At 42.1% G+C, this 133,410-nt stretch overlaps 5 protein-coding genes and 1 long non-coding RNA gene across 24 annotated transcripts; 2 read left to right on the forward strand and 4 right to left on the reverse strand.

Moving 5' to 3' along the window:
* Positions 1 to 15,986: 15,986 nt before the first annotated feature.
* RIBC2 (RIB43A domain with coiled-coils 2) lies at positions 15,987 to 27,648 on the reverse strand. Of its 4 annotated transcripts, none has more exons than XM_083738861.1 (9): positions 27,198 to 27,319; positions 26,705 to 26,852; positions 25,160 to 25,241; positions 23,434 to 23,778; positions 22,763 to 22,881; positions 20,709 to 20,936; positions 18,097 to 18,263; positions 17,270 to 17,390; positions 15,987 to 16,459 (listed from the first exon to the last, which is right to left on the reverse strand). In XM_083738861.1, the coding sequence occupies exons 1-8, from the start codon at positions 27,302 to 27,304 to the stop codon at positions 17,309 to 17,311; spliced, it is 1,278 nt and encodes a 425-aa protein (XP_083594987.1). In that variant the 5' UTR covers positions 27,305 to 27,319; the 3' UTR covers positions 15,987 to 16,459; positions 17,270 to 17,308. The 4 variants fall into 4 exon arrangements, with proteins under 4 accessions (XP_083594987.1, XP_083594986.1, XP_083594989.1 ...); XM_083738860.1 differs by having other exon boundaries at positions 15,987 to 16,657; XM_083738863.1 differs by lacking the exons at positions 15,987 to 16,459; positions 27,198 to 27,319 and adding an exon at positions 27,527 to 27,648 and having other exon boundaries at positions 17,215 to 17,390.
* Positions 27,649 to 28,235: 587 nt separating this feature from the next.
* On the forward strand, positions 28,236 to 65,159 carry SMC1B (structural maintenance of chromosomes 1B). 8 transcript variants are annotated; one of them, XM_083738719.1, is made up of 26 exons: positions 28,236 to 28,399; positions 29,598 to 29,706; positions 32,419 to 32,607; positions 34,828 to 34,940; positions 35,955 to 36,158; positions 37,721 to 37,959; positions 39,016 to 39,274; positions 39,730 to 39,870; positions 41,334 to 41,416; positions 43,235 to 43,442; positions 44,823 to 45,008; positions 45,352 to 45,531; positions 46,607 to 46,753; positions 47,388 to 47,525; positions 48,460 to 48,576; positions 50,646 to 50,752; positions 51,556 to 51,697; positions 54,391 to 54,536; positions 55,258 to 55,411; positions 56,018 to 56,116; positions 57,578 to 57,734; positions 59,678 to 59,832; positions 60,708 to 60,859; positions 62,887 to 62,956; positions 63,939 to 64,049; positions 64,267 to 65,159. In XM_083738719.1, exons 2-26 carry the CDS (start codon positions 29,598 to 29,600, stop codon positions 64,390 to 64,392), a joined length of 3,732 nt encoding a protein of 1,243 aa, XP_083594845.1. In that variant the 5' UTR covers positions 28,236 to 28,399; the 3' UTR covers positions 64,393 to 65,159. The 8 variants fall into 8 exon arrangements, 7 of the variants coding, with proteins under 7 accessions (XP_083594845.1, XP_083594846.1, XP_083594843.1 ...); XM_083738720.1 differs by lacking the exon at positions 28,236 to 28,399 and adding an exon at positions 28,465 to 28,486; XM_083738717.1 differs by lacking the exon at positions 28,236 to 28,399 and adding an exon at positions 28,574 to 28,653.
* Positions 65,160 to 66,520: 1,361 nt separating this feature from the next.
* FAM118A (family with sequence similarity 118 member A) lies at positions 66,521 to 83,381 on the reverse strand. Of its 8 annotated transcripts, none has more exons than XM_083738878.1 (10): positions 83,255 to 83,334; positions 82,715 to 82,899; positions 78,266 to 78,323; positions 76,354 to 76,606; positions 74,857 to 75,078; positions 72,428 to 72,556; positions 71,103 to 71,388; positions 69,959 to 69,991; positions 68,021 to 68,104; positions 66,521 to 67,133 (listed from the first exon to the last, which is right to left on the reverse strand). In XM_083738878.1, the coding sequence occupies exons 3-10, from the start codon at positions 78,310 to 78,312 to the stop codon at positions 67,105 to 67,107; spliced, it is 1,083 nt and encodes a 360-aa protein (XP_083595004.1). In that variant the 5' UTR covers positions 78,313 to 78,323; positions 82,715 to 82,899; positions 83,255 to 83,334; the 3' UTR covers positions 66,521 to 67,104. The 8 variants fall into 8 exon arrangements, 7 of the variants coding, with proteins under 7 accessions (XP_083595004.1, XP_083595002.1, XP_083595005.1 ...); XM_083738876.1 differs by having other exon boundaries at positions 82,698 to 82,899; positions 83,255 to 83,296; XM_083738879.1 differs by having other exon boundaries at positions 82,839 to 82,899; positions 83,255 to 83,290.
* Positions 83,382 to 91,691: 8,310 nt separating this feature from the next.
* LOC310844674 lies at positions 91,692 to 102,417 on the forward strand. Of its 2 annotated transcripts, XR_014564238.1 has the most exons (4): positions 91,692 to 91,811; positions 92,679 to 92,752; positions 95,857 to 95,935; positions 102,295 to 102,417. It is a non-coding gene; the product is annotated as an uncharacterized lncRNA (long non-coding RNA). The 2 variants fall into 2 exon arrangements; XR_014564239.1 differs by lacking the exons at positions 95,857 to 95,935; positions 102,295 to 102,417 and adding an exon at positions 93,574 to 93,718.
* Positions 94,142 to 102,366, reverse strand: UPK2 (uroplakin 2). Its single transcript, XM_083738964.1, has 5 exons — positions 102,282 to 102,366; positions 99,714 to 99,869; positions 97,206 to 97,443; positions 96,043 to 96,122; positions 94,142 to 95,041 (listed from the first exon to the last, which is right to left on the reverse strand). Exons 1-5 carry the CDS (start codon positions 102,361 to 102,363, stop codon positions 94,905 to 94,907), a joined length of 693 nt encoding a protein of 230 aa, XP_083595090.1. The 5' UTR covers positions 102,364 to 102,366; the 3' UTR covers positions 94,142 to 94,904.
* Positions 102,311 to 113,548, reverse strand: UPK3A (uroplakin 3A). The gene is made up of 7 exons (XM_083738945.1): positions 113,467 to 113,548; positions 110,477 to 110,635; positions 109,864 to 110,143; positions 108,335 to 108,417; positions 107,329 to 107,461; positions 106,777 to 106,914; positions 102,311 to 102,328 (listed from the first exon to the last, which is right to left on the reverse strand). Exons 1-6 carry the CDS (start codon positions 113,519 to 113,521, stop codon positions 106,800 to 106,802), a joined length of 825 nt encoding a protein of 274 aa, XP_083595071.1. The 5' UTR covers positions 113,522 to 113,548; the 3' UTR covers positions 102,311 to 102,328; positions 106,777 to 106,799.
* Between the last annotated feature and the right edge of the window lie 19,862 nt (positions 113,549 to 133,410).

Below are 133,410 nucleotides of genomic sequence, written 5' to 3' on the forward strand. Positions count from 1 at the left end.
TTCTCATGGTGTAGGCTGCAGCCCACCCGCCCCCCACCCCTGTTACCCTGGACACTGCCTTTTTGAGCAGCTTGGATGATGCACACATGCACTGGCATATCTGCATACACATTTACATTTTTCCTCAATGCCAGGTTCCTGAGGCTCAAGGAGCAGAGCTTGAAAACTCAAGGGCAGTGCCAGACAAAACGAATGGAGCCAGTCATCTCTTGACGACTTGCTGTCTTCAGAACAGGATTCTTGCCCTCCTTCTCACAAGTTTTCAAAATATATTTATTAGACCTTATTGGCATCTGTCTCAATTTCCTCTAAGAGAAAAGGCAAGTGAGACTGGAACAATATGACGAGAAAAGGGAAGGAGGCTAACTTTTAGGATAGTCTGCAAATGAGACTTCTGAAAATAGTCCTCTGCGCATCCTGAAATTTAACGCCTTGCCCTGGAAATCCTGAGAAGGAAGCCAAGCCTCTGACAAGCAAGCAAGCCAAGCCTCCAGTCCAAGCAAACCCAAGTCTTGGGAGTTCGTTTGTCTGGTGCCACACTTCACAAATAAAAATAGTACAAAAGTGAGTATTTGGGGTTTTTTAAACTAAGGAGCAAAACAAATATGCTCCTTTCCATCTCAACCCAAATCTTCACAGAGCATCTGTACTCCAGGCGGCTGCTGGTTTTATCTGAAGCCAAACTATTTGGAGGTAAAATTGAACTGTCGCAAAGCAAAACTAAAACAAACCTGCAGTCAGGATGGTGACATAATGGAAATTCGTTCCCTGTTGCCTTTACTCTGTTTGCTTCCAATATTAGCACCTTTGCTTCATGTGCAACTTAGAGTATGTGCTATATATTGCAATGTTTGCATGAAAGCTCTCTTCATAAGGAGCTTCTAATAACCTTTTGCATGTGTTGTGAAAGAAAATGTTTTGAAATTATTTTACTGATTACTACTGCATGTAGCGCACAGTTTTAGAGCTTAAGCCTTCTTTTGCAGGTCTCAAAAATGAAGTGTAAAACCTTGGGGCGATGTGCCAGAACGCAAAGTCAGACAGTTCTGCTTGGTTTGGTTCTTCTGCTAAGCCACCAAGCATAGCCAGGCTCTGACCTCTGATCTGCAGGTGGCATCCCGGCCTCTTCCAGCTGTCCCTAGGCTCCAACCCACAGCCCACCATTTGCCGGCAACCACCTCCTGTTACCCAGATGCCTTCACTTTGAGTACCAGGGTCTGATGCTATTGAGATTTGACAACCATAAAGGGAGACTACACTTTTTCAAGCATATGATTAAAACCATTTTTCCTTCCATCCACATTTGATTGGCTGATTTATCTCATAACTGGCAGCTTATACACTACAGGAAATATGGAGTGCAATTGTTTGAGGTGGGAGTCAGGCGTCATTTCCAGTAAGTATCTGTGTAAGGAATTTGCAGTGAATAATTTCCCAGATAAACCTACCACCGGGGAGCTGGTAGCCTCATACTTCTGGTCACTGATCACTTTTGTTTATATTTAGTCTTATTCCATTCTGGTTCCAGGCACCTGAGTGCTAACAATAAAAATAAGATTGCTCTGGGTAGAACTAAAAAATATACGGTAATAAAATCCAGTGCAGGACTTATCTACAGGGGACTGGCCTGAGACAGTACAGTGGTACCTCGGGTTACAAACGCTTCGTAACCCGAGGTACCACTGTAATCCGCAAATGATTGCAACTTCTACCCTTCTTATTTTTCAGCAAACACACTGGTTTCCCATTTGTACAGGTCCAGTTCAGCTAATACAGGGACATACAGGCAGCCAACGGGATGCAGGTGGCGCTGTGGTCTAAACCACCGAGCCTCTCGGACTTGCAGACTATAAGGTTGCCAGTTCAAATGTGTGTGACAGGGTGAGCTCCTGTTGCTCTGTCCCAGGTCCTGCCAACCTAGCAGTTCAAAAGCACAAAGTGCAAGTAGATAAACAGGTAACACTGTGGTGGGAAGGTAGATGGCGTTTCCGTGCGCTCTGGCTTCCTTCACAGTGTTCCGCTGCACCAGAAGCGGTTTAGTTGTGCTGGCCACATGACCCAGAAAGCTGTCTGCAGACAAACGCCGGCTCCCTTGGCCTGAAAGCGAGATGAGCACCGCACCCCATAGTCAAGTTTGACTGGACTTAACCATCCAGGGGTTCTTTATTTTTTACATATATAGGCAGCCAGGAAATATTCTCATTAGGTTGATAAATCTACTATACTGATTGATATTTTTATAATCAATTTTATTAAAAGTTTTAGAATACAATAAAAGTAAAACAGGTGGGGGGGAAAGGAAGAGCATAAAAAGAAAAGAAAATGAGAAATAAGATGAAGAAAAGGAAGGAAGGAAGGAAGGAAGGAAGGAAGGAAGGAAGGAAGGAAGGAAGGAATAATTGGAGGAAATACAAAGCCCTCTCTCTATCTTTACTCTTAGTCCACACAAAGGGAGACAAGCCATCCCAGCTCTCACCTGGGGGCTTCTCCCTCTTCCCCCAGCCTCCCACCCTGGGAGATCCTCTCTACCCTGCCTCTCACGGAGGGCCTTTCATCTTCCATCCGTCACAGAACATAAATGTAGAAAGAGCAACGAAAAAGAACAAAGTTTGAAAACCATAGAGAAAAAAAGATATAAAGAAAATTTGATTTAAAAATTGATCAACAGAAAAGGAGCTGCTGATTAATTACTGAGTATTTATATTTTTAAAAATAAAAAATATAAATAATTTTTAGTTCAAATCAAAACATCTTGAAAGATGCATTCTCTCTCATCACACAACAGAGAATGCCTCTTCTAAGATGGTGCCTACTGTGATGTGTACATGCATCATCCAAAATAAGTATGTATTTAAATCAGAACTAAGGCTTAATTTGTATGCAAATTGTATGTAGAATTGCAGGGCACTCCAAAGAGGTGGAACTACCAAATCCAAGGCTGTGCCAAGCTGGGTAGAAGGCTGGGAAGAGCGGTATCTCCTCAGCCTCCTGTTTCTGGAAAACTGAGCGTTCATTCTGAGAGTGTGCCAGGGCAATGGGGTAGCTGCCCAATCTCCCTCTATTTAAAGGACATATGGTCCTTGAAATAAGAATAATAATGTCATTTTGTATACACCCACAACTTAATAATCTGCTTTGAAAAGCAGCATTTTTAAAAATAGACTTGAGTTCAATCACCCTATAAATAGGCTTTTAAAATACTTCACATTGAGAAAAGATCTGCTTTTCAGCTGTTACACTATGAATTATTGACACCAGCTTAAAACCTAATATAGCAGTTGGATTTCTTCTGTTAATACATTTCCCATAAGGTTTTTGGAGGAAAAAAGACTTAATAAATGCTGCTGTAAATATATGAAAAGCAGAACAGTCTATAATTGGGAACATGTGAGGAGAGAGGCTTAAATATGTAATTTAGGATATGATAACCTACCATTTAGGGAGGCCTGGCTAGAAGGCCCCGCAGGACCCCCACCACTGGGCTGAAGGGAATCCTTTCAGGGTCCCCCCCCCCCCCTTGTAGCAAACAAATGCTTGGGCCTTCTTTTTCATTCTTCCCCAGCACCAGTGATGCACTGCTATGTTGGGGGCACAGTGGGGCATTAAAAAGACTTGGTGTTCCTCTCAGGGGCAGGAGGCACAGATTTAAAAAAGAATTCTTAATGGAAGTTACAAGTCCTAGTTCGCGCAGCCTGCCTATACTGAGCCAAGTGGAGCTAGTTTGGAAATCAGATTTCCTCTTTTGAAATTGCTAAATTATTTGCCAGAGAAGTTTTCTTGTAGCAAGGAGTTCTGCAGCTCAGCTTTCTCCAAGTTAAATACATATATTCACTCTGGAAGCCCTGTGACTCAGCTCTCCATTTTAAGAGGAATTTGCTGCTCCGGAGCCTCAAAAGAATACAGCTTTTCATTTTATATCTTTCCCTTCCCCCACGTCTCTCAAGCTGTTTTTGCTCCTCTTCTGCCATTTCTTCTCTCTGTCTTCTTTCACACTTAACTTCCACCCTCAAACTTTATTTCATCACTCCTTTTAAATCCATTTCCCCTGCAAAACAACCACTAGTTTCCCTCTCTTATCCTGTTCCTTTTCTCTTCCCACTTTATTATTTTAAGAGATATGAACCATTCATCTCTCTTTCTAATTCCCTTCAGCGCTCCCCCGCCCCCAACATTTCTCTGGCTCTCCTATGGGCAGTTTCAGTTCAACCAAGAAGCAGCGCATGAACATGAGGATGCTGAGCAGGTGGTGGCGCTGAGGCGCTCAGCCCAAAGGGGACCGAGGTCTACTAGTGCTCTTTGGCCCTCCATTTCAGCCAGTCAAGTTGGCTGTTTTGGGGGAAATTGTATCACAACTTTGGCGGGAAGTCTCCTGAGAAATTGTGCTTGTGTTGTAGACCCACACATGCATCTTTCCTCTTCTTCTTCTTCTTCTTCTTCTTCTTCTTCTTCTTCTTCTTCTTTGCTTCCCCTTAAGTCCCTCAGCTCTTCTACCTGAAACCTGGAATTTCTGGCCCACCCCTCACGCCTCCCTCTGCACACACGTCACTTTCCCTCAAGCTGGAAACCATTTCCTTTCCACATAAGCCTCACATCAACAAGGAAATTCTTAATAATCACATTAAACATGTTGCATGTGAGCCTGAATCAGTCTGAAAGCTGGGGTCCAAATGTAGTAAGAAATCATGACACAAATTAACACAGTCTCAGCCTTGAACATGGCTGATGCAGCCCCCCTTCCCCTCAGACCAAGACACAGGGAACCAGTAATCATTCAAATCATTGTTTGGGGTTCCCTCTCCAGCACTGTCTGCAGAGATTAAAGAGGCAAGCACATGCCAGGGTTGCTACATTTTGAAACAATTTAAATTATGCCCTGTGCATTTGCTTTTCAAAGGAGAGGGTGGAGAACCAGGCCTGCTGATCAGGATTGTCATTTCCAGTCACTTCCACAGACGACATTTGGTTCTTATTATCAAAAGATAACCGCATAAGCGGGAGGAGGGGCGTGCAGAAACAAAAAAGACTATCCAAAGTGCCGTAAGAATTCCTCAGACATGCACCATTCTGAAAGCATTTGTTACTGAGGCTTTCGGAGACATGTTATTTTTTATTTTGCATGTCCAAGTAAATTTTATGTCTTGTTTCCTTTGTATTATCAGGATTGACAAAACATTAACGTTTGATTTAGCTGAAAAGAATATATATAAAGAACACCCTGTGTATTTTAATACTTTGGATTGAGAAATGAATTAAATACATACAAATGACATTAAGGATTACCTAACCAAGGAAAAATAACAAAGAATACCAAATTTCTGTGCACTTTTTCTGTACTCTCTCAGAATCACAGCACACACCCAAACCTGGAAATAAGACTAGGCCAGTCTGCATGTCAGCTTGCAAGCCATTTTGGAGTACTGTACATAAGTGAGTGAGTGAATAAATATATGTAAATTAATTTTTGCCTTTTAAATTAATGCATTTACAGTGGTGCCTCGGGTTAAGATCTTAATTCGTTCTGGAGGTCCATTCTTAACCTGAAACTGTTCTTAACCTGAGGTACCAATTTAGCTAACGGGGCCTCCTGCTGCCGCCACGTGATTTCTGTTCTCATCCTGAAGCAAAGTTCTTAACCCGAGGTAATATTTCTGGGTTAGCGGAGTCTGTAACCTGAAGCATATGTAACCTGAAGTGTCTGTAACCCGAGGTACCACTGTATAGGACTGGAGGGTATGGAAGCACTTTTACAGTCAATATCGCATTAATTCACACAACACAACTTTACCATAGATACATAAATATCAAATAGAAGACTGCATTCTGTCAGAGGTACTTGCTTGTTACACATATACAATGATGGTATGGTAATTTTAGACTCTGAACTTAATGGTCTTATGGTATTATCCATTATCCAAGTTCAAAATGTGTTCATCCAATGCTGCTGTGCTATGGGACCTTCCTGCTCATTCTGTCTTGTCCTCCTGCTCCTGGGGCTCAGGCAGGGAGAACCCCAATGTATTTAATCAAGACTAGTGCAAATGTGGGACAGAGAGACATGAGGATGACCGGGGGGACGGGGAACGGGGACGGCTTAACACAGTAGGCTGTCTTTATTGCAATACATATACCCACCTATAAATGTAAGACTTCTAATCCCGCTCCCTTCAGCCTTAGGACTGCATTTCCTCTCTGCATTTGGGAATGGGAACTAAGGAAGTCAGACCCTTCTTAAACTCCACGGCCTGAACAAGGAAATATGCCCAAGAGTTTTAGGAGTATTCACATGTCCCCCAGGTGCAAGGCTTATAAGTGACCAGAAGAAGACGAAGGTAGAGTACCCAGCACAATGGATCCAGGAAGGAAAGTTGCTAAATGTGCAACCATCTCTGAAAAAGATCCAAATAATGCAATCTGCTGAGAGTTTCTTTATGTCTATTAAAAACAATAAGGAGTCTTGCAACACCTTAAAAACTATTTTATTACGGAATAAGTGGACGAACTCCACTTCATCAGAGGCATGAATAATATACATTAGTTGGCAAGTCTGTTGTAAAAGAGACAGATTTCAGGCAGCGTGGAAGTGTGGAAAACCATATGGTATCCTTCACAAAGGCTTTTGAAACACTGCTGCAAAAATGACTCCAGGCAAGGAGGGAGCATGTTGCAATTACAGCATCCTCACCATATGTTTTGTTAGTCAGGATATGGGTTGAAAAGCATGGCAACAAGAAGCTACGATAATATGCTTGGGAGATGCATGCTGCTTTGGAGCACTAGTTTAAGATTATTCAGGGAGAACTTAAATTCCTCTTCCCTTTAAATAATATGCCAATATGATATAAATCCAGATACACATGTTATAAACTAAACAGTGGCGTAGCGTGGGCTGTCAGCACCCGGGGCAAGGCAAGTAATTTGTGCCCCCTAACCCGTGGATTTGTGCCCCCTAACCCGTGGATTTGCGCCCCCTAACCCTAACCCCCAGATGTTGCGCCCGGTGCGGCCGGCCCCCCCTGCACCCCCCACGCTACGCCACTGAAACTAAACACAATAGCATAACTATGGAGCTAAAGGTGAGATTATAGAAAAACAACCCTGACCTGCTTCAAGGAGGCTGGCTGCTTCTTATTGAGGAAGGCAACTCAGACGTCTGGTGGGAGCCCACAAGACTGAACGCTTCTTTCTATAAACTATTCTCCCCATGCAGAGAACACGATATCAGGGGAAAGGTGCTTGTCTGCTGACAGACTACTTTTCTATGTGCAGGGATTTATTTATTTTTATTATGAAGGAACATTCAGTCATGTGAGACCCTAGTTGGTGTCTGAAGTGGTACAGCTCAGTCACAGGTTTGCCGCCTAAACAAGGACTTGGCACAAGAAGCTGAGTTATTGGGTGACGTCTTTCCTCTCTGCCATGTGCACAGCCCTGTATGGAAAAGAAAAATAGGGGGGGGGGGAGGCCTGCATCTGGTTCAGCCTCCACACAACCCTTCTTTTTATTTTCCAGGCAGAGCCTTATTAAGCATGTGTAATAAATCCCTGTGACTGCCATTCATGTTAACTGTTTTTAATACAGAATTTTAAATGACTGTCACCCGCCCTGGGTCCTTGGGATGAAAGGTGGATAAAAGTTTAAATAAATAAATATTACCTCTTGCTGAAAGAGAAAGAACTAAGTTTTGTGGATGTATTTGTGCTGCATCCCTATCCCAGATGATCATCTTTTTTTAAACGGAGTTTTACATCTCTTAATCCATCTCTTAATCCCTTTCTACTAGTGATGCCATTCCCTTAATAAGCATTGGTTCTTGCATCTACGCTATGTTGGGTTTTTACCCCTCATTAAGTTCTAGGAAGCTTAAGCAGGGAACATCTACAATCCACTACACCATACAATAGGATAGCAATATTTTCAACACAAGGCAGCACAAGGTACAGTTCTAGAAACATAAAAACGTATTGATGGCAAATACCTCCAAACGGAGCTGGTTGCAAAGATCTCCGAAGAAAACCTTGGACATTTTGAGAAGGGTAATGGAATACTCTGCACTGGTTCCTCAGTTCCAAATTTCTTAAACCTACCCCGGTAGATCACTATCCCTGTTTTGTCTTTCAGGTGGGTTTTGACAAAATTGGTTTTTTAAAACATCGCTACAATTTTAATTCCTTTCCTTCCCCTGGTTCCCTAGAAGTTAAATCTCGGAAAGTAGGAGAGAGGTGCATATGTAAACTGACAGGGCACTACATCAGGAAGCTGTCTGGAAATATTTGCCCCTGGTTATAATTTGTAGTCAATAGAATTTGACCAGTTGCTTCCTAAAAGCCATGGAATTTTCAAGGTTATGTTAATATGGGAAGAACTCAGCCGGCCAGAACATTCTTAAAGGACTGAGCCGAAAAGCCTTAGAGGCCCTCCCTGTGCTGAGGCTGGAAGGATTCTTATCTACATCATCAAGAGAAATATTGGCTTGTCTGCTCTTCCTAGCTTCCAGCTACTATGAACTGCATTGCAAACAGTGGTCTGAACTGACTGCTTTTAATGAAAGGGCAGGTGCCGTGCTGTTTTTATTGTAATTATTTGTATGTTTTCAACTTACAGTGGTACCTCAGGTTACATACTCCGCTAACCCAGAAATAGTGCTTCAGGTTAAGAACTTTGCTTCAGGATGAGAACAGAAATCGTGCTCCGGCAGCGCAGTGGCAGCAGGAGGCCCCATTAGCTAAAGTGGTGCTTCAGGTTAAGAACAGTTTCAGGTTAAGAACGGACCTCTGAAACGAATTAAGTACTTATATGTATATACAGTAGTTTTTATTCTATCAATGTTTAATTGTTTTTTAATTGTTGTTTCTTCTATGTTTTTGCAATGTTTTTTATTATCTATAAGCCACCTTGAGTCCAACATGGGAAAAAGGTGGGGTAGAAATAAATACATTAACAACAAACAGCTGCAGCTTTGCATATATCAACATTAAAAGCACTGTTAGAAAGGGGGCAGAAATTCTCCAGTATATTTTTCTGCTGTTTTTCTCTTCACCCTCCAACTCTTCATTACAGTTTTAAACTCATATCTGAGATAAAGCGATGCTATTTACATACATCAAAATTGTATGTTGAATGGAACGAGAATTGAGAATAGCACAGTTATTTCCACTGTGTATGTTGTGTGCATTTGAACTCTGTGAGCCCAAAGTACCCACCTATGATGGAGGCTTCCTGCTACATCTCTGCATGACTCCCTGCTCCAACCTTTCTCTCCTCCACCTCAGTTAATCCCTGCTGGGAGCAGGTAATTCTGCCCCTTTTCTGCATTGGTTGCAGAAATGTAGTAGAATTACTTGCTCTCTCCTAGGAGCCTGCTCTGGGCTCCCCCCCCCCCAGGTATTAAGAGTATACTTCAGTTTTAATCTAGGAGAAAAACCTCTCTGTTATCAGAAGTTTGGAATGAGGAGAATAGTTGGACTGCAACATAGGTTTGGAAAATATGTGAAACTGTTGGAGTGGAAACATTTAGTTCAGCAAAACCACAGACACCCTCTTTATATACATTAACAGTTAGTTTTAGCATCAACTGCAGAAATAAAAAATGGCTGAATTGATATATTCTGGTCCCAATCCAGCAAATTAGATCCATCCACTTAACTGATGTCATGCACTGCAATTATATCTGGTTCTCACTGAATTCTGAATGCAGCAAAGTTTAACTAGAATGGAGCCACTGCATTAGTTCCTTGGACTTCTCATACAAAAAAATAGCAACATCGTTCTCCCATCAGTGGGGATAATCAGGATTTAATCTGATGGGATACCTGACAGCAGAGCATATTCAAATCATTAGAGTGGCTCCATTTCAGGGATAAATAGCACCTCCTAGACACAACATCATAATCCTGTTTTTCTAAGCCCCAATTCTTCTGAATCCAAGCAGTTTATGGAAACCAAACAGTATTTCATTAAACTTGCCAAGAATGAGAGCACCGTTTGGGATTGCAAACTATGTTACGTCAGTGCTAATGCATTAAATGATTTTACCATTTACTTTAAAAATGTGAATGCTATATGATGACTAGGTTTCACTGACTGGAAGCTGGCGGCAGACAATACAGTTGTCTACTTCTAGGCAGGCACTGAATAAAGTTTTAGTTTGCCTCTCTTTATATTATATTGTCTCTATTAATTTGCTTTTAGCCTGCTGCTGCTTTGTATTCTTTATCTAATTTGTGTCATCTGTACTGAAATGGTAAGCCATTGTGAGTATTTTTGGTAAAGAAAAGAAGAAGTAGAAATTGGACTGCAGAAATAAATTAGCAAAGGACTGATGGTAGCATGTGGATTTCTTTGCCTATATTCCATTTCTGGTCACAGAGTTGACAGGTGTTATGGTGCTATGGAAACTCTGCAGGAGCAAGACTATGATGCTCATTTTTAGCTCCTCCGAGAGCACTTTGTCCTATAAGGTGATCCTAAAATGTTACAGAGAAATGAACTCCTGATCTGCTCTTCCACAGTGAGTTAGAATTAGGCAGAAGTGACCCTCTCTCAGCTCTGCTGGTGGTGATGGAGGGGCTTCGGCACCCTGGGCTTCCCCACTGCCTCTATTGCCACTGGCAATGCTAGCCAATGATCCAATGATAAAGATAGATCACTCATGTGAGGTAATCAATCAATTACTTAATTGGCTGGATCCCTAGTTCTAAAACATGGGGCTAAAGATACTCTCTAGCAAGAGAGAGACCATATCAGTTAAAAATCACAGAATCATGGGACTGTTACCGACTGTTTAAATATCATTCTCTAGCCACTTACAGTGCTTCCCGTCTCTTCCCCTCTTGCAATGAACAGACCACACCATTTAGAAAGTTAAAATGCCTTACTTACAAACTCAAAAGGCCAGATTCATATGTTATACCATGTAGAAGCAAGAAGAACACAGGTAGATATTTGGGGATTCAAAAGATAGTGAAAAGGCTACATTACTAATTATTACATTTCTACCACATAAAGAGGTTATCCCCACCCCCAAAAATGAACCCAGAATGTGAAGCAGCACATGTATGTGTCTGTATGTCACTATGCTTTCTGTGATTTCAACTCCTGTGCTAGAACTCATTGGATTAGGCTTTAAATTGTATTTATGGAGAGACAGTCATCCTATATGGTCAAACTCTCAATGTATGGAAAGTATACAACCAGTATGGCTTAACCTGTACTTACTTACCACCATTCCTTTTAGTGCCCTGGCAAGCAAATCACAGAAAGGGATCTTCTTTGGGCCAGATTTAACAATGATACAGTCCCATCCCCATGCTTCCCAAGATAACTGGGAATGTGATGGTGGTGGGGAAGGTAGGGAGGCAGAAGTGCTTAGTCTCCCTTGCTTCTCTGGAAATGATGCTTTGGCTGCTTTTTTTTGTAGAAAATGGGTGAGTGAGGGAAAGGCTACAGTTCCACCCAGCCCATCGTTTCCTTGAGTCTCCACTGCAAATCTCCCTGGCTTCTGTCCCATATTAGTATTACAAGGAAAACATGATGTTGGGAAACTTATTTCCCTCAAAACTTCTCTTTTGGCCCTGTGTTCATGCATAGAGCAAGGGTGGGGAATCTCTAGCCCCCAGGCCAAATGTGGCCCTCAGCACCCTTCCCAGGCCACACTACCTGCTCTGCAGGTCACATCCTTCACCAGACCAGACTCCAGGCTCTTCTCAAGTACCTCTTTCTGGCAGGAATATGCTCCTGAACTCAGATAATAATGCCTCTTTCTTGCCTGGATGGCGGAGAAAGGTGTGTGGAAACTTCTGGCTTTTATGTTTCTGGAATGTGGCCTACGATGGAAAAGTAAGCCACATCTGTTGCGCCGCCTGCTTTTGGCTGTAACCCTGTTCTCTCAAAGTTGCCTATTAGGAAACGTGGCCAAGCTGAAAAAGGTCCCCCCCCCCCCAGCTGATTAAAACATGTTTAATCCTCTTTTGCATTTCTGTATCCCAGAAGAATGGGGTAATCAAATTAGACCTTGCTTTGTTACTAAAACAGAGCTGCTTGTAAGCATTCTTTTCCTGTCCAAACACAGATAAAGCTAGGAAAAAAGGGGAGTGAATCAGCCCAGAATCTTGTGATATGCCATTTTTTAAAGGGTTACAAACTGACAGTGTAAGACTGCTTATTTTCTTGTGGTTTTTTATATGGAAGGATTTTTGCGGTGCCTTTTGTGAAAAGGCTGGATTACTAATAAGGCTCAGGAAATAGATTTCTCAAGCCTATTACTCACTTGCATTATTTCATGCTACACTGTGTAGTGTTGTCTAGATGACAATGTGCAGATCCTACACTTAAGAGTGGTTGACTTTTTTTTCTTTTTTCTTTAACAGAGCTTTCAAGCCATGATGTTTCAAACCTCTAGATTTTGTGTGGTTACTTATTATATATATATATGTGCCTCTGGGGTCTATGGGGTATTAAGGGAGGGGTAGGAGTCGTCCCTGGAGTAGTCCTCCCTGCAAAAGACCCTGATGCTGGGAAAGATTGAGGGCACAAGGAGAAGGAGACGACAGAGGACGAGATGGTTGGACAGTGTTCTCGAAGCTACCAGCATGAGTCTGACCAAACTGAGGGAGGCAGTGGAAGACAGGAGTGCCTGGCATGCTCTGGTACACGGGGTCACGAAGAGTCAGACACGACTAAATGACTAAACAACAACAACAGTAGTCCTGGTGGGGGACACGTGCTGTTCCTTCTGGGATAGTTTGTCCACCTTTGGTCCCCACCCTGCAGTCGGCTCTCACCTGTGGCTCCTAGAAGTTGTCAGCATGCGACAGCGGTCACAGCCCACAAATGGCTTTGGCTGGCCAAGTAAACCAGGTGAGTGTAGCCGATGGGTCTCAAACCCTCGGTGAGTTAGGGACTTCCCCTGCATGTGAAGACACCTCCAGAGGATTGAACAGATGGGACCAATAGTGGATCCAATAGTCAAGAAGGCAGTTTCTGCATGTGCTGTAGAGGGAAGTGAGAGGCAGATGGCACTCATCCACCTGGGAAGGTAGCGCATCTAGAAGGAAAACTATCATCCTAAATCTCTGCTGCCTTGAGGAATATCTTCAGGAGAAGAAAAGGCTAAGGATTAAACTCTACACAAACCTGGAGTTGAGTCCTCTAGATGGTTGGATGGTGCCTTGTCTGCCTCCTTCCGGCAACTCCTGCAGCCCAGCTGGTGCCAAACGTCTTGCTCAGCTTTCCTTTGGACCACTTCAGTGAGGCCATGAGGTCTTGTTGTCTGGACAGCCCAGGACTTCCTTACACACTGCCCAGACTTGCGCCCCAGGGAGGGCACTTCAGTGCTGCTAACACAACAGCTTGAGTTCACCCCCAGAGGCACACCCCACTGTCTCTCAAGACTGACAGATGCCAACAATGTGTGCCACTCCATTAGGAAAGCATGGATTTCAGCTTCTGGCATTTTCCAGTGCTTCCAAAGTTGGGGTAGACAATCTGTGGCTCTCCTGTTGTTGTTGTTGTATGTCCACTTCCCAGAAGTCCCAGCCAGCCCAATGGTCAGGGATGATGGGAGTTGTAGCCCAATGACAATCTGGAGAGGCAAAGGTTTCACACCCCTGTTCCAAACAACTGTATCTCCCTCTCAATGCATGGAGGAGACATCAATGACTGAAAGAAGAATGGACTTCTGTAAAAATTAACGGCAAGTAGTTTATCTTGCTTCCTTTTCAAAGTGTTAATACAAAAGGAGGATTCTGAACTGAGTCACTAATCTTATTTTCTCTTGGTAAATGAGGCTCCTAAGCATGAAAGGGATGTGAAATAGTGAGGCTTATACATCTGTCACTGATTCCAACTTCATCTCTTTAGTTATAGAAGAAAAAGAGATGGTTGTATCTACCAGCTGCTGACTTCAGATCTGAAATAAAATCATAGGTGATTACGGAAATTTTCCAGTGAACAGCATAAGGTAAGTCACAATGCTGAGGCACTGATAAAAAAAAAATCTTTTTTTTTTAAATGGCCAATTGGGCTCAGTAGTGTAACACATACCTCACATGCAAAATATGCCAGGTTTGATTCCAAGCAACTCCAGTTCAAAGGATTATTTTGGGTAGCAGAGCTAGGAAAGACCTTGGGAGAACTGCAGCCAATGGCATCACCCAGTATAAGGCAGAGTCAGAAGTTCTATATTTCAGGTGATTCTACTTTTTAATTTACCACTTGTAGTTCAGGAGTAGAGAGTATTTTCTATTTGTGAAAATATACTCAAATAGGTGCTCTAGCTTTTGAAAGAAGCCAAATATGCATACAATTGTGCCACAAATTATAGAATAAGTGTATGTTTTAATTCTGGAACCAGTTTTTTTAATTGAAAGGAAACCTACTAACATACATGAAGAAATACCAACTATTTACTAAAAAGTAGAGCCTGAAACTCTTAATTTCAGGGCTGTGGGTTCAAGCCCCACATTGGGCAAGATTCCTGCAATGCAGGGGGTTGGACTAGATGACCCTCATGGTCCCATCCTGCTCTGCCATTCTGATTCTATGTATAACAGGAAAACTATTGTTTGATAGGGAAGGAGAAAAAGGATGAAAATGTTTTTGCTTTTGAATAAATGAATTTGGTAGGCTTAATACCATATATTTAAATGAAAAACTTTTGTGATGTGAGGTTATTGTACATTTGCTCTGACTTCTGTTGCGAGTGAGAAGTTCAGGATTGCCACACTTGCCTGTGCTTGATTTTGTTGAGAAAATCACTTATGGTATTTTGTAATCTGAATTTATTTACAAATATACAAGTTGAGTTTTGATAGAGGCACTCAGTTCAAAAACTCCCTACAGAAAGCTCTACTACCTCATATTTGATCCCCAGAGAGAGCCAGACACCCCCACAAAATTGCTGCTACCTTAGACTCCAAAACTCAACTTTCTATTTTTGTCCTCCTAACTCAAGCTTCTCTTTGTTCCTTTTCCACAGCAGATTAATAAATGCATTATTTTTTTGTTTTTGTTTTGTAGAGTGAAGACACCAGTAACATTATCTAAGTATCGTACCCTACAAAGTGTATGATGCCGCCACGGGACATTGTCATTGTAAATTGCTTATATATTCTGTTGATAACATACCTGCTCCTTTTTGCTATCTTTGTTTGCCTGTTTGTTCTTATCTATGCATCCAACCTCCTCTTTGGCAGCAAGAACACTGACTGAAGACCCGCAAAATACAAATGCAAGCCAAAATTTAATGAGTCATATTTACTGACTTCCTTCCCACAGCATTGAAATGTATCTCTGAATCTTGTACAACATCATCATATAGCTTTGAGAGACTATGACTTGGTGTACTCATGGAGCAAAATGGGGTAATAAAGATGACAATACTATTGCATACTAAAGGTAGGAAATGTCATTTTTCAATGTTTCCCCACATTAAAAGCTCCCTGCAAACAAAACTTTTCACTTCTCAAGAGACAAGTTCTAAGCAAGCCACCCCCTGCCATGTCAGTTTCCTGGTTTCAGGGAGATGTTAGGGTTCTTTGGTGGTTTTTTGTGTAGAGGAGCAGCATTCAAAACTTTGATTCCCACTCCACCTGCCGTCTGAAGTGGTGCAGGACACTCCAAGAAAAATGCCCCTCTGTTCCTCTGTATTTGTAGACCAGGCATGTCCACTTACTGCTCTGCTGGTGCAGATGAGGGAGACGCTCTTTACTAGCTACCCTGTCTCATTCCCCCAAATGGTATTCAAGCTGGGGGTAAGCTTATCAAGCAATTTTTGGATTTAGTAGAGGAACTGTTGATAGGAAAAAATAAAGAAATAACTCTGACATGCAAGTATGTCTTTTGGATGTGTGGCCATGGGTAAATTCTTCCCAAATTTATGGGACAGAGACATGTATAAAAGATGCAAGACTAGTGAAGACTGAATTGGGATTTCTGAGTAACTGCCAAAGTTCTCCCACTGATGGTTAAAATCACAATTCTCCGTGCTCCTCAGAATTCATTCATTTATTTTTAAATTCTACAAAATAACTCAAAAGTAAAAATGGTTCAAGAAGACACAAAAAGACCTTCAACCCAACTAACAAGGGGGCTTCCCCAAGACATATATAAAATAGTATCTAAGTCAAACTCAGAGTAGATCCATTGATATCAGCGGATCTACTCTGAGCATGACAGAGTTCGATAACTTTCTAGAAAGCTTATGGATGTTTTCTCCTGGGAGAAAATTCCATGTGAAAGTCTGAAAAGAGACCATGAAGACAAATTTTGGACAAACATTTCCTAGTTGAGATGAATATTCTGGATAACATCCAATGTCAAGTGAGCTGACTTCTTCTTCTTCTTCTTCTTCTTCTTCTTCTTCTTCTTCTTCCTCTTCCTCTTCCTCTTCCTCCTGCTCCTCTTCCTTTCCAACCCTGATGGACCCCTCTGTCCACATCTGCTCCAGAAGATCACCAAATCTCTAAAGCAGTTTTTTGGGTTATTGGGGATGGGGGCAGTAGGGAATGGGGAAATCTGTTGCACCAACTATGTGTGTCCTACTAGTGGAGTTTTCTGGTCATTCAATGAATCTTTATGCACAGGGTTGGATGTCACAAATGAGATGGGAATGCCTTTGTTGAAGTTCTCCTCCATAACATATAATATTGCTTATCTATTCCTGCCAGTGGCAACCAATGATTTGGAATGGAGGTGGAGAAATGCACAGGGGATGGTGTTATTATATGGGGTAAGTGATACCATATGATACAGTGCAGAACGCAACATAGGAATGCTGTTTTTCATACTATCCGTCTCCTGCAACATATATTTCTGTCAGTAGTTTCATTGTAAAAACAGTCTGTTATCTAGAAACATTCTTATATGGATGTGTTTGTGCACTGAACAATTGTTAAGCAATCCATTTAATTTACTGTTTCCCAAAATTTTGCTCAATTTGTATTTGCTTTTATGAATTGGGCAGCGTTAGATTATTCTGCTGAAACTGACACTGGAATCATTCGATGAATGGTGGGGCTACAAAATTCTCCTATAAATTCTTCTAGAAGCATTATAGCAGTATCAACAACTTTTACTAAGAACTGCAAATGTTCTATTATATTGTCTTCACTGTACATTTTTTATTTCTGCATTAATATTTCCTTTTGGAATCCCCCATCCTCTTGCTCATTATAAAGGCTTAGTTTCATAATATCCATATGTCAGGTAAAAAACATATTAATGTGGTTTTCTTTATTACAGTTTTGAAGTTGAAGCAAATACTTCTGCAAACCTTTTGGATATATCCAACTCGATAATATTGATCCAAACATCACCGGCTAGTGGTGTTAAATTGTGTGTAATACTGGCCAGAAGGAAAATTTGAATACACCTCTTCATCAATATATGCTTGCCTGGAAATAAATATATTCAATTAATAAAAGTTCTCATAAAAATGTAAAGTTCATTCTTCATGTGTGCTGCTTACGCTTCAGATAACTGCTATGCAAAGTAAAGTAGTCACCAAAAGCATCAATAGTATCATAGAACGACAACAGGTAATTGTTATTAAGTCTGACATTTTGTAAAAACTTAGCATGCTTATTTTTAAAGATTATGACAGATCACTGACTGTAGAAAATAGCAAGTTCTCTGTGGAATTTCAGTAGGATGAGCATTTTGGACCAAGTGCAACCAGTTTGATCAAAACAGAATAACTCTGCCATACTCTTTAAGATGTCTTGCACAGAGTCAGATCATGGGTCCATCGACCTCAGTGGTGTCTAAAACGACTGGCAGTCCCTCTCCAGGAGACCTACCCAACCCTACCTGGAGATGTTTGGGACTGAACCTAGGACCGTCTACAGGCAGACCTTTCCCCAGAAGGGGGAGTCTCCAGATCAGGGTTTTAAACTGGAAAGACTAGAAACCTGAGCCTAAAGAACAACGAGCAGAAGACACTACTCTATTGATCAGCTAAAAACAAAAACCAGGCTCCTAGCCTTTATACCAGGCCTGACCAATGCCTGCTATTTTCTGGTGAGACTGAAGATGGTCATATGTATAGATGATAGCTTACCAGACTAGGCACATGAGGTACGTGGTATAGACACTTCTTACCTTGTCTTCTGTTCCTGGGAGAGCTGTGCATTAAGATTATCTAATGTTCTCCGAAGCTCTCGATTCTGACGCTGCTGATGCCGTTCGAAAAGCACTTCTGCCCTAGCTTCCTGAATACGCTTTCTGTCCCACTCCGCATTTCTTTGACGTTCTTCTTCTTCCAACCTCTATGTCAAAAAGGAAATGCTTGTTATTTGTTCATAAAAGGTAAAGGTAAAGGGACCATTAGGTCCAGTCATGGCCGACTCTGGGGTTGCGGCACTCATCTCGCTTTACTGGCCGAGGGAGCCGGCGTACAGCTTCCGGGTCATGTGGCCAGCATGACTAAGTGTCGCTTCTGGCGAACCAGAGCAGCGCATGGAAACGCCGTTTACCTTCCCGCCGGAGCAGTACCTATTTATCTACTTGCACTTTGACGTGCTTTCAAACTGCTAGGTGGGCAGGAGCAGGGACTGAGCAACGGGAGCTCACCCCGTCGCAGGGATTCGAACCGCCGACCTTCTGATTGGCAAGTTCTAGGCTCTGTGGTTTAACCCACAGCGCCACCCGCGTCCCTATTTCTTCATAGCCAGCAACAATAGCTATTTCTTCATAGCCAGCAACAATTCACAAACACCCCAATCCTAACTAGGGCAATCCTCATACAATCAATATGATGTACGTGTGCATGTATGTATGTGTGCAAATGGTGCTGTGCATGCCTTCTGTGTTTAAACAGACCAGGTGGCAGGGTTGGGATAACTAAGACAGTGGCACTGTGGATTTCAGGCCCACAGCTCAGAACTCTGATCAAACTGCTTCCTCAGTCCTCATTGTAGGCAGGAAGTCTACCCACCCACCTAATAATGTGCTGGTCCCACGGTCTTAATTATGCTGGATCTGATGCAGATCGGGGCCACTGCTGGTGAGTTTCCATGACTGAAATCTGCATATAGTTAGGCTGAGAGTTGCAAGTTGCCTGCCTCTGGCATAAAGGCACAATTATACAGAGCCCAGAATATGGAAATACATTTAGAGAAATCCATGCAACTGACATTACCAGCTTTACATAAAATATTTGCCAAGTAGCATATGTCTCCACATAAACATATGAACCCCAATATACTTAATTATTTCTTCTGTAATTATCAAGGAGTAGACATACTGCATGTTTGGTGGGAATGTGCAATGAAATAGGAGTTTTAGTTACAGTTAAGGACAAATGTTAAAAAGTCAACTCTATTAGTTCCTGTAATTATTATCTTAGGATATTTGGAAGAGGTAGGATCAGTACAGTAACAGGAAAGAGAACTGTTATTTATAAATAGCTGTACATATTTTAATTGCACAATATAGGGGGGAAAGACACAATTATGAAACACGAAATTAAGAGTTGGTCAAATTAAATGCATTAGCTTTCTGTCCATCTGGGCACAGTTTGGGCCTCCCCTGCTGGTGGTGTTCATCTTTGGTGACCGAGGCTAAGAAGAGAATGCACTCTAGTACACCACACCTATGGAGGTACAGGAGATCTGCTTTCTGTGCCTTGCTAGATCAATGCAGCTGAGATGAGAGGTGTGGGCAGCCTTTTCCCTTCTCTTCCTTGTACCAACATGTACAATTTCAAGGTTCCCACCCACTGACATCAATCATCTTCTCAAGTTTCAGGGCTTACAGAGTTCTTGGTGCTTTGGGGAAACATGTCAGAGGAACAAGGGGATTCAACTCCAAGGCTGTCCGTGGTACACCCAGCCTTCACATGCAAAGACACACAGACACACACAGGTGTATCAGGGGCTCGCACAGGGATGTATGGACCACTCTGCTGACAAATTACACAGACCTTTCAGCCAGACTCTGGCCAGCTACAGGACTGCAGCCTGAATTGGGCTGAGCGGATGAAGCATAATTTCATTTTTAAGGTTGTTAAGAAAATAATGAAGTCATTGGTAGGGCCGTCTTAAGCATATCCGGCGCATGGTGCAAAGCTCCCTCTGCCCCCCCCCCCCCGTTTCCCAGAGTTTTTTAGGGAGGACGGCGCTGCCAGCGGGGCTGGAGGAGGCAGGCAGCGCCAGGGGGGCAGCTCCTCTGGCGGGAATGAGGCAGAGGCTGGACGTGGTGCCTCCCAGCTTGGCTGGACACTTTGTGCTGCGGTGGCCACAGCAGACGGAGGCTCTGGGCGCGGCGCTGCTTTGGCGCGGCATGGCAGAGGCGGGCAAGCTGATGCCGGGAGGCGCCACATCCAGCCTCTGCCTCTTCCCTGGTGCCCTGCACCACTAGCCTCTGCGGTGTTGGTTAATGTGGATAGATTATGTAATTGTTTTGTAGTTTTAATCATTACAGAGTAGCGTTAGTAGATTTTATGAAGGAATAGTAATGATGATCAAAGTTATGGAATTATATTTTTCTTGATATGTTACAATGTTTTTTAAAAATAAGTGTCCCTGTGCAATCCCAAAATAATTGTGTGGTCACAGTGGCAATGATGTTAAGTGTGAATTACGGTAGTTCTTACAATGAATTCTGGAAAACTGGTGAAAAGCAACTAAGTATTTGTGTTTTTTAAACATTCTATTTCAAAAGAGGATTCATAAGTTTCTACTGTAGCACAGTGGCAATATGAAAGTGAATACCAGCTTCTCCAGAACTTGTTGCAGCTGAACGTCACGTATTTCTTTCAGCTGTTCTTGGTTCATTCCTTTCCATCGGTTAGGAATCACTCGACCGTTACCAAAGGAACTGGCAGCTTGCTGTGGGTTTTCAGAGAGCAGGTCTCCTCTAAGCAGATTTGAAATCTCAGCTATGTTATCTTCGCCGTCTTGCTGCTTTTCAAGTCGTCTTCTTGATGCATTGTCAGCAGCCTTAAAATAGACATTGTTGTAGGAAAAACTCAGAAAAACAGCAAACCCTATTAATTATTCCAAAAGATTTACCTTGTTAAACCATGCACAGTTCTTAATGAGTACAGCATGGTATTGTTATGTTATCTAATACACTTTACTACAATCCCTTCTCTTCAGCTCACAGGAGAATCAAGACAGAAAGATAAACAAGGAAGACCTAAGAATGGAAACATTAGCAACTGAATTGGACTAAATGAACTGAGGAAAAGGGAGCCAACACAGAACAGAGAAACACAAGAGGATGAGACTCAGAGGTAAGCATCCTGCTGCTGACTGTTTTTACTCAACTGGAAAAAATTAATCTTGCTGTTTTATTGATTTTAGTTATTGTATTTCTGAAGTGCACTGTCAACTGCTTTCTAAAGTTGTGAAAGTAAAGGTAAAGGGACCCCTGACCATTCGGTCCAGTCATGACCGACTCTGGGGTTGCAGCACTCATCTCGCTTTATTGGCCGAGGGAGCCGGCGTACAGCTTCTGGGTCATGTGGCCAGCATGACTAAGCCGCTTCTGGAGAACCAGAGCAGCGCACGGAAACATCGTTTACCTTCCCGCCAGAGTGGTACCTATTTATCTACTTGCACTTTTATGTGCTTTCAAAATGCTAGGTTGGCAGGAGCAGGGACCGAGGAATGGGAGCTTACCCCGCTGCAGGGATTCAAACCGCCGACCTTCTGATTGGCAAGTCCTAGGCTCTGTGGTTTAACCCACAGTGCCACCTGCGTCCCTAAAGTTGTGAAAAGTGGTATGCAAATACTATAAAGAAATAAAACAACAGAAGAAAGAGGAACAAGATGGGAAAGCGGCAAATCAATAAGTCGAAATAAAGGAAGAGAAATGACAAGGTAAAACTCTCAAAGATTAGAATGGGCCAAAACAGACAAGATTCACTAACTGACAAGAGTTAGTAGTACTCTTACAAGTGGAAAAACAGAAAGAGAAGAATCAAAACTCACCCACAGCTTAAAAACAAGATAGGAAAGAACCAGATGAAATAAATAAATAAATAAAATGCAGAAGGGCCAACTAAAAGTTTAAGAGACTAAAGTTAAAAAAAAAAAAATCTGCTCATAATTCATTAAACCCCACTTTATTTTGGAGGGAACTTCCTAAGCTGAGCCAGAATAAACCAATGATTTAAACATCAAAAGGTCAAGCAAACCAAATGTCAGATATCACTGTTGTTGGTTCTTTCTCTTACTGGAATCATTCGTCATAAAATACGAGCCAATTCTTAAGTCATGCAGGATCCACTTGGAATGGGAGTTTTCCCACAGGCCTGAGGAGGACTTGTCCCCCTACCCCTTAGAAGTCCTGAGTTTTATTCCAGGAACAAAAGGTTGACCACTTCCAAGGGGGAAAAGAGGGGGAAAGACAGTGATTTGTACATTTGAAGGAAGTCTTTTTGCAGAAACTGAATGGGGATTGTTTGGTTCTGAAAGGGCCCTGAAAACATTCCATAAGAATAGCCTGTTCCATCGAAAATGTTGGATGGCCATTTGTCTTGGGATGCTTTAGCTGAGATTCCTGCATTGCGCGGGGTTGGATGATGACCTTTGGGTCCCTTCCAACTATACAATTCTATGAAACTGTTTTTATGTATGTTTTGTTGTTAAATTGCTTTGAGATATTTTATGGGAACAGATTCATAAATAAAATAAAGTATGTCTCTAGAGCATGTCTAAATATTCTGAAATGTTTTTTCAGTGTCTTATTTGTTACACTATACTACACTGAACTTGGAAAATAATAGTTCATCTTCTTTTCCCTTTTAATACTGATTTACCAGAGCTTTATTAAATTCTGTAGTAGTGATGCAAATGGCTCGTCTTGTTTCTTCATCTATTCTTTGAAGGTTCACAGCCTTTTGATCAAGTTCCATTCTGTGTTGGTCATGGAGATCATCTAAATTAGTGAAACAGAATTAGACACGTGTACACATGTAAATCAGTATAACTGGGGGCGGGGGGGGGGGGGCGGACGCCTATTGTCTCATTCTGTTGCTTCTGCCTGTTCCTTGGACTCAAGTTTCCACGTTCACCTTACACAACCCAATTCATTTGCCCTCCTTTCCTGACAAACCAGCAACTTCTCTAAGCCCTAGATCCAGCTTTCTCCCTCCAATGAATACGCATCACATGCATATGATTCTGCAATCCAATGAATGTCTACTCTTAGGTAAATCCCACTCATTTCAATGGGATTTATTCCCAGTAAATGGGACTTATTCTCCACTGCTCCAGACTGTGGATTAGGGCTGACAAAACTGAAATGTATTCCAAGCCAAAAAACACACAAAAAGGCAACAAAACTAGCATGTCAGGGAGAAGTGTTCTAAATAAAAATATGTAGGAATGCTATTGTCTGGCATGCAGCTGAACAACTTGATGACTGTTTGGCCAGCCACCTGAGATATAACTTTCAAAACAAATTCAAAAATCTAGGTTAATTTATTACCAGCATATTTTTTATCTGCCAGTGCGTTCTCCCAATCTTTTTGTTGTTGCAAAAGCCATTCCCTTGTTTGCTCCTTCTGGAATTTCCACCTATTCTCACTGTTCAAATCTTCTCCCATAAACTTCTGCAAGCCAGATATGGTACATCGAGGGTCACTGTCTGCGAGACGAGCTGGAGTATCTTTCTTTAGGGCTTGTGGGTCAGACAAATCAAATTCACGCCGTGTTTCTGGCTGCTGATAAGTTTGGCGAAATTCATTGACAGCTTTGTTTAGAATTTGAGAGTCTCTTTTCTGTCGTTCATCTAAGATGCAGAGGATTTTGTCATTTTGTTTCATTTCAGCAGCTGGATTAAAAAAAGGAAAAAAGTCTCATTCATAACCGAGATGAAACATATACTCTTTTTAACTATTTATCAATAAAAGAATTACAAACTTGTTGACCAGCATCCAAAGACTTGTATGTGCACTTTTCTGATGTCTCCATTTAGGGTTATGCCAGCTGTTAGGAGGGTGAGGCAGCCTGCTCCAGACAGTCAATTGCAGACTGCAAATGCTCTAACATTTTTACTACCATGCAGGTAAGTGAAAGATGCCTTTTGGCACCAAATGTCTTTGAGCTGTCTCCAAACTTTTTCTTTATTAAATGTATATCTCACCCTCCTCCCAAAGGAGCCAGGGTGCCCGTTGTATGCATGCAGCATGGCTTCCAGCTACCATTCTTCACACTTCTGTACCACAGGCTGCTGCTCTGAAGCTCCCCCCCCCCCCCGTTGTGGGGGGCTTCTTTTTCAGTGGCACTGCATGCACTGCAGTAGGAAAAGAAGCCTCAGAATCCTCAGTATTTTTGAGTTCCCCATGTGGTCAACTGGATCACTCCTTATTTTAAAACATGCTAAAGAACCATTCTTTTTATTGAATCAACTTGTTTTGGTGTAGGCTGCAGCTATGAGGTGTCAATGCTGTGACGCCCTCTATCGTAGGCTCAGGTTGTATATATGTGTAAATAAACCATATATCGTAAAGGCACCTCAGCCTCTGCTGTACCTTAGTCCAAAGGAAACACCACCCCTGTAATCTTGCACCACTCGGATATTGCGGTGGCATGCAACAGTAAGCAGGATCTAATTTGCATTGGTGCTACATTGGGTATAGCTCTACTACAAATTTATAACGGATTTACGCCAGTGTAATTTTGATGCCTTCCCAAAGAATCATGGAATGGGAGTTTGGTGAGTATTCCCAATAAGAACTCACACAACTACACTTCCCATAATTCCCTGGGGAAAGAAATAACAATTAGACTTGTTTAAGTTTGTGGTGAACATATGTCTTTCTGTTGCAACTCCTGCTAGCTAGTTTCCAGCCAGTAAGAGTTGCAACAGAAAGAGATATGTACCTCTTCCATGTACCTGGGGTTAAGTCCCACTTAATGGCACTTGCATCCAAGTAGACATAGAACCGTAGAATTGTAGAGTTGGAAGGGACACCAAGGGTCATCTAGTCCAACCCCTCCAATGCACGAATCCTGCCCACAGCTAGCCCTGGGTGGAGGGGTGTAGGATTGTGCTGTTACTATCTTATATAATGCTGGCAATTCATGACTTCCATCTTCACAGCAGAAGATTCATAGAAAATGTAAGGTGTTGTTTAAGAAGAAAATAGTAAGAGAACAAATTTGGATAGTTGTTTGATAAATTACTGATTTAAAACTATTAACAAATATACCAATGGTGTCATCATATGCCCTCTGAGTTGCTTCTTGGATCTTTCTGTCTTTGATTTGAGCATCCAAAGCTTCCGTGTCAACCTGTAGTTAAAAAAAACCCCACCACAAAACTGGTTCAAATGTATAAATTATAAAGAAATTATTGTATTACCAAAACTATGCATGGTTAACTTCAATACAGAAACTGCTATTCAAGATAAAGCATTTAGAAATGAACTAGTGCTCCAAGATTAATCCTTTCCTAATATAGGATGTCATTATAAGTTCTCTATACGGGAGTAAAAAGGGTATTAATATATTTTGCAAACTCAAGACACTAGCTTGAAAATAAAGACTTGTGTTCATCTGATTACAGAATGCTGGAATGGGATAAGGGAGACCTGTGCTCAAATCCCTTACTGAGTGGCTTGGGTTCATACTGAGAGTACAACTGTGTTCACTGTGAGCACCCTACATAACAAACAAACAATATACAGTGGTACCTTGGGTTAAGTACTTAATTCGTTCTGGAGGTCTGTACTTAACCTGAAACTGTTCTTAACTTGAAGCACTACTTTAGCTAATGGGGCCTTCCGCTGCCACCGGAGCACGATTTCTGTCCTCATCCTGAAGCAAAGTTAATATTTCTGGATTAGCGGAGTCTGTAACTTGAAGCGTATGTAACCTGAAGTGTATGTAACCCGAGGTACCACTGTATTAGTAAGAGACTTCTGTCCTTAAACACATTATTTACTTGCCTTTAGGAGCGTCTATCCAAGCATTGCTCTCAAATGTCTGAACATGACTGACTCTACGTAGATTTTTAAGAGCATGCCACAAACACTTGACATACTTGCTTTGGGAACTACAGTATTACTCTGTTATCAGAGTAATTACAGCTAATGATAAAACATGGCATTTTCTTTAATCATGAAGTTCACTGAGAGGACTTTTGTCTAATCGCCATTGCTCAGGTAGTGACCAAGCTTTTGTAAATTCAATGTCTTCATTGCATTTGTAGATATGATAAATGAGCAGTAATTAACAAAAGATTACAAATGAAAATAAAGGTAAATATAAATAAAATCGGGAGAGATAAATAGCAGTCTTAGTAGTAGCTGGTGATACGAGTTATACAATATCAGAAAGAAAATATCTAATAATTCAAGGAATGTCTATGTTTTTAAATTATTTTCCACAGTGTTTTCCAAATATTTCTGTGGATTATTCGTAACATTTGCAATAGGGAGTTTGCAAGAAGAGTTGCAAGTCATCCGAAAAAGTTTTATGCTGCTCATTGGGACATTGCGGTACCATTTATTTCATGATTGTATTGATCAGGCTACAAGAACCAACATTCTCAGTAAAATCAATTTTGACATTCCAATTTCAGAAGTTTACAGACAGGATACTTAAATCAACACTTTGGTCTAGATGTCCTAAAAGGAAGCATTACCCCTTCCGAGGAGTCACTCTCCCCATTGCTAGAGGCACTCTGCCTACAGTACCAGAATTATTATTGTTGCTGTTATTTATTCCCCCACATCCCTGTCCCGCATGCTTACCCCGATGGTCCTGACCCTGGCGTCGAACACCCGGCTTTGCCTCTGCAGCTCCCGGTAGCGCCTCCGCTGGAGCGCAGCGTCCTCGGCCAGGTCTTGGCGGTAGTCCAGCTTCTGCGCCATGGGGGAGGAAGGAGGCGCGTCTGAAAACCTGCAAATGGCAAAGCAAAAGTTTCCACTTGTATGTCTGCGCGTGTGAATGTTTGTGTGTGTGTGTGTGTGTGTGCAGTAGATATATATATATATATATATATATATATATTCCTTTCCCCCCCTGACAGATATAATAGCAAAAGCTAAAAACATAGAGGGTGGGAAACACTCGTTAAAAAAGCATTAAACATTAATCGAATTAAAGCCATATGCATTAATGCATAATTAATAGCATTGTGCATTTAATTATATATATATATATATATATATATATATATATATATATGTAAAAATATGAGATTTGCTGGAGTTACATCCAAAGCAGCTCCCACCGCCCTCCCACCTCGCCTTCTCTCCTCCTGGGGATGCTAAGGAGGATGTCAACAACGCGCGGTTGCCAAGGGAAACAGGCCGCGCCCCCCAGCCAGGTTCTCTTCCGCCTTGCCCCATAAGCCACGCCTCCCTCTTGGCTCCGCCTACCCCGTCTCACCATCGCGCTTCCTCTCGGCCTTCACTCTGTGAAGAACACGCCGCCCTCTTTTTTACTGGTACTTCCGGTGAATCCCCCTCGGACCAAAACACGGGGCGGGGCTTCACCATAGAGGCGCGCAGGCTAGAGGGACGCTGTGCTCCTCCCAAGGTCGAGCGTGCTTCGAACTTCGAGTTTCTTACGTGACTTTTTAAGGCTTTGCAGGGTCAGTTACACGTGTCTCGGATGCAAGCGGCGCGCTGCTCCTCCTGCCCACGGGGGGGGGGGGGCTCGCCTTCTCCCCCATGCAGGGGTCAGAGGCTGGACTCGCTTCGGCCAAAGTCAAGATAAAGTACTGAAATACTCAACGTTTCAACGCATTAGATGAAGTGTTTGTTTTTTTAAACCCTGCATCTGCTTACCACAGAAGAAAAAGTATTTTTAAAGTAAAATTAAAGGTTCCTCTTCTAGTACGACCTAATTCCAGGGCTCATTTACTATATTTAGTACGTGTATTACAGTGCATAACTGATTTATGTTTATAGTGTATATTGATTTACCGCTTGTAATAACGAGAAGATTGTAGCGCGTAACTGATTTATGTACTTTATTATTTGCGCCACTGAATTGCATGGAGCAATTTAATCAAAAAACGCTAACTTCGCAACTAAATCGAAAATTTCTTCGTGGCTGCTCCGGGGAAGTGATTCCCCCCCGCCCCGAGGGACGTCTGGCCAGCCGCTCTCCGGAGTCCAGGCCCAGCCGCATCTTCGCGGCTCGCGACGTCCCTCGGGCGGCGCAATTTCAGCGCCCGCGCTACTCGGAAGCGGAAACACCGCCCCCGGCGACTCCTCGCGTTGGTCGGCTCTGCGCGCGCAGCCTTCAAAAAACGGGAGCCGTTAAACTCGGGGCGGGGCTTCCGATCCGATTTCGGCGAAGCCCGTCGAACTGCCCCGCCCCTCTCTTGGGACTCTCGCGAGATTCTGTTACCTTATGAAGAGCGGGCGGGTGTGAGAAGAGACGCTCTAGGAAGAGACGATAGAGAGGGGTCTGTGAGGCGGCGTCCGGGCGAGAAGGTGGCCTTCTTCTCCCCGCTCCTCCCGTTCAAAATCCTTGGGCGAGGAGACCCTGGGGGTCCCCTCAGCTCTGTGCTTGTTTGCTTTCTATGATTTTATCGTGGTTTTTCTTTAAAAAAATTAGACTTATTTTCTTTTTGAACTCCCCGCTGGACGTTAGATTATATTATTACACATATATTTTGAATATGAGGGTGTGGAGAAAGCGGGTTACGTTATATCCACCTGTATTAAAAAAGCACACACGCATCACTGTAAATATATACAATACTTATGTGTGTGTGTGTGTGTGTGTGTGTGTGCATATCTATATTTCTATCTATATATGTACACACACACACACACACACACACACACACAGTCTTGAGATAACCTGCTTTGCAGTGGTTGGACTAAATGACCCTCGAGGTCCCGTCCAACTACAATTTTACTTAATTTTACTTATATATAGTAATGTATGGCACCTACGGTATATATAATAATATATGGCACCTATTTTATTAACTATGCTGGTAATTTAAATATTTGGTGCTGAATACTGTATTGTCACTGACTTGTTAAAAATACTACTTAGGCTCACCTGGGTTCAAAGGATTTAACTTCTGGGTAGGCATGGTTAGGATGGTGCTGCAAGAAACGTTTTAAAGCGGGAATTACTGTAGACAATTTCATGGAGGATACATCAATGGCAGCTAATAGTGGAATTTGTGGAGGGCTGTGTTGGGCACCAGTTTAGTAGGGTCAGATTAGTTGGAGAGGGCAGTTGCCTTTATTATTTATTAAATTCGTGGCTTTAAGCTGTGCTTATATTAAGGGGAATATGGGAACATGGAGAATATATATCAGTGGCAGTTGTTGTTGTTGTTGTTGTTATTATTATTATTACCGTATTAAATTAATGCATAGCTACTGGCCTGCCTGTTCCAGCAATGTTTATATGTTACAACTATTATGTGTAATACAGTGTAAGGTCTCCATTTAATGGGATTTATGGTATAATTCTGACTACGTCTCTTCAGAAATATATCCTATTGAATTCAGTGCCACGTACTCCCAAGTGAGCATTTCTACTGAGCAACTCATATTCAAAGGGTTGCAGTGTTTGATTGTTACTTAAAGTGTTTATTAACTATTGAGGGGAAATTGTCTATATATTTTTCTTTCAAAATTAATTTTCTCTCCTCCTTGTAATCCATAGATGGGATACTTGCAGCTTTTGATGGTGGAAAATTTCAAATCATGGCAAGGGAAACAATGCATAGGACCGTTCAAGAAATTCACATGTGTCATTGGTCCCAATGGTTCAGGTAACACGTGAACAATTCAGACAGGCTTCTGCCCTGTTATCTCCACACTGTTGCTAGAGTTTTTCTTTATCCCGTGTATTATTTGTTGTCTGTGATGTACCAAGCAAGATTTATTGTATACTACTTTGAGTGCTAAAAGGTGGCTCACAAATGGTTCTAATGAAATACATTTTTAAAAATTGATTGGGTGGAATGTAGTTCTACCTACCCAAATTGATTAATCTGTATTAATATAACCCATTGTAAACTAAACTTAATAAACTAGCCCTCTAGGGAAAGTTTGCTGAAGGTTTCTCAGTTTGTGAGACATTGGCTGTTACTCAAATATCAGGCTTTTAAAAGTCTTTAGCCCCCACCAATAATGCCTTTGAGGATCTTTCCATTCTTACCCCAATATAGAATTCTTCATATGCAGTATGATATACCTGCTAAGTCTGTAGGTGGCATATGCATTGCTGAGGTTGCAATGTTTAATCTTCTGAGTTCTTCCGAGGTACCCTGTGTGCTTTTTCCCCTTTTTTCACTGGAACTACTCTGTGACCCTTACTTTCCTTCCCATGTGCTATGCTTAAATTCTGTTTTAAGCATAAACAAGCTGTCTTATATACTTAAATTCATATTAAAACTAGAAAGTAAAATACAAGCTTATTCAACCGTAATTACTGAGGTAATAATTCATTTTATGTTGCAGAGGGGAAAAGTGGGGCTCAAAAAGAGGAGTTAACTTACAACTGAGTAAGCTTATAGGTGGCTTTCATTTCAAAATGTTTTAGAAGAGATAGTTCCTATCTCTTCTAAGATGGTACCTGCTATGGCAGGTTTGTATATGTTACAGAAAAATAATACATGTTTTTTCCCTTACGAATTATTATTAAAATTAATTTATCATTAATTTTTATAATAGTTCTGAAGGAAAAAACCTCATATATTATATAAAACTCTTATATAATATAATTACCCTATAAATTACCAAACCAAGACTTGGGGGTATGTGGTAATGATTTCAATGTTTTCTACAGTGCTGTTTGTGCTTACGGTTAGGGGAAAGAAAAGAGTATAATTTAATACTAAAATTTGGCAGCACCTCTTAAGTGAAGCGAGGCATCTATCAGTGTCATATCAATGAAGCAGTTCTATGGGGTTTCGGGGCTTTCCAACTTTTTTTCGTCAGTAGGCACATTTGGAATTTTGAGGGCTCCGGTCACAAAATGGCTGCTTTGGGGTATGCAGTGTGGCATAACATAAAATGGCTGCCACATCTAAAAGAGCAGAAAGAGTACAGCAAAATGGTACAAGCATGCCCCTGCTCCCTCTGTCAGTGGGGAAAAGGTACCTCTAGCAGCCACAGCTGTGCTTGCTCACAAAAAGGCACTTTTTGCCTATCTCATCCATTCAGAACAGGAGGAAAGTGTCTCCAGCTCTGAAATTTAATGAAATGTGAGTGTGATTAAGAGAGTAAGCTCAGCACAGGAGAGGTTAGAGATGTTGAAGGAAAACAAATAGGAAAATAGTCAGGGGGGGGGCTCCATTTTTTTCTGAAAAAATGGGGGACACCACATTTTCCACTTTTTTAATGGACCTTCACATCTTTACAGTACAGGAACTGGGCAGGAAGAGTGAGCAGACTCGTATGCATTGTGGGATTTTGAAGGGATGTTCCATGAGAACTTTTGTGGGCGGTTGAGGAGGCACTGGCAGGCAGGGAGGCGCACAGACCCCAGCAGGTGTCATGTTGGTGATCTCTTGCTTGCACCAGTATGGTGCCCCACACTCTGTGGGAATTGCTGTGTGAGGCACTATTTCAGAAATTGTCTCCTTGTGTATCTAGAGGTATAAAAATGTATTATAAAGAAGAAACCTGAGTTATATAGTCTCCTGTTACATGTGTTAGTGGTTTTTAGTCATAAAAGTACAGTGCAAAACTGTTTCAACCTGTATCTATGGCTGATAGCAAATATTATTAAAGTTCAATATGGCTTAGTAAAATGTGCCTAGAAGTGTGTGCTAAATTGTGGAATTATACTAGCTCTGTTTATAATCTAACATAAAAATAATGTCTGTGAGTTCATTCTCACAACTAGGAGATAAAACATAGCTGTGGTGATACACGAGTCATGATTCTTTGCCTGGTATGAATCAAATATTAGTCAGAAGTTTTATCACACCACACAATATTTTAAGCTTTTTTTGTTGTTATGGTTCATTTAGTATTGTTAATGGTTTTGACATGCCCTCAAGCTTTCATATCATCATGTATACAGCAAGTCTTCATTGTTATTCTTGAACTTTGGCTAGGCAAATGAAATAGAAGTCATCAAATCTGCCTTTCAGCTCTTCAAAAAGTTGGGTTACCCACTATGGAGTGTGTGATGAAAATTAACTTTCAAGCTTGGCTAACCTCATTAAATTATGCCCTTAAAAAAAAGAGGATAGAAAGGAATCTGAGAATAACTTCATTTCCCCCTAAATTCGGAGGGTTGGGTAGATGATACCCAACCCATAGAACCAAGAAAATCTGTTGGACATGTTTAGATGTACGGTACATACTGTCAAGGCCGTGCCAATGGATAAAAATATCTTAGTTTAAAGGGAAGTTTTTGAATTAAGAGTCTCTTAAGAGATCTCTCTGATCTGAAATGAAAATAAAGATGCTTGTGATTATCTAAACTATATTTGAAAAGGGTAATATTTTGATCTTTTATACAACTGAAGGGAAATCAAATGTAATGGATGCACTTAGTTTTGTAATGGGTGAGAAGACATCTAATTTGAGAGTGAGGCACATCCAAGAACTGATACATGGAGCACATATCGGGAAGCCGGTTTCATCTACTGGAAGTGTTAAAATGGTGTACATGGAGGAAAATGGAGAAGAGAAAACATTTTCAAGAATTATTCGAGGTGAGTGGAGTTTTTCTAAATCATGGGTAGGCAAACTAAGGCCTGGGGGCCAGATCCGGCCCAATCGCCTTCTCATTCCAGCCCGCGGACAGTACGGGAATCAGCGTGTTTTTACATGAGTAGAATGTGTGCTTTTATTTAAAATGCATCTCTGGGTTATTTGTGGGGTGTAGGAATTCGTTCATTCCCCCCCCCAAAAAAAAATACAGTCCGGTCCACCACAAGGTCTGAGGGACAGAGGACTGGCCCCCTGCTGAAAAAGTTTGCTGACCCTTGTTCTAAATAGTGGGCATGAGGTTTATATGGAAAATATATATAGAAGCTTTTCATTATATATGTTTTTATTTTAAGAAGTAATTATAGAAAAAAATAAAATACATTAGCATAATCAGCAACATACATAGAAGCTTTTAAGCTAATTTGTATGGTTAAATATATAATTACTTTAAATTTTAAAATAGCTTACTTTTTAACTGCTGTTGATTTTGCTTGTTCTTATTTTTAGGTTGCTTTTTGTCTTGTTTTTAGGGTGTACGTTTATCTTATTTTGTACTGTGTCAGTTGTGTATAAAGCACCTTCTGTAGAAAGGTGGATTATAAATTCATATTAATACTATACTTCTGTCTGGTGTGCCTAAATGTGAATATCTCAGTGATTAGCTGTTAACGACTTCTGGGGCCAAAGGAATTTGACAGTAGAAAGCAGACCTATCACAGTGATTAACACCTTGCAAATTTTGATGGCTCAACTACCTAATTCTCATTTCAGCATAAGGCAGTGTTAAATCTTACCCCCTCCATTTCCCCCTATTGTGACACACAAGCGCCTCCCCCCTCCCAGCCTCCATCCCACCAATCTTTCTTTCTTTCTTTCTTTCTTTCTTTCTTTCTTTCTTTCTTTCTTTCTTTCACTTTATATATATGAGGGAAGCTATTTAGGGCCAACAAACATCTTACTTTTACACAGGGGGAAAAGGGGCTCTGTCCCAGCCTCAGATGGGCATTAAAGACATCAGGAAGGGGAGAGAAATGACACAAGGACACACATAGAAGGGGAGAAAAGAGAAGGAGTCTAAAATAACAGGGCAACTTTTTCCCCTCTTACTCTGAAGAAAACAACCAGTTTCTTTTTTCATGGTGGGTAAGGAAGGGGCAGAAGGGAAAGGGGCTCCCAGCAAGAAGCCCCAAGCCAGCTCAGAGCAGCATCTCTAAATAGCACCTACCAGCCTGGCCCGCCAGCCCTACTTTAAGCAAGCAGAACCTCAGGTGTCTGCTAAGTTTCTGCTGCTGGCTGCTGCTTTCTAATTGTCATCTGCTCTTGTGATTAGTTGCCTCTGCAGCAGGTATTGGAGCTGCTGCTCGCTGCAGAATGGGGGGTGGGGAGCCTATTGTGAAGGCTGCTATACCTACTCTTGTGAGTCACTCGCTGCCCCTGCAGGAGGCAGCGGAAGCACTAAGAATCACTGGCTGGCTACATGGTTTCCCCAAAATTGGGATGTTTGCCAGGTGACATTTTATGAAACCATTATGATATGGACTTCGAAACTAGGTTTGGATTGATATATTGGTCCCTATCACTCGGTTAAGCCATTAATGTCAGTCTTGTCTGGTCACGCACTGCAAAGCTGCAGGTTATGAGCACCTTCTCCTTACATACTTTCACTTAATGTAGTGTCTAGCAATACCTCTGCCTTCTGAATTCTCTTGCCTCTAAGCCACATTTGTTGTTTCACTTTTGAGACTTTCTTGGGAAGGCACCAGACAGTATCCATCTTGGAAGGAAATATTTGTATGTTTCAATCACAGTAAAAGGTTTGGGAGAACCCAGTACAGTTAAAAGAAGACCCATGACACAAGGCATTCTTGTTGGTTTTTCTGGAATGCTAGTAGATGACCTGGGTCTCGCAGGAAGGGTGAGACAACAGGCTTTGCCTCCCATTGCTTAGGAAGACGCCTGGTTCCTCCTGAGATCCATAACAAGCAACTTGTTTGGCTTTGATGCTGCCTACTTATTTTCGAAGGCATGCTTCTAAGCTTTTTGCCATCTGTGTGTAACACGAGCATACATGTGAACGCATGCACCAGTGCAAGAGCAGATCTGGTAGCAGTTCAGAACTAAAGACCACGTCAGAAAGTAATGAACTGTTTTCTTGGCTTGAGTAGTCATTATCTCTTTCAAAATGGATGGATTGTATAATCTGCTCTTTCTTCCAAAACTAGGCAGTGGATCTGAATTCCTTGTTAATGACAAGATTGTCAGCAGATCTGTTTATACAAAGGAACTTGAAGAAATTGGTATAATTGCTAGAGCAAGGAATTGCCTGGTTTTTCAGGTAAATATTTGTGTTGTGATCTAATGTATCAGGAAACTAGAGCATAACTTGACAGAGGTCTCTGCAGCTTCAGAGGCATGGAAGAATCTGGGGAGTAGAATGTGTGACATCCTGTGTCCTGCAGCCTCACACCCATTGATAGATTGAAGCAGGTACTGTATTAGCCTTGTATTTTAGCACCAGCTTAGCAGCCATGCAATGAATTGTGTGCAGAGGAAGGATAGAGTTCTTTGCCTTTGCCTGTGTCTGGCATAGAAACCAAGCAGGGCTACCAGAGGGCAAAAGCCTCCTCCTTGTTCAGCATAGAAATGTGGCAAGCTGTTTTCAGCTCCCAGCAGGCTGGTAAACATTTTTTGCAGACTAGTTATTTAGACTTTCTTACAGAACAAGTTCAGAAGCTTTTGTTTCCTCTTAACAGTTTCTGCTTAACTACACTAGAATTGTGGTTAACATTAACTGTGGTTAGTTGCATCGCAAGCCATAGTTTGAACCTATAATAATAACACATAAAATGACAATGTGAAGAAGCTCAGTGTTGGAAAAGCAGAAACAAAAGCTTCTGAATTTACTCTGGTCATAGAGAAGGAGAAAATGGGGGATGCACAAAACCAAAGCTAGTTGTGGTTTGTTTTTGCTTGTGCATGTCTTTCTAAACCATAGTTTAATGTAGGAGTGAGAAACTTCCAGCTTGCTGGCCTCACCAAGTCCACCAGGCTTCACAGATTGGACAGGCTGTTTCGGACAAACTATCCACCTTTCCTGTGTCTGATGTTAAAAACTGCAGTTCCCAGGATTCTTTGTGTGGTCGGGAAAAGGGCTTTGAATGTACTTTACATGTACGGTGTGTATGTGGCCGAAGTTTGTTCCCAATTCTTTAAATCAGATGATGGTGTCATATGACATGCAAACGTGGTCTTTGTTTTTAATCCCTTTCTCATTTTTGTTGCTGGTGACAAGGTTTTGCTTCAGTTTTAATGCTTTGTAATTCTGTAGTTTGATCCTACTTCACTGTAGGGTGAAGTTGAAACAATTGCTATGAAGAAACCCAAGGAAAGAACTCTACTTTTTGAACAAATTAGTCATTCAGGAGAACTTGCTGCTGAATATGCAGAAAAGAAGAAGAATATGCAGCAGTCAGAGGAAGAGGCACAGTTTAGTTATAACAAGAAGAAAAATGTTGCAGCTGAGCGCAAACGTGCCAAGTTGGAGAAAGAGGAGGTAATTCAAAGAATAGCACAAAACATTTGGCTCTTAAAGTTTGTGTGCGAAGTTTAGCAATATTGTTTTTGGTTCTTAGGTGGTGTTTTTATTGTTTTCGGTAGAAATTCATGATTTAAACCAGTGTTTTCTAAATAATTTCCCATTATAGAGATTTAGCTCATAAGCATAAGCACCAGCATTATTGTGCCAAAATATGCTTCCTCTGAATTTACTTTAACTATTTGTGCAGAAATCTTATAAATCAGGTTTCATTTGACATTTTTCTTTGCTTCTCCTGGTTCAGAGCTGAGAATCATGTGTCTGGTTCTTCTTGTTCAACAGTAGAAATAATAATCAACTAAAATAATCAATGGCTCTGCAATATCAGCAGTGGTGTAGTTTCTAAGGCAAAAGGAAAAGAAAATGAAAGAAAAATAAACTGCTCTTTCTGTTGTCCCAGTTTCTGCTCAGCCCTCTCCCTACCTGCTGCTTCCCTCCCCCTTCCCCCGTGGATCCAGCTTCTCCTTTTTCAGTGCTTCCTGGCAGCTGCTTTTCCTACTTTCTACTTCCCAGGCCCACCTTTTCTTTTTCAGCCAACATACTACTCTGTCTCCACTTCTCCTTCTGTCCCTACCAACACCTGGTAATGGAATCTGTCCAAACAGTGAAAGGTAAGTGAAGAAGAGCTGGACCTTGAGCATGCAGCAGGAGGAGTGTGCACGACAGGGTGTGGATTGGCCATCCCCACAGCAGGCATACAGTTTCCAGAGGTTTGACCATAAGAAAACCTGGCCCTTGGACCAAAGAAGGTTAGCCAGACCTGTTTTAAGGAGCAGAAGAGACATTCTGGCCTCCTTTTGTGCAGATTGAAACTGTGGCCCTTATGGCAGGCATGCCAATCTTTAACCTAGACCTGGCCTTAAAGTGTGTATCCCTGCTATGGATCTGGTCCTATTCCTCCAACACCTATAACCGGTTGTGACAAACTAAAGAATAATATAATTAAACAATTATCAAATAATATTGCTATGGAAAAGGCAAAACCTATGAATGGAGTATGTTTCCTTTCCAGCTCTGTTAACCAGTGGCTAACATTTTACCCGTATCAAGGTGGTGAGTGTCGTAAGACAAGAGAGGCTGGGAGAGAGAGTTGACAACAATGCCTAGGCCATGCCCCTGATAGATTGTCGAGGCAGAGATCAGGGTAGGAGACCTTCCTTCTCTGATTCACACAGACCCAGCCTGCAGGAAACCAGCACTCAGAGCTTGGGCTGCAGTATGGCCAGATGGTGGTACCCATCTGCCCTTCATCCACCCCTCCCCCCACAAAAACCACGGAAACCTTTGGTATAGTGATGTCTATTAAGAAATTTCTAATATTTACAAATACTCTTTTAAGGATTTAAATATACAGGCTGCATCTATAAATCACAAATTATTACTAATATATATTGTATGTATATTTAATATAACTGAAAGAAATGCAAGTTTTTTGTTTGGCGCTTTGCTTGCAACTTTTAACTACCAATATCCATTGCTGTTAAATATCAGTTGGCTGCTAATAATTTGGTTGTTTACAGGCAGAGCATTACCAGATGATGTTTGACAAGTTAAGGGAATGTAGAGAGAAGCTGCAAATGTTCAAGCTGTATCACAATGAACAAAAAATTAACTTTCTGAACAGCAAATTGGCTGCAAAAAACAAGGATATTGATTCTAACAAAATTGCTGTTTCCCATGCTGAAGATGCAGTGGGAGCGAAGAAAAAAGCGCTTGGAGCATTAAATAGAAAACAGCAGCAGATCGAAAAAGAAATAAAGTAAGTGCATAAATTAACATTGCTGGGAAATGTTTGTTTCTACCCATCTCTCAGAATGCTGTGCTACACCTAGTGGGTGTTGCTGGTATGTGAGGATTTTGTTTCCCCATTTTCAGGAGGCAGTATAATGTTGTGAAATGCTTTGAGTGGGAATGCTTCTATTTATTCTCTTTCAGCACTCCAGAGCCAGCCTGCTGAATCTGGAGATTATGCAAAGCCTCAGTTTCTATTTACTGACCGATATTGCTAAGAAGCTAAAATCCCAGATGAGTTCAGTATATATTTTTAAAATCTGGTTTCACCCCTTCCCTTGCCAATCCCAGCTTCTTAGCATAACAGAAGAGTGAACAAAGCATTGAAACCCAACCTTATGCCATCACAAAACAGGTCTGTCCAGGGCCACTTTCCTGACATTTCAGAATATGAATTCCCAGATTCCCCTTACTCCAGTTAAGGGCAAGGGTTCTTCTAAACCTATCAGCTCTCTACCTAGGGACCTGGGTAGAAGTGAGGCATTTCTTCCTGAGACTCAAGAGCCTCCCTCAGGAGACACCTCGTGACTTAGATAAGGAGAGAGGCCAGGGGAATGAGGAGGTTAAGGGAGCCAGATTATTTAACGTCAAGGCCATTTCCAATGTGGTTATGTGCTCTGCTTGACCAGTTCCAGCAAAGGCACCATCCAGGGCAGCTTCAGTCTCTGCATCTGTCAAAGTATCTCAGAAGGCAGCCTCTTTCCCTGCAATATTAAAGGATGTCGCAGAATCAGAGTGAGCCTCCCCCTTGAGTACTTAGAAATCAGATGTGTCCCAGTATATTAGATTAACCAGCCGTGGGCTTTTCTATATGGACATTGGGCAGAATTTCCAGGTAGATCTCTGGGTGATTTGAATAAAGTAACCCACTAAATGGATGTCTCCTTATGAAGTCATATTCAAAGTAAGTGGACCAGTGTTTATTTGGAAAAAGGTTGATGACTTTAATGGAGCCTTTCAAAATTCTTTCTTGAATTCCTTTGAAAAGTACTTTGTTCAAAGATCAAAATATATCCCTTTTTAGGTCTCTGGAAGTTTTGCTGAATCAGAAAAGACCTCAGTATATTAAAGCAAAAGAAAGAACCTCTTACCAAATAAAAAAAGTAGATACAGCTAAGAAAGATTTAAGAGATCACATGAAAGAACAGGCTAAGATAGAAGAAAACAAAAAAGAACTAGAGACAGAACTGATGGATATTGATAAAGCTTGGAAAGCATATGAAAAAAAGGTTGAAGAGGAAGCACTGCACCGAGGGAGAGAGGTTTTGCTGGAAGAAAGTCAGGTAAATTTCAAAACAAGCAGAAAAATGCTCAAGCTTTAACTCTAGGTAGTTTTAGACATATACTTAACACATCAGGAGTTCGTTGTTTTCACCATTTCATTTTAAATTCTTTTTAATTCATTTTTGGAGTGATTATTATGTCTTAGCCACATAAATCAGGAAGTTGTTGTAGTAGATATTCATTATCTTTTGTATGTAGAATATTAAATGATGTTGGGTTTTTTTGTTTCTAGTGTCCCATATAGTCCTACATGTTATTTTTAAAAGTTAATTAAAACCAGAAATAAAATAACTTTAAATACCTTAAATGGACAATGATTTGGAAAATTCAAGCTATAAAATTACTACATGGTGGATTTTTTTTTTTTAAAAAAATATTTTACTGATTGCTCTTGAGCACTTTATAAACTTGGTAAATAGCTTTTATGGTAATGTATGTCCGATCTTGTGTCCAGATACGTAAATATAAGGAGCTGAAAGAACTAGTTAGGAAAAAAGTAGCTGTATTGACTCAGCAACTGAAAAAACTGCACTTGGAGCAAAAGGCAGATGAGGACAAGATAGCATTTGAGCAGCGGAAACAGAGAGAAGTTGAGGTACTTGTAAATAATAACAAACCAAAAATTATTTTGGGGCAAGAGTTGTATTCAACCTGTTGGCCCTCTTGGTTTTCATATTTCTATGTTAATACTGCACTTGCTGTGCAGTTCAAGAAACGGTGTATTTTCATGCATTCGGTTTTGCGAACAAACAGCACCAAGGCAGTTTTTTCTCTGCCCTCCCTTTTGCATCTAGTTAGTACCGTAAAGAATAGTGATCGATGAAGATCCCAGCACATAATAGTCCTCCAATGATCTTTGCATGGCAGAGTTGATGAAATTGAGAATGGAAACCTCAATTGTTCTGGGAACAAAACGGTGTAGTAGAAAGGCAACTGGATAGAGATGCAACCTTCAGGGGAAAAGGAAGCTGGAGACTGAACAACTGCAGGTGTTCCTTCATGAGACTGATTATCTAGATCCACTACAGTCTGGGTTCAGGCCCAGTTTCAGAACTTGGCCCAGTTTCAGCCTTGGTTGCCCTGATGGATGACCTTTATTGCGAGAGGGACATGGGAAGTGAGACCCTGTTACTTTTGCTTGAGCTCTCAGTCGCTTTTGATACTGTCAACCTTGATATTCTCCTGGACTGACTTAGTGGGAGGGATATCAGAGGCAGTATATGACAGTGGTTCTGCTTGTATCTTGTCCAGTAGTGTGTTAATAATTTTTTTCTAAATAAGTGGGAGACCAGGGAGAGAAAAAAGAAGGCTTACAAGCCTTTAGACACAGCTCTGGAACGGGAAAGTTGGCAGGGAAGGGAGGAGATTGCTTTGTGAGCTTCACAGGGGGAGAAACTTGCCTGTTGTGAAAGATGCTAACCTGAAGAGCCTTAGGGTACCAGGGACCCACCAGGCAGACTCTCAGGTAAATGAATGCTTTGGGGCTCGAAGAGCATCCTCCAGCAAACTCACAATGTTTCCGCTAATATACTTTTCAAAGTGAGATCCTTCATTCTAAAGCCACTAGCCTTTTAGAGGTAGAAGAGAGACAGTTTGCTACTGTTCGTGGCATTGATTCTCTCAAGCCCAGAAGACCTGAGGATGTGTTTCCAGTACAAATGGGCAGTGTTACATAGATTGTCTTCTGAATCATTGGCTCTTTTTGGGGGAAGGGTTAATATGGTCATCTGTCATGGATGCTTTAGCTGAGATTCCTGCATTGCAGAGGGTTGGACTAGGTTGCCCTCGGGGTCTCTTCCAACTCTGAAATTCTATGTTAATGGTGGATTGGATGCCAAATTATGCCCAAAATGGTTTATTCAGCAGCATTGCATCCTGAAGTTATTCCAGTTGGTGGGAGGGTTAAGTACAGAGTGCTTTGCTTTGCTCTGCCTCTGAAGTAAGTCATAGGAGCAATCCATCCCCTGGATAACTTCCATCCACTCGGGAGAGAATAAGGATAAGCCTCACATTCCTTTTTGATAAAGTAGTATCTTTTGACATTCTGTTTTTGTTTAGGCAAGTATGAAGCAAGTTATGGAACAGATAGAAGATCATGAAAAGCGGATAGAGAAGTTGACAGAGTATAGCAGCACATGTGTGTATGTATTTATAAAATCTGATTAAATTTAAATTCATCACTTTTTGCACAAACATGAGCTATTAGATTAAATATTTTGATAGTTCTTTGTTTGGTTTTCCCCATAAACCTGCTGTCAAAATAGTATATTAAAGGGAGAGCATTGCATGCAAATCTACAGGTGTATGCTGTATAGTTTTGAGTTGTAAACTGGCTTTCTGCATATATCCAGGTAAACTCACAGAGCTCTGGAGTGGGCTGAGTTTCATAAGTTGACTGGGGATATTATTTTTAATACATATAAAATTTATATCCTACGTTTTCTCCCAAATGAACCCAGGGTGACTGTCAGGACACTGTCAGAGGCTCCTGGCTGGTTGCCCTCTTTCAGCGGGTCTGGGAAGGCTCCCTCACAGAGGGAAGCATTCATCACCCCGCGGAGCCCATCGCCCAGCCCTTCCCGGCTCGCTTCTGTGAGCCAGGATGGGCAAGGATCAAGGAGACAGGTGGGCAGTTTCACTCGTCCAAGCAGCCTGCCCACACCTATCCTGTCTTCCATCTTCCTCCTCCCTGAAGGGTCAGGCTGGGGAGGCAGTCTCCACCATTCCTCCTCCTCTGCCCAGTTCCTGACAGTGACAGACAATACAGTAGTAAGAACAATACTTTCTCCCAATAAATCAGTATGAGCAAGGTTGTTTTGGTGCTAACACCACTTGAGGTGAAAAGGATAATGAAGGAGCATCTCCACCCCCATCGTTCAGCCCAGATACTGAGGTCCAGCTCCGAGGGCCTTCTGGCAGTTCCCTGACTGCAAGAAGTGAGGTTATAGGGAACCAGGCAGAGGGCCTTCTCGGTAGTGGCACCTGCCCTGTGGAACGCCCTCCCGTCAGATGTCAAGGAAATAAAGAACTATCTCACTTGTAGAAGACATCTGAAGGCAGCCCTGTTTAGGGAAGTTTTTAATGTCTGATGTTTTATCGTGTTTTTAATATTCTGTTGGGAGCCACCCAGAGTGGCTGGGGCAGGGTATAAATTAAGAATAATTATTGTTATTATTACTGGTCTTACATATGTACATTTTTGTAATGGATAGAAAGTGCCCTACTCAGCCAGGAAGGTTACTGTGCAAGGTGTGGGGAGAATCTTGTCTTAAGAATTTAGTTTAGTAAGTTTTACATTTGGGGGGTCTTTCTCTCACTTGAATGTATCTTTGGTTCATACTGTTTTTCATTGTGGGCACTTTGGATGATCAGGAATTTTGTCCTATGGCAGCTTTTTCCAGAGATCCAGTTACAGATAGGTAGCCGTGTTGGTCTGCCATAGTCAAAACAAAAAATTCCTTCCAGTAGCACCTTAAAGACCAACTAAGTTAGTTCTAGGTATGAGCTTTCGTGTGCATGAACTAACTTAGTTGGTCTTTAAGGTGCTACTGGAAGGAATTTTTTGTTTTTTCCAGAGAGTTGTACTTCTATTTGCAGATCAAGATCCTGTAACTGAGTGTCCCCACCTAAGATCATTTACCTAGGGCTCAGGTAAAAATACTGTTGTGTAAGAACAACCAAGAGCCTTAAAGTGCAATCCTGATAGTTCCTTGGCAAGCAGGGTTTCTACTTGGCACTAAATGCAGCCCTTCCAGGACTGGCTTTTCTCGGCAGCTCCCAAATGGAGCCCATCCCTGCTGAAAGTGATGGCAGTCTGTTGATTGGCAGGTACTTCAAGCCCTGCTTGATTTGACTGGGATCCTCCCTTGAAGGATGACCTTCAGGATTCATGGCAGTATTGCTTAGTTGACATTAAACTAATTGGGCTGTGTTTTTTACCATTTTGCTTTGGTTTGAAGTGAAACTTTAGCAGAGAAAAAACAGGAAGAAGTAACACTCACAAATGAAATTGAAAGGTCAAAGATACGAATGACTGAGTTAAATGAAGAACTGAATAAAATTGTCAGTGACCTGCATAATGCAAAAATCGATGTCCATGAGGGGAAACGCCAGAAGACAAGGGCTGAAAACTTGGAGAGCCTCAAAAGACTATATGCTGGTCACGTGGTAACTAGATGGACTCATTGTTACATTTTAAAGTGTTCAGTAGACTTCAGAATTTCGCCTTGTGAATAGCCAGTTGTCTTTATCATGTTTCCTACTTGATAAATGCTGAGAAGTGTTGAACATAAGTGCAACTGAGAACTAGCAAACCATTTTTGAGTATCAGTATTTTTCTAACTGGGTAAATAAAGTAGCACTATGGTGGCTACATAACTTTTATGCTCACTAAAAGTGAGAAACTAGTAGCTAGCTAGCTGTTTCATAAAATACATACCCCACCTGATTAAAAATAAATAAATCTCAACTTGGTTTTCAAAAAGAAACTATGGAACCACAAGAATATGTTTCTCCAACTGGCAGTGCGGGACAAGAGGAGCAGGAGGTTGGAAGCTCCCTGCTGAACCGCTCTGAGATGGGTGGACAACGCTAGGAGCCAATCCTAGTTTTTCCATTGTATCTGACTGTCCATACCGTTGGAAGGAGTATTGTGCTTTTCCTGCATCTATGTTGCATCAGCACAGGTGAACATGATGTTGAGGCTGTGGAGAAGGTGCAGTTCACCTGAGCAATAGTTTAATTCTTGGCACTCATTCACTTTAATCTTTGCAGATTAAAAAATACGTTTTTATTTTTAACAAACGATCACTAAAACATTCCATACACCCCCTTTTAAATAAATAAATAAATAAATAAATAAATAGTGTTTTAATTATTAGAATGTCACTGACGCACCCATTGCAGACACTGTCTTTTTAGCAATGTGTTCAATGGCTGCGCTCAAAATGAATTTTCTAGACAATAAAACAATCCTTTTTATTATTATCGTTATGGCAGTGATGCCCTCCAGATGATGATGGACTACAGCTCCCATCATCCTTGACCATCGCTCTTGCTGGCTAATAGCTTGAGTCCCACAGCGTCTGGAAGCCTCACATTGGCTAGCCATATAGTATGATATTAGGACTCTCATTCAAGTGGTTTTCCACTGAGCTAAAGCTGGGAAAGTGTTTTAGCAGCAATCACAAGCTTATTTAAAAATGGTGTGATAAAACATTGCCATAGTAATACACCAACATACCCAGAGGTTTCTATGATGCTCCACATAGTAGGTTCTCATATGTGCTCAAAAAAGGTTCATTTAGGTAGAATGCAGTGAATGTATTTTCATAATGGATTTACTGCTCTTAAAAACATTCCTGTATTTGCTTCTAGAATGAGGATTGTAAGGTTCGGTTTTTCTGATGCCTCTTGAAAATGGATGCTTCCATCAAGAAAAAAAAAATGCAATTTTAATTGGGAAAAAATGGGAAATTAGCTAAAATGAAATGTGTGCTGTACAAACTCAAAAGATCAGTTTGCTTACTATTGCTGTTCTGTTTTTAGTTTGGAAGACTGCTTGACTTGTGTCACCCTATCCATAAAAAATATCAGCTTGCTGTCACCAAAGTTTTTGGCATGTATATGGTTGCGATTGTTGTGGCTTCAGAAAAAGTAGCTAGAGAATGTATTCGTTTCCTCAAGGAACAAAGAGCTGAGGCTGAAACTTTCCTTCCTTTAGATTACCTTAAGGTACACTTTTATTAAAAGTATATTATTAGTTTTTTATTCACAAAGCTGATTGGGGATTACTTTGACATCTAAGAAATTTTGTTAGTTTAAATTTGCTTTAAAAATATTTTGTAAGATGTGACTGTAGTCTTAGAAGATTTTGTACAACAATTAAAGTGTCTAGGTTTGTATACTTGGTCTCTCTGTGGCTCCTTTTGGGCCCAATTAATATTGCTTTATTAATTTATGAGTGTCTGAAAGCGTGTTTTGTATGTTAGAAACAAAATCTGATAGGATACTTGTAATCTTTGTTACAGGCTCTTTCATTGTATTTAAGTAACCTTTTCTAAACATTTTTATTTAGGTAGAACCAATCAATGAACAGTTGAGAGAGATAAAAGGAACTAAAATGATGATTGATGTTATACAGACATCGTTTCCTGCACTGAAGAAAGTAATTCAGTTTGTTTGTGGGAACGGTTTAGTATGTGAAACAGTACAGGAAGCAAGACAAATAGCATTTGAAGGACCATACCGACTTAAAGTAAGCACAAAGAACCTCACTTTTAAAATAAGATTTCCTGTTGGCTTTTAAACACGCAAGGTTCAGAAGAATCATGGAGCTCATCTTTCCAGAACTATATAACTTGAAATGCTAGCCAGTGCCAGAAACATTTTATACAGCTAAAATAGGCTAGACTAAAACACTTCCCCCTGACATGATAACACTGGTGGGCCTCTGAACATTTGCTTTTGAAAATTTGTTAGTTTTATCTATTTTGATTATTTTGTTATAGCTACTGTTTTTATTGCTGTTTTAAATTAAAATAAAGTGTTATATAAAATATAATGCTAGGTTGGCAGGAGCTGGAACAGAGTTTATAATCTAATGACACATTAGCTACTGAAGTTAAACATTGTCCCACTGAATGGGTAAAATCGGAACCTTCAGAGCTTAAAAGTCACCATACACACCAGGCTCATAAGACAATTGACATCCAGTGCAGGTCTTTTAAAATTGCTGTTATATGAGACCAGAGGTTCTGGTTAGGTTTAAGCTAGCCAGAGGTTATCACATATACTACCTTTCATCCAAGATACAGTGGTGCCTCGCAAGACGAAATTAATTCGTTCCGCGAGTCTCTTCGTCTTGCGGTTTTTTCGTCTTGTGAAGCACGGCCATTAGCGGATTAGCGCTATTAGCGGCTTAGAAAAAGGAAAAAAGGGGGGGGACTCGCAAGAACTCGCAAGACGTTTTCGTCTTGCGAAGCAAGCCCATAGGGAAATTCGTCTTGCGAAGCACCTCAAAAACGGAAAACTCTTTCGTCTGGCGAGTTTTTCGTCTTGCGAGGCATTTGTCTTGCGGGGCACCACTGTACAGGAAAGTCAGATACACACTGTATTATGTAATTGTCTTAATCCTGAACTATTTCACTGGTTTTATGTCCCATTTCTTTGTGTTTTATTGGAAGGCAAAATTGATTTGAATATAACTAGTTTGGAATATCCCCCCCACCATATACTTGCCCTCACTTCAGTCCAGGAATTGTTAGTATACTTATGCCTAATTGCCCTCTAGTAATATGGATCAATTCAGAAAAAAAGTGTTTAATTTTCAGACAGTGGCTCTGGATGGAACTTTATTTTTGAAATCTGGTGTAATCTCTGGCGGCTCAAGTGATTTGAAAAAGAAAGCTAGATACTGGGATGAAAAAGAGGTGAATGAACTTAAAGAGCAGAGAGAGAAGCTGATGAATGAACTAAAGGTAAAGCTATGGAAATTATGTCCAACAGTATCAGTGTTCGAAACTCCCATTGTTCCAGGTGCGTTTTGCCACAAACTACAGAATGGAAGGAAAGGAGGACCTTTTTCTGCCTCCCCACTTCCAGCCACTCTCTGAAGACTGGAGAAGAGACCCTCTTCAGAATATGAGGGAGGGCAGGGGAAGCATGGCTTTGTTTTTTTCAGATGAGGACTAGATCATTTGAAATGAACATAATATTTTAGCTGTAGTGCATTCTTTTTCAGCTTTGTATTTTTGTTTTAAAAAAGCGTGCCTAGACATTCCATTGTTGGGCCCATAACCTAAATTAAAGGTGCCAAAGTATCCTAATATCATTACTGTAATACTGTAAAAGGAACAATTCAACTTTTGATGAATTGATTCAATTTTCCCCCTAATGAACACATTTTTGAAATGCAATGTCCCATAATGTTATGCATCTTTTTTTGTTATTTTCACTAATGCATGCATTTTAATGCACAGCTTCCCCTAATAAATACATTATTGTACATATTACCTGGCTGGAGAACTGCACCGCAATTTTTTTACAGAAAGTGAGATTTAGGTAGGTTTCCCTCTAAATGCAAACTAAATCAGATTTCTCTCCTATACCTAGGACTTGATGAAAATCAAGCGCAAAGAGGCTGATTTAAAGCAGTTGCAAGCTCAATGCCAAGGAATTCAAACACGACATAAATATTCGCAAAATGAACTAGAAGTTCTTAAAAAAAAACATATTGCTAATTTCTATAAGGTAATATTAAACTCTCAGGTGGCTGTTTTCCTTGTCTGGGCAAAATGACTTGCTTTTTGGTTTTAACTAGGACATCTTAAATGGTAACATAATTGAGTTTTTTTCTTTACCCATTGAAGAAATAGAAGTGATATTTTTTTAAAAACCCATAATTTAGGAGGGAATGTTTCTATTGAGAGACTTTCATTTTTATACTTTTATACTCTAAACATGAAGTCTACATTTAGATGAACAGGAAACTAAACGTTGGCCTTTTTGTGTTTGGGTGTTGGAGTGGGGTGGCTTCTTCTGATCTCCAGACTGGCTTACTTTTTTATTGTGCCAAGGACTGCATTGCCCTTGATCAATCATCCAGGGGCCACAGTTTGAAAGTGAGTGCAACCACATTTTTGTCAATTTTGTTTATAAAGGACAAATCTTGGGAGGACACAAAAAATTCTGTCATCACAGTAGCATAGTGAAGTTTACCTTTGGAAGGAGTCAATAAAACAATTTCTTTAAATTAAATTTAAAATTATTTTGTAAATTAAGAAATTTAGGTTGGATTTGTCTGGCCTCAAACATGTTGCTGTCACCAGTTACAGCAGGAACCAGTTACAGCAGTAACAAATTATTTCTAAGAATTGATATCATTAAAATCATTAAATGTTTAAAAAAGAAAAAAAAATGGAAGGCCCCACAAAAAGCCTTTTTTGGCATCATGGTCTCATAGGGGGGAACCCATAGAGCAGTTTTAGGGGAGGCCTCGCCAAAAATGGTTTTGGGTGCAAAATGCAGCCAGTGGACTGCAGGTTAGCTACCTATGTTCTGATAGTTACATTTGCAGTACAATTGTGTGGTTCCAGAATAAAATATCCTTACAACATAAATAATTAAAACAGTGAGACTAGTTATCCGTTTTTTTAAAACACTGTTCATATTTATTTGTATTTAGGAAAAATCTATGCTGGAAAGTGTACTATTAAATAGCCAGTCAGAACATGTGATGTTGAATGAAGGAGTTTTACAAAGAGCTGTTAAAATGGATGAACTCCAAAAGAAAATTGATGAGGTATAAGTTTTTCATTCATGGCAGCATATAGAATGGCTGTCTTGTGAGAATTGGTTGTAGATGTGTGTTCCTTGTGTGGCTGCTTCTGAAACCCACTGATCTAAGGGGAAAGCTCCAGACCTGCTTTTACACTTGTGATAAACTTAGTGCATACAGTGGTGTCTCGCAAGACGAAATTAATCCGTTCCGTGAGGCTCTTCGTATAGCGGTTTTATCGTCTTGCGAAGCAAGCCCATTGACAGCTTAGCGGATTAGCGCTATTAGCGGTCTAGCAGCTTTTAGCGATCAGCTGTTAAGCGGCTTATCAGCGGATCAGCTGATAAGCGGCTTAGCGGCTTAGGAAAAGGGGGGGGAGGGGAAAAACCCTGCAGGAACTCGCAAGACGTTTTCGCAAGCCCATAGGGAAAATTCATTTTGCGAAGCGCCTCCAAAACGGAAAACCCTTTCGTCTAGCGGGTTTTCCGTCTTGCGAGGCGTTTGTCTTGCGGGGCACCACTGTATAGCTAAAGGCCTTTGCAGACTTCATGTTCACTCAGACCACAGATTAATAGTTTACCAAATAAAATGTATCCAGGCTATGTACATAACTCAGGGAGGGGGAGTTCAAAAGCTCAACAAAACACTTTCATATCCAAAAGCTATATAGCACATAAAGCTCAGTTAAAATAAATTTCAACATTGTTAATAACAAAAACATTGAAAAGTGTTCAAATAATTTTCTGGCATCTGGAAAAAAGGGCACAATGCTGGTCTAATGTCAAAAATCCATTTTTCAGAGGTTAAGATGCAACTTGCCAATTTATTTGGACAATTCTTTGACAACTTACAACCCTTTGTGGGAATCCTGCACAGTTTAGTAAGACCCATATCTTAGGTTTCATTTAAATTGAACCAGTATTGTAAGTAAGGCAGGTCAGCTTTTGCTGCCATAGATAGTGATCAAGGTTCAGCTCTATAAGAAGAACTGATGGTGTCCCTGAAGAAGTCCTTGAACTCGTTCTTGGAAATATGTTCTACAGAATTTCTAGTGCTGCCTTTACTTCTCTCTGGCATTTGCCCCTGTATAATAATTATGTTGATTGTTTAACAGAAAGGAAATCTTCAAAATGGGCACCAGCACTTCATTTCTATTATAAAATAAAATTTGAAACAGTTTTAACCAAACACCAATTTCTGTAACAGTTCAGGCCAAACTAGATGTGATGCTGTTCATGCAATTAGCAAGTGTGTGTGTGTGTGTGTGTGTGTGTGTGTGTGTGTGTGAATAAAACCAAGTAAATAGGAGCTATGCTGAAGGGTAGACAATTTAACCTTTTTCTTTGTCCTGATCCAGATCTCTCCTCCCAACCCCCATATTTGCATTGGGAGAAGAGCTCCCACTTGCGCCAAAGGGAATTTTCTTCCCAGTGCAGATAAGAACCATGGGATGGGGACAATTATTTAGGTGGGGAGCATAGAGGGGCTAAAGAGTTGAAGACTCCCCGCCGCCCCCCAGCTGCCTTACAGTCCCAGTTCAAATCACACACATGCCATATGGCTACTATTTGTTTTTGTACAATTGCTACTTTCCTTAATAATGTAATGTCTAGCTTGGCCTGATCTCTACCAACCAAATATTCCTTAAAAAGGTGTGTCTGCAGTAAAAAAAATAGTAGTGAAATTCTTCTGGCCCTATCAAGCTTTTCAGTGTTCCTGTGTTCCAATTAACAGGTGAATAATATAATGCATTATTGAAGAAGAAAAGGTACAAATGAGGTTTCTTTCCAGTGACTCTGTGAAAGAGGTCATTAAGAAAATTCATGTCTTGACAATGTTCCTAAATGGCACATTCACACATTACACACAGACACAAGCATTTGTCTATACAAATTCATTTGTCTATACAAATTATTGTTATTGTTGATTTGCATAGCTTGACTACTTGTATACTTGTTGAATGTAATATGTGAACATCCCTACAATAACAATTGATACTTCTTACATTTCTAAAACCTTCATATACTGTGTGAAAGAACTTCTTTTAAGGAATTATATTTAATTGCCTTCTTGGTGCGGGGTTGTTGCAATAGGTGGAAGACAATGTTTTCAGTGACTTCTGTGCAGAGATTGGAGTAGACAATATTCGTGTATATGAAAAAGAACATTTGCAAGAGCAGGAAGAAATTGACAAGAAGAGGTAACTATGCAGAAGTGAATAGTAGTGATGTTTTGTAACATCATTCTGTAATCAGAATTCCTCCGTATTCTGTATACATACATACTTAATGTTTCTGCCTAAGATATTGTTCAGCTATCATCATATGATGATTATTTTATTGCTAAATTGAGCTCAGAACTATGTTTGCATAGAATGCCCTCAGTACTCCTTGGGGATGCAAGTACATTGGGGGAGAGGAATTGTCACTAGCTTTATTCTTTTCCAAAGCTGTTTTTCCTATCCTATCCCTACTGATAGGGATGTTTGCGTGTAATGTTTTTATATGTTGCTTCCTTATTTACCCCTGATTCCAATACCTTTTGCTTCCCTGGTTGTTTCCCTTGGATTGAAGATTAGATTGTAAGCTTTGGGGGATTGACACTTCAAAGCGCCATGCATTCTGATGCCACTTTATTATTATTATTAAATAATAACTTGTTTTTTACCTTGCATTTAGAGAAGGGCGGGCAGCCTACAGCCACATGGACGCCCACCCCTCTTCAACTGATCAGTTCAGCCTTTTAGCAAGTGTGACCTGTCCCTCCCCTGGCAGTCTGCTGGGTAGAGAGGAAGAGGGGGCAAGAGAAAAATAGGTGTGCCAGAAATAGAGAGAGAAAGGGGGTGCCCCCTACACTTCTGACTCTGTCCCTTCCCACTGTTGACTTTGGCCCTCCCACAGTCGACACAGATCCCTTGACATTATTTCTGAGTGATGTAATGGCCCCTGACAGGAAAACATTGCTGTCTCCATCTTAACATATTACTGTATTCTGTCTGTTCAGGTTCCAGTTTGAAAACCAGAAAACACGACTGAGTGCTCAGGTTGAGTATATTTGCAGCCTGGTAGACAAGGCGGTGAAGAAGAACAACATGTTAAAGGAGAATATTTGCAAAGATGAAGCTTATATTATTAGCCTGAAAAAGGTAACCAATGGTTTGTTACAATAATTTATATTCAGCTTTTCAGGTTTTCACTACAATCAAGCAGTGTATAAAATTTCTTATTTCTTTTTTAAATAACTTTTATTAAATTTTCCATTTTAACAATCCAATCAAATCACATTAAGTATTCCAAATTATACAAATACATATCATATAGTCCAGATATTCTGCCAAATTATAAATTTTTGTTGGGGCTTCCCATGCTTCAAGTTCAGTGGGGTTCCAATCATCTTATGTTTCTACTGCCTTGAGTTTCCAATAGTTCCTTCTTTAAATCTTCCTGTTGTTATCCTTCCTTCTTTCATGCCCTCTGAGCTGTTTCCACAGGCGAGTTGAAATAAACAATAATGTGCTTCTGTGTGAAATTTGTATGACTCTCCCTTTTTTTTTGCAGCTGATAAGTCTGTTGTTTGCAGAATGTCCTCACACGCTGGTGTTTATGCCGAATAAATCCAAAAGTCCTTCTCTGGTGGCAGATGCCATCTTCACTCAGTTCCGATGAAATAAAATCTGGGCGTTTGCTCATTAATTTTCTCAGACAGGTTGCATCAAACATTAGTCTTTCTAGGGGAGATTTGCCAAATCAGACTTGAAGTACAGATACAATAACAAATTAAGAGCTCACCTTCCCCAAGACTATTTATCTCTGCAACACATCCTTCTCCCATAATGGCGGATCCCAATTAAAAAATGCGTCACATCATCCTTCTCAGAATCCATCCAAAGTTTTTTGGTGTCTCTCCAGTGGCTAACGAGGTCCTGCTTCTTTCTAATATCAATATTTGGAGAGTCTTTTATCTTCTTCCAAACGTTTCAAAAAACAAAAGCTTTAGTATTATTTCCACACAGTTTATATTTTCCCATCTCACTTCCTATAAATAATGTAAACGGTTCTTCTGGGTGGGGGGGGGGTTGTTAGGTATTATTGTAGTAGAAAAAGAAAAAGTTTTATTCCCCCTCCTTTCCATTCCGTTCCAACATACCGGCTTAGATGTTATTCTTAGATGTTATCTTTCTTCCTCTCTGTCACTCTCGGCACCTCAGTAGCTGGCTTAATTGGCAGATTAATTACCCCTTCTTCGCTTGAAGTATGTCCAAGAACTTAAATCCAATTTTTTATCTTAAGTAATGGAACTTGGTACGCTTGGGAAGACAGTGTCCAGGAGATCCGAACTCCCTCGGGGGCTTTCCATCCAGTGCCCCCCCTCCTTCTTTATGAACTCGGGGGTGGTTTTTTGGGCACCGCGGATGAGACTGCATCTTCCTTCCACCAGGAAGTATTTGGGAGGCTGATTACTGCCATCTCAGCCTCTAAATTACCTCGTGCGAGCTGGAAAGATGGTATTGTCGGCCATCTTCCGCGGCACCCCTAGCGGAAGCCCCGTGTATAAAATTTCTTAAAGTAATAAAATAATCAGATTTGGTTACAGTAATTTACTTCACAAAGAAATTGGTTTACCGGTACTTATTTTAGAAGACCTTTTCTATGCATTTTGCACTATGCGCACATTGCATGTCTATAATATATGAACATATAAATGTAACTAAGATTAAGGTGATCCCCTTCATGGATCACTGCCTTGCCGTGGCGAAGGGGCTTGAAGAACTCAGAGAAGCTATGAACTATGCCGAGCAGGGCACCCAAGATGAACAGGTCATAGTGGAGAGTTTTGACCAAACGTGATCCACCTGGAGGAGGAACCGGCAAGCCATTCCAGTATCCCTGCCAAGAAAACTCCATGGACAAAGACAACAGGCATATAAAAGATATGACGCTGGAAGATGAGCCCCTCAGGTCAGAAGGCGTCCAACATGCTACTGGGGAAGAGCGGAGGGCAAGTACAAGTAGATCCAGAGCTGATGAAGCGGCTGGGCCAAAGCCGAAAGGACGCTCAGTTGCGGATATGCCTGGAAGCGAAAGGAAAGTCCAATGCTGTAAAGAAAAATAAGAAGAGAAGACTCCCTGGAGAAGACCCTGATGTTGGGAAAGATGGAGGGCACAAGGAGAAGGGGACGGCAGAGGATAGTGTTTTCGAGGTTACCAGCATGAGTTTGACCAAACTGCGGGAGGCAGTGGAGGACAGAGGTGCCTGGCGTTCTCTGGTCCATGGGGTCACGAAGAGTCGGACACGACTGAACGACTAAACAACAACAAGATTAAGGAGTGAGGTGGGAATTAGGAGGTGAAAATCCATGTAGATCAACCCAACACAGAGACTATTAGAGTGTTCCATCTCTACCAATGGGTATCTGACTACAGTGGTGCCCTGCAAGACGAACGCCTCGCAAGACGGAAAACCCGCTAGACGAAAGGGTTTTCCGTTTTGGAGGCGCTTCGCAAAACAAATTTCCCTATGGGCTTGCTTCGCAAGACGAAAATGTCTTGCTAGTTCCTGCGGGGTTTTCCCCCCTTTCCCCCCCTTTTCCTAAGCCGCTAAGCCGCTTATCAGCTGATCCGCTGATAAGCCGCTTAACAGCTGATTGCTAAAAGCCGCTAAACCGCTAATAGCGTTAATCCGCTAAGCTGTCAATGGGCTTGCTTTGCAAGACGAAAAAACCGCTAGACGAAGAGCCTCACGGAACGGATTAATTTCGTCTTGCGAGGAACCACTGTATCTTGTCTGGATAAGATTACCATGAGGTTATTATACTTTATAAATACTTTTCGTACATAGGATGAGGAAAACTTTTTACAAATGGTCGAGGAAGTTACGGTGGAACTGCAGCAGCTGAAGGAAAAATGGAATGTTAATAAGGCTGGTGTTGCAGAAGCACAGAATCAAGTTGAGGAATCAAGGAAGGCATTGCTAACTCTAATAAGGTAAGGTGTTTAGAATAGGTAAGTGATTTGTGGGGGAGGAACTCCAGATAACTGAAACTTATCTCACTAATTTGTGTGAACAGGAACATTTAAGTTCAGCATTGTATATTTGCTAAGATAGTACAATACTGTACAACTGCTATGACCTAGATCCGAAGGTTTGTGATGGAGAGGTTCTTTGTGTACAACAGGGTGTCTCCAATACCATCTTCATTGCAGCCTGACAGGCCACTCATGAATTGGTGGAAACTTAGATGCAATCTCTGGTACAGAGCAGGTTAAGAGATCCAGAAGCTGATGTGCACATGTTCAGCTATGGTGCTCATTGGAGCACCACCGCAGGGTGCCTTTGGATGGTAAAAAAGTGGCAAGAGCAAATGTGTAAATGACTTGGATACAAAACTGTTTCTGTCTTTGAAAGAGGGCATGCAAATCTTTCCCAGTTACCTGTGTCTGCTTACACATGTCACTGAAATCAAGCAAGCAAGCTGAATTTGATGGGGAAGTAATTGATTTCTAGAATGGATTGAGATACTTTGTATTTGGGTTAGAAACTTAAGCTTGAAGTGTGGTTCAAAAGTACTATCTCATGTGTTTCTCAACCCGGGTATTAAGTCTAAATTAATAATATAATATGCAAACTATTCCTCTATAAATTTTAAACATTCAGTAGCTGAAATATCAGTGTTATGTTTTCTTTGTTCTTGCTTTTTGGTGGCAGAGAGTTGGCAAAGTTGCAAAAGGAAGGTATTGCAATCGAGACCTCTCTGGAGCAGAAAAAGTTAGAAAGGCATAATACCTTTCTTGATTGCAAACTCCAGGACTTAAAGATAGGACTTCTTTTGGGATCTTTGGATGACATTAGTGAAATAGAGGTAGGTTTGTGGCATATTAAATAATTTAATACAGTTGTGGAGTTCGTACATAAATAAGGTCTGCCAGACCTTGATCTAACTAGAGTAGTGTTTTCCAAACTTGGGTCTCCAGCCTTTTTTGACCACAGCTCCCATCATCCCTAGCTAGCAGGACCAGTGGTCAGAGATGATGGGAACTGTAGTCCAAAAACATCTGGAGGGCCGAGTTTGAGAAACACTGAACTCGAGTTTTATCTGGTGGCTAGTACCAAATTTGTAGAAGAGCTAATGCTGAGAGGGCGCAGAGAGAACCAGAACTGCAAAGATGTTTTCCCGATGAGTGTTTCCCCCCGAATCCAATGCTATTTTATTCAGATGCTAGGATGTATATTTAACAATTGATGCTCCTGCCCCTCAAAAAGGGAAAACGTGTAGAAAGATATGAATAGGAGGCTGGATAAAATTGAGACATCACTGGTTTTCATGAAGAAGTAAACCGTACCTTAACCATAAGTAGAAGGATGGGAGAGGAGAGAGAAGCAAATGCTGCTGCTGCTGCTGCTATTTTGGGTTTTTCAGTTTTAAGTATTATGTATCTCCATTAATTTTGCTGGCTGTTTGTTACAGCTGGGATCTGATACTGAAACTACAGAAATGACGGCTGATATCTATGAAAGAGAAGAGGCAATTCATGTAGACTATAGCAATCTTGCAAAAGAGCTAATGGTAAGAGAAGATCTCCATTTTAATATTCTGTATGAAAGCATGTTTTCATGAGCTTGGTTCCACAGTTTATTTTCCTTTTGCCTGGCTAATGTGGTTAAAAGGAACATCTGGCTACCATGATTCCTTAGATATTCTCTGCAACTTGCTCAGTAAGCAGGACTGCAATCAATCACCCCAGAGACTATCCATTCTGTGGTGTGCAGGACCACTGAACCGGTTCCTGCTGCTATTAACCACGGAGGGAATCTTTCATAGACGGACAGAAGCAGCTTCAGGGAGAAGGGTGGTCTTCATCAGCATGTGGGGGACATTCTCCCACAGCTTGTGCAGTCAGCACTTCATAGCACAGCTAGCTGTTGAGATGAGTGCTTCTGCATTTCATAAATTTGTGGTGAGGAAAAAATGGGGAGAATTATGTATGCCACCTTGAGCTCCTTGGAGGAAAGGTAGGATATTAATAAGAAAGAAAAGAAAAGGAATTAGTTCTGCATTCACTCTGCATTACTGACACTGCACACTGTGTTGAGACTATTGTTGTTTGTAGGTATTCACAGCTATATCAGGTTTGTTGCCTGAACCAAATTTTCCCTGAATTCTTTAGTCCCTCAGATGGGTAGATACTGCCATCTGCCATCCACTGTCAGGAATTGCAGAGTTGGGGAAGTAGACTTCCTCCTAGAGACCCTGGAGTGCTGTCCAGATGGGTTTGCCTTTCATTGCTCATGCCTAGCCTCACATCTTCGACTATTGGGTGATTTATCTTCCCCTTCCTTCCCTGCTTGCTTGCTTGCTTGTTGTTCATTATGTTGAGCTTTGAGTGGTTTGGGTTATTGTTTTTTCCTGACAGTATTTTAATGTTTTCTTCACACGTCTCCTCACATCCGCTTGGCTTCTTGGCCCAGTGGTTTGGTGTTTTGCTTGTTTCCTGGCCCCCCAGCTTCCCCACCTGAAGTGAATCAAGTTTAATTTTATTCAGTGGTAGTTGTGGTATGTGAACAAATGTCTTCAGTCTCTTCCCCACACCTGCTCTCCTAAGCCACAGCAGCTCTTTTTCTTCTCTTAGTAGATTTTGCACCCAGACCTTTCCTGAAAGCCTTTTTAAAACATGTTTTTCGTTCTAGTATGTTTCCCTTATTGTGTCAGTACCAGTACCTTAAAAATCATACTTCCTAAACTCTGCCGTTCCTGCTTGTGCGTGATAGACGGCAGTATCCATCTGATGGACTGTGTATGCTCTAAGAAGGTCAATAGCACTATCTGAGTCCACAAGGCCAGGAGGAATAAGCATGGCACTTGCAGTCCCACAGGGACAGTCAAAATGTTGCAACTGCAGCTAGTTCCCCTCGTGTGGACATTACCTCCCACCTCCTTGTCTTTTCTTTTAAGACTTTGAGGCAATTTTTAATAACCCAATACCATTATTCATTGTTTTTATACTTCTTTATTTCATTTTACATCTAGGACTTGCGCTCCGACAAAGATATTGAAACTCACCTAACAAAACTTCAGCAGGAAATAGCATCTAGAGAAAATGTTCTATCAAAAACAACAGCACCGAATATGAGAGCTCTTGAGAGATTACATGTTGTCACAGGCAGATTTCAAGAATCGGTTGATGGTAATATTGAACCTTTTTAATTAGTAAAATTTTAATTAATAAAATTAATAATAAAATTAACCTTTTTAATTAGTAAAATTAATAATAAAACGATTCTGTGATTCTGATAGTAGTAGTGAGAAAGGTGTTTTTGTAAACCCAGATTGCTTGGGTGCCCTTGTGGCTGTTTGATCACCCCACAGTGCACTTACATCCCAGTTTATTACGTTATTGCAAGTCTTTAAAAATGTCCTAGCAGTTGACAGGAAAGAGGCGAACACATGTCTTAGATTAAAAATCAGCCACAACTTTTATTTATTGTTTGCCTTCAATAAGTAATTGAGATAAAATATTTGAAAGGTGGGCAGGAGGCCTCCTCTCCCCTTCTCTCCCCCCCCCCCAGGAGAAGTGGCTTGGCTGTTTGTCCTGCTGGACTATCTGTTGTGGCCTTTTTCCTCTGGTGAAGCCCTATACTTGAGCATATGGTTAGGTTCTGAGCAGGCCCCTTCAGCACATGCTCCCAAACCCATCCCAGTCCCCAACCCATCCCCTATGGCCCTTACTGTTCTGCCTGGCAAGTTGTCACCATTATTTGCATCAAGGAAGGACACCACTTACTTGAATGCACTATAAACCAGGTGGCGCCAGAAAGCAGGAAATCTTTATATGCTTTTTTCTAAAGGGTTTTTTATTTTATTTTGTTACAATGATCTAATTTCTGACTTATTTATAGAATTTTTTTCTGTGTGTAGATCCACCACAAGATCCCTTAGGCAATATTCCAAGAAAGTAATCGTCGTTGGCCTCTCCCCCCCCCCCCCGCCGCCTTTCTTGAGATACCACTTTAGGGACCTGAAAACAGCTCTTGGTTACAACATTTTAAAACTTCCAAATAGTTTATAAAAAACATTATAATCAGAAAAGGATGGTGGCTCCTAAAAATATACACCTCAGGTGTCAGAAGTCCAAGTAACAATGGCCTTGCCTGAAATGTTTCTCAACCCTCACAAAATCCCTTTCCTTGTAAGATACTCTTCTTTGTCCCTCCCGTGGGACAAAGCTTCCATGCATCCCAAGAGTTACCTGTCAGGCCCGCAAGGCTTGACAAACATCCTGGCACTGCACATCCTTGTTGCCCCAAAGGGCTTGCGGGGCTGGGAGGACCGTGCTGCCTTCTCAGGCCGCACAATTCTCTCCCTCACTGGAACTTGCAGGGGAAGGGGCCCTATGTCAGCATCTATGCTGCAATGGCAATTTTTGCAAGGATGTTCATTTTTATTTGTCCCTTTAGGGCAATAGATGTAGAGGTACTGAAGAAAGAGAACATCCTGGTAAATCCAGTGTTCCATCAAAAGAATAGACATTTGCAAGGATTTTTTTTTCTTTCCATGAAAGTGTGAAGCAATTCAATTTTCCACCATACACAGATAGATAAATGGGCCACATAAGCTCCAATAAAGTTTGAATTTAAATAGCACTGCAAACATGTAATGTTCACTGAGAACACTTTTTAAATTGCAAGAACCTGGCCTTGTACAGCACAAACTTGTATGTTGAGAAAAGTGGCTTTCTGTTGCAAAAGATTATCTGTATAAATACTGTTTTCTTGTGTTTGTTTACTGAAGTTGGTAGGAAATTGTGGGTAGAATCCAGCGGTGACCTTTGCTCTCATGCAGGGACTTTTGATTCAGCGGAAAAGGGAGAAGGGTTGATTTTTGCTAATTCATTCTTCCACCTGCAGCTCTCCACACCACCTTCAACCCTCTGCTGGAGGGTGACAACTATCTGAAACGAATTTGAGTATGGCGTAAATCACCTGTCTATGTTCTTACATTAGCAGAGGCATCCACCAGAAAAGCTCTTCCTTGAATGCAAGGACATTAATTGGATTCTACCCTATAAAATTAACTCCCAATATTTTAGTGATATGTTCTGTTAAAGCTAGTTCAATTATCCTTTTACAGTGTTTGAGACTTGTAGGACAGAAGCCAGATTATGTAGGCAAGAATTTGAGAAGGTGAAGAAAAAGAGATACGAGCTGTTCAGTCAGTGTTTTGAACATGTGTCAGTAGCTATAGATCAGATCTACAAGAAACTCTGCAGAAACAGTAGCGCTCAGGTTTGTAATTTTTCAGATATTTCATTTAATACTCTTTAACAACAACAGTGAGTGTACTGGTTGTAAATTAAGGCTAGATTACTGGTCCATCAGAAAACGAATCATTCAAGGATTTCTTCTTCTTAGTTTTTAAAACAGAAATATGGGCAACCAGATTCAGGATTCAAAATAAAGTGATCCAAGGCAAACAGCAAAGGGTCCAATCCCTCTGCTTCCATGACTTGGAAATACAGAGTTAGCTGGGCATGGGGAAACGACAGAGCTGGTGAAAGATGACTCACCTGTGAAGCTGCATCAAGGCTCCACGGTAGAAGAGTTTATTTTGGGGGTGGGGAGTTTGTTCTGTGCAAAGTTGGCATGCAGTTATCATGAAGGTTAGGTTAACTTGCCATGTGCAGAACTAGTGTGTTCTCAAGCTTTGTGCTCATGGACACAGAAAGGAGCTCTGGCTTGTTTCCAAAGCAGCTTGTGAATGATTTTCTGTTGCTCTTTTCCATCCAGTACAAATACTGCTTTGGACTTTCACATCTAGATGCTCCCTGTTCTCCAAATTCACTTTGAAGAATGTTGTGTTGTTTGCATCCGTAACTTGAATAGGATTGCATTTTTGTCCAAAATAATGATTTAAATTGCATTTCTGGAAACCAGTATTTTTTTAGCATTCACAAAATCTGGAATAGCCGGTATGGTGTCCTCCTGATGTTGCAGACAAGAACTCCTGTCTTCCCTGTTTGTTGGCTCTTCTCGCTGTGGCTGATAGTTGTTCACAGCAACTGGAGGTCACCATGTTGAAAAGCCCTGCATTAAATTTTTTACAGATAAAGCTAATGCCCATGTTTTGTTATTAACTGAACAAGGAAGCTGGTATCTTTCAGGCATTTCTTAGTCCCGAAAATCCCGAGGAGCCTTACTTGGAAGGTATTGGCTATAACTGTGTAGCTCCTGGAAAAAGATTTATGCCAATGGACAACCTGTCAGGTGGTGAAAAATCTGTTGCAGCTTTGGCTCTTGTGTTTGCAATACACAGGTAAGAAATACATTGCACTTCAAAAAAGAATATGACACACATATCACAGTTTATACAACCGTGGTATCGTTTTGGAGTCACTCCATTCTTCATATAATGTTGAGATTCTACCTCTGGGCATATATGGTGGACAAGATGAGAAAGGAGAGCAACATATATAAGCTTTCAGTTTGTTCTGGAAGTGTGGAAAGGCAAGAGAGGATTTGGTCTGTTGTTGGTCCTGTGCTTATGCTTTGAAGTTCTGGAAGTAAATGTGGAAAGCTGTTGATCAGGTTTTGTGGCCCTGTGTCAACACCCGGTTTCTAGTGGATGTTCTTCCTATATTCAGTTCTGGCTCAAGCTCCAACCCAGAAAACCTGGTTCTCCAATTTATTTCGCTAGATCAACAAGAGATAGGCAACATGGGGAGCAATACACAAATAGATTTTTGTCTAGAATGTGCCACTTTCTCCCAAAGTCCACCTATTCCAAAGGAAGTCTGTCAGGGATGCAGCAAGTGAGGGGGCTTCTTCCAGGTGCAGAATTTGAGAGTGGTGCAGTATTAATACTCCTAGGGAATGCAGCTTTTGCTACAAAGATAACCATCTAAGTTAGCCATTAAGCACTTCCATGCAAATCAGTATCCAAATAATTAAAAATTATACAAAGTAGCTCCTTCCTTGGGGCAAAATTACTCTATTTAGAATTCAACATGGGTTAGTGGTCAGATGAGCACCATTATTTAAGGGAGATATAAAATATCAGTGAGAAAGTTTACATAAATCATTTACTGGTTCTTATGGTAGTTGCCTTTTTTTCTTGCTGATTGAAATAAATGATTTAAAGTGCCTTTATTGATAAGCCAAAATCAGGTAGTAGGAAATGTATTTAAATTATTGTGTTTGTCTTTTATGTTGTTTCTTAGTTTGTTTCATTATGTAATCTTTTAATTTTTGTAATTTCTAAGTATTGTGGTCTTGTATAGTAATTAAAATAAAAAGGTTTGAGAACAATGAAGCGCACTCCAGCTATGTTCACAGAGAGTTCATTACTTCTGTTCTGTTGCTCACTAATTCTATAGCTGATAGTCAATAGATACCTCTTACTTCTGTAATGATCATATTCATTTTAAGAACGCAATGCTGCCTTGCCCCACAACAGGAGGATCATGTTGAATGAAGTTTGTCTCCTACTTATCTTCTAAGGCTGCTACCATGCTAGTTGTTTAGAATGGAATTGCCATCCTTCTTACTCATTCTTCATAGTGAAAACAGACAGTATGATTGCCCACCCAGTTTTTTTCTTTTTGTTTTTCATATAAAATGCAATTGCACCATCAGTTTTTCCAGGGTAGACTGCAGTTCTCAGGGAGGATACTGTTTCTTTAATTAGAAGCTTCTTCTGCCTCTACTTCTTGTTCGGTGTAGAGTGGCATTGGTAATTAATTGTTCCTTAATTAGGAGATTTCTGATAGGTTTCAGGATACCATTCAGGCAGTTATTTTCTAGCTTGACCTTATATTTTCCTTTTTCTAAAATCACAAAATACCACTGTACTGGAAAGGGTCTAGTTAAAGTTCCAGGCTACCTCTGCTTAATTCCCTTTTAGGTCTTGGCTATGGAGGTGGGAATTGCTAGATAATACAGCACTGTATTAAGTGCTATAATAATATTAATTTATTAAAGTGCTACTTTTAATTCCATGCTAGCTTGATACAGAAAAGTGATACTGCCTTCTTTAGATGGCAATTTGGTAAAGAGAAGTAGAAATATATTTCTATATTTCTGTACCACTGGCATATTATAAGGTGGGGGAGGCTGTATACTATATGGCACACTTGTTTTAAATTCTGTATTTGTGGGGTTTTTTGGCTATATATTAAGAAAAAGTAAAAAGAAGTCTTGAAATTCAGAATATGCAGTCATTAAAGTAGAACGCAGGTGGTGGCAGGTGCAGACTCCATTGGTGAAATTGTTTCTGTTACTCTTATAGGTACAATTGGACTAATTTACATCCCATTCATAATTGTGCTTGCTTTGTTGTTTCAGCTTTAGGCCTGCCCCCTTTTTTGTTTTGGATGAAGTAGATGCAGCGCTAGATAACACAAACATTGGCAAGGTAAGCTATCAGTCTCTCTTTCTTACTAAAAGAAAAACAGCATTCCATCTCAGAAACGTGCTTTTTCTTTTTATATATGAAAACAATATTTTTAAGCAGGGGCAAAGAGTAAATAGCAAGCAAACCCTTTATGAAAGAGATTACACTGGATATGCTGCATATATCAGACACTATTTGAAATGGAAGGAAGCGAATTGCATCTCATGCTAATTCCCTGTTAAGGCAGTTTGATTGTTCACTTAAGAATTGTTCCATGCTTACCCAATGCATCTTAAGATTTACTAGTACTTTCCAGCCACAAGAACTGTTAGTTCTTGAAAGCCACTGTTCATTGGGATCTCAGGACTCCAGAAATTGTCAGTGAGTAGACAGGCATTTGCCTAGGGACCAAGGCAGTGTGAAGAACCTCCAGTCCACAGACCTAACCCAGCCCACTAGGCCATTTTGACAAACCCTGCCCCCATGTAAAGTGAGGTGAAGGCAGGGCTTGGCGAAGGGGCTTTGTAGCCCTTCTTGTTCAGCTGGTTGTCGGGCGCTTGGGATGTAGTGTGCAAGGGCTTTGCAGGCTCCTTTGGAAAGGAACCTGCAACCTTCCACAATTTTTGACAGTATTAATCAAACCTCTGCGGTAGCCTATTAGCACGTGAGGGTTTTAATTAAGATCCCCAAATAGATAATAAATTATTATAATGAAGACCCTCCCATGATTTGTTCTGCACTTATTTGTTAAGCAACTTCTTACAATTCCTCCAAGCCATAATGGTGTGGGTTTTTAAAAATAAAATACTGTCTTAGTGAGTAGAGATATATTGCATGAGGAATTTTTATTCCAAACAGATCCTCTAATGTATTTTATAGCATAGTCTTGTATTTGAGATGTCTTGCCAACAGTATGCTTACCCATTCTATAAAGCAAGTTTCTTTTCTAATCATTATATTTCTGCATGTATCTAACAACCCCTTTTTTTTCCTTCTCAAAAAGATATCAAGCTTCATTAAAGAGCAGGCCCAAGAAAAGTTTCAGATTATCGTTATTTCTCTAAAGGAAGAGTTTTATTCTGAAGCAGATGCTTTAGTTGGAGTCTGGCCTGAGGTATATATGCACACAAAACACACTCTTGAGTGATAGTTTTCGCACTCTAAGTGTTTCATAGAGAAAACAGAAACAGAATATGGCTACACTTCTATAGAATCAAATCCCTGGTAATTTTAAAGGGTTGGGTGGCAGAGATGCAAAGAACCCAAACACCTACAGCTGCATCATTATGGCCTGGTCTGCTATGATAACTCTTGCTCTTTTCTCTCCTTAGCAAGAAGATACTATCTACAGTCAAGTCCTGAGCCTGGATCTTACTCTGTATCGAGAGTCTGATGATGAAAATGAAAGGCAACCGAAAGGCAGAAAGAGCTCTGCATTGAAATATGATACAAAGTGAATTTGTGGCTGTGGGCTTTTGTTTAACCACGGTGTGACAGGTTTGAATGTTACTGATTAGAATTCAGTATAAAACTAAATTTACATATATTTAATGTGAGAATTGGTTGTTTAGCATTATATTAATATGCTTATTCTCTGTGGAAGTTTAACTGCTAAAATTTGTAATAGTTAGACATTAGATACAGTTTCCTGATGTCTCTATCAAAAAGAAAAGCTGCTGGAGGGGCAGATGGGATTGAATGTGGAAATAGTATTAATTATTTCCCCACCATTCTGTCCCATTCCCACCCACCCACACTTTAACTTCGCCACTACCTTGAGAGGTTTCAGATAGGTATTTGCAAGCGCAAACATGTGAAAAGTCATGGGGGTGCAATCTGGAACGGAAGAATGAGTAGGTAAACACACCCTATTAGCCACTCCTCAAAGTGTGGCTCCAGCAGTGTGTTCCTGTTTAAAACAGGGTCATGACACACAACTACATGTAACATCTGCATTGGCCTGAGTTATAGTTAAAGTTTCATACTTTTTTGGTGTTTTTGATCTGATTGTTATCCTTGGTCAAACAAAGACTGGGGACTAGTAACATTAACTAATAAAAAGCATATATAGACAACTAGAACCACTGACACTGGTCACTGAAGATTATTATGCAACAGTTTCTTACACAAAATATTTCTTAGCGTTTCCATTAAATTTGTTTTGCTTGCATTTATATTTGAAAGTTGCTAAATAAACTATTCAATGTTTAGTTTCTAATTAAAACTAAGTTGTAGTCACTTCTAAGCATAGCTGCTAATATAAGTAGTAAACAGAGCTTTTTTTCATCTGGAACTCGTCAGAACTCAGTTCCAGCTCCTCTCAGGTGGGCGCCATTGCCATTCTAAGAGAATAATTGTTCATGGTGAGTTCTGGCACCTCTTTTTCTAGAAAAATAGTGGTGGTGATTACATTTTACACTGCAATTCACTATTGGTATTCTCAGAGATGCATATGTTATACACCTGCTGGGGGTGGGGGGAGAAGAATAGAAACTTTTCATGAATGCTTAGGTTCAGTAATTCTACGCTGGGTGCAGTTTCCTGATCAAGAAGTTTGTGAACTACTGTGGTCAAGCTGTCTTACTCGGTTATCTGGGCCTTCAGAAACACCCCACAGGCTGCATTACCTGCTACTTCAGTTGGAGTGCAACCCCATCTTGCAACAAGAACCACTCGCCCACAGTGCCTCCATCATGCCAGGATTCAAGCTTCACTTATTTCCCCTCATCTGTGCTAACACTGCACCCCAATAGCAGTTCAGATCCTACACAGCCTGTCCTGATTCAGATGTCTCCAAGATAGTGATATCACCTTGCCCCAAAACTCCTAATGACTGCTGCTAGTGGCTTCATATACTTATTAAATAGCTAACCACCAGGCAGTTAATCAATCTCCCAGTGCTACTTTCTGGACTTTCGAGTACAGTGGTACCTCAGGCTAAGTACTTAATTCGTTCCGGAGGTCCGTTCTTAACCTGAAACTGTTCTTAACCTGAAGCACCACTTTAGCTAATGGGGCCTCGCACTCCCGGAGCACGATTTCTGTTCCCATCCTGAAGCAAAGTTCTTAACCTGAAGCACTATTTCTAGGATAGCGGAGTCTGTAACCTGAAGCGTATGTAACCCGAGGTACCACTGTAGTGCTACTTTCAAGTACTTCTGAAGGTCCCCCAATTCCCATGGTATGGAGCCGGTCCAGGATGATACAGTGGTCAACTGTATCAAAAGCTGCAGCAGTCAAGAAGCAAGTGCAAAGTCAGAATTGCAGGGTTGGACGGGACCCCTACTAGGGTCATATCCAGCTCTGCAATGCAGGAATCTCAGTTAAAAGCTTCCATAGCAGATGGCTGCATTCCTCTTGTCATGCTCTCTGTAAAGGTCATCATATCAGGACAACTCAATCCTAGCCCTGAATCCAGATTAGAACAGCTCTCTTCCCCAAGAAGTGGGTAATTGTTGGTCAGTAGCTATTGTAACAAAGCTCCTCTACTAGTCTCATAGCTTTTACCTTCTATTTATGTCCTTTATTTTCTGACATTTTGCTAGGTTTAAAAAATATATACAGAAAACAACAAATATTTGCTCCTGGGTTTCAAATCTTTTTATTAAAATGTACATAAATTAAAAGCCCTTACTGTTCCCCACTGCAACCAAGTTTTTTTAAAACTTAGAAAATGTGCAAAACCTGTTTATATTTGCAAGGGGTAGGAGTAAGCAAAATAAAAATTACCATTACTGCTGTTCCACAAATGTTTGCACAAGAGTTCACTCTGATGGGTAGGTTCTATAGCTGTTCATGCACTTTTCTCACAACTGCCCTTGTGAGAAGATGATTTCTAATACTCACCTTTGGATTCAGACAAACGGAAACAAAATTAGTCCAATTCAAAGAAGGTAAAACGCTGTTTCACAGATTTATGTCAGAAGCTATCCTTTTGCAGTATTTCTTTGCTGAGGTAGTTGCAAATTGGTTAATGGATACCCTTAAAATGTACATATCCTGAATCAGTGTACAAGTCTGTAATAGAAAATCCATTCCTAAACAATTCTTACTAAACAATGCATATAAATTTAAAGGGTCCTCTTGGCCGCTGTTGGAATCCTTATCCGTGATATAATCAGATGCCACACTCATCGTAGACCACTGTTGTTCAAGTTACATTCTTGTATTCAGAGAGGGGCAACATCTTCGACACTACCTGTTTTTGAAAAAAAGTGTTTTCAAATTGAAAAAATATTATTTTCTTTTATCTAGACAAATTATAGAAGCAATGGGTATGCACAGGTGCCAGGAAATTCTGCCTCTAGTTCTAAAAGCAGCTGTTTTAAAACTTTGGCAGAAAGGAAACTGCCTTGTAGCATTTCAGGTAGATGCTGATGCTCTTCTAAGGAGCAGTTTATCATCTCGTTGTGGATGACAAAAGCCCACACTTATGCTGAGATACAAACCTAATTCATAATTTATTTATCCCTTTATATGCAGAGAAATCTGTTTCCATCAAGATAGCTCACATCATCAGCAGCAGTTGGAACCGACTAAGATCTCTCTAAACATCTCCAGATTAGGAAATGACTTCAGAGTTTGTATATGCACAAGTTCCCCAATTGGTTCTAGATTGCTGGCACGCCACTCCCCTGTTTATATGGCAAAAATAAGATTCCCCACCTCTACCACAGAAATAAACATAGCAAGCTGTTGATCCAGGCAGGAGAGTGTTTATGAAATCTGCACAAGGATTCCCCCCCCCCCCACCCCCGGTAACTATTTTGGCATTTCAAGCCACACTTTTATTCTCAAAATGACCATTTTGGGGTCTTACAGTAATAAACAAATATTTATTTAACCCAAATTAGGACTTGCTGATAACTAAGATGCAGTGCAACGTTCCCCATGGTGTGGCATGACTCTAGGCACATGTTCTTGAAAATATCAGCTGCATGCCTCATGACACACTATTTTTACACACCATGCATTTATTTAATTCTGTTTACAGACTCAGAAATATGTGCTATGCACTGTTTGTAGGATTGGAAACAATGTCCCCTTGAAAATAAAAATAAATGTCAAGTAACGGCTTAGAATTACCATTATCTGCAAGCCTTGGTCTCTTAAGTTGGTCATTACTGCTCTCCCCTAGCCGTCTCTTGGCACAATCCACGCAAGATGTTCCTGTGAGAACAAACAGTATTACAAAATCGTACACATGTAGGGGACATAAGGATTTTCATGAAAAGACTGGCTCCAACTAAGAACGTATTGAACTCTATAGAATTCACATCATAATCCTGTGCCGTGTGCCAGATGTAGGTAACCATTGTGGATGGAGGTTTGCATTCACCATTGGATAACCCTTCGGGGGTCGCACCAGCAGAGGTAGAATTTGCACCTGCATCCATTCGGCTGCGCATCTACTTTTTTTTCCTTTGCTGCTGCTGCCCAAACTGGTGGGGTTGGGGGCTTTTTCAGGTCCCTGAACCTGGGGGGTTAACCAGTTACAAAAGGTATGCCAGAGTGGAGATTTCCCTGCTGAAATGAATTCATGCCCATTCTGGGCCCCAGAGGCCTGATCTGGCCTCCTAAGACCCCAGATAAAGTAGGCAGGAAACAGGAGTGGGCAGAGAAGGTTAATGTCCAGATTGCCCCCTCCTAACTTGATCTGCACAGGTTAGCTGAGGGGCTGGCCATACACACCGCTGACAGGCATGCCCCAGAGGATTTTCCCCTTTGAATAGAAAAATGAGATGCTTGTTTCAAGTATTTTGTTTGACCAGGTTTTATACAATTGTAACTGTTTGAAGTGGTACCTCAAAATCCAAAGGAAAATGTGTTAAAATTGTGGCTGTGCACAAAAGAAACACACAAATCACCCTTCAGTGGTATTACTATAGGGTTCTCCTGACAGGCACAACTTTGAGGTAGCCTTCCAGTGCTCCTGACTTAAGCACTACGATGCCGAAACAAAATCTCTGAGAAACACCTATACATTTACTGCTTGCAAAATTAAGAGCTTACTGCACAAAACAAATAAGCCATAAACCAAAATAAATAAACCATGATAAAAGTTTACAAAACAAACCCTATTATGCCAAGGCAAAGTAGATAATGTATTCAAGCACCCCCCCTCACTTTATCAGCTCATAGGCTGAGGTGAGTCCTTGGCCATTTTCTTCCTTGCTTTCAAATGAAATGAAAGTGAGACCAAACAGGTACAAAATCATCCTCTTTTCTTTGGCCCCTAAGGACTTAGTTTTTCTAGCACAGCAATATTCCACGCTTTAGTGTACCAAGTAGTAAGAATGGCTCAATTTCCCCCAAATTGCAATGGTTGTTCTAGCTGCTATAAAGGTAAATGTACCCCTGCCCGTATGGGCCAGTCTTGACAGACTCTAGGGTTGTGCGCTCATCTCACTCTAGAGGCCAGGAGCCAGCGCTGTCCGAAGACACTTCCGGGTCACGTGGCCAGCGTGACAAGCTGCATCTGGCGAGCCAGCGCAGCACACAGAACGCCATTTACCTTCCCGCTAGTAAGCGGTCCCTATTTATCTACTTGCACCTGGGGGTGCTTTCGAACTGCTAGGTTGGCAGGCGCTGGGACCGAGCAACGGGAGCACACCCCGCTGCGGGGATTCGAACCGCCAACCTTTCGATCGGCAAGTCCTAGGTGCTGAGGCTTTTACCCACAGCGCCACCCGCGTCCCGAGCTGCTATAAGAAGGTGCTATATCAACTCTTTATCATGCAAATGTTTGTTAAATTTGTCAATTATAAATAAAACCACTAACTGAGAAGTTGGGGAAATGTGACAGTTTAAGATCTTATCAACTTCTCTGAATACTATTGCCAGAGAGAGGGTTTATTATTATTATTTTACTGTTGTTGTTGTAAAACAGAATATAATTGCCCGAACATTCAAACTAGCACATAATTTTACATGGGTGCAAAATCATACTATCCCAGTTCTTCCCAAGACCCACCCCAACTGAATATTACAAGGCTTACTTTCAAATTAAAAAATGTACTTAACCCAAAAGTGTTGTACTGTCCACCCGATCTGTATCTGGAGAAAGAATGAAAACTATGTCATGAACAAGATAGGATAGAATTTAGCTACATTCACTTTTCAGAGTTGCTAATAAACAAGGTTGCATCAAAGGCTAAATGCACAGAGACATCTCATCTAGGACATTATTCACATGCGACTCTTTGCACACACAATATTATATAATGTAATATTCCTATATTATATAAAGTGGTAAGTTTCTCCATGGAGGCAAACCACAAATAATGATTTACATTTAACTTGTGCTTTTACAGGTCCAAGAGTCTACATCCTCAGTTCTGCAGTACTGTATCGTGATAATATTTCCATGACAGAGTAGTCTAGATACTCTTGGGATAAGAGAAAACAGCTCTTCTTCCTAGAACTACTGGGCCAAAGATGGGATAGGGCAGCATGTGGGCCACCTTCTTGAAAATGGGATATTTGCCCAGTGGCAATACTTATTAACATGTATATTTTGCTGTATCCCAGGCCTTCCAAAATAAAAGAGCAAAACATTGTAGTACATGTGAAAAGCATCTTGGGGTCTTAGTAGACCACAGGCTTAACAAGAGTCAACAGTGTGATACAGCAGTAGCAGCAAAACAAAACAAAACAAAACTCATGCTATTCTAAGCTGCATCAACAGAAGTCTAGTGTCCAGATCAAGGGAAGTCACAGTCCCACTTTATTCTCCCTTGGTCAGACCACACCTGGAGTTCCATGTCCAGTTCTGGGCCCCACAATTTAAGAAGGATATTGAAAAGCTGGAAGGTGAGCAGAGGAGGGTGACCAAGTTGATCAGGGGTCTGGAAACCAAGCCTTATGAACAATGGTTGAGGGAACTGGGTATGTTTAGCCTGAATAAAAGGGATCATAGATCTATAATTCTATGATTTGGCTATCATTTCCATGATTGTTATAGGTAGTACAGAAACAAGGGATGGTGGTTGCCACAGACTATTTTACAGATGAATGTGGCATCAGAAGCATGAGGTTTCACACACATATTTAAAGCAATACCCTTTATTCCAGAAATAGATGAAACTAAAAACCACTGGTATATGGAGAAGAGAAAAAATGTTTTGACACAACATTACACACACACACACACACACACAGACAGTACCTGGACTCCTCTGTTTGCAGATCTGAGTGGAAAGATCTTGAACATACTCCGGGAAACTTTCAAAGCAATTTCCATAGGATACCACTTTTATTCCATGTAGGAGCATATCTGCCTGGAGTTTAAAAAACTGGTCTTCATTTTCTTTAAGCACCAGCATATAATGTTCTAGATCCACCTTATTTTTGACAGTGTACAGAAAGAGGGCCTGAAATATCTGATCACGCAGGGTTTCTCCACAGCCCACAAACAAAAATGATTTTGTCCGGTACAGGTTCTGCAGAGCCTCCTGTTAAGAACAAGTAGTTCCTAAGTCAACATTTAGTCACATATAAGATAATTGTTTAATTGTAAGGCAGCCTGGGCTCATAAATGGCCCCTTTCCTGATTGATAGTGGGCCAAAATTGCTTCCAGGTAAGGAAGTTTCCAAACACTTAAGACAATAGGTTTTCCTTCAGGCTGTCACTGCCACAAATGACTAATAACTGTACATTTGGGCTAGTAATTTTTTTGCAAGTTAGTAATTTGATGGGTTTATTACAAGGCTCTAGATAACTTAACTATTTGCACTTTTATGCCCAAGGAATTCGGTAGTATAACCAGTTGTTACTTTTCAAAATATACACATATATTAGAAATATTTTTGTTAAGATGTCATGATCAAGAGGTTGCTGAGCCACTGTCTGCATCCACTTAATTAGAATTTCATTAGAATATTATATAGTGGTAAGAATGGGTTCAAATCCTTCCTCAGAAAAAGAGTAGCCTATAGCATGACCAAACTCACATAGCTTTTGTAAAAACTACATATATAACAAATATGGGTGCAGAATGCAGCCCTGAGTTCCACCCTCTCACACTGTGCACATCTGCACTTCATCAAGGAGTGACGCACACACTGGAATAAGTATCAGAAAAAGTTATTTTAACAGTTCAAAATACAGTAGGCCTGCAGTTTACATGGGGGTAATGCTCTGGGGATCATGCCTAAAGTCAAAATCACACATGGTCAAAACTCATCGGGTTCAATGGCGGATGGAATTACTAAAGTCATTCCCCCCCCCCCCCAAACCCTGCAACTTTTTTAATTTGTTCCTGCATGTGTGAAGCTGAATGTACACAAGTTCAATGTGGGCAAGTTGTGGGCTTATTGCACAAAATTCCTCCTCACACACAAAAATATGTATCATATTAAATGATACAACATGGAGGCCACGGAAGGCAAGCTCCTGTCCCCAACAAGAGAAATATGCTTTTGAAGCACTTCCTGATTTATAGGCGACATAACTTGAAAGAGAAGAATCTCCTGGTTTCAGGGTGCACATACCATCACCTCAGGGTCTTGAGTAACATCCTTATATCCTGAGGGATCCAACACCATTCCACAGGGATCAGCATAGAGGCCGTGAATGTGAAGCACTCCATATTTGACGTGTCCTTTTGCCCATTGAAGAACCTGGAGAGAGCCAAACAGTTTATTAATACCGCCAGGCATGAGGCAGAAAGGGGCCGTGCCTCAAAAGGGACATGTGATTTATACATTTTGGTGACAGTACTATCACTTCCCTCATTTACTTAAAAAAAAAAACCAAATCTGGAAAAGGAACCCACCTAAACTGCAGGCTGCAGCATTCACACATATTTCATTTGCTACCTGTTGAAGGCTTGCCGTTCTTGAGAGAATTGTCTAGGCTGCAACATGGCATTTGAGAGCGAAGTTTCAAATTATTAAATGCAGAACAATATTTTGCAATCATGCAAATTCTACAATGGTATCATTTCAAACAAAATGGGGGAGGGGATAATCTGCAAATCAAAATATACGTGTTTATTTTCCTTTTCTATTTTTTAAATGGAAAAATACAGCAATGTTCTAGAAAACAATAGGGTGAAAATGTATCCACCAATCCAGCTACCTTCTACAGAAAAATGTCAGTACAAGTAATCCACTTATAGCCATTCAGATGGGCAACAGAATATTGTCAACCATGCCACTTTCTTAACCAGCTGTTTCAGTTTACCTGGGGCTTTCAAAACACCCTGTGATTTCACAGCTGACCTTTATTTCTGCTGCAAAACATGCTGGATCCCTTGCGCTGCTATTCGTTTAGTTGTTATGATGTTATAGCAAGTCTTGGGTCTCATACCTGACTGCTTTGGGGTAATATAACACCACTGGATCCCACATTCACAAGTCCATGGGCTCCTACTGGCTTGCTTAAAGAGTACGGAAATGCACTAATATAATAAGCTTTCCTAATTTGCTGCCAAATAGGTTTTCTAAAAAAAAAAAAAAACAAACCTGCCAGTGGTTATGCTACACATAGCTGAAAACAGAACACTCCAGTACAACTAGACTAAACATTTTTGTTTTTAGAGAAACACTGTATGTCTAGTTAACATTTTAAAGATGAAGAATTTTCCGCCCACAGTTAAAAAAATGCATTATTCAAAATAAAAGAACAATGACGAAGAACAACCTTGGGCTACTTCCTGCCCCTGCAAATGCAAGCTCCACTGAAAGAAATTTCTCAGGCTGCTCTCATTCATTTCAATTAAAGTTGTGGGAATTGCAAAAGTGTTTGCAATTGCATTCTGTAAACACAGAGTGGAGGTGGGCAGCTGGTCTTATCTAGCATTGGAGTGAAACAGTGACAGGACCAAATATCACGAAAAGCCATTTTGCCAATTCAACACATTTACTTGGAAGTGAGTAACTTACATGCTGAACTCAATAGGGCTTACAGTGGTACCTCAGGTTACATATGCTTCAGGTTACAGACTCTGCTAACCCAGAAATAGTGCTTCAGGTTAAGAACTTTGCTTCAGGATGAGAACAGAAATCGTGCTCCGGCGGCGCGGCAGCAGCAGGAGGCCCCATTAACTAAAGTGGTGCTTCAGGTTAAGAACAGCTTCAGGTTAAGTACGGACCTCCGGAACGAATTAAGTACTTAACCTGAGGTACCACTGTACTTCTGATTCAACATGCATCTCTCTCCCACCCCTGGCACACGCACGCACACACAAATACAGCATGGGACACTTTTTGTACCTTTGGATTTCTGCAGGGCATTCAATGTTTGTATTTTAAAAATCCAGAGCATTTCGGCTTGCTCAGACCACCTTCTTCTTGCTCTCAGATCGCCTTCCAGATCACCTCCCCTCGCTATCAGACCACCTCACCTTGCTTAGCCAATCTTCCGTTTGCTCTCAGGTCACCTCTGCCCACTCTCAGACCAGCTTCCCTTTGCCCTCTGTGCTCTTTATAGGCCTTCTCTCACCCTCCGACTCTGACGCCGCCAAAACACTCTCCCAGAGTGAGTGCAATGGCTGATTGACATGCTTCTACAGTGTATTTGATTTTCCCCAATTTTTCCGACATATTCATTTATATAAGATCGCATTTATGGTTGGTCATGTAAGTAAAGTGAGCTAAGTTGTGGGCTTACTGTATATTCAGCTGCTTTCAATAGCAAAAGAGACAGACAATTATTATGTCAACAGTAATTCCTAGTTCGCCAATATCCAAGAACCAATTAGAGCAGGACTTTCAGGTGAAAAAAATTGCAGCTGCTCTGATTCTGTACCCCCAAATAAAGCCATTTTACCTCTGAAATACAGCTCAAACCGAAACAGTTGACTTTGAGGTGGATGAGCCACCCTGAAATATATGGATGAAGGGTGGTATATGAATTTAATAACCACCACCTGATAAACTGCCCTTGTTAATTTGGTACAGCAGTAGTCTTAGCATACCTTGTCCTTATCCTTTAAGTCAAGAGATTCCATTGGTTTACTCTGCTGCTGACCAAAGATTTCAAGTAAGTTGTCATAGTTTGTGGTCAGCACCATAGTGCCTCTCTCCATTAGCCGAAGAATTGACTGCAGAACAACAGGATTCTGAATGTGTTGCTCCAAGTTATCAAAAACTTCCATTAGGCAGTCCTGAAAAAAGTTTGGCTTGGCATCTCCGGTGCGCTGCGAGAGGAAAGAGAAGCACAGAAAGGAAGACATCTATGTAGAGGCCTTTGACAGCAAAATAAAAACCGTGAAAGCATCAAAATTCACGAAGGATAAAGCTATCAACACCTAGTGGCCCTGTTGGCTCTATTTTACCTTCCCGGTCAGAGACGCAGAGCCTCTGAGTATCGGTTGCTGGAAATCACAAGTGGGGAGAGTGCTGTGTTCAGGTTCTGCTGGTGAGCTTGTCATGGACATCTGGTTGGTTGCTGTGAGAAGAGGATGCTGGATGAGACAATCCTTTAGTCTCATACAGCAGGCTCTTCTTATTTTCTAATAGTGCTCATTTACATTACCACAAAGCCTGCACCATCTGTAGACTAGCGGCCATGTCTTCTAGTCTGCCAAGGTCTCAACCACTCTGCTGAAGTTGAGGTTGTGAGTACACAACTTGCTGTAGTTGAGGATGAGGGGATATCAGAAGGCTGCGCATTATGCTACTCTACAAAAAGTGTCCCCCCCCCCCCGGGGACAGTAAATAGTAACTGCATGCCAGGATAACTTTTGCATCCTGGTGGAACTGTAACCACTCTCCTGAACCATTTCAAATAGCCCCTGCTTCGCAACATGCCTTCCCCAATTTGCCCTGTGCGAACAGGATGGTGTAAAAATGCAAAAATGGAGAAACTGCCAAATAGCTTGAAGCAGGGCATGGAAAAGACCCACTTAAGCCCAAGTAGTGACTTAAAGAGGCTAGTGCCAGTGATTCAGTACTGAAGTCCAAATCTAAGATTTCTTGGTTGCCTTGAACCTGAGCAGGAACCAAACCCCTAATCACAAAAACTGGTTCAAAAGCAATAGTTCAATAAACAGGTCAGGACAGGAGGGACCTTAGAAGGGCCCCTCTCTTTCTCCGTCTTCCAACAGAAAGGCAGGCAAAGCTGGCCTAAGTATACAAGGTCAGCTACCTTACATCCAGTGCTATTTTTCTAGAAAAAGAGGTGCTGGAACTCACCATGAACGCCTCCCTTGTTCTCTTACAATAGCAATGGCGCTCACCTGAGTTGCCTGAACTCACCTGAGAGTTGCCTGAAGTTCTGGTGTTTCCTCAAACTTGGGTCTCCAGCTGTTGGACTACAACTCCCATCATCCCTAGCTAGCAGGACCAATGGTCAGGGATGATGGGAGTTGTACTTCAACAACAGCTGGTGACCCAAGTTTGAGGAAACACTATTGTATGGTAATAATGCACGTCCAATATTGTTTGTTGCAAAGTTATAGATATGTGCTTACCGGCGACATCTTTCTGATGAGGTCATGTGCAACCACAAGCAAGTCTCGCTCTTTGACCACTTTTTTGCGGAATTCAGCCACATCGCCCGGGTGTAGCACCTCCAGCTGATCTGCGGCTTCAATGACGGCTTCAATGCAGCTTCGCCAGGAGCACAAGGCTGGAATTCCTGGTGCTACAGCAGCACTCACTCCCGTTCCAATCACTAGCAGGAGGTCTTGGGGCTGCTTCCGCACAAGGCTTTTTAAAAATTTCCTGGGGAGTAGAAGTCAAGCAGAAATTCTATTTATGGCCACAGCTGACATAGCCATATTTTGTTAATCAACGGCATAACACATTAATTAATCAACCTTTTCTTTTGGAACTCGGTAGAGGTTCTCAATATGGTGTCCATGGTTCTCCCTCTCCTCCCCCATACAACCTTGTGAGGTAGGTTAGGCTAAGAGATGGTGACTGGCCCAAGGTCACCCAGTGAGCTTCATGGCTGAGTGGGGATTCAAACCCTGGTCTCCCAGGTCCTAGTCCAACTCTCTAGCCATTATGTTACAAGAAAGGAGATTCCAACTAAACACATGGAAAAACTTTCTGGTAGTAGGAGCTGTTCAACAGTGGAACAGTCTCCCTTGGGAGGTTGTGGACTCTCCTTCCTTGGAGGCTTTTAAGCAGAGCTGGGGTGGGCATCTGTCATGGATGCTTTAGCAAAGATTCCTGCATTGCAGGGGTTGGACTGGATGACCCTTAGGGTCCCTTCCAACTCTACGATTCGATTATCACAGATGCCAGGCATCAACTGGGTTCCTTTAAAATCAGGAACCCTTTAATTAACTGTGGAAGGGAACTTAGCTGAACAGGACTGAAAGGGTGGAAGCAGCTTTAGTGTGGAAGAAATTGCAGTTCCTCATCCAGCCAGTGTGGTGTAGTGGTTAAGAGCGGTAGTCTCGTAATCTGGGGAACTGGGTTCGATTCCCTGCTCCTCCACCTGCAGCTGCTGGGTGACCTTGGGCCAGTCACACTTCTCTGAGGTCTCTCAGCCCCACTCACCTCACAGAGTGTTTGTTGTGGGGGAGGAAGGGAAAGGAGAATGTTAGCCACTTTGAGATTCCTGAAGGGGAGTGATAAAGCGGGATATCAAATCCAAATTCTTCTTCTTCTTCTTCTCTTCAATCAGTACAATCTCCCAGAGTGTGCACTGCCTCAAGCTCACAGAAGAGGCACAACAGATGTATAATAAATAATAATAACAAATAAGAATAAGAATAAGATATTGGTAGTCGTATGTATGCTTTCATATTTCTAGGAAAATACTTTTTATGGGGAAGATTTAGATTTGGTTCACATTTAAAGCCCCGTTTATCAAATCCACATTCTCTGAAACAGTTTGAAAAGCAAACAAAGCCAACCTTCAAAGAGCACACACACACACCCCATGATTCGTGATATATTGCCAGGTCAAAAATTATGAAACCGCTATCACGATCTGGACTTCAAACTGGTTTTGGATGATATATCGATATATTTCCCAGCCCTAAAAATAACATGCAAAAATGCATCACATTTGGGGGAAATGCTTGCAAAATGTATACATTAGTCAAAACTGCACACAAAAATGTGTTTATCAGAAGAAATGTGCACAAAAAATCTGACCAATTTTCATGAGCATTTAAAAAAATGCAAACTGCTACAGAAATATGGACAACAGAATTTAAGATTCATAAAATGAGAAACTGAGGGAACCGACTATGAGAGATGTTTCCATTCCTACTTTTGGCACTTATAAAATGTAAAAGAGCATTCTCCACACAGAATTGTTGTGGATATAAAATGGAGAGGCTGTTCTAAACATTAAAAGTATCAGCAATAATCCTCATGTACCTAAAAGCTTTCTTTAAAAAGGGTTTAAAGAGTTGTTTTCACCTTGATTTTTGTTCACTTCTATTTGTAGCTCTTTCAGCTGAATCCATTTCCCCAGCTCCTGTGAAAAAACAATGCAAGGATTCAATAGACTAATTACAGCTGACACATTAATCAACTTTATCAATATATTAACACATTTTGGACCAATAAAAAAATTGGCTCCAATTAATCGGGTCAACTTCCCGCCCGCTATACTTGCAGGAATCAAGCCAGCCTCTGTTAGGTCACAGCACTCAGCCAGAATGATGGGGTGGACATGAAAGGAACCCTGGCATATTTTGCAGAGACCGCAGCAGCAAGAAAACAGGTTCCACTTGCAACCCTTCATTGTTCAGTATCCTCAAACTGCCACAGCCTACTCTTGAGGAGCCATGGCAACCTAATTTGTCTTCCAGAGAATCCCTTTCTGCTGCCGTGGCTTTTGGACCATCGGGGCGCCCCCTTGGTTCACAGGGTTCTTCCTAGACTTACTGGGTCTGTCAGCGCACCAGGCATACTGAATGTGCACCCCAGGAGCATTCCCCACGCTCTCCTGCAGGCTGCACCTTGCAAGGAGCAGATCAGCAAAAGGGGAGGGAGAAACAAGCCGTGTTCACTTTCAGAGACATTTGCCTGCCCCTGCTGAACTTCTTACTAGCCGGTCCCTGGGAAGCTTCTGAGAGGGACCCCATGCAAGGTCACCCATGAGGCAAGGTGAGGCAGAATCCTTCAGGGCAGCCGATCCGGCCTCCAATGACTGCATCACCTGCTGTTGCCACAGTGGCAGCAATGGCTGCAGCCCGCTCCTTGGAGGCTGGATCTACAGTCTCCTCGGAGCGGGGCCCCCTGCCGCCACCAATGCTGCCCCTACAGTGGTCTCCCTGCCACTGACCTCCTGGCCATAGCTGTCAACCTTCCCTTTTTTTGCGGGAAATTCCCTTATTCCAGCGCCGTTTCCCGCTGCAACCCGGATTGTTAGATATCCCTTAGACTGTCCCCGGGACAGGGGAGGCTGCTGATCCCTTATTTTCAAATCTGAAAGTTGACAGCTATGCACCTGGCCCAGGGCAGGGCCTGACATAAGAACTGCGGCTGCTCCCACCCAGGAGGACTCCCCTGCTGAGCGCCTGAGCGCCCAGTCCTGCCACTCACCCCCTGGCTCAGGGAGGGACAGCTGCCGCTGGTGTTGCTGGGCAGGGGGGGCTCCGTTGGTTGGTTGGTTGGTTGCTTGCTTGCTTGCTTGCTTAAACTGCTGTTATTTTTTGCCTATGTCATTTTAAACTGTGATATTAATGCTGTATTCTTCGTTTTAGATTTTATGTGGAAATTGTTTCCCATTTGGTTGTGTCTTTCTTTGATGTGGTTTATTTATTGTTTATGACTTTTGTAATTATGTAAATCTTGTCATGCTGTAAGCCACCTTAGCATTTTTTTTTAAACTGTGGAAAGGTGGCCTACAAATAAAATGATGATGATGATGATGATGATGATGATGATGAGTAGGAGGTGCTGCTGGTCTCCTCAACCCCCAGGAAAAAAATGGCAGGGGCTGCCCTCTGAAGACTTTACAGTCCCCTTGTCCCCAATGTTGGTCTTTACACCCTCTCCCTTCAGGGGGACACCATTTGGGGGTTTGCCTCAGGTGCCAGAATGTCCTGGGCTGGCCCTGACCCCACAAAATGCAGTTTGGAAGCCCTGTTTTTCTCAGAGGGAGCCTGATCCAGACCCACCAGTGATCCTCAGGGCCACATCCTGCTCCCTTGCCTCTCCTCCCCAAGGATGCCTGGCCTTCTGGTTGGAGTAAAAGCGGCCAGGAGATAATAATACAAGGGGGGAAGAAGGAGGGACGGACTTCTTCCTTTGACGGGAAAGGGCCAGCTGAGAAAAGGTTAATGTTTAATCAAGGAAACAAACAGAAAATGGAGTAAGAGAGGAAAGATCATTTAAAGAGAATTAAGTGAAGATAAAAGGACCAGGAAGGAAGGATTAAAGAAGCTGGTGGGATGGGGTGGAGATAAGGCGAGTGGAGTGAGGAGAAGTTACAGGGGGTGGGTAAAAAACTTTGGGTGTGGGGATAGGGGAATATTACAAAGAAAAGAACCCTTATCCACTTAGACTGAGCACCCAGATCAACAAATGCTGCCTAAAATGGTGTGTGGGTGTGTGGCCATAATATCTACCGAACAAAAATGCCTGTTCTTAGTTTAAGGAAAGCTGAATAACAGAACTCCTTGCCACAAGGAAGACGCTGTGCCAAAGAATTCAGAAATTTCCATATATGGATTACTAGAAGATGAAGTCAGAAATTGCCAGCTGGTTGTGCCAATGTCTGTCTCCATCTGACACCATTTTGTGACTGGCTCTGCCTAGGCAGCACGGGGGGGGGGGGGTCTGGTGCCCCTCAGTAATTTCCGGCCATCTCAAGTGGACTCTGGGAGTAGAAAGTCTGAGAACCTCTGCACTACAATATAGAAACATATTGACCTGGAAAATGGAAAGTAACCTAAAGGGCATGTAACTGTTTTGTGCAGAGGAATTTATAGCCACTCCCAACACCCACACGTCAATGTGTATCATGTGGGGTCACTACTTGTACTTCAGCAGTGTCCTTGTGCCTTTAATAGCTCCATGCCAGATGAAGACCAGCCTCCAAAACCTTTCCCATCACTGGTCTGTATGCTAGGAAAAGCTTCACTTGCTAAATTTGTGTTTCGTTACACTGGTGTTAAATTGACACAAGGGCCTTCCAGGGGAAAAAGTTGACAACCATAATATGGAATATTTATTTACCTGTGGCTAAACCACTTTGGGATTTATGGGGGGGGGGGGTTTACAATCAAGAGGTGTATAAATTTTATGAAATAAAGTAAACCAATTCCTCACTGATCTCTCAAGAAAACGTCACTCCTCAATAAATGCTTAGACCAAAGTCCTAACTACACACACTTGAAGGGAATTAAATGAACAGGAGTTAATTTACTGACATTTATAATCCCTAATGAATGGTAATCACTTCTGAATAAACATTATTGAAAATAAAGGAGCAAATACATTTAGGATTGAGGTGCCAGTCATGATGTCCTGTTGTTGAGGCCTTCATTTTATGTTTTTTCTCATAACACACACTTCATAAATTGATCACAATGAGCTAAGTACATGCCCATTATTACCTCATTGCTTCTTACTGTTCCAATACCTAACAAGTGCAAACCAGTCTTTCATTCTATCCAAAACAACCCCAAAGAAAATCTCTACATTAAACTTTCATTTCAATTAAATTAGTTAGCAGGTTTCTAACAATGCTAGAAGCCAGACTGACCATTGTATTCACACACAAAACCACCCCACAGACATTGCTTCATCCTGTTCCCTATCTGGCACAGAAACAGCTGTTTTGCCTGGCGAGTAAAAATAGCAGACATTAGAGGTGCTATTTTGACCAATGACCGGCTGTTAGTTGATCTCAAGCAAGGCTCTCTGGTGTCTCATCGCTAAGCTCTGGTGTCACAGCTACCAGGACAAAGATGTCAAGGCAAAGTAAAAAATATCCGGAATTGCACCTTAAGGAAGCAGAAACAAATAAGCAGTACAGTAGCTGGATTGAAATGTGTGTCCTCCTTCGCCTCAAGGGATGAAGACACAATGAGGTGCAAAAGAGAAAGGGAGACAGCTGACACACTGCGCTCACTAGAGAAGCGGAAGGCAAAGAGGCCACCCAAAGAGAAGAAGAACAGGCGGATGGCGTTTCAGATGACATTTTCTTATGGGTTCAGTTACAGATAGGTAACCGTGTTGGTCTGCCATAGTCAAAACAAAAAATTTTTTTTCTTCCAGTAGCACCTTAAAGACCAACTAAGTCAGTTCTTGGTATGAGCTTTCGTGTGCATGCACGTATCTGAAGAAGTGTGCATGCGCACGAAAGCTCATACCAAGAACTGACTTAGTTGGTCTTTAAGGTGCTACTGGAAGAAAAAAAAAATTATTTTCTTATGGGAGAAGACCTAAGGGGAAAGTGCCAGTAGCTAAACTCAGTGGGTGCAGTGAAAGTGGATTAAAGGATTCTGTCTCTTTAGCGCAACAAATCCACTTCGTTGCTGTTGTTTTTTAAAGGAATCTGGACTTTTTGCAGTTTGGAAAGTGGCAGGGGAATGCATTGACAAGTGTGGGACGAACAAATGGCTAATGAGAAGCCATCGAACAGCTCAGCAATGGCTGGATATAATCTAAAATCCACGTAAGCTTTGTGTAAGCAAATCAGAAGGAATGCTCAATGAAGAGGGGCCAAAGAACAGTGAGAGTTTGAGGCTGAAAAGCAGGGTTCAAATTGAAGAAGAGAAAATTACAGCAAGAATAACATAGTGGAGCCGGGGCAAAAAGGGAGAAAGAGAACCCCCCCCCAGCACCCCCACCCCCAATACGCATAAAACAACAGCCACAAGGTTCTCTTCCTTACGTATTTCAAGTACACACCAAAACCTTCTTCCCATCTCACTCAGTTATATATATAAGCAGAGTCCTTTCCTGTTCCGTATGGCTGAGCGCATCGCAGCAAGCAGAAATCCCGCAGGTTCTGTTGCTGGAGGAGAGGCTTCACCTGTTGAACGCCTGCCTGACCATTCTTGTCGGGGGGGGGCGGGCGGGGAAGACCAGTCAAGCTACAAATGTCACCGAGACAGAATGACTTGGATTGCTCCCTGTGCGGATAGAGAAGAGGAGCCTCGGCGGCCGAGGGGGCTTGGGGGGGGGGGCGCGGAGGGGCCCGGCTTGGAAGCGAGCGATGCTTCCCAAGGCGCGGAGCGTCAAGGCACGGAAATCCGCCCCCGCGCCGGGCTGGTCGCCGAGGAAGAGGCTCCTTCCAAGGCAAGGCGTGCGCATTATGGGATGGAGAAATCCTCGCCATTTCCTCTCCCACCGGCGCGCGCGCCCGGCTTGCCCAGGGAGGCGCCACCCCAAGACCCCCAGCGCTCCGGGGCCCCCGCCCGCAACTGCTTCCCCGGCCCCCCGACCCACCGACCCTGACCTGGCGCCGCCGCCGCCGCCGCTTCCTCGGTCTCCCTTCGGGCGCAAGGCGAGGCCGAGCCCCTGCTCCCGCCGCCGGCGCCGAAGAAGGAGCGAAAGGGGCTGGGCTCCTCCTCCGGCTCCTCCTTCCTTCCTGCCATCCTTCCTTGGCTCCTCCAGGCTGCAGAAACGGCGCCGCTTTGCGCCTGCGGTCCTCAAACTTTCCTCTGCGGTCCTCCCTTTCCGAAGGAAAACTTGCTCGCGCCACGCCGATTCTTTTATTGGCAAGAAGAACTGCAAAGGGGAACAAAAAGAAGCAACTCCGAGCAGTGCTTGATTTATAACATAGAACACACAGCTACCTTCTAATATTGTAATAACAAATTTAAGCTCTGATAGATATAGATATAGATATAGATATAGATGATATAGATATAGATGATATAGATATAGATATAGATATAGATATAGATATAGATATGTGGACCACATTTCTGGAGCAGCACAGGAAGACCGCCCTGAAACCATTTTGACTCCCAAAGTGACCAAATGTTTTCTCTGCAAGGAGGGAGGGGGCGAGGGAACTTTTCCATTGTCTCAGGAATTGGGTAATCACCATCTCAAAGGAATGGCCAGACTCCAGGAAAGGAAATCAGATAAGGCATTATCAGATAACCTGGCAGCCAGGAAAAACAACAACAGTCAAATTTCTGTAATGGTAGGTATGATGTTTGTGGGGCAGTGGCGTAGCGTGGGGGTGCAGGGGGGGCCGGCCGCACCGGGCGCAACATCTGGGGGTTAGGGTTGGGGGGCGCAAATCCACGGGTTAGGGGGCACAAATTACTTGCCTTGGGACTTCCGGAGGCGGCGCAAAACAGCAATGGCGGTCCTCTTTACTTTGTGAAGAGGGGCTCCGCGAAAAAGGGTCGTCCCCTGCGGCAAAGCGGAGACCCATTAAGAAAAACCGCAGGCAGAGCGAGCCTGCGGCCGTGGGACTCGGCGGGCGCCTTGAGCCCCCCCAGAAACGGAGAAGGAACCTCATAAGAGGCTCCGGAACGTGAAAGGGGGAGCGGCGCTGTGAGTTCATCGCTCTTTTCGTGGAAGCAAAGCCGCGCTGCTGCTGCTGATGAGCGCTGACCTTTCTTCTTGAAAATATCGGAATTGGAGCAACATACCCATGAGTAAGGGGCTTAAATTTTTAACTAAATTGGAGAAATTCGGCTGAAAACGGGAGGCGAGTAACAGGAAGTCCGCCTCCCGACCCTGCTAATCAGATCAAAGCAAGGGCTCTGAAGCAAGCTGAAGTGCTTAAAAGGGATTGTAAAAGTGGAAGAAAGAGTGCATTGATAGACTTTGCATTTTGAGGATAAAAAGGGAAAGAACTGTGAAATTTATGGACTTTTGCCCTCTGGAACTTTCCCCCTATTTTTGAGCTAAACGGAGTTAGAAGGGGTAACCCCGTCGTCGGGCTGCCAGCGTATAAAAGAGAACTGTCGAACTGCTGTCAAATTGACGACATTGTAGCAGAGACTTAAACTGTTGTACAGACTGAGATACTAACGTTTAACATTGTTGCTGGGACCTCTCTTGACACCTTGTGGTTTGATTATAAGAAACTGGAAGCTTTGGAAACCTTCCTTTTGTGTTCTGGAACTACAAAAATTTAAACATGGGGAATATAGGAACTTCAATGGCGGAAAATAGTTATTTCCTTCTTTGAAACTTTGAAATACCCCCCCTAGAGGATTGTGGAAATATAGTGGCCTGGGAACTGAACTTTATTGAAACTCTTTGTGGTTTAATTGTTTTAATTGTTTATACTCTGGACTTGTCTTTCTCATGGGACAAAAGATCATTTGACCTTGAATAGAGGCAGGTGTGGAATGAGCGGCTCAGGGAGAACAAGAGCAGCTAAAGCCAAAGATAAAGAAAAAGAGAAAAAATCTGGGCAACTTTTGCAAACAACTTTAACTCATCAACGCAGATCATCTGTCCCAACTGTGCTGACAGCACAGGAGGTGGAAATTTTACAGCCTGCTGCAGAAGATATGGCAACTGGAGGATCTGAAACAGTCTTGAAACAAATTTTGGAACAACTGGCAGTTTTAAATCAAAAAGTGGATAATCAAACATCAAAAATCGACCAAGCTACATCCTCTATTGGCAAATTAACTGAACAGGTTTCGCAGCACACCCAGGCAATCGAGAAACTGCAAGGAGCTACGGCTGAAAATTACAAATTAGCTGTGGAAGCCAATCAAAAAGCAGAACAGGCGAACATAAAGGTTGATGAGATTAAAGGGGAAGTAAGGCCTCTGAAAAGACAGGTAGGGGAACAACAAGCCTACCTGTCATTGGTTGAATTGAAAAGTAAAGAAAATAATCTCAGGATAAGGGCCATCCCGGAACTGGAGAAAGACAACCTAGAGGGATTTCTGACACTTTTGTTCTCCAAATTCTGGGGAATTGAGGAAGATAAGGACTTTAAAATTGTGACAGCCTTTAGACTGGGAAGATCTGTAAAGAAAGACAAGTCCAGAGACTGTTTAGTTATTCTGAGATCAAAAGAAGAGAGGGATAAGATATTAGGCCTACATTTCAAGAAATCTTTGGAGATAGAAGGTAAAAAGGCTGAAATTTACAGAGATATACCCAAATATCTCTTGGATCTCAGGACTACCTATATAGACTTGACCAAATTGTTGAGACACAACGGAATTCCTTATAGGTGGGAGTTTCCACAAGGACTATCATTTACTTACAAAGGAAGGAAAATAAAAATTAAATCACCCGAAGACCAGCAGAAGTTCCTATACGACCACGAGGAGGACCTGCAAAAAGGAGCCGCAGCTTCTTGGCCACCACCACCACCGGGACCACCTTCAAAAGCTACACCGTCTGGATCTGGACCAGCACTACCTCCTCCGGGATCGGAGGGAAACCTAGATACCCCATTGTAGGACCCGCTAATTGAACCAGGATGTCTCTGCAGCTTCTTAGCTGGAACATAAATGGCGGAAATTCCCCGGAAAAAAGAAGAAAAGTTTTCCACATTTTGAAAAAAGAACAATTGGACGTTATTTGCCTACAAGAAACACATGTGACAAGGCTCCACAGAAAAGTGCTAATTAATAAAAGACTAGGCCAAGAATTTATTTCTTCGGATAAAGTTAAGAAAAGAGGAGTGGTGATATATGCAAAGGAGAGCCTGTCACCGAAATTTTTATTTAAAGATGAACATGGCCGAATTTTGGCGATTGAAATACAGACACAAGGAGAAAAATTTTTGATATTAGGAATATATGCTCCAAATGAGGGAAAATCGGAATTTTTCAGGAAGCTGCATGAGACTATGCTGGATTACTTGGACTACAATAACATCATTATGTTGGGTGATATGAATGGGGTTGTGTCTGTAAACATGGATAAGTCACAAAGTGTCAACATATCGAAAGATGGCAGACTACCTAAAACTTTTTTTGAAATGACTGACAATATGGACTTAATTGACATATGGAGGGTTAAGAACCCTCTAGGGAAAGAAGGAACTTTCTTTTCTGAAGCTCATCTGACATGGACACGAATCGACCAAATATGGACAACTAGAGGACTGGTACCTAAGACTAGAAAAGTGGAAATCTGCCCAAAAACTTGCTCCGACCATAATGCTTTGAAAGTGGAACTGAGACTAAATACAACCGGATCCTTTAGATGGAAAATGAATGACACCATATTAAGAGATCAGGAGATTGTTAAGAAGGCCCAAAAAACCTTAAAGGACTATTTTGAGATAAACTTGAATACCACCGTGGAAAAAAGAATAATCTGGGACGCAAGTAAAGCAGTCATGAGAGGGTTTCTAATACAACAAAACACGATTAAGAAAAGGCTCTGGAATGAAAAGAAGGAGAAGATATTGGAGAAAATAAGAGAAGGAGAGAAAAAATTAAGATCTAGGCCTAAGTCGAAGGATGTGCTAAGAGAAGTGAAATTTTTCCAGGCGCAATATTCGAAATTGATAAATCAAGAGGTGGAATGGAAAATTAAACAAATGAAACAAAGATCCTTTGAATCAGCGAATAAGTGTGGGAAACTGCTAGCATGGCAGTTGAAAAAGAGACAAAAACTTAATACAGTTACAAATCTAGAGATTGAAGGGAGAATGGTTCAGAAACCTGAGGAAATTAGAAAGTGTTTCCAGAGATATTTCAAAGAACTCTACTCACAAGGGCCGCAAAAAGCTTCCGAGGTGGATCAATTTCTTAAAACTAATGGATTACAAAAAATACCCCAGGAAATGAGAACAACCCTGAATTGTAACATCACACAGCAAGAAATTGAAAGTGCCATTCAGAATCTCCAATTGGGCAAGTCTCCAGGCCCTGATGGACTAACCTCCAAATACTACAAGGTTTTAAAGGATTATTTGATACAACCCTTGATGGAGGTTTGTAACCAGATCATGGAGGGGAGGAAGGCACCGGAAACGTGGAAAGAAGCTTTCATCACATTGATACCTAAACTAGAAACTGAAAAGCCTCAGCTTAAGAACTACCGCCCCATCTCACTCCTAAATGTGGATTACAAAATTTTTGCGGATATCCTGGCAAGTAGATTTAAAAAAGTATTAAATGAAGTGATCCATAAGGACCAGGCTGGCTTTCTCCCTGGTAGGCATTTGTTTGACAATACAAGAAACATTATTGATATTTTGGAACTTCTACAAACAAATCTTAACACTAGAGCGGTCTTAATCTTTATTGATGCAGAGAAGGCCTTTGATAATATTTCTTGGATGTTTATGAAGAAAAATTTGGAAGGGATGGGAGTGGGGCGGAGGTTTGAAAATGGTATAGAAGCAATCTATTCAGAACAAAAAGCTAAATTGATAGTAAACAATGTGGTGACAGAGGAGTTTAAAATTGAAAAAGGGACACGCCAGGGGTGCCCCCTATCCCCCCTATTGTTCATCTCAGTTCTGGAGGTGTTGCTAAACATGATTAGAAAGGACCGGTTGGTCCAAGGAATTGAGGTCGGAGTGAAACAATATAAATTGAAAGCATTTGCAGATAACCTGGTATTAACATTACAGGAACCAGTCTCTAGCACTAAAAGAGTGTTAGAATTAATTTCTGACTTTGGTCGGGTGGCGGGGTTTAAGTTAAATAAGCAAAAAACCAAAGTTTTAGCAAAAAAATTGACAGTTACAGAAACAGATGAGTTCTTTAAAGAAACAGAACTAAATGCGGTTAAAAAAGTAAAATACCTAGGGGTGCATCTGACCTCCAAAAATTTGAATTTGTTTAAAGATAACTACGAGAAATGTTGGTCAGAAATCAAAAGAGATTTGGAAACATGGTCAAGATTGAAACTTTCCTTGTTAGGCCGAATAGCTGCCGTAAAGATGAATGTATTGCCGAAAATGTTATTCTTGTTTCAGGCCCTACAGATCGTGGACAAGGTGGAATGTTTTGGAAAGTGGCAGAAGGATATATCTAAGTTTGTCTGGCAGGGCAAAAAGCCCCGAATAAAGTTTAAAATATTAACTGTGAAAGAAAGAGGGGGATTTGCCCTGCCAGACTTGAGGTTATATTATGAATCTGCAGCCTTCTGCTGGTTGAAAGATTGGATTTTATTGGAGAACACTGATGTCCTAGATCTGGAAGGGTTTGATAATGCGTTTGGGTGGCATGCATATTTGTGGTATGACAAGGTTAAAGTGCACAAATTGTTTAAAAACCATATTGTCAGAAGAGCAATTTTGATGGTCTGGACAAAATATAAAGACTTATTGGAGAGTAAGACTCCGAGGTGGCTCTCACCGGTGGAGGCCAAGGCACGTAAGAGACTTAACATGGAGGCCCATTGGCCTAAATATTGGGAAATAATCGAAAAAATTGGAGACAATTGGAGGTTGCTGAGCTTGGAAAAACTGAAAAACAAGGTGCGAGATTGGTTGCACTATGCTCAAATTCAGGAGGTCTTTAAAATAGATAAAAAGGTTGGATTCCAGGTGGAAAAATCGAAACTAGAGACAGAACTGTTAGAGCCAAAAAATAAACTACTTTCGAGAATGTATAACTTGCTGCTTAAGTGGAACACACAGGATGAGACAGTCAAATCCGCCATGATAAAATGGGCGCAGGATGTGGGGCACAACATCATGTTTGCAGACTGGGAAAGGTTATGGAACACCGGTTTGAAATTCACGGCATGTACTGCCTTGAAGGAAAATATTATGAAAATGGTATACCGGTGGTACATGACCCCAGTCAAGCTAGCTAAGATATACCACCTGCCTGACAATAAATGTTGGAAATGCAGAGAGGCGGAAGGGACATTCTTTCATCTCTGGTGGACTTGCCCGAAAGTGAAGGCCTTTTGGGAGATGATTCATAATGAACTAAAAAAGGTACTTAGATTTACCTTACCTAAGAAACCGGAGGCCTTTCTTTTGGGCATCGTGGACCAGAGAGTACTTAAGAAAGATAGAAATTTTTTTATGTATGCTACCACAGCAGCTAGGATCTTGATTGCAAGGCATTGGAAGACACAAGATCTACCCACGCTGGAGGAATGGCAATCGCAGTTGATGGACTACATGGAACTGGCCGAAATGACTGGCAGAATCCGAGACGTGGGAGAAGAAACAATCGAGGAGGACTGGAAAAAGTTTAAGGACTATTTGAAAAAACACTATAAGCTGTATGAATGTTAAAAAAAATGCACCTTTTAGGAAACTCTAGCTTCAGCAAATGTAAGTTAATGAAATGGAAATTAAGACACAAGAATTTAGAGGTAAAATAATGAAACAACTTTATTGTGTTTAATATAAAACGTACAAGAATTGAGTTACAGTATATTTGAAATTAAGTAACATGATAAAATGGAAGATACAATAAGCTTTGAAATAAGGTAACAAATTGCTGATGCTTTATATTACAGAGAATGCAGGGTTTGGAGGATGCGGGGAAGTCCTTTAGATTTGATGGAAAAAAGAACATGGAAATTTGTTATTCTTCTATTCTATTTTCGTATATCTATCCTTTATTCTTTTTTTCTGTATTTCATAAACTCAATAAAAAAATATTATAAAAAAAAACACAAATTACTTGCCTTGCCCCGGGTGCTGACAACCCACGCTACGCCACTGTTGTGGGGGGTGGTCTTGGGTTACACCCCTTCTGTGATGTATGTATGATGTATGGAGGGGTGGTCTTGAGCTCCAGGGAAAGCAATTTAAAATGTCTATATAAGGTCCTTTGCTCTGGGTCCTCCTCCTTCCTCCTGCGTGTGAGGGGAGCACCCTGTTGCAACAGTTCAATAAAGATCAGGCTTGCAAGCTGCTTTGTTTCTCAATAATCTCTGCTTGGCCTCTGTTATCTTCTCCTACCGATGGCGAACCTACAAAGGACTCTATAAGGGCTCTTGTGTCCCCCATAAGGGAATAAGGGCAGATTTTGTTTATAACAATATATATGTGTATGGGACAAAGGAAGTCTCTCCTCCGAGAAATCCAGCAGCCTGAGACTCCTGGCTAGGAAACAGGTGAGAGTTAGGGAGAGCCAGCCCAGCACGCCACCCTTTGAGAACGATGCTTCTCATATAGGAGAGTACAAAACCTTGTAAACATGGGATAGTAGTTTATGACTTGAGGGTGGGGCTCAAGTAACCTAGAACTAATAAGTCCCTCTGAGTTCAATGGGGCCAACTCTCAGGTATAGTCCTAATTAATCCCCTGGAATTTGTAATTGCACAGTGGCACCTTCAGAGCAGCTTTTCCTTGGGAGGTGGTTACTACTACTACTACTATGGTACTACTACTACTACTACCAATAATAATATTGTTATTAAATTTGTAAATGTAAAAAAAAAAATCGCAAATTTGTAATTCGTAAATTAAATCTTTATTAAAGCCTATGCAAAATGACCTGGCCAAGCTAGGGCCATTGAGAAACAATACAGGGCTATTGAGAGAATCTTCCTCCTTCCTTGCCCTGAGGGGTGAACAGAGACTGGAGATATGGAAGGTTGCCAGGGTCACTGGGTGTGAGGTGACAAGAGGAGAGGCTTAGAATCATAGAATTGTGGCGTTGGAAGGGACCTAAGGGTCATCTAGTCCAACCCCCTGCAATGCAGAAATCTCAGTTAAAGCATCCTTGACAGATGGCCATCCAACCTCTGCTTAAAAACCTCCAAGGAAGGAGAGTTAACAACTTCCCAAGGGAGACAGTTCCACTGTCAAACAGCTCTTACTGTCAGAAATATTTTCTTGTTTAGTCAGAATCTCCTTTGGTTCCGTATGTTTAGTCGGAAGCCATTGGTTCAAGTCCTACCCTCTAGAGCAGGATAAAACAAGCATGTTCCCCCTTCCACGTGACAGCCCTTAAGATGTTTGAAGATGGTTATTATATCTCCTCTCAGCCTCCTCTTTTCCTGGCTTAACATACCAGCTCCTTATACCATTCCTCCTAAGGCTTGGTTTCCACAGCAAGTGTTGCTGGGAAAAAGACGTGGGAAGAAAGACTGGGATCTGGACTCCCTCCATGCAGACTGAAGGTGTAAACAGGTGAATAAACCATATTTCTTAAAGCTACGACATTGTCCTGAACACACAACTGGAGGGGCCTTTTCTTTGTTATATATTCTACTTACATTCATGCCAGACTGAAGCCCAGACCTACTGAGAAAGCCACTCCCCTTCCCCGGGGTGGTGGAGTTGTGGGCGGGCAGCCGGGACCTCCCTGTGACCTGGCAGGGGGCAGAGGGATGCCACCCACGTCATTAGGGCTCCCAGCCACGTCACGCCCCTGGCTGACCAATCAGGTTAGCTGGGGGCGTGGCCAATGCTGTTTAAACCGCAGTGCAGCTGTGGGGGGGGGGCAACCTCTATTCGCCTTCTTGTTGGATCTCCCAGCCCGCCCACCCTCTTTTTTATGCATTCCTTGATTGTGGCCTTGCTATGACTAATGCCGGCCGCCTGGTTGTGGGGGCCAGGGAGGAATTTTTCCACTTGGCAAATTGGCACCAGCCATTTGGTTTTCGCCTGCCTTGTAGCAATCGTCACAACTTGGTAAGGCTAGGCATTGGGTAAGCCTTGTCATGGGAGGGTGGTTCTTGCCTCTGGCCTGCCCCTCCATGTTAAGGGTATCCCATTAAAGGGATCCAGGGGTGTGGAGCCTGTCCGAAGCCTGGGCTAGGGCCCTGCCACGGCCCCATCGGTGACCCTGGGGGTGCTCTTAATTGATGTATATCATAAGACTCCCCCTCTCGGTGGTTGACCCTTCAGAGACTTTCTGCAGACGGTCAGGAGTTAGGATATAGTCTGGCTTCACCCAAATGCCTAAGCCAAACCGCTCACATCTGTAACCAATAAAGTTGTAGCCTACTTTATCCCAATTAACCCAATATATTTGTGTCTGTGTGTTTATTTCAGAGGGAACTGGGGGGCCGGGGGCCTCACTACACAACCAAACAACAAAGAAAGGGAATGAAGAAAACAAAGAAAAGGTGAGTCGGTAGGAAGAGAAAGAAAGAAAAGAGAGAAGGTGGAGGGGGAAATGGAAGTCTTGTGTTTCAGGAGTCTCTCTTCAATATATAAACCCTTTTCCTCACATAGTGAGCTCTGCTGTGACTTTACTTGAACAAAATGTCGCGACTTATTTTTGCCACATTATTTGTCCATATTTTGTGCTTACTCTAGGTGGCGCCATCTGCCAGTTTCCCCCTTTGCTTATAATGGAATGGCACCACAATCAAAAAGGGAAAGAGTTTTTTAAAAAACTTTAACCAAACAAAATGTTCACTGCTGCTATTACTGTATTTATATCTCCCATATTTCAAGTACAGTGGTACCTTGGTTCTCAAACTTAATCCGTTCTGGAAGTCCGTTCAACTTCCAAAGCGTTCTAAAACCAAGGCACACTTTCCCATAGAAAGCAATGCAAAATGGATTAATCCGTTTCAGACTTTTAAAAAGTACAAGCAGTGTGAAGAAGAGATCAGATCTCCCTATTCTTTTTTTAAAAAAAACCCTCAATAGCAGTCAAGGGGAGAGGGCAAATGAAGTGGGACAGTGCTTCTGGCGGAGAAGTTTAATCCTTTCCTAGTGCCATGTTCCCAATTAAAATCACACCATCAGGTTGTTTGCCCTATAGGGGAAAACACACATGCGCAAATAAATGATTCTATGAAATAGCAGCTTTGGGGGTGGCATCATGATCTGACCTCCCCCCTCCATAGTTCTGCTTCCATTTTGTTTAAAAATGCAGCAGATCCCCAATGTCACACTGAGTTTGGCTCTTAGCTATAGAATCTCCTCCTTATTCTAGCTGCCTGTCTAGCTGCAGTGAGCCGTACTTGGTGATGAGATAATACTAAGGCTGATACCTTATGTCTTGAGAGGAACAATGGAAATACCACCCGATTTTGCTCAACATGGTCCTCCTTTTGGGAGGGCAGCAGCATTTTGTATACAATGTGTGTAAACAATAAAGTAAGGTACACCCTCCTGTATTGCTACTTCGCAATAAGTTGTTCACATGTTAAAGGGATTAGAAAAAGAGGGGTTCAAACATCTGGAAGCAGATCAGAAGGGTCTAAATGGGGCTGTCACACTAATCACCCAAACTACACTTAGCCAGTAGGATGACTAAAACTGCAATCTTGGAATAAGCCTGACTGAACTCCATGGGGCTTACTTCTGAATGGATATGCATAGATTTTGCAATATAAACCCTGCAGTTTTTTTCTCACAGTGTTACAGGTTTAAGTCATTATTTTATTATCATCATCATCATCATCATCATCATCATTATTATTATTATTTATTTTAAACCAGCATGCATTGTAGCATACAATCAGAAACTAAAAGACAAAGAAGACACAAAGATTAACAATTTATCATTTCTTCAATTTGGACACAATGATTACAAAAGCCTTTGTGTGTGTGTCGTTTTGTATCACATGACATTGGAGCATTTAGGACTGTACAACGTTTGATCATTTTTATTTTATAGTAACAGAGCACAGAAAGTAGACCAAGCCCATCCAAAAGCACACTTGAATAAATGTGAAAAACATGAAATAGCAAGCTGCCTTATTGGACCAAAGTCCACCAGCCTTTGGGTTTTGCAGATGTATTCTTTTTTTAGGCAGGCAGGAATGAAGAATAAAGCATTAAAATTTGCATATGCACCTTTGTAGAAGTTGGTCCAGTTAAAGGTGTCACTTTAAGAGTTTTCCCTCCTCTTAATTCTCTGGAACTTCCATTCCCCACGCTAAAGACATTGAAATTGTTATTATGATTCAATCTCATCTAAGCAGCATTTCATACATTATGTGGCAACAACAAAGGTTTGTCACCAATGAACATACAGGGAACCACAATCTCATTTTCAGATATATAGACTTTAAAAACATACTGTGGGAAGAGGCCACATAAACAGCATAAATTCTGCAGTCATTGTAGGTTAAATTCTACAGAAAAAACAACAACACCCCAAAACATTTTTAAGATACTCTCGTTCTTCAGAATGCTTGTTCTTTGACTGAAAGCATATTACTAAAGTACATTCTTTGATTCTCGGGGGAAATCCTGCAGTTGTTTCATATCTGTTGTTGCCGCTGTTCCAGAAGAAAGGAAGTGATGAGTTCCTGCTCGCTATTTCTTATTTGAAAGAGCTACTGCTACAATTAAGGCAACCACTAGGACAGCCCCACCAACCGAGACCAGAATGGTGATTACTATCATTCCTCCAGCTCGCTCAAACATCACATCAGCAGTTTCATAGTTTGTCACTGGAATGCAAAAGGAAAATGGGTTCAAGAATTAAACACAGGGGTCAGCAATTTTTTTTCAGCAGGGGGCTGGTCCACTGTCCTTCAGATCTTGTGGGGGGCCAGACTATATTTTTTGGGGGGAGGGAAAGAAAATTCCTATGCCCCACAAATAACCCAGAGATGCATTTTAAATAAAAGGACACATTCTACTCATGTAAAAACAAGCTGATTCCCGGACCATCCACGGGCCGGATTGAGAAGGCGATTGGGCCGAATCCGGCCCCCGGGCCTTAGTTTGCCTACCCATGAATTAAAGCAATCAAGACAGATTGGGTCAAAGTCCATTTATAAATGGTCAAAGTCCATTTTATATCCCTACTAAGGAAGTACTTTATACTTATGTATAACAACTAAAAATATTGCACTGAGGTATTCAGGCAGGACTTGTATAACACGAGTATACACACAACATATTCCTATTGAATCAACAAAGTGTCAGAGTGTCAGAGTGGTCCTTCGTGACTGAACACTCCTTCCTACAGAAAGAACATTCCTTCCACATAGAGAACTAGAGGTCAGGAGGACAAGTACCAACTTCTCCATATCACAAAAAAACTAACCCCAGCAAAGTTGTTCCAAAGTTGTGTTAGTTTTTTTTGGGGGGGGAAGCAAAGTGTATTGTGGCATAGTCTAAGAATTTTTAGTCTGGGCTACATGTGCACCTGTGAAGAGGACTCTAGTGTATGGAATCTATTGTCATAATAAAAGTGGTTAGACTTTAAGGTTCTGCTTGTTCACAACTCACAAGTGTATCTATTTTTATTTTCACACAGTGGGTGGCATCCGTACATCAATGGCCACTTAGGTTACGCAGCATTGGAAAACCCAGATTCAAAATCTTTCACATACCAAGTAGGTGAATATTTTCTGCTACCTCATCTGTCCTTAACTGCACAGATATTTTTTAACTGGGCAATGTGTTACATTCTAGGATATATCTATTCATTTCTGAAACTCACCATTTTTGGTCTGTATTGCTGTTGACCAATCTGTATGAGCTCTTATTGTAGACTTGCCATCCAAGAAAAAGAAGTTGACCCTAGAAAACAGAGATTAAAAGGCCAGGGAAAATTCATATGCACTTTAAAATATCAAATATGAAAATAGAACTGGAGACAATCTCATTGTAGTCTTTGCTCCATGTTTTAACATGTTAAATAGGAATGCTCGACCCATCATCCTGAATCCATAGCTTCTATTATTAAAATTTGGTATTGCCCTGGGGGGAATGTTGCCTTTTTAGAATACTAGTACTATGTACTTTTGCTTTTATATTGTAAAATAAATGCAGGTGGTGTGCAAAAAATGGCCATAATTAAAAGTGTGCACACATAATAAAGTTATTGATAACAACCAAAATCACTTACCTGCTTCAGCCTGTCTCTTCTACTATTTTATACTGTAGGGTACTAGTTAAACCCAAAAGGTCTATCGTTAATAGGTAAGCAAAGGATGGGGAGTTTCTCCTACCCCACAAGCATTCCAATGGAATAAGAAAGCTTTTTACACCATTCCTGGAAACCCTGGTAGAATGCAGCCTAATTTTATTTAAGTGGTAAACCTGTGTTGGACTATTGCCACTCCAGATTGTACTAAGACTCTTCTCCCTATAAAAAGATTTCTTCCATGTAAAAAAAAACTAGATACCAGGGGAGCCTAGCTTTTGCCCCATCATCATGCTAATTCTCCATGTGTATATACGGAGGAGAATTCAGACATAAGGACCCCCCCTCTGTATTCTCAAATGGTACGGATCCCATTCACTGAGAACTGGAATATAATAATAATAATAATAATAATAATAATAATAATAATAATAATAATTTATTTATACCCCGCCCATATCATGTGCCTATCCTGAGATCATTCCAAAGGCAAGGTTCCATGTGACAGGTTTTTCTCCTGCTGATTGTAAACTATTTTAAACACAAGCTTGATGTTTGCAGTGTCCTAGAATGCTACAACCTCAGTTCCTCCCCTGCCTAGATGCAGCCCAACATACACCGGTAACCATCTGAAAAGTACAAATGTTTAGCCTCTAAAATTAGTGCATGGTCTGTAAATAAAATATACATTATTTTTAAAAAGTCAGAGATGCATATATTTCAGTGTTCATAGTTACCTATAAAATGTGGATGGCTTGAGGGCTTGATTGCAGAAGGGACCTTTAGTTTGACGGCAAAATTCTGATCCCACCTGGTAGCCTACGACTGTCATGAGCTCATATTGGCTGTTATCTAAATCCAGTACCACAATGTCCCTAGCTACTTCACAGGAGACACTCTTGAATTCCCCAGCAAAATAAAGAGTGGCTTGAGGTGTCTTGCGGAGATTTTCAATCTGATCAGTATCTGTCACACCTTCAAAAGATGAAGAACAGCCCATAATATGATAATCACAAATATATTTCATCAGTACAGCACAAAGAGTCATTTCAGCATTTAGAAACAGAAAATGTTACAGCTCTTCTCGGATGGCACCTGTTCAGATGGCAGGTGAGGGATTGCATCTTTGATATGCAACCAAGAATTTCTATGCATGCATAAAATGCTAGCTCAGCCTTCTTCTTGACATGCTGGATTTCTCTGTTTGAGGGGCCTCTCTCTTTCCTTTTTCAAAAATGGATCACTGAAAAATGAAATCCCTTCTTCTTGGAAGCCTGCACTGGTAGAAATGAGAAAGAACACTACATGCTATTTCCACACCCTCCAAGTTTTTGTTCCCAAAATTGGGACATCAGGAGGGACGCACCTTCTTCTGTTCTGGCACTCTGGCACTCGTTAGCAGGATCACACCAGAGGTGGCACAGCCCTGCTGACTTGCACCAGAGTGAGCATCTTTTGGTCCAGCACTCTGGACTCACACCAGATGAGAAAACAGGACCTTCCGGGCAGTGGCAGAGTTTCGTGCTCCGGTACCAGGGGGCGGAGAGCAGGCGGGGGCATGGCATGTGTCCTGGGCGCATGGCATACCACTTGCTGCGGCGTGGCACCTAGCGGGGGGTCAGCCACGATGGCACCCCACCGGGATGGAGCTGCCAGGGGCGGTGCACTCCCCCCGCACTCCTCTTCCTCCGCCAGTGCTTCCGGGATCCAAACAGAAGCTGGGATTGGCTTCTGTGATCTGGTATGTCCCACTTAAAATGGGACACTTGAGGGATAGGCACTAGCAATCATGAACTCCAAATTCTTGTCATCCAAATTAGTGCCAGGTAAAGACATTTCAAGGATTATATAAAGCCAAGAAAGTAGACTCATCATTTTGCTAAACTCTTCAGCTTAATGGAGGGGGAATTATTGTGTGCCACCTCTCTCTGTCCCTCTATATCTGTAAATCTAGGAAACAGAACAATACGGCCCAAGAGCTTAGGGGGACTAAAACGTGACCCAGAACCTATTCATTTTCCTGAATATATGACCATCTTTCTTTGTATTACAGGCCAACCGTCAAACCCAGTTGTATTTATTGTACTCCCCACCCTCCCACTCTGTACTGTTATGCTGGTTACCGCTTTGGGTGCCTTTGGGTCAAAATACTGTACATGAATAGGCCACAGCATAGCATAACATTCTTGGGGAGCCCTTTCCAGTAGCAAAGAGCCCATCATTTCCCCAGGTTCCATTGCTCAAGTATACGGCTTGGCTAAATGACAGAAAAACATTCTCATTTACAGTTTTAATATTGTGAGATGGACAGATAAGGAAGCATAAAATATTTTGTATTTTTCTTTCCTCAAGCACTCTTATTGCATGTCCAGATAAGGAAAAGAGAAAAAGATTACAGCACTCAGTCGCTAATTCTCTACGTTATGAAGGAGTCCCTGAAAAATTGTCCGAGTATTCTGCTGGCCATTTCAAAGCAAGAGGGATTGGGACTGGAAAGTCCAGCTGAGACGTACATTAATGGAAAAGGAATGAAGTAAAAAGTGGAACAAAAATGCTGTAGTTTTTATCTTCAGTTCTTGATCAGCAAGTTTTGCTTGTCTGTGTGGTGCCACCAGACTGATGTATGAAGGATAAGGAAAACATCTGCCCCCCCTCAGGTCACATCTGCTGGTGACTCTTGTTATTTTAACCTTTCTCAGGCTGGACTGCAGTTTTAAAACCTGGTTTTCAAAATCGTATAAGCACTTGGGATATAAATGGATATGAATGTTAATGTTTTTCCCTATGTTTCAGGCACTCGGCATTTAAATGCCCTTGAGGTGGGTTGCATGGGAGCTATGTGGAAATAAGTTTTTAAAATTCACACAGCCGCAGGTTCATCACTTCTGGAAGACAGCCACAACAGACCATCCCCTCAGCTACTGACTTCTGCTCAAAGTAGATGCTGAGGGTTGTCCTCTGGAGAAACATGAGAGACTTTTAATAGAAGGGAAACAATTATTAGACCAAGGGGGGCTACCCTTTGGCCTTCCAAATGGTGTTGAACTATAATGCCCATCATTCCTGCCTACTGGGGCTGATAGGAAGTGGAGCCCAACAAGATCTAGAGGGTCACAGTTCTCCATATCTGGATTAGAGTAACGAAATGTCTCAGACAGGATCCCGCTCATTTCTGCACGGCTGCATCAAATGTTACATGCACACACACACACACACACACACACACACACACATAAATCCCATACCTGGCAAAGTGGATGAGTCAGGAAGCTGAGCTACAGCTATTCTCACTGTGGCTGGAGTAAACTTTGCGGTGGTAACACACTTTGGGATATTGACAAGAAAGTAGGTGCTCATGTAGGTTGTTAAAAGCATGCTGTTGTTAGGGAAAAAATCCAGTGCTGAAAAACAAAATGAAAAGTAACATCATGGTCTTGTTCCATGGGATAGCTAATTTATCACAAACCCTGCCAATTGAATAAAGTGCACTTTTCAAAGTGCCTTTGCTTGAATCAGCCCCAAACTTGCAGATAGCCATCACTAAGGGCAAAGACATAAACAGACATTTATTGCTATGTTCAGAGCAGGCTCCTACTTTTAAACCAGCTCCATCTTCTCCCAGTCAGAAGGTGGCAAGAATTATTGTGAAACTTTCAGTGGTACTGCTTCTGAAAGTCCCAAGTTCACAGCACTGACATAGGCTGCTCCTATTCAGAAGCTGTTGTACAAAATGCTTGATGGCAGCTGCTGCAGAATGCCATACCATGTGCCAAATTTTCTCCACACACACTCAACAATATTCAATAGCTGAATGTGTTGTGCTGTTTCAAATTGCAGGCCCAGTGAGATGCTGAAATGGGCTGGCTCAGGCATGCAGGTCCATCACTTCATGAGCACAGCCCTGAATCGTGACAGCTGTGTGTAAATGAACCATCAGCCAGGTTTCAGTTATTTCAAATGCAGGGCTTTTTGGTAGAACCAGCTCAGTTTAGCTGCCATTCTCAAGTGATGAGAAACTGCACACACATGGTTCTAAGTAATAAAAGAAGACTAATTCCTTCAGTTGAGTTGCCTAAGTGGTTTAATTTTTTCTCTATGAAAGAATTATGCTACTGAAGACTAAACTGCTCCCTGGTGAAAAAGAACTAATTTAATACTCAAAGATAGCTAGAAGAATTATGCTCTCCAAAAAAGATAGATAGATGATAGATAGATAGATAGATAGATGATAGATAGATAGATAGATGATAGATAGATAGATAGATAGATAGATAGATAGATAGATAGATAGATAGATGATAGATAGATAGAAGCACAAATGGGGGTGGAGTTTCAAAGGACTGGAGGTCTTCAGTGTATATAGGTCAGGAGTAGGGAATGTTTTCCCTCCAGAGGCCACATTCTCTTCCAGAGAGTCTTCTGGAGGCCACATGCTAATGGTAGGCAGGGCCAGGGGCAAAAGTGACCCCTGAATGTGAATGTTGCCAGACTCCGAGGAGACCTTCCAGGCAGGCAAAAACACTGAAGTAGAGTTTGAAGCAGCGTAATTGAGGGATGAGGGCTTTTGGGGGGGGGGGTGGCTGAGGAGGGACACAAGCCAGGGAGAGTCCCAAGGGCCAGAGAGACAGATCTGAGGTGCTGGCGTAAGGCAAGGAAACATCAAACTTTAGTCTGCACAGGTGGAAGGCCAGTCAAAAAGGCAGTAACCCTACTTTGGACACAGAGAAGATGGAAGCTTTTCACCCTATCAGTTTATCATAATAATCCATCTCTATTCAAATGTGTTTTTTAATCTCAGCAAACAACCTAAAAACAATAACCTGAAAAACTCATTAGCTGTCCATCAGCATGTTTGCCCTTTAGCCATCCAGGCATATCCGCTGCTTCCTTTCTGAAGAGAGCATCACAACAGCAGCGTAACAGTTTTGCATACAGCATTGCAAGAATAATTGAAATATGATGTTAACATTGTAGCTTCTCTGATGTAGTTCTGCAAACAGTGGCAGGGAACATAAAGCTTATTTGGTTTCTTCCCTAACAGCTTCATATGAAATGTATCTTACGTTGCTCTATTTATATCTCTGAATATATATCACAAACAAATTTCTCCATTATTGCTTTAACATACAGATGTCCTTTCTAGCTTTCTACTCATGTCTTGAGGCTTTCTAGTCATTTCTCATTTCTTGGCGATAATCAGTTATAGCCTTGAAGGCTTCAGTTCTTTCGCAGACATATACAATGCAACTCCACTGAATTATTAGTTGTGATTCTTTGTTTTCTGAAGTGCTGCTTGGAACTGTACATAAGAGTAAATTTCCTTATGACAAGGATTGATTTATTGTAAGGTTGCCAAGAAAAAAAAGTGAAGCAAAGTTATTATGCTTTTAACATCTGCGTCAGAAGCAGAAATTCAACTCTTTGGGGGCATCCAGTTGTAATAATGGGGAAAGCTTAAGTATCTGAATTTTTACTTGTCACACAGCTTTTAAAGGTACAAGACATTCCCAAGGGAAGAAAACAACAATAACAGTGGAAGAGAAAGTCTGAAAGTATCAGCAGAATCAGGTCATGATGAGAAAAAGATTATGGATTAAATATTTTGCAAGCAAATCATTTGTGTAGTGTAGAACATAAACTGTTATTTAATATGAACAGTTATTTGCCGTAAAACATCACCCAAACATATGGAACTTCATCAATATAAATTTATGTACTGAGATGACAGCTTTATGTTCCTGCCTTCCAGATCAAGCTGTACACTTCAACGCTTTGGCAACCTATTCCTGCTCAAGCAAGAAGGTAATACTTACTGATTTTTTCCAGGTCTTCCACTAGAACAGCCCATCCAGATCCCAAACTGCCAAGCAAACACAAGAGCAAACTCAGCTTCATGTTGTACAGCTAGCACCCAAGACTTAACTAAGTGGCCAACTGAAAGGACAGTTGATCGAACTGCAAGTTTTCTGCTTTGGCCGGGCGGGGGGGGGGGGGCGGTGTGGATGGGCAGCCGATTCTTTTGTAAGCATGAAATGGGCCAGAAAAACAAGGAAAACAAGATAATCAGGTGCTGCACAAGCAAGTCAGGGGAGCAAGGTGTGCTGGGCACTTATGCAAGAACACAGTCCTTAACGTATTGGGAACTGCATACTTACCTATAAAAGCACTTACAGGAATGTTTAAAAAAAATTATGAGAACTGGGCTGAAACAAGATAGTTTTCTTTTTATATTCCTAATGGAGCCCATTCTTTCAGAAGACTATCAGGAGCATACCCATGTTAATATTTAACAATTACATACAGCTTCAGAATTATTTTTTTAAAAAAAACTTGTTAGTGTGTGAGAGGTTCCAAAGTCATCTGTCTGTGGCCGGAGTTAATGTTGTTAATGTGGGGTAGACTGCAGAAAATAAATAACATACACATTGTGTGATCAAGGTAACTTGAGAGACCACCTTCCCCTTCCCTCCCTGGTAGCTCAGGGCACTCAGCAGGAGAGTCCTTAATGCTAAGCAGCCTGCGCTACAGCAACTTAGAAGAGGGCTGTGGCTGCCTCTGTTTTTTGGGCATCATAATTTTGAGATACAACTGAAGACATTTTTGTTTCAACAACCTTTTCCAGCTGGAAGGAAAACTCACCTACGTACTCATTTCTGCCTTCGGTGTTCATTTTCTATTGTTTTAAAACTGATCCTTCGTTTTCTCTGTATTTCCTTTGAACCTATTTTAGTTATTTTTATTGTAAATCTCTTAAAGACGTATGTAAAAAGCAATTAATAAACTAATAAAATTATTATCATTTCCATTTTTTAAAAAAAGTTAACTTTCTACTGTAAATGTACCCTTCCATGCAAAACAGCATATGTAGTCTTTGGGAATTGAATAGATCTGCAGGTATGTATTTTTTCTGTTGTATTTGGGCTCATCCTCACTTCTGCTTGTTCTGTGCCTAGAAAACATGGGGCTGAGCAGTTTTCTCCTTGCCCCACTCCCAGGGGTGAAGTGTGGGGGAGCCAGGGGGGCCGTGACCCCGGGCACACAATATGGGAAGCGCAAACCAGCCCCCCCGCCCCCAAGAGATCCCCATAGCGCCCTGCTGGGCTGTGGCAGTGAGGGTTGGATGAGCGCAGAGGAGGTTCTTCACCCTCCATGTCCCACCTTGCCCAGCTCACAATTGCCTGCCTGTCAGCGGTGAGGGCTGGATGAGTGCAGAGGCTGAAGAGCACCCTCTGCGCCCCACCCCTGACCTGGAAAACCAACTATTCTCAGGGGAAACCCACTGTTCAGCTCTAAATTGGAAGAAACTGCAACCCACAGAAAACCCAACAAGCCATTTGCTCCAAATGAGTGCTAAAGAGCAATTTTCCCCAGGGGAAAGAGGAAGTGTGGCTAAGCCCTTGACTCAAGAATAGTGCTAATGGGGTCTTCCAAAAAGTAGCAACTCCTCCCAAGAACAAAGCATGGATCTCATTGAAGCACTACTCTTTGTTGCAGAGGGTTAGACCTTGTCCCTGTTTTGCCACAGCAGTAACTTGTCCACCTCTACTAGGCACCTAAGAATGCCATGTGTCCTAGTATGACCTAATTATTTATACCCCTCTCGGCTTCACAGCCTTCTGCAACCTAGATATTGTTTGGGGAGCCTGGGATTCTGAGTCGGAAGCCATCGGTTTTAAATGTGCTTGAAATATATGGTGTGTATGCAGCTTGAGATTCTTTTGCTCTGGTTTCTGACAGCGGAAAGGTCAGTCTTGTCCAGTCCTATCCCTTCACCACTGTCCCTGCCTTTCATTCTGTTTCAAAGTTCATGACCTCTGCAAACAGGTTTAGCTACATGCTTTGATGACCTATAATCTTTAACTACATCATATTTGAGTACAAGGTGGTTCTTGCCCATGTTCCAGAGCATTCTCATCTCAATGGCACGAGGAGCATGCAAACTGGCTAGAGAAAGCTACTGGTAATCAAATCAAGAGAAACTTGATTTACCACAGGGGTGGGGTTCTGTTTTGGCTCAGTGGGCCAGATCCTTATCTGTTCCCACCTTGTGGGCCAACGTTGACAGGTGGGGGGACAACCCACCTGCTAGTCAACTGACATGATTATGACATTATAACACACTCCCCCCATGTAAAATAAGGCCACAGTTGTCTAGCAGGAGAAATCCAGGAGTTCAAGCCTAGCCTTTCCCATGGCCTGCTGTGTTAGTTTTCAGTTTTCAGCATGCATTTGTAATGCAGTCCTCAACCTGCCATCCAAATAGCAAGGTCCTTTCCACAGCCCCCTGGGCAGGACCCATGATAATATCAAATTGACCACGAGGCAGTAAAGCTCTGTGAATGGCAAACACAGCTGAGAGGAGAGGAGAGATCCACTGAAACATGCAGAGCTTTTGGCTTCTTCAAGGCAAGTTGTGGGCAGGAAACACAATGCGTTCCTCTGGATTGTTTATTCTCAAAAAATTACACACATTGCTGTTCATTTAACTCGGAAGTGCAGCATACCACAAAGAACCAAGTTACATTTCTTCTCATAATGGACAACATAGGATCGAATACTTAAGAGCTATAGGCCTGCACACATGAAAGGAGGAAATGTAAAGCTTCTGCTTCCCATTTTAAACTGTTCCCAGTTGCCCAAGACATCTGGCGGCTGTGGGTTGCTTAAACTATGGTTAATGTGAACAAGCCCAAAGATCCCAGCATGTTTATTAAGCCACAGTTTCCTGCAATGGTGAACCATGTGAGTCTAAGTCTCACTTATAATGGGAAAGACAGTTTCTCGATACTGTACATCTGGACCAGGCTATTGGGCAAATATAAGCGCAAATAGCTTCATCTGCAGTCTGAAACAAGACACAAGGAAGAAAAGTGACTGGGGACTGGGCAAGTTACAACTAAGGAGCACCGTTAAACTCTGTTCAAGCAGCGTTTTACCCATTCTTCAGCTCCCGGCTTCACAGCTTAGATACTCATGCTCCAGACCTTCAAAGTACCTTTCAGTTTTTACCACAACACTTTTGAATCATGCAATCAGCCAACAACATTAAGCTTAAAGTATCTGGATTGAGATTTTTAGTTACATTATCACTTTACAAATCAAGTGATCAACTCTACACCAGCTGTTGCTAAACTACAACTCCCACCATCCATTGTCTACACTGCCTGGGACTGATGGGAGCTGGAATCCAAGTCGAGTTGGAGGCCACAAACTCCCCATCCCTCAGCCAAGTCAACAAAAAACTTTTTTGGGATGCCCTTCATTAGGTCTGATGTAGATTAGACTGACAACAGGGCCAGCAAAAATCATAAACAGCAATTCTTGCTGCGTGAAAACACCGCAGATTGTGTTATTAGAGGAGCATCGCGTCAGAACAAGGTCAACAATGCTTCCTCCAATGCTCTATTGTTTGAAGCACAGGAAGATTTTCAGTAATCTCATGATGTACATTAAGCAAATGAGCATTCTGGAATGTGGTTTCCCATGCAATTCTATGTATAAATGTTGCTCAGTTTCACCCAAAGACAAAGCTTAAGCAGCCACAACAATTTTCAGATTTGTAACCAGTTTCCTCTGCCATTCCCCTCCCCACTCGGCCACGTTGACTCCAATTACTCAGTATTCTCTTCTTTTAAATTGGAACTTAAATACAGCATCAATTATGATACCTTTAGAAGTTTAAATTTCTACTCTACTACAATCAATTTTCACAAATCAAATGATTGCTTTATAAAAACCACACATGCTAAATGACCCAGGCTATATCACTTAAATCAGGGTAGCCAGTTTGGTGTCTTCCAGATGTTTAGAACTACAACTCCCATAATCCCTGGCCACTGGCTGTGTTGGATGGGGCTGATGGGAGTTGTAGTCAGAAATACTGAAAAACATCATATGGGCTACCCCCAACTTCAGTAACAGGACTTATAGCCCATTGCTCAAAGTTAAGAAGTCATTCAAGAAATGTTAGAATTAATTGTTAGAATTAATTAATTTAATTAATGTTAGAATTAATGTTAGAATATTATTTTGGACTACCCACCCAGAAAAGGTCCCCTTTTAAACTTAAAAAAGCCATATATTTAAGTTCATCGCTGCTTGAGAATTGGAGATAAGTTCATGAATATTCCTGTCCTATGCCCTATTTACGCCAACTGATTAGTACAAGTTCATGATAGCTCAAGCGACACTTAAGCAACACTTAAGTCACACGGGGTCACAGTTTTTTAAAGATGTGCAGTTTTGTAACCAGACTTCGTATTCAAGCATCTGGGAGCATTGAAAGGACATCCACAGCTGGTTTGCCACCTTTTCTGACTTGAAGACTATATTTAGTGGGTGGAAGAAACTTCTAGTTCTGGCTCAGAAGTTTCCAGCATTCTTGGAGAAGTCTGTTGGGTTGTTTGGGATTCATATCTCATCTCAGTGGGAGTCTCTTCTGATGCCCTGGGAAAGAAAGAGAGAAGGAAGGAAGGAAGGAAGGAAGGAAGGAAGGAAGGAAGGAAGGATCACTAGCTCACTTACATTTTAAACCAACTTCACTCAAAAGCACAATGTGAAGCAAGATGAATTTAATGCATATGCAAGCCAGCCCTATTTACGCCAACTGATTAGGACAAGTTCATGATAGCTCAAGCGACACTTAGGCAACTGAAACAGAAAGCCACCTCAATCACCTTCCAGAGCTGCTCTCTTAATGGTGCTATGAGGCTACATCTAGGGCAGTATTTTTCTGCAGCAAAACCCTTTGGGTTTCCTTCCCATGTGCATGAAGCTCTGAAGGGGTTCTATTGGGAGATGTTGATTAGATCTGAACCTTAATAATGGGTAGAGACAAAGCAGAGCACAAAAGAAACTCACGTTACAGTCAGAAGAGTAGCAGCAAGAAATCCAGCCACGAGGGTGAACATCAGCACACTCAGGATGGAAGTTATGACTATCATTCCACCACTTCTGCGACCTGGCCAGGTATCAATGGTGGAGGACCATTTCACTAGGAGAGGAAGTGGAGTGATGTCAGCCTTCTGCACAACCTATTTAGATGGGACAATGAAGTAGGGTTGCCATATTTCAAACAGTGAGAATTCGGACAGAAGTTGTTGATTTTCCCGGACATTTAACCAATTTCTGCCTGGATGCTGCTTCTGACTGCAGTATTCCAGGAATGTCCACAAAATTCCAGACTTGTGGCAACCCTACAATGAAATAGCACTTGGCAAGTGGTAGTTTGTTGCTTTTAACAGGAGGATTTGGTATAACAACACTGGATGGCCAAACAAGAAATGCCACTCCCATGAAACATACTGTTGCATGCCACCCCAGTCTCTGAGCAGTGCCAGATTCCAGGGGTTGCAGGTGCTCACCCAGGGTTCGTGTTTCTGTTTGGAATCAGGGTCAGAAGAGACTGTGGAATCTTTATGTTGTATGGTTTATTTACACATATGTACAACCTGAACCTACGATTGAGGGGTTCACAGCATCACCACTCCAAAAGGGTCTTGTTTCTTCCTTAGCTACAGCCTTGGATTCAAACAGAAATCATGTCTTGCTCTCAGGTATTGTTCTGACTCGCTCTCTAGCTTACTGCTTTACTTCTAGATCACATTGCTGCCAAACTCTGCTCTCAACTCTGGTTTTTGTCCTTCTCACTTTCTGTGAGTTCCATTTGCCATCTCCCACAGAGCCCCTTCCTTTGTCCCCCTGAATGGCTCATCACCCAGGCTATCACCTCAGCAGGAAGCTGGCCTGCCTATTCCAAGAATTAGAAGCCTTGGTTAAATTTTAATACTTGCTGGATCCAGGGATTAGAGGGGTCTCAGCATACAGTTTACTCCCCCCCAACCCCCCCCCTCATAATAATACTTACACTTTCTGGTTTTGATTGGTTGAGACCAGGGAGTTTGGTCTTTCATGACACCTGCTGTACTGTCTACAAGGACGTATTTAAACCTGGTAGCAAGAAGGCGGAAAAGGCTTTACTGTTCCGATAACAGAAGACAACATCTTAACGCACCAAAACCCTGGCCTCTTACCTGCAGAATCCTCAGTGGAGGCTACAGTTCAGGCATGAGCAATAACCTATTAAGGCACTTGGCGAGCTGCTAGACTTATTATTAAGGCCTGGCTTGAGAATCTGGATCTCTGCTTGAAAGAGATCTCAAGATGGTTCCTCCCAGGCTTTCTTGCCTTCCCCACCCCCTGCCCCCCTCCTTGCCCCAGCCACCTTCGCCCAGAAAACACATCTGAGTCCCAGCTGAGCAAAGGGAGCTTGCAGGGATAAAGCGGCAAGTGGAGAAGCCTGCATAGGCATCCTTCCTCCTGTCTTCTGCTTTAGATCAATGCCCTTCCATGACGGCTTTGCAGCTGTTTGTGGCAGAGACCCAAATTCCGACGCTTTGGTCTCTACTGAATATTTAATCTAGGATTAGTATACTAAGCATGTGGACAGTGGAAGAGGGAACTCTCCTGATCCTGCTTCCTGAATGCAACTCAATTTTTTAAAAAAGGCCTCTAAAAGCAGAGTGTTTCTGCTGGGTGCTGTAGCCCTCCCTACATTTTGCAAGGAGTATTCTGAATGAAGCCAACCTATTAAATCTGCTTTGGAGTCTTGGCGCATACTGTACGCATGTTTTGCTGATCTACCTCAGGCTATGGCAAGAGACTCAGAGGGCTGCCAAGGGACTGCAGTGAGGCTCCAGAGTCCTTAGGAAGAGACTTGCTGCAGGCACAGCTAAGTGCAGGTCAGCTGGCTTATTTTAAATTTGTACGCTGTTTTGAGTATTTGAAAGCAGCTTGTAGAAACATAAAGCAGCAGCAGGAACAATATTGCTGACTTGGGAGCAAAAGAGGTTTGCAGAGGAGAGGGGGCCTTTTCTGTGGTGGTGCCCCAGCTTTGGAATTCCCTCCCCAGGGAGGCACTGATGTTTCTCAGTCTTTTCAGCATTGGCCAAGACATTGGTTTTATGACCTCTGTTTTGCTTAATAGTCTTGTAGTTAATTGCCTTATTTCTACTGCTGCACTTAAGAGATTATATTGAATTTTTACTGCCCTGGAATCTCTGTAGAATACTTTAAAACAACCAAATTAAAAGAAGCAAAAGCAAGACAATAAGAATAAAAGCCACCAAAAGCCTCAGCAAATGTGTTCTAACTGGCTTCCTGAAAAAGCTCATTTTCCAAGCTGGGCACTACACTGAGGAGTCTCAACCTCCCCCTCCAACCATCAACCACCCAATTTCACTTTGTGGGAATACCTGGGGAAATATTTGGATGCTGATCTTAATTCCAGGAAGACTTATAATTATGCCACCATTCAATTGGATAGAGGGTGTTCTGTCGCTTTCAGATTACCCTGAGCACTTACGTTTTAAAAACTTTCTTGGGAGAAATGCATACCTGTAGGCTGTGTCTTGGGAGAGAGGCGGATTACAAGCATCTAGAAAATTTGGGTCATACAAACAAGTGGCATCATCACCAACTCTGACCAGATACTGAGACAGGATGGCAGGTGCTTTGGTGGCGTCCGCAGCATCAGACAGCTTGGGAAGTGACGCACAGTTTGGAACATTAAAGACCGCAGCTTTGTAAGGCCCACTTTGTCCTCCGCTGGTTTGTTGGAAAGTAGCATCGAGAGGTTTACTACTATTGTCCATAACAAAGGAACCTGACGTACTTGCTGCAGCAGAAATGGACACATGCAAAAAGTTTAGATGACAGTTTGTACATGGCATTCACCAGCACTATCAGCTTATTTATTTAAGTAACTGTTAGCAGTGTTTTTTCTTGTGTCTTTGCAGGAGAATGGCCAGTGGCCATTTGCCAAAATGCCTGTCTACCCATTCCCCGCTCCCCATTCCAAACTTTGCCATCCAAGTGGAAACTGCTATCTGTAATTGGTTCTGTCTAGGAGCCTGTGACAGGGACAGGTTTACTCCAGTTCCAAACAATATAATATCAGCTTTTGGGGACCCCCCTTGATCAAGGAAAGACACAATAAGCAGCCACTTACCAGAGTCCTTCATGACATACAGGTATACTTCATAGGCTGCTCCTTTCAACATCGAGCCATCAAACACACAGAAGGGCTTCTCTAAAGCAACTGTTGTGAGGGTGGGATTGTTTGTGGCAAATTTGGGGTTTGCAATTTGTGGTCCCAGAGTCTGGCCTTCTAGAATAAGAAGAAAAATTACTTGCTATTAACTTTGGAACAGTCAATCACTCAGCCTCCCAGGCTCAAACAAGAAGCTGTTGTACTCTTTGAACTTAGGGAGAGGGGTATATATAGTCTCGTAATGTTGGCATGTGTCTGTCTTGAACCTTTCTGTTCTGTTTTTTAGCCCAAGCATGCACCCCACTTCTACTTTAAAACCATATATTTTTATGGTGGCAGTGCCACCAGCTGAAGACCCATGCCTGATGCTATCAAGACTAAGGGAATGACACCCGTGAGGATGCATTTTGCCACAGCCTAAGTGGCTGAGTTAGAAGCAAGGAGATTCTCCAGTCAGTTTCTTACCTCTATAGGAACTTCTCTCTTTCTACCTGCTGCCTAACAAAGGAGGGGGCCTTCCTGGTGCCCCATGAGTGGAATGCTCTCCCACGAGACGCACACCTGCACACTCACTGTAGTCTTTTGAGGAACCAGGTGAACACCTTTATTTTTTCACAGGCTGTTTAAATTACAATGGATGTGGTCATTTGCTTTCTTTCTTAGACTCTTAGACTCTTTCTTAGACTTGCATCAAATAATTCACTAGCTGGTTTTATGCCATTTAAAAATTATGTTTTGCTGGTTTACTCTGCTTTGCTAGTTTTGTTTTTACTTTATAATTGGATTTATTGTTTTTATTGTTTTAAACTGACCAGATTCAGGGATTTGTTTGGGACTTAAATGTGCTTGCAAACCAGTGTGTGAGTGGTATAGACTTTAACAAACACTGTATGACTAGTCTATATATTTAACAAAATATAGCACAGCCTTAAATTAGTCTGTCACTGTCCCATCTGCAGTATTTGGATGACAATACTAATCTGCTTTAGGGACGCGGGTGGCGCTGTGGGTAAAAGCCTCAGCGCCTAGGGCTTGCCGATCGAAAGGTCGGCGGTTCGAATCCCCGCGGCGGGGTGCGCTCCCGTTGCTCGGTCCCAGCGCCTGCCAACCTAGCAGTTCGGAAGCACCCCCGGGTGCAAGTAGATAAATAGGGACCGCTTACTAGCGGGAAGGTAAATGGCGTTTCCGTGTGCAGCTCTGGCTCGCCAGAGCAGCGATGTCACGCTGGCCACGTGACCCGGAAGTGTCTCCGGACAGCGCTGGCCCCTGGCCTCTTAAGTGAGATGGGCGCACAACCCCAGAGTCTGTCAAGACTGGCCCGTACGGGCAGGGGTACCTTTACCTTTACTTTACTAATCTGCTTTACAGGAGTTATGTAAGGATTACAAAACATATGTGAAGTGACTTGAATATTCACAAGCACTATCACCTGCGCTAAGCTTCTTTCTGCCTTTAACACAGAAAAAAGAGTCGTTCTCCTTTCCATTTCCACAAACAGCAAGCTAACTACATCCTAAGTTACAGAGGTCAGGGACATTACAACTGCAGCACACCGTGCCCATAGGTCATATGTTCCTGTTCCTTTAACAGTTATTACATTGATCTTTGGTCATCTTTAGCACTTCCAAATCAGCAGCTGCCACCAGTAAATACCCAATCCTATGCAAATTTACAGGCCCCCCCCAGCAACCCATCCAGGAACCAGATCAGAAGATGGCTGCTATATGTTAGTAGTGCAGAACATCGACAGGGTCTGCTTATTCTAAAGATTTTGCCTATAAAAATCACAGGCACACAAGCCCTATCTATGTTTTTATTGCAGAGGTGGCCAGGCTTTAGATTTGTAGGATCTACTTTGATTTTATTGGAATCCCAAGGTCCACCAACTAGGTGAGCATAACAAACAGATTGAGCCTAGGGATTTGCAATTGGTCCCATGACCAGCCAACAAGCCATTTCACACAAAAATCTGTGCCTCATTTTCCAGTCCCCTTCAAATATCCCCCCCCCCCCCAGCAACCTATTTGGGAGGGAGCAGGGGAGAAACCTCTTTAGTTGTTGCTATCCACAGATGTTTAAGAGTTAGGTCTCCAGGCGATTTTCAGGATATTGGCAAAAGTTTCTCCCTTCACAGAGAAAATAATACCCTCCTCTCCTTTGCACTCTTGATGCTGAACTGAAGAGCATCACCACTAGGAGACGTTGCTGCAACAGCTTATGCTGCTAATAATTGTTGTGGTACTTAGTTGTACAAACATTCAAGGCCAGAATTAACACAATTGGTGTTACGTTGTTCAAAGCCATGGGCAAATATGATTAGTGATGCAAGACCTGAATTGTCAACAACACACAGCTATGAAAAATGACTCTTAACATCTATATGTTAATTAATAAACCATGTGGAAGGAAGAGTAATGAAATTTAAACAGATATTGGCTTACCCAAGTATATTGTATCTATTTTAGTATCTTTTGAGTTTACGAAGACTATTATAAAATATTGTCATTGGATATGTAATAATTGCACTCAATACAGCAGCACATGCACTGCGGCAGAGATTAACACTGACCAAGTTGCTCTGTTATGGTCCCCCTTTAAGGCGCTTGATGCTCTGGGACCTTGTAGTGAGGAACAATCAAGGCACTCGCGTTACATTTTGAAACAAAGGGGAAATTGTCAGTACCAGACATGCACACTTGAAAGCAAGTTCCATTGAACTTAATGGGCTTACTTCCAATGCAATCTTATATGCTTAAGATTACATTACAGTGCCATGTCTGAAAAGTATTTCCTAAAAATAAAGAAGGAAGAGTCTTTGAATCCCAGAAAAAGAAAATCTCTCCTGCAGGGAGGAGTTTCCATGAAGAACCTTTCAGCCCAGTTATGTAGCATAAACAGTATTAGGGAACAGGTTAAAGCAAGCACCACTCCTGATTCCAGTGACTTACCTATGCACAGCTGCCACAAACAGCAAAAAATCAGCTGCAGCCAGAAAGCCCACATAATCAGACAGTAGAGGAAGCCCCTGCTACCGGCAGCCCCAGCTCACAAATGCCAGCTCCACAGCTTGCACTAACTATATCAATGGTTCTACACCTTCCACTAATTGCTCTGTTCCACCAATCAGCGGCTCACATTCTGCTCCCTTTCAAGCTCGCTTGCAGGCACCCTTTCTCATCCCTGCCCCAAACACACATTATCATCTGCATCTAATCTATTGGGCAGGGGAGGGGGGAGAGCTGTGCCTGCCTCACCCAGGAGAAGCAGACTGCAGTCCTTCTGTCACAGTTTTAGCAAGGTCTCATTTTTAAAGTTTGCTGTGTTGCCAGTTGTTACTGGAACTTACTCATAGTTTTCCCAAGGAAGCAGCAGCTTATTCTGAAGTTAAAAGTAAAACCTCTTCCACAGGATGTTTTGCAATAAGAAAGGAAAGTATGTATGTATTTAATATATTACATACCTGAATGGCACCTGCAATAACAATAGCACATTGTTAGAGTTATTAGAGTGGCCAAGAGACTGGCCTTCCCCAACCTGGTGCCCTCCAGCCCATGGCAACCGTGACCCCCAGCCGTGTTGGCAGGGGCTGATGATGGCACTTGCAGTCCAAAACATCCTGGAGCTCACCAGATGGATTAAGGCTGAATTAGAAAGGCACAAGTTATCTTTGGTCAAATCTCTGGCCCTCATCCTCCCACCATAATATGAGGTTGGAAATCCTGACCTACCTTAGAGGCTTGTTGAAGGGGTGGCCACAATACGTTCATCACTTCAAGCATTCTGAAGCACAATATAAACAGTAAATGTTTTTATGACCACTGCTGCTAGTACTGGAGAAATGCTTTCACGGATGCCTGGCAGGCATAAATTTAGTAGGTTAGGCTTGCTTCTCTCATTCCAGTATCTCCGTGCTGGGAATTTCTTGTTCTGTTCCTAGTTGGTCATGGATTTTATTTGCTTGTTTGTTTTATTCCATTAATTACAATGTTGATAGTGAAGAAGTTGGATTTTTGAAATGTTTGCTGTACAGGGACTAGATGCTTGAATCAGTGGGAGCCTTGCCTGAAGTACTGCCGTCATAGAAAAGTGCACTTCCTGGCTGAAAGAAGCACCTGCAGACCAGAATCTAGATACACTGAGGGCTCAGCTACACTGGCAAAGAAAAAGTGCTTTATATGCGTTGTTTATGTATTCTAACACTGTGACACCAGATGGCGCTGTAGAGTTCTGTTTTTGCCAACCCGATTTCTCATACAAAGTTTAAAAGGTGTTTAACCGAAACACTTCTTTGTTGTGTCTAGATCCAGCCTGAGCAAGAGTTGTGTCTCCCCCGCCTTCCTTATTTACACTTGAGCAGCAAGATGTGAAATGAGAAAAGATTAAGTAGGCTACGGGAGCTGAAATATTTTATTTTATTTTGAGCACATCAGTTGAGATCAAATAAGAGACGAAAATACTTCTATGTAATTCAAGGCATGCGCCCCAAGGCAAGGTTATTCCTTATTTTATAAGTTACCATATACTGATAGCAAATATTCTTAGAAGAAAATAATGACTCCAGATTAGTGTTGCCAAGTACCGGTAAGTAAGAGACATGGATTTGAAAGATTCTGATTCAAATTTCTCCTTTGCTATTCAGCTTAGCAGAAGTGGATGGTTGCTCTATTGCAGCCCCTCTGCAATAATTGGGATAATAACACTAGGACCTGCCACACAGGGTTGTTGTAAGAAAACAAATATTGCAGAGATTATTGCAGAGACTTCTGGAGGCGGCGCGAACGACAATGGCTGCCCTCTTCTAACTGTGAAGGGGGAGCTCCGCAGAAACGGGTCATCCGCTACGGCGAAGCGGAGACCCACATCGGAAAACCACAGGCAGCGAAAGCCTGTGGCCGTGGGACTTGGCGGGCACCAGAAGCGCCCCCCGAAACGGTGAAGAGACCCCGTAAGGGGTTTCGGAACGTGGAAGGGCTGGCGCGGTGCTGTGAGTTGATCGCTCTTTCTGTGGAGTGAAGCCGCGTAGCTGCGGTCGGTGAGCGCTGACCTTTTTTCCTGGGAACATCCGATTCGAAAGCAGCAACCCGTGAGTAAGAAAAGATAGAAGAATTGGAGGCTAAATTACTGTTAATTCGGCTAAAAGCGGGAGACGCAACCAGGAAGTCCGTCTCTCGCCCTTGCTTAAGATCTAAAGCAAAAGACTTTGATGTTTGGAGCCTTTGAAAAGGCGCTAAAAGCAATCAATCTGTACATCTACTGGAGCTGTTTCTATGGAGATCTAGGATTTAATTGTTTAAGTGATCTACTTTTTAGTATAGACTGTGCTTTACCTCTTCTGCTGGAACTACAATTTTACAGAGAAACCCAGGCAGTCGGACTGCCTGTTTGACAGAACTGTCAGATTGCAAATTTTGACACTTTGTTACTTTGGTTTGCTACAAGTTGAGTATTATTGGAACTGTTACATCGAATCATCTTTTCTGGCACTTGCTGGAGACATTGTTATGTTTTTAAGACCAACTCTGCTAACTACAGGAAAATTGAAGGTTCTTTGGAGACTAAGGGCTGTTTGGACATTGTTTTAGAGGTATCAGAACTTTGAAAGGACTGGAGTTTTAAATAATTGATTTTAACAATTTGACTTCTTCCCTCAAAACACATTTGGACTCCCTCTAGAGGATTTCGGATTTACAACTGCATGTGACTCTGCTTTCTTTTTCCTTTCCTCCTATCTGACTGTTTATCCTCTGGGCTGGTGGATTCCTATGGGAACACACTCAGTTTGACCTTGACTAGCAGACAGAATTGGAATGAGTGGCACTGGGAAAACAAGAGCGGCTAAAGCTAAAGCTAAACAAACAACTTTGACTTTAACTTCACAGCCGCGTAGATCATCTGTTCCTGCTGTTTTGGAAGTGGAAGAAGGAACTGAGCAACCTTTGCTGGAAGATATGGCAGCAGGAGGATCCACTTCAGCACTAGATAAAATCTTTGAAAAATTTGAGGCTTTGGACAAAAAAGCGGATGAGCAAATGGCTAAGATTGACCAAAATACAGCCAGTGTTAATAAATTAACTGAACAAGTTACTTTGAATGCACAATCAATTGGCAAATTATTTGAAGCCACCGCAGAAAATCGAAAACTGGCAGAGGAAGCCAACCAAAAAGCTGAAGAATTGAAGTAGGAGGTAAAACCATTGCGTAAGCAAATTGGAGAACAGCAGGCCTATCTGTCTACGGGCTCGGGAAAATAGAACTACGGGCTCGGGAAAATAATTTAAGATTAAGGTCAATATTAGAACTTGAACAAGGGAATTTAATTGAGTTCCTGACAAAAGAATTTTCCAAGTTTTGGCCTTTGGAGGAAGAAAAGGACTTTAAAATTGTGACTGCTTTTAGACTTGGAAAATTAACAAGGAAAGACAGGCCCAGAGACTGTTTGATTACTTTGAGATCTAAGGAGGAAAGGGACAAAATATTAGGCCTACATTACGAAAAGTCACTTGAAATTTTGGATAGAAGAGCAGAGATCTACAAAGATATCCCAAAACAACTTCTGGACCTTAGATCCACCTACACTGAGTTAGTAAGATTGTTGAGGAGCAATTCAATTGTTTTTAGGTGGGAATTTCCCCAAGGATTATCTTTCACATTTAGAGGGAAGAAAGTGAAAATTAAAACAAACAGCCGAGGATAAAGAAAATTTTTTGAGGACCTTCAGAAAGGGATCGAAAGACCTTCAGGGTCTGGACCATCGCCTGCACCTACACCTGCACCTTTGGGGTCTTAGGACCAGGAGAAAAAGATACCACCACTAGAGGAATAACAGATTTGTCCAGGATGTCTCTGCAACTTCTGAGCTGGAACATCAATGGCGCCAACTCTCCAGAAAAAAGGAGAAGAATATTTCACATATTGAAAAAAGAACAATTGGACATTATTTGCTTGCAAGAAACACATGTGACTAGGCTCCACAGAAAAGTGTTAATAAACAAAAGATTAGGCCAAGAATTTATCTCTTCAGACCGAGTTAAGAAAAGAGGTGTGGTGATATATGCAAAAGAGAGCCTATCACCAAAATTTTTATTCAAAGATGAGCAAGGAAGAATTTTGGCAATTGAGATACAAAACCAAGGAGAAAAGTTTTTGATATTAGGAATCTACGCGCCAAATGAGGGGAAATCGGAATTTTATAAGAAGCTGCATGAGATAATGCTGGACTATCTGAACTATGATAACATCATCATGATGGGAGATATGAATGGGGTGGCATCGACCAACATGGATAAGTCACATAGCCAAAATGTGACAAAAGATGGCAGACTACCTAAAACATTTTTTTAAATGACTGACAATATGGACTTGATTGACATCTGGAGAACAAAGAACCCCCTGGGAAGAGAAGGAACATTCTTTTCTGAAGCCCAACTGACATGGACAAGAATCGACCAAATATGGATAACTAGAGGTCTGGCAAATATTATAAGACATTGAAAGACTATCTGATACATCCATTAATGGAGGTTTGCAATGAAATTATGGAGGGGAAGAAGGCACCGGAGTCGTGGAAAGAAGCTTTCATCACATTGATACCTAAACTAGAAACTGAAAAGACACAACTTAAGAATTACCGCCCCATCTCCCTCCTAAATGTGGATTACAAAATATTTGCAGACATTTTAACAAGCAGATTTAAAAAAGTTTTAAATGAAGTAATTCATAAGGACCAGGCAGGCTTTCTCCCAGGTAGACATTTGTTTGCTAACACAAGGAACATTATTGACATTTTGGAGCTTTTGCAAACAAATATTAATACAAAAGCAGTGTTAATATTTATAGATGCGGAGAAGGCCTTTGATAACATCTCATGGAAGTTTATGAAGACAAATTTGGAAGGGATGGGAGTGGGACGGGGATTTGAGAATGGGATAGAGGCAATTTATTCAGAACAAAAGGCTAAATTGATAGTGAACAATGTGATGACGGAAGAGTTCAAAATTGAAAAAGGAACACGACAAGGTTGCCCTGTTTCCCCTTTGCTATTTATTTCGGTCCTGGAGGTGCTCTTGAATATGATTAGAGGAGACCGGTTGGTGGAAGGAATTCAGGTCGGAGCAAAACAGTATAAACTTAAAGCATTTGCAGATGACCTACTTTTGACTCTACAGGAGCCAGAGTCTAGTACGAAAAGGGTATTACAATTGATTCAGGAGTTTGGTCGGGTGGCGGGATTTAAATTTAACAAGCAGAAAACCAAGGTATTGGAAAAAAATTTGACACCTTTAGAATCGGAAAGGTTTCAGAAAGAGACAGAGTTAAACGTGGTTAATTTAGGAATCCCTTGTTGTCGCTTACCTGATATGACAAGAACCCTGATTGCGGGGAGACTTCAACCTAGGATGTTTAGTCCTTCACACTGAAAGTCCAGGAACATTTGGGGCAGCCTTTCCTGTGAGCCCCCTCCCCACTGAATATCTCATGTAGTCTCACATATCTGTCAACTCACATATTGAGTTGTGAGCAGTTCAATGCTGAGTAATCAAGTGATGTGCGTGCAGATGTCAATGTCCCCTTAGGAAACGAGTGTTGCTGCTCTAGAATGTCATCCATGCTGAGCACACTGCTTTTGTGAGGAGAGGAGCATGAAGTGGGCTCTGGCCCATTAAAAAGTGTCACAATAAACTGACACACTTCTTCCTTCATACTGTGTTGTTCTATTAATTTGTGGCATCATTTTCTCTATTAACCTTGTGGGCATCAGCAAAGAAAGGCATATTGAGTCATGGCGCTAAGGGATAAACTGACTGGGAAACTACATAAGTGAAGAACAAAGAGACATGTGGGCTTGACTTTATTACATTCGCTATTGACCACCGGTGACTCATGGCAAATTATGGACAGATACTTTTATTTAACATCTCTTAGTAGAGATGTCACATCTCTTGTAAAAAGTTAAAGGACCCCTGACAGTTAAGTCCAGTCACGAATGACTCTGGGGTTGCAGTGCTCATCTCGCTTTATTGGCCGAGGGAGCCGGTGTTTGTCCGCAGACAGTTTTTCCAGGTCATGTGGCCAGCATGACTCAGCCGCTTCTGGCGAACCAGAGCAGCGAGCGAAAACGGCGTTTATCTTCCCACCAGAGCGGTACCTCTACAGTCATACCTTGGGTTGAAGTAGCTTCGGGATAAGTATTACTGGGTTGCGCGCTGCAGCGACCTGGAAGTAATGGAGCGTGTTACTTTCGGGTTTCGCCGCTCGCGCATGCGCAGATGGTCAAAATAACGTCACGCACATGCGCAGAAGCGGCAAATTGCAACCCGCGCACCCGTGTTGCGTTTGCTTCTGGAGGCAAATGGGGCTCCAGAACGGATCCCGTTCGCATCCAGAGGTACCACTGTACCTATTTATCTACTTGCACTTTGATGTGCTTTTGAACTGCTAGGTTGGCAGGAGCAGGGACCAAGCAACGGGAGCTCATCCTGTTGTGAGGATTCAAACCGCTGACCTTCTGATCGGCAAATCCTAGGCTCTGTGGTTTAGAGCACAGTGTCACCCACATCCCACATCTTTTAGTAGAGATGTTAAATAAAACATCTCTTGGTTTGACTTTAAAACTATAGTGTTTCCTATAATTCTTGTATGAATTTGTTCTTCCATGGGTGTGTGGGTATGGCAGGAGAGTTTGTTGAAAGTTATTTTTCTGTATAATATCTGTAAAAGATAAATGAACTGTATGCTGAATAAATACCCCTATTATTAGAATTTGTGGTTAGTGTTTAATCAGAAAACCAGTCCTGGGCATACATGCAAATGGAATGCCAATAATCATGTTCTGAACTATTTGGCAATCTCCATTAATAGTTTGAGAACAGCGCAGTTCAGATTCAGTTTTTGATACCAACCTGTCTTCTTGGTTGGCATCAGTTTACAGCAGTTTCTCAGAAATGTGTTGTGCTATGGAAAGCAAGGCTTTGCATCCTCTAGCGATAAACCTGGAAGATAAGCAGGGGGGGGGGGGGATCTGGTGTCTTTCAAGTACATTATCTAGCACAAATCACATTTACTTTGCAGTCTGACACAATACAGCTGTCATTGTTCATTTCCCACAGGACTTGCTCCTTTGGCAGGTTCTCTGCTTTTATTGGATGCACATATCATACACTCTCATGAAAGGAACAGCTTCTCTTAATGTGAGAGAACACACAGTATTTATACAGACATTCCAGGAGGCTGAGTCCTTCACATTTTTCTTTCCTTTTTTAAAACTTGTCCTCCACAAGTCTAGTTCTACCAGTTAAGCAAGAGGGTGGGGGAGAAAGACCCTTGCATTATTTCTTACTCTGCATTCTAACGATATTTTCTCACACTCTCACAAACCACTGTTGAGATCAAGCTTCCCCACCACTTATGTCCATGCTAGGAGAATCTTCACCTAATGAGTTTCAGAGTTTCAGCCTGTGATTTTAAGCAAAAGAGTTTTCCTCTCAGAAAGCTGGATGTGTATCTTGAAATCTCCAAATGTGCCTGCATGATAGCAGGTGTCCCCTACACAGCAATTTAGGGGAATGGCAAGAGTTGAGGGAGGAACTTGTTGCTGATGTGAGGTAAAATAACACATCTGGTTTCCAGATTGCAATTTGGTGACAGTACATCGACTGCTTTAAGATTCATTTCCCATTGCTGTTAGATTACTAACCCACAGGTGGCGCTGTGGTCTAAACCACTGAGCCTCTTGGGCTTGCCGATGGGAAGGTTGGCGGTTTGAATCCCCACGACGGGGTGAACTCCCATTGTTCGGTCCCAGCTCCTGCCAACTTTGCAGTTTGAAAGCATGCCAGTGCAAGTAGATAAATGGGTACTGCTGCGGTAGGAAGGTAAATGGCATTTCCGTGTGCTCTGGCACACATCACAGTCTTCCGTGAACCAGTAGTCATGCTGGCCACATGACCTAGAAAGCTGTCTGTGGACAAATGCCGGCTCCATTGGCCTGAAGTGAGATGAGCGCCACAGCCCCTTTGACTGGACTTAACCATCCAGGGGTCATTTACCTTTTACTGTTTCATATACAGTCGTACCTCCATTTACGTAACCCTCTGGTTACATAAACTTTGGGATGCGCTTGTCGTTAACCCGGAAGCATTTTACTGGGTTTCGCTGCGCACGCATGTGCAGAAGCGGTCCTCAGGTTGAGGAAACCTCGGGATCTGACCAGACCTCCAGAACGGATCCTGTCTGCAACCGGCGGTACCACTGTACTGTAGTACCAGCAATCCCTGCCCCAAGACACTGATCCCAGCAACTCTTCCCAGTAGGTCTTGCCTTCCACTGCTCCCTAAGACTCCTCCCCTGGTTCCTTCCCCAGCAGCCTAAGGCTCCTTTGTCTCCTCTCTCTTTGGTCTGCCCTCTTCATTTCAGGAGGCGGAGGCTCTCTGGCTTCCTCAGCAGCTGCCTCATCTCTGCCTCTGGACCACCCTCTGCTTCTGTGTTTGAGTCTCTTCCTGCTCCCTAAACCTTGTTGCCCCTTCAGCCTCTGACACCTCCTCCTCCCAGTCTTCTCCCTCTGACCACTCATCGTTGTCCCACCACCAACCCCCTGGGCTCTGAGCCTTCTTCCCTGGGGGTTCCCCAGCTGGTGCCCCCCCTCTGTATCCAGCCCGTTCAAGACAATGAGGTACTGGAAGCTTATGAAATGCTGGGATTTGAATTAGGTAGCATGAGGAAGGCATAAGGGGCATTATGGTTAGGCAGTCAAGACGTACAAAGTTCACTAGAATAACTGGGGGGCTTTGTGCATAGGCACTATTCCTTGGCCCCATTTTAATATTTGATAATCAAATTTAGCTTAATTGGTTTGTGCTATACATGCTACACACACACACACACACACAAATTCAAATCCTGATTTTGGATCTTTTTGGACACTTAGTAACTATGGTTGTAGAAAGACAAATGAAGTAGCAAAGCATGTGCAGATTTATACACAACTGGTGATTCAGACAACACCCTGCCAAAATAAGGCAACTTTGACAGAAGAAAGGTGTAGAGGAACCAAGGAGGCCAGTGACTATGGTCATTACAGGTGAATGCCTGGCCGGTTGAAAGGTGACTTCCATCCACTGGCTCAGCATCCGAGGTGTTCTGGGATGTTTATGCACATTTCAGCCCCTCAGTAGTGAAAGAGTCTTCAGCACATAAGGGGACAGGAGAGGCTGGGCCAGTACTATGAATGTGTTGTTCAATTGTTAGGTGACACATGTAAGCAGTGTGTGTTTTTATGAGAGTGGCCTGTATAAGTATTGTGGGTATACATTAGAGTTTTGTGTGATACGTATGCGAATGGGGAAACACACAACACATACCAGTCTGCAAATGTGCATAGTTCTCCATACTATTATTATTCTCCATTAGATTATTTAATTTCTATGACACTTCATACATTGAAAAGATCTCTAAGCAGTGTACAGAAAACTGAAGTAGCTGACAACTTAAACACAATATTACAAAAATGCAGTTATATATAAAGCTTCCTTTGACACCCCCTCTGGGTTCTCACCTGGGGGCCAAACAAACTCTCAGCTCTCCCTCTCGACTTATGCACAGTCCGGCTGCTCACGTCTGTGTCCCATTCAGCTGTACTCGCCACACACAGTTCCAGGTGCAGCAGGGGGTTTGTTGAGGTTCTCAGGTGATCCAGAAGATGTGAAAATAGCCCTCCTCCACTCAGAGCTCTTTCTTCACCCTCTGCCCTCTCCCCCTCCTCCAGCTGCAGGGTGATATGGACCAACCAATTAACTCCACAATGGACAATTTAGGGACAGTTTGCATAATAATCAGGACCAATGTTTCCATGATCTGAGCCACATTCCATCACACATGAGAGAGTGCCCCTTTTACATTTCACATGCAAGCTTTCTCACTCAGTTCTAAAAACTGGATTTTCGAAATTAAACCTGATTTTTTGTGTTGGTTATTGTCCAATTTAATATTTTTGATGTGAGTGTTTTTTCCTGTTTTTCATCCTAATAAGCAGAGTAATAATTATTGATATATTGTATGCCTGGCTAAAGACTGCTGGAATTAGTTCTTTGGTTTAATTATATTTTACAAGCACTTTGATGCAAGTTTTTAATTGCATTCCTGCAAATATGCTGTTCATTATATTCAGCCTCTTAATGTGATGATGAGATTTGTTGATGCCATAATGAGCTTTATTAAATCCCATGGCATTCATGTGCCACAGTTAACTGTAGCCAGTTCCTCTATGAAAAATAGCTGTAAACTGAATTATATTGGTTTCCTGAGCCTGTTTATGGATCCTTCCCTGCCCTCCTCTCTCTGATGAATGGCCAGGTTGTTCGCTTAGTCACCTGCATTTATGAAGAGGCAGGAGCATAGGTATGAAATGTCCTTTCCTATACACAAAACAATGAGTTCATATATTGAGGTGCAGTCTTCTAATCCACAGTACCTCCTATTATTCTGTATCCCCATTTCTCTTGGGTTTTTATGTCCCAAAAGGAATGCAGTGGGGGAGGAGAAGGAAGAAAACCCATTCCAAGCTTAAAACAAGTGTGGGAGTGGCGGCGGGGGGGGGGGGATAAAGAAAATGGCATTTGTGGGAAGTGATTATTTCATATCAAAGATGAGGAGATTATTTGATGTGTTTCCAATTGCTGCTTCCTTTGACATCAGAGTTGTTCTTTTACCTCAAGAATGCACTTATATTCTTGCTTACAGTGTCAACAAGCATTTCTCCTGGCTTCGGAAAATTCAGGAGCAGCTGGTTTTAGGGAAGAGAAGTGCTCTTTGTTCTGATTTTGGCATTAGCAAGAGAGAAGTGCTACGTTGAATGAAAATTGGAAGTCAGTGGTGCCCTCTAGTGAAATTCACAGGAATCCATATGCAACTGATACAAGTCTTTGCACAGCAAAATTAGCATATGGAATTCATTGCCAAAAGATGTTATTATGGCTGTCTCTAATCTTTGTGAATCAAGCTTCCACTGAATTAATGATTATGAGAAAGAGCTTTGAATTTATCAGGTGAAATTGATATTCATATGATACATTTCAGGAGTGAGGACTTGAAAAGTTTGTACAAATCTGGACTTAGTTTTGAGTCCTGCTCTAGTTAGTGCTCTTGAGCTTCAGGGTTGCCATATTTTGAAGACCAAAAAAGAGGACACATTTGCCGACTTCTGCTTTTAACTACAGATCGCTATGACGACACTCATTTTACATACCCATGAAAAAGAGGACATATGGCAACCCTATGAGGTGTACAAGGCACCATCCAGCTGTTTTAGGGACTCCACTCCAGAGTTGTGTAGGGTACATTCTTTAGCCTTTTCCTCTCTCAAAGACATCCTCAAGGCAGTGGAGATTGAGGGTCAGTTTTCCTTCTCTTTGATGGGCTGCCATCCAGGTGGATGCGCCCCACCTGCCCCTCACTTCCATCTACAGCATGGGAAGAAATCATGTTATTGACCATTGGACCCACTATTGATCTTGTCTGCTTAATCCACCAAAGTCTGTCTTCATGAACACTTTAGAATCATTCCTTCATTATACTGGTGTTGCTACATTTCTTCCAAGAATCACTGGGACCTTTCCTCTGATATCTCCAAAGTCCAAGAAGAAGCCATTCAGTGCCACGGATGAGTGAAGAAGTGGGTTGCCAAGGAGAAGGTAGGAAGGGGACTTGGCTGTAGCATGTTCTAGGACCCATGGCTTCTGCAGTTATCTGGAGGTTTCTTGCCATGTAGCACCTGTGTAAATTGTGAGAAGCTGATCTTCATTAGGGATGCTTTTGGAATTTGCCATGACTGGGCCAGATTTTGGTATTTCCACCATACCAGAAACATTTATTGAAATGGAATTTAAAATGTCAGAATCTGTTCCAGATAGGCATTTCTAGAATTTGCAAGCTGGGTGATGGGCCACTCCTGGTCCCTTTTCTCTCTTTTGCTGCAAACTTCTTTGGTATCTCCTGTTGGAGAAAGTGTTATTAAGAGTGATTTTATGTGTGAAGAGTTACTTTTCGGATTTAATTATCACCTCTGCCCCTACAGGTGGAAATTGCTGATCCATAAAACCATTCACAGGCACTGAGAAACATAACTGGCCAAACTCAAAAGAAAACACAGCATGGCCATTGTAATGTTAAAAAGGTAAAGGTACCCCTGCCCGTACGGGCCAGTCGTGTCCAACTCTAGGGTTGTGCGCCCATCTCACTTAAGAGGCTGGGGGCCAGCGCTGTCCGGAGACACTTCCGGGTCACGTGGCCAGCGTGACGAAGCCACTCTGGCGAGCCAGCACCAGCGCAGCACACGGAAACGCCGTTTACCTTCTCGCTATAAAGCGGTACCTATTTATCTACTTGCACTTAGGGGTGCTTTTGAACTGCTAGGTGGGCAGGAGCTGGGACCGAACGACGGGAGCTCACCCCGCCGCGGGGATTCGAACCGCTGACCATGCGGTCGGCAAGCCCTAGGCGCTGAGGTTTTACCCACAGCGCCACCCGCTGTGGGTTCTTACCAAGTTCTTACCAAGTCTTTATTCACTATTCACAGAGAGAGGCTTTGAAAAGTGCCTCTCTTGCAGTGATGGCGTTGCTCTGAGTAAAGCCCCCACCCTCTCCATCTCTCGTATTATACGCCATCCCTGTGTTGGCTGATCTGTGCTTTCTGCCTCTGAGCTTTCTGTTCTCCTACTTTCAATGCCTGCTGGGTTCTGGGAGAGGGGGATCTGGAATGCTTTTTAAAGACACTGAGTCTGTCAGCTGTCTCTCCCCTGGTGCTTCTTTTTCCCGCTGCTCCTCTCCCAATATCTCCCAGCTTCTCCCCTCTGCAGCCTCTGTGCTATGACCTTCCGCAAACCACTGTTGTAAATCTATACTGTCTCCCTCTTCTCTGGCAGCTTCAGGCTGCCATTCCTCTCCCTCCTCTGCCCAGTCCCTGACAATGTGGGATGCTGCTCTTTAAATCTCCTTAGCCACACGCCCACAAGGCTTCCCTTGTGGTACATACTGGGCCTGTGTGATTGTGGTACAAGTGATCACTCACTTGCATGGCAGCAAATGATGAGATTTTGCAGAATTTACTTGCTTCACCAAAGCACTGGAAGATTCCACTTGAAGTTGAAATGGGTTGTTTGGAATTCAGGATAAAGGGCACTATAGAAACTTGATTTATAATTCGTGTTCTTTGGGCTTCACTCTCACTTTTGGAGTTTACCAAATTCATGTGTTTGCACCATGGTGTCTCCAGCTGTGCTCCTGGGGTGTAGGTTGTTTAAAAATCAAGGATTTGTTATTAGAATGCTAAATAAAAGGGTTTTCCAAAATAGCAAAATAATTCATCCCTTTGTTTTGTTACATCTTCAGATATGGTCTTAGTGCGTCCTATTTAACTAATCATGATACCATAGAAGTATAATTGTGTGATTCTGTCTCTGATGCCACAGCAACTGGTTAGTGCTGATACTCCAGAATAAGAAGTTCTTGTATCACAGCAAGATCTGAGCCTGGGCTTAAGGAGAATTAAGGAGGGTTGGAAGAAAAGTGCCTGAAGCCACAGAGCATCAAAAACTTAGGGAAGTTTTTAATGTTTCATGTTTTATTATGTTCTGTTGGGAGCTGCCCAGAGTGGCTGGGGAAACCCAGCCATAGGGGTGGGGTATGTATATATGTATGTATGTATGTATGTATGTATGTACAAACAAACAAACAAACAAACAAACAAACAATACAGTGGTTTGCTTCTCTTTTAGATGTAAAAATTAACCTCTTCGTCCCTTGTAGATGCTCCCATCACATCTATGTGGACACAGGACTCATATGTTCTAGGATTCTTTTGTAAGGGGACAGATTAATTTGGCTTCTGGTTTGCTGGAGAATAGAGTGACTCCTGCAAATACCAAGGTTTGCCATCCCTCTTGTAGAGTTCACAAAACCGTCTCAGTCACCATTAAGTAATCATTCTGAAATGTCCCAGTACTTGCAGCAATGGCTCCACTGAGCTCCACACAGTCCCTTCCATCTTGGAGATCTCTTTTCTTTAGGAGCCAACTAATTCCTTGGCAACCTTATTCTATAAAGAGTTCAAAATTGAACAAGTGCCTCCATGAACAGATTTCACTGTACCTTAACTCCTAAAGGCTGGCAATTCAGAGAGCCATCCTTCTGTTCACTCTCTTGCAGCCCTTATTAATATTCAACAGCATTCTGTGCCACCCTATTGAATAATTCACTTCCTTGCTTCTAAGCCATCACAGTGTTAATTTCTCTACAATTACTTAAAACAGATATGACTGAATTTCAGCTATGGAAAAATGGTTCCTTGATAAGACTGGTGTCTGGAGGCATCTGTACCATATTTGCCATTTTTCTGAAACCAAGAAACCAAGCCTTATGAGGAATGGTTGAAGGAGCTGGCTGCATATGTTTATTCTGCAAAAGAGGAGACTGAGAAAAGATACGATAGCCATCTTCAAATATCTAAAGGGCTGTCACATGGAAGATGGAGCAAGCTACCGTAGTTTTCTCCTGCTCTGGAGGGTAGGACTCGAACCCATGGCTTCAGTTTATAAGAAATGAGATTCTGGCTAAACATCAGGGGAAACTATCTGAAAGTAAGAGCTGTTTGACAGTGGAATAGTCTCCCTCGGGAGGTGGTGGACTCTCCTTCCTTGGAGGTTTTAAAACAGAGCTTGGATGGCCATCTGTCAGGGATGCTTTAGATGAGGCTCCTGCATTGCAGAGGGTTGGACTGGATGACCTTTGGGGGTCTCTTCCAGCTCTACAATTCTACGATTTGTTGAAAGCCACTTTCCCACTCCCTCCCCATTTTGGAAGCCCAGAGGTAGAGATGGTTGTATGTGCCCCTTCACACAGGACATTTGTTACATGCACACCTGAGATGCTTTAAGGCTATTTCTAAAAATGTAACATGTGGATGTGGCCAGTGGGTATATCCTATATGTACCCTTCTCAGAACTGGCTGTGGTCACACGGAATGTGCTTCTACAGCAAACCCAGATTTGCATCATGGCAGAAATAGACCTAAGGCAAAAGAACATCCTGGGAGGGTACAGGCTGCTCAGAATGCTTTTTGGTGACTAGGGACACAAAGGAATTGTGAAGAACTGATAAATATGGTTGTGTGTTTACTCTTTCACAGAAATTATACAGAAGGGTTTGCACAGGGTAGGATTAAGAAGCCAAGATACCTGCTGAAAGGTCTTTAATGGGCAGGTGCCTCAGCCACATTCTTGGGTTAAGGTACAGTGGTACCTTACAAACTTACCTTACAAACCTTACAAGTGGGGTTACAAACACTTCAGGTCACAGACTCTGCTAACCCAGAAGTAGTATCTCAGGTTAAGAACTTTACTTCAGGGTGAGAACAGAAATCGCACAGCGGCAGCACGAGGCCCCATTAGCCAAGGTGGTACCTCAGGTTAAGAACATTTTCAGGTTAAGAACAGACGTCCAGAACAAATTGAGTTATTAACCAGAGGTGCCACTGTCAATGGCTCGGGAAGGATCTCTTCCATCCCCAAGTCAAGGATGAGGGACAATCCAGGGCTTGTCCATCCTAGACTTTACTGTGAGTTGAAGCCACTTGTCCATTTGATGTTGCCCTCAGTCAATGGATTCTAATGTTCCCAGTCTTGGGTGAATCCAAAAAGAAACATCCAAACCCAATTCGCTGTTGCCAGGCTACCAGGAGCACTGCTGTGGTTAGCATTCTCTTCCCTAATTAAATGCTGCTCCTCGTCTATGCTGCCTGCCTCTTCTGGCTCTTTCAGTTAAGGTGGCACCAGAAAAACGTATGTGATCTGTGGAAGGTTTGGCGGAATTCAGAGTTTGCTTGTTGGTAATGTAGAAGGCAAAGGAGGACCTTCTGTCTCCTGAATGGTTGTATTTGGGAGAAACATTTTCTGGTGGGAACTGCAGGATTCCTAAGCTTGGGTTTTTCTATCTGTTGCTCACTCAATACCCCTTTCTCTAGAATTTTCCACCCAGTAAAGACCATAGAAGGATCCACAGAGAAGACTGAAGCTTCTCGATCCCTTGGTCTACTGAGCTCATTATTGTCTTTTCTGACCAGTACCAGCTGTCTAAGGTCTCAGGCAGATGCCTTTCCTAACCCACAACCCAAGATCATTTGATCAAGGATGTCAGATGACTGACGCTACAACCTTATGCATGCAAAGCATTAACTCTGCTATGGGCCTGTTATGGAAAAATCTAGGTGTGAGGCTGCTCAGTCCCCCAGCTCGTCTGGCAGAGCCCGCGGGTCCCTGCGGAATAAAGGAAGGAGTCGAGCCACCAACTGGAGCAAATAGCTGTAGACCAAAGTTTATTGCGCAACCGGTTCAAAGAGGAATTTTGAACGCCGAGGATGGGGTGACAAAGACTTTTAAAACTTTCCCACCATATCCCAGAATACAATTCATACAGCATCATTGCTACATCACTGACATGTCACAAAAGGGGAGGGGTAGAGAGGGGTTACACTAGTTTAACCTTGGCAAACATGTCCAGACAAGTCCTTGGTACAAGATTAGCATAAGCAGACAGTCAGGGTAAGACCCAGGTATAAGGTTAGCATAGGCAAAGACCTCTGAAGTCCCACCACCCAAAGTACAACAGAACTTCCTTTGCATGTCTGGACCCCTAGGCAATTCTGGTGAGGGGATTAGGCTTTCCTTGGCCAACAATCAGCTCAGCAATTGTCACCTCTGGGAACTTCCTGGAGCCCCTTTCAAGGGGGAAACAGCTTTGGAATGGAGGAAACTGGCAAAGGAGTCGATTTTATATTATTTTTAAAGCTAGTTAACTTCCCTGGGCTGTCAAGTTGAAAGGATACATTCAGGCATAATATTTGTAACATTTAACTTTAAAGATGTGCCCCCCCCCACCTGCACTACAGAGCCCCTGTGGTGCCTTGGCAAAGCAATGGGAGTTGTGAACCCGGAATTCCCTGCTTATGACCTTCTTACCCCTCTTCCATGAACTCAGTTAAGGGGTTTTGACAGGCCGCCAGAGCTGCTCCAAAAAGTGGACATGAAGTGCTTGGGCATTCTAAACTGCTGTTTACAATTATTAGACTCCAATATTCTGCACAGAAATATTAGCAGTTCCAGACAGGAAATTAATTTCTTCTTTTCATTTCCCACAATAAAGTAGCCAGATGCACTAGGTGTGCTTTGGCATACGTAAGTCTGACATTCGCTTCTAAACAATGGTGGGGATGAGGTAAAAGGCTGGGAAACATCTTCCCCATTGCTTGCTAGATAAGCTCATTGGGTGTAAGTTAGCCAGCTCCATTATAATCAATGGGAATTTCCCCATTGACTTTAATGGGAAACAGATTGTTTCATCCATATTTCTTATTTGCAATTACTTTCAGAGATTTTCCAGGGGAGAAAATAAATAATTGTATCAAACTTTGTTAGTGAAATTATAACAGATGAAAAAGTCACGTGCCTTGAGTCTTGGAAAGTTTCCAGCAAAGTTTCAAATTGTTAAGGATCTCCAAACATCATAGAATGCCTATGCCAAAACAGGCCAGTTTAGGATATGACATTTGAAATTACATGTATTCAAAACTGATAGTTCATAGAGATTTGGATCCTTCCTAATTTTTGTAAATAATTTCTTTAATTATATACCCGGCTTTCCAATCCCTACTTTTTGTTGTTAGAATGACAAATTCTGTTTACAAATTATATGTTTTCATTTTAAATATAGTATACTCTTCTGCCCATACATGCCATGTTTCTTATTTAATCTGATTCACTGGCTCATTATTCTAAAATAATAGAAGAGTCTCCTTCCCATACAAGAAACCACAAGGATGATGGGACTGAAACTGCCTTGGTCACACTGGTCAATGATTCCCGGCAGGCTAGGGACAAAGGTGAGGCTAGGGACAAAGGTGAGAGCTGTTTCCTAGTTCTGCTGGATCTCTCAGCGGCCTTTGACACCATCGACCAAAACATCCTTCTGGACCGTCTAGAGGGGCTGGGAGATGGGGGCACTGTCATACAGTGGTTCCGCTCCTTCCTCCTGGGCCGTGTTCAGAAAGTGGTGAAGGGGGATGAGTGTTCACACCCTTGGGCTCTCACTTGTGGGGTGCCTCAGGGTTCTGTCCTCTTCCTCATGCTTTTTAATATCTATATGAAGCCACTGGGAGAGATAATCAGGGGGTTAGGGCTGGGTGTTCATCAGTATGCAGATGACACCCAGCTCTACCTCGCCTTTAAATCAGAACCAATGAAGGCAGTGAATATCCTGTGTGAGTGCCTGGAGGTGGCTGGAGGATGGATGGCGGCTAACAGATTGAGGTTGAATCCTGACAAGACAGAAGTACTGTTTTGGGGGGGAACAGGGGGAGCAGGTGTGGGGGACTTCCTGGTCCTGAATGGGGTAACCGTGCCCCTGAAGGACCAGGTGCGCCGCCGGGGAGTCATTTTGGACTCACAGCTGTCCATGGAGGCGCAGGTTAATTCTGTGTTCAGGGCAGCTGTTTACCAGCTCCATCTGGTACGCAGGATGAGATCCTCCTTGCCCGCAGACTGTCTTGCCAGAGTGGTGCATGCTTTAGTTATCTCCCGCTTGGACTACTGCAATGCTCTCTACGTGGGGCTACCTTTGAAGGTTACCCGGAAACTGCAATTAATCCAGGATGCGGCAGCTAGACTGGTGACTGGGAGTGGCTGCTGGGACCATATAACACCAGTTCTGAGAGATCTGCATTGGCTCCCAGTACGTTTCTGAGCACAATTCAAAGTGTTGGTGCTGACCTTTAAAGCCCTAAACGGCCTCGGTCTTGTATACCTGAAGGAGCGTCTCCATCCCCATCATTCAGCCTGGACACTGAGATCCAGCACCGAGGGCCTTCTGGCGGTTCCCTCATTGCCCGCCCTGTGGAACGCCCTCCCATCAGATGTCAAGGAAATAAGCAGCTATCCTATTTTTTAAAGACATCTGAAGGCAGCCCTGCTTAAGGAAGTTTTTAATATTTAATGCTGTATTGTATTTAACACTCAATTGGGAGCTGCCCAGAGTGGCTGGGGAAACTCAGCCAGATGGGTGGGGTATAAATAATAAATTATTATATATTATTATATCCCAGTTTGTGTGTGTGGTAGCTTCTGATTGGGATCATACAGAGGGGCAGATTTTGTGAAACATCACCTGGTTTTGTTAAATTGTGACAAATGAACCATTGCAATAGTGAAAACCATCATGCTTCCCCCACCCCCCAGTCATGGAAGCACCAGTTCATCCTGTTTTTTATATTTTGTAAGGGAAGTACTCTTTCTATCTCCCAGCATGATGATCCGGGTAGCTATTTGAGAGTCTCCCTTGGAGACACGCCAAAGCCTGAGCCTATGCATCTTCCAGAAATGTGCAACGCATTAAAAATAACATAGCAACTTGAGGTTGGGTAGTTAGTGCACGGACTGTGGAACTCACTCCCACGAGGAGGCAGTGATGGCTACCAACTTGGACAACTTTAAAAGAGGATGAGAAAAATTGTGGGAGGAGAAGTCTATTGAAGGCCATGGGGGTTATGCTCCGCCTCCCACAGCTCGAGGCAGCAAATGCTTCCGAATGGCAGTTGCTGGAAACCACAGGAGGGGTGCCTTGTCTTGCGCTGGAGTCCTGCTTGCTGGTTTCCCCCACAGGCATCCGCTTGGCTAGAAGAATAACGATGATCATGATAATAATTTGATTATTTATACCCCGCCCCCAATCTGGCTGGGTGGCTGCTGTGATGCTGGACCAGAAGGGCCACAGAAGGGCCACGGGGCTGAGGCAGCTGGCTCTTCTTATGTCCTTCTGCCGATGCACAGAGCACTAGAACTGCTCTATGCACGTCT

The sequence above is a fragment of the Podarcis gaigeae genome (assembly GCF_964106915.1).
Source record: "Podarcis gaigeae genome assembly, chromosome: 5".
NCBI classification, from domain to species: Eukaryota; Metazoa; Chordata; class Lepidosauria; order Squamata; family Lacertidae; genus Podarcis; species Podarcis gaigeae.

Coding starts and splice junctions, on each gene's coding strand:
- UPK2 (XM_083738964.1), bottom strand. CDS start 102,363: ATGAAGCTGAGTTTGCTCTTGTGTTTGCTTGGCAGTTTGGGATCTGGA. Junction 99,870..102,281: donor GGAAGACCTGGAAAAAATCA/GTAAGTATTACC, acceptor TTTGTTTTTCAG/CACTGGATTTTTTCCCTAAC. Junction 97,444..99,713: donor TGACTCATCCACTTTGCCAG/GTATGGGATTTA, acceptor CATCTTTTGAAG/GTGTGACAGATACTGATCAG.
- RIBC2 (XM_083738861.1), bottom strand. CDS start 27,304: ATGGGGCAAGGCGGAAGAGAACCTGGCTGGGGGGCGCGGCCTGTTTCC. Junction 25,242..26,704: donor CCAGGGTCAGGACCATCGGG/GTAAGCATGCGG, acceptor TTTTAACTACAG/GTTGACACGGAAGCTTTGGA. Junction 17,391..18,096: donor TCCCAGGAACAGAAGACAAG/GTAAGAAGTGTC, acceptor ATTTATTTCCAG/GCAAGCATATATTGATGAAG.
- UPK3A (XM_083738945.1), bottom strand. CDS start 113,521: ATGTGGGCTTTCTGGCTGCAGCTGATTTTTTGCTGTTTGTGGCAGCTG. Junction 107,462..108,334: donor ACCAATCAAAACCAGAAAGT/GTAAGTATTATT, acceptor TTCCTCTCCTAG/TGAAATGGTCCTCCACCATT. Junction 106,915..107,328: donor GCTACTCTTCTGACTGTAAC/GTGAGTTTCTTT, acceptor TTTCTTTCCCAG/GGCATCAGAAGAGACTCCCA.
- FAM118A (XM_083738876.1), bottom strand. CDS start 82,731: ATGGGAAGAAGGTTTTGGTGTGTACTTGAAATAC. Junction 72,557..74,856: donor ACTTAAAGGATAAGGACAAG/GTATGCTAAGAC, acceptor GGCTCTCTCCAG/GTTCTTCAATGGGCAAAAGG. Junction 71,389..72,427: donor CTCAAGACCCTGAGGTGATG/GTATGTGCACCC, acceptor TGTTCTTAACAG/GAGGCTCTGCAGAACCTGTA.
- SMC1B (XM_083738717.1), top strand. CDS start 28,588: ATGAGGGTGTGGAGAAAGCGGGTTACGTTATATCCACCTGTATTAAAA. Junction 47,526..48,459: donor ATATTGCTAATTTCTATAAG/GTAATATTAAAC, acceptor ATTTGTATTTAG/GAAAAATCTATGCTGGAAAG. Junction 64,050..64,266: donor TAGTTGGAGTCTGGCCTGAG/GTATATATGCAC, acceptor TTCTCTCCTTAG/CAAGAAGATACTATCTACAG.